This window comes from Eublepharis macularius, chromosome 13 (genome assembly GCF_028583425.1).
Source record: "Eublepharis macularius isolate TG4126 chromosome 13, MPM_Emac_v1.0, whole genome shotgun sequence".
In the NCBI taxonomy this organism is placed as follows: Eukaryota; Metazoa; Chordata; class Lepidosauria; order Squamata; family Eublepharidae; genus Eublepharis; species Eublepharis macularius.
In genome coordinates this window covers 59,127,790-59,256,746 of record NC_072802.1, presented here as the reverse complement: position 1 = coordinate 59,256,746, position 128,957 = coordinate 59,127,790, and the positions used below count along the sequence as shown (strand labels likewise).

Sequence of the window (128,957 nt, the reverse complement as noted above, 5' to 3'; positions counted from 1 at the left end):
AGATGAGGAGAAAATGATTGATAGATGTTGGTAAAGGCCGGAGGCCAGCAGGGATTGAGGGATGGGACAGCTGTTGGTTGGTTTCTTCATATGGATCTTCAGACTGGATCTTCATATGGATCTTCAGACTGGATTTTTAACTATTTGGCCATAAAATTTGATTGCAAAGGCCTAATGCTCCGTGTTCTTGGTCAGTTTGACATTTTTTGGTTGTTGTTCTTTGCTGCTGCTTCCATTTTTTTGGTAAAGTTTCTTGTTTTGAAATCAAATGTTCCTGTTTTAGACTTCAGAGGGGTAACTTTTCATTGACATGAATGCTGAACTTAACCGCATGGGGGTTACTGTTTCCAACTGGTGCAACTTTACATCTCTCACAAGCTCCTGCCCAGAACCAAGTCCAAATTCACTGCCCCTCTGGTTGGCTCTATGACCACCTGTTCCAGTGTGCAATCATAGTCATTCCTGTTGTCTAAGAGTCTCTAGTACAAAAGACATCTGGCACATGTTCTTCGAGTGTCAAGCGACACAATGTTTCCTGGGAAGCGTAGTTTTAAAAGAGTCACTTGGGAGTGGAGAGGAAGGTTGAAAATACAAGCAAAATGAATGTAGTTTATGGGTGCAAGCCTTCAGTCTCCCCCTCCCTGCCACTCTGGGTGGAATCTACCAGGTCTTAAAATAAAAGTTTTCAAAGCCAGAGCGGTGGGAGATTGCTGGGAGACAGGAACTTTGTAATTCCACCCACAGTACAGGGGGGACGGGAGGGAGAGAATTGCAAAGTTCCTCTCTCCCAGCAGTCTCCCACCACTCTGTCTTTAAAAGCTTTTATTTTATTTTATTTTATTTTATTTTATTTTGTTTGAAGTGGTACAGTCTAACCTTCTCCCTCAAGATTCTTCTTCTTCATTTTGCTCCATGTGTAAATCAGCAAATTTGTTTCTCCTTGGAGAAGAAATCTCTGAATTCATCCAGCCATCCGCTGCAGAAGAAGCCATCTTCTTGTTGTAGATGAGGCTCTGAAAAGGAAAGCAAAAAAATTACTTTTGCATTCATAAAAACTTTCTGAATCTGTGACATAATTTTCGTGGGGCGTCCTAGTACAGAGTTGCTATTTGTCAGCATTTTGTATTTGTCCATACATGAGACTGCAGAGGATGTGGGAGTTCAGTATAATTTTTATATCGGTGGTTTTAGTCCTATTAATCATCCTGCTCCACTTTGCCCACAGGTAGTCTTCCATCCAAAGGAGATTTCACCATTAGACATAACTTACAATCAAGTGAAGAGAAACATTCATTTCTAAGACAGCATTTTTAAAAAATGGATGTAATTACATTAAGAGGTATAAAAACTGAGTCTTTCTGTCCGCCTCACATCACAGGGCTAATTATACCTCCATTGTGCCATTCTGAGTCAACATTGTCAGCTATTCTTCGAATTAATCCTCGAACAGAGAGGTTTGATGGGCCAAGTGAGATATTCCCTTCAGCGCCGCTTTGCACCTCGCGTCAGTCATCTTGCCATGAAAAACACACAGGCTACAAAGGCCCTGGCAGCGTTGTGGTATTAGGCATCCGACTAAACGGCTTTTAATGTCGTGTACACCTTAAGAAAACATGGGCTCAGCCTACTGGTGCTTGGTGGGTGTGGATGGGACCCTGCTTGTTGCTAGAACAAAGGAAAGTGAGCTCATCTTTAATGGGTCTGACAAGAAACCCTTAAGACATGTCAGAATGACAGCCGTGTAGTGATCCTTCCAGCATTAGGGAAGAGGCAGCAAAGAACAACAACCAAAAAAAGACAAACTGACAGGAACACGAAGCGTTAGACTCTTGCTATCAAACTTTATGGCCAAATCGTCAACTCCTTGTGTAGCAAGTGGCTGTAAATCCGTCGTGAGTTTCCTTTTTCAAATAATCCACTAGTTTTGCTAGGCCTTCAACCTGAAGCTTGAGGCATGGGTCACCAAGTGAATTCCTTCTCTGTCACGTTTCCGGCTTTAACCTGGAGAGCCAGTTTGGTGTGGAAAGCCAGTTTGGTGTAGTGGTTAAGAGTGCGGGACTCTAATCTGGAGAGCCATGTTTTGATTCCACACTCCTTCACTTCTAGCCAGCTGGGTGACCTTGGGTCAGTCACAGCTTCTAGGAGCTCTCTCAGCCCCACCCACCTCACAGGGTGTTGTTGTTATGGGGATAATAATACTTAGTAAACTGCTCTGAGTGGGTGTTAAGCCGTCCTGAAGGGCGGTATATAAATCGAATGTTATTATTATTGTTATTATAAAGCAGTTTAAGGTAAGTGGCATACTCTGGTGCTGACAAATGAGACCCAATCGTTGCATAGACAATCCCAACCTATCAGGGATCATGTAGGGAGCATAGCGACCCCACAATACTACATAGCCAATCAGATATGGCTATGTGTTGACCTCACTGAGTGAAAACAAAGCTGGCTAAGAGTATGGCAACACTGCCTGTTACTGCGTGGCTCTCACTTTTGAGTGAATGGAAACTTTAATCTCCTTTTGGAGCAACCCCGCAAATTGCCAAAATTGCTAAAAATGTTTATCAAAAGAGACTCCCCACCCCTTTTGGCTCATACACATTCATACTGTGGGAACAGTGGAAGCTTTGAATAGCTTTCTGTAGAATAAAAAGTAATACCTCACTTTGGTATGCTCTGAATCTTTACGGAGCATGCCAAAGCGATTTAAATACCCGAATCCGAAGCAGCTTAGAGATAAACCTTGATACATTCAATTTTGGTAACTGTATGCATATAGGAAAACAGCAGCACTTGTATTTTATTCCTTTCAATCAACATAAATAATTGTATACAGTTTATAAGATCCCATACAGTTCTGTAAACAAACAGCCAGTTCTTACAAACAATCAAGTCGAGGTACATGATCTTCTGAACGGTGTAGATTGATAGATGATACTTTACATTTAAGAATGAAAGCAGTCAAGCAAACCCATGGCAAAACTGAGGAAGCAGGCATCCAAGGCCAGAACCGGAGGATGTGTATGTAACCCTTTTGCCTTTTCAGAATAAGATAGATTAATAGGTCAGAGATCATCTTTGAGGAAGATCATCTTTGAGGAGATACGGATAGTAATCGTGGCTCAGTTAGTTATCGTGACATTCTTGGAACTGCCTTCTCAAGGCTGAGAGTGGACGAAACACATGTAGCTTTTTGTGTGTGTGTAGAAAAACTAGCTGACTGCAACTCTTAATAATCTTCAAACTGCAACAGTTCAGTGTTGCATAAACAGTGATCAGAAAGTGTGTGAAATATTTATAGGTAGAAATTGAACAATCTGGTTCAATGATATAGTGGGCCAATAGGGTATTTCCAAAACTTCCCTAACAGAAGGCCATCACCTTCACCCCCTAGCTCTGTTCACTAGTTACAATGAACGCAAAGAGATGTTGCATCCCTTCACTTCCAGCTCAGAAGAAGTTCCAGTTTCAATTTCCAGTTTCCAATTGAAGGATCACAGGTATTGGGGTTGTAAAAAACCTCTTCTGGTCTCAGTAGACCATATTCCAGCGAATACAGGAAGGATTCGAATCAGTAAACAGGAGCTTCATATGGTTGTTGTGGGTTTTCCGGGCTGTATTGCCGTGGTCTTGGCATTGTAGTTCCTGACGTTTCGCCAGCAGCTGTGGCTGGCATCTTCAGAGGTGTAGCACCAAAAGACAGAGATCTCTCAGTGTCACAGTGTGGAAAAGGTGTTGGCAGGTCATTCTCTGTCTTTTGGTGCTACACCTCTGAAGATGCCAGCCACAGCTGCTGGCGAAACGTCAGGAACTACAATGCCAAGACCACGGCAATACAGCCCGGAAAACCCACAACAACCATCGTTCTCCGGCCGTGAAAGCCTTCGACTATACAGGAGCTTCATATGTTGGCTGAGTGTTGATGAAAACAGAATATTGGATTGGACAGACCTTGATCCGATTCAGCAAAACAATAATATGCTCTCTTATTGAGCCTTCAGTTATCCTAAAGTGTGGTTGCACTAGACAAGCAAAAGTCTGGTTTTGCATAAGCAATCAGATCAGTGACGGTGCCCACTGCAGGCATTGAACCAACAACACCGCACAGCCAGAGCTAAGATTCCCAGTTTTTACTTCCCTCATATGCAAAACATTTTATGAATCAACTTGCGCCGAAATTCCTCACCGAGGTTTCTTCTTTCCTTCCCTCTCTCTCACCCTTCCTTGTCAATCTCGATCTCCACAGTTGCTTTTTGGAAAACGCCATGAAAATCCCGCAGGCGCTGCCCGTTTTGCTTCCGATAGGCAAGATCCAGCACATCCTACCATCTGTTGTACTCAATGTGGAAAATTAACATCATTCCCAAGAGGCTGCTCGGTCCTAAGCAAAAGAGGGCAGGTTTCCAGGATTTGATTGCATCAGTCAGAAAAGTTACAGTATGATGAGAAAAATAGATATCCCCTCGGGGAGGAGCGAAAATGGAGACTGGTCTTGTTCAAACAGGGTGCTCTGCATTGTTAACTAGATAGATACAGGGAGATTGTGCTGCTTGCCAGAACCAGTAACCTGGAAGGGAAAAATCTGTTCCAATCAAAGGGTCTCTCTCTACAGTTCCTTGTAGGTGAGCCTAGGTAACCAAATACACTACAACGCTCACTTTTTGTGATATGTGTTGAACATTCTGTCCACTGACAGCAAAACTCTTCAAAAGCACAACCAAAATTCAGACAAGCAAGATCCAAGGGCAGTATAGGAGTTGTGCTGTTCCTTTCAACATGAAGATCTAAAAGTCCACCTACATGTGCAAATATGGTTATACACTATTCAGTTAACTAAGTAGTAAAAAGTTCCAGGAACATAAGAAGAGCCCTGCCACATCAGTCCAAAAAGCCATCTGGTCTAGAATCCTGTCCACAAAGGCCAACTAGATGCCCCTGAATAATCCACAAGCAAAGCAGAGTGGTAAACTGCAGTACTGCAGCCCAAGCTCTACTCATGAATGATCTCAGGTAGCCGACTCAAGGCTGACTCAGCCTTCCATCCTTCCGAGGTTGGTAAAAAGAGTACCCAGTTTCCTGGGGATAAAGTATAGATGGCTGGGGAAGGCAATGGCAAACCACCCCGTAACAAAAAGTCTGCCAAGAAAACATTGTGATGCAATGTCCCCCCATGGGACAGTAATGACTTGGTGCTTGCACAGGGGGACTACCTTTACCTTAAAGCATGAATGCAATAGCCCTCCATGGCTTCAAGTTCTCCACCTCTCTAGCAGCTGGTAGTCAGAGGAACACTGTCTATGGAGGCTCCATTTAGCTAAGCAAAGCTAGCATAGAAGAATATACTAGAGTACTGCCCACGGTTGGATGCAGAAACTGGTGGGGTAGATGGAATTTCCCCTCCCTTGCAGATTCTTGTGGGTTCTCCTTTTGTACATTATTTTTTTCACATAGTTCTATAGAATTAAAAGTTTTAAGTTGTCAAGGCCATACAATGGGGACTTAAGGGCTAACTAAGAGGAGATGAGAAGCTGGCTAATGTGGGGTTGCCAACCTCCAGGTGGGGACTTAAGATCTCCCAGAATTACAATAGATTTCCGGACTACAGAGATCAGTTCCCCTGGAGAAAATGGCTGCTTTGAAGGGTGGGCTTTATTGGCATTATACTTTATTGAGGTCCCTCCCCAGACCCCACCCCCAAACCTCCAAGAATTTCCTGATCAAGAGTTGGCAACCATAAATGAATCTTTCAAACATTAATTGCATATTGCGACCAACAAATATGGGCAGGGTATGGTTTGAGGGCTTAACTCTTTGCATGATTCACGTTTTCTCAGTCTTGCCCCTCCCCATAGCTGCTATTCACTTCAATAGGGAAAATGTATAGGAAACATAGAAGCAAATCGTACAGTTACTCCAACATACCAGCCAGCAGCTGGAGGGGAGGACTTAGCCCATTTCACAACCCTGATCTAGTGGCCCCTACAACAGCTATTTATAAAAAAAACTGCTGTTCTGGAGGTTCGTTTTAATATCTCCTGTTTTTACTGTTCCATGTGCACAGAATAGTCCACGTGGAGCAGAAAAAACAGGGAAAAAACCCTCCCTCCCCTGCTATTTTGACACAGGGATAATAATAACATAATAATAACATTCAATTTAGATATCGCCCTTCAAGACAACTTAATGCCCACTCAGAGCGATTTACAAAGTATGCCATTATTATCCCCACAATAGAACATCCTGTGAGGTGGGTGGAGCTGAGAGAGCTCCAAAGAGCTGTGACTAGCCCAAGGTCACCCAGCTGGCTTCAAGTGAATGAGTGAGGAATCAAACCTGGCTCTGCAGATTAGAGTGCCGCACTCTTAACCACTACACCAAACTGGCTTTCAGGGAAACAGAGGCATTGGGTTCTCCTCTATTTTGTAACAGCTATTCCCCAAAGCTGCTGTGTAGGTGCAGGGAACTCAAATTGGGTCTTGGAAACTCTTTAAAAGTCTGCACATCCAGATTGCCTCTCAGTGAGAAAGGTGGACTACAAATGATGTAAATAAATAAACTTAGAAATTCACTTCCGAGGCCTCATGCACATTGGCCTTTGAGATCTTTAAGCGAAAAAATTTAAAAGTCTTTGCCAATAGGACAAAGATATCTAAATTCAACCTTGAAACCATTCTTCCTAATGCTGCATTTTAATGTTTTTGTTACCAAAGAAGAAAGGAAATGCACTTTTTCCAACCTCCTACTAAAGCAAGCTGTGTAACCACAGCTGAAAATATCCGGAAACCTAGGCCTTTTCCTTAGAGGAATTTGTAATAATCCTAACGTGCTGTTGGCAGGGGAGACTTCTAAATAATCCGGAAGACATTGCTCTTTAAATACAGCGGTTTGGAAATCTTGCCAGTTTTATTCCTTCTATCACTGTTGAGTTTTCAGGGACCAGATTAATGATTCTAGTAATGCAAGAAGGTGGAATTACTGAGCATATAAGCAGGAAGCAATTTAGAGAGCAAATGATGTTTTGGAATCCTGAAAAATGGCTATTTAGGTAACCAAAGTCCATCTCTCATTTTTACAGCACATAATTCACGCCAGTTTGGGTTTTCCTCCTTGTATTGTACTCATACATTTTTAAATGGGGTGCAGGGAGAATAATGCTGCATGCTTCCAATCTTCCTAGTTCTTATTCATAAGCCTTTTGCAAATCTGCCTACATTAACTGAAAGGATGTGGAAGAGGTATTTGATTTTTAAGCATAAAAAGTCTGCCAAGAAAATGTCGTGATGCGACATCCCCCCGTGGGTCAGTAATGACTCGGTGCTTGCACAGGGGACCATCTTTACCTTTTTTATCCCAAGTAGTGAGAAGTGCAGAACAGCCTTTGCAAGCTCTCTGTCCTTTGAAGGGTAATTCAGTTCCAATATTTTTGGCAGAATTGATTCTCTTAATCAGGCTAAAAGTCAGAATTTTGGATGAGAGGGCTTTAGATGTGTGTGTGTGTGTGTGTGTGTGTGTAAGTGTGTGGGGAGGGGAATCAGGTACAAATATTCTAGTGCGCTTAAATTTCTTTTTTTTTCACTTAGCTATTGCGCAGAATACTTCCTGCATGCTTTTCTTAGCATCTTCATGAATAAAATTCATTCAATACTTTTAAAAATCAACAAAAGCAAAAAAAAAATTATGGAAGAATCCCCAAGGGAGACAGCCCCCCACCGGCAGTGCCCTAAGAATTAGCCGTGCCGTCAATACAAACACAATCCTAGCAAAATGAGAGGTTCTTGTGAAAAGCACAGAAGAGAGCCAGTGGGCCACATGAGAGACAAAGTCTGGATCCAGGAAGAGAGTGTGATCACAGCACTTAATGCTCAGGGTAACCAGAAATGAATAGGGCTGAGGTCACAGCTAGAGATGGGCACGAACTGGGAAAAAACAAACCATGCGGTTTGTGGTTCGTCACATTTCACGAACCGCAAATCACGAACTTTCACAAACCTGCCCTGGTTCACGAACCAGTTCATTTGGTTCATGAAAACATCACATCCAAGTCAGCAAATTGTCACTTCCGGGCCAGCAGAAAGTCACTTCAGGGTCAGCAGAAGGCCACTTCCAGGTCAGCAGAAGGTCTGCAGGAAGTCCATCCCCTGTTGCCTAGGAAATTGATTGATTGGCACCAGCCTGTCTGCAGTGAGGAACCAAAAAATGAACCAAACGAACCAGCCTAAAGTTCGTGGTGGTTTGTCAGAAATGGGCTCTGACAAACTGCTGGTTCGCGAACCACAAACTGGCCTGGTCTGCCATGAACTTTGGTCGTATTTCGGTTCGTGCCCATCTCTAGTCACAGCTTAGGAAGGTGGATAAATACAAGATACAAGACTTTGAAAGTAAGGTAGGACAGAAACATTGACTGGGAAGCCAAAGTGAGGGTTTGAACATCAGGTTAAGGAGACTGGACTATCTAAAGATTCCTGAAAAGTGAGTCAAGCAAATATCCATCTAATCCAGTGTTGGCTACTATGACTGGCAATAGCTCATCGGTGGTTTAGGCAGATGCCGTTCTCATAGATCTAAAATCCTTTTTAATTGGAGATGAACATAGAACCCGAGGCACATAAACATTTTCCCTACTCATCTATGGCCTTCCTGTAGGAAATCAACAGTTAATTAGCAGAGTTTAAGGTAGAGATTGCACATTGGACTTAATGAGAACAGACACACACTCCAGTATAGCTCTGTAAGAATACTTTACTACATAAAGGATAAAAATAGGGTTACATTGGAAGAAAATAAGAAATTGCTAGACTGACTACATCTTGCTAGTAAAAGGTAGTCCTAAGCCTAAGGGCCAAGCTACAAGTGACGAATGCTGTTCAAGTGTCATTCATCACTTGTAGCTTGGCCCTTAGAGCACAAGACTGAGACTAACTGAGACAAAGAACAAACTTCAGTATATAGCTTCACTTAATTGCCCCCCCCCAATAAACAGATTGCCCAATAGAAAGTCCTAATTCTACTTTATTATGCTTAGAGATTCCCCTTTCCATGGCAGCAATAATTACTCGAGGCCTAAGTGGTTGCATGCAAATGAGTTTACTAACTAAGTAACACAAACAGTTTAACTGTTTCATGACTGAGATGAAAACACTTGCTAAAGCCCAACACTTCCCCCCAATTATGCGCTCAAGCAAAACCTACTATAGCTGGTAACATCTATTTTGCAGTATTAATATCATATTTCTAGAACAGTTTCGGGTAGGTAGCCATGTTGGTCTGCAGTAGAACACTAGGATTTGAGTCTAGTGGCACCTTACCAACAACATTTTTCAAGTATCTGAAGAAGAGAGCTTTGACACTCGAAAGCTTACACCCTTGAAAAATCTTGTTGGACTCTAATGTGCCACTGGACTCAGAGCCTGATGTTTCTAGAATATTATGTTAATTCAGTATTTAATCCAAAGAACAAACACCCTTTCAGCATCTAAATCGGTGTAAATCACCATACAGGGCCATTGCAGACATCTTTTAGTAATATGCAGGCCTTTTTTTCAGCAGGAACGCAGGGGAACGGAGTTCCGGAATCTCTTGAAAATGGTCACATGGCTGGTGGCCCCGCCCCCTGATCTCCAGACAGAGGGGAGTTTAGATTGCCCTCCGCGCCGCTGGAGCAGCACAGAGGGCAATCTAAACTCCCCTCTGTCTGGAGATCAGGGGGTGGGGCCACCAGCCATGTGACCATCTTCTCTGAGGGCAACCCACTGAGTTCCACCACCTCTTTTCCCAGAAAAAAAGCCCTGGTAATATGTACAGGAGGGGCCTCGGACAGTGATTCTTGGAATGGGAGACATTTTTTGAGCATGTCCCGATTTTCATCTGGGAACTGTAGGAAGGCATGTAACATCTTCTTAGAAACAGATAGCTGGTTAAAAAAATATTACAGCTATAATTCTATCAAGCATCTAAAGTACTGCATAGGCAAGTAGAATTGACCCAAGACAAAAGCTTTACTTCTGCTTGGCTACAACACAGTTAAAATACAAACATCATGGCATTGATATACTGGCTTGCTCTAAATAGAAAAGAAACACTACTATCTTTTCAGAGCTGTACAGAGCTGAAGTCCTGTTTGGAGGAGGAGGAAGAGTGAAGGACACAAATAATTTGCCTACTTACTTGTTATCACATTTTATTTTCCCTCCAGCTTTGACTAATGATGCGTTTCCTCTAACCTCCCACTTGCTCCATCCATGGCTCACTTGCTCTGTCTCCTTAATGATCTGTCCTGTTCCCATGGCAAGGGTGCAATGTCCCTCATCAAAACACCAAGGCCATGTCATTCCCCCTCATGTCTCTTTTAGATGGTTGCACTTGCTACACTCTTTTCCTAGCCTTGACGGGTACATGCAGTCCATATCTTAACCCCCACTCCTCTACCTCTGAAACCTACAGAATGCCTGGCAAGTTTCTTTCTTTCTTTCTTTCTTTCTTTCTTTCTTTCTTTCTTTCTTTCTTTCTTTCTTTCTTTCTTTCTTTCTTTCTTTCTTTCTTTCTTTCTTTCTTTCTTTCTTTCTTTCTTTCTTTCTTTCAAGGAAACAGCCTCCATTGTGTTGCCAAGTAGGCCCCCTCCCCTGCTTTAAGGCCTGCCATGAACTGTGTTAAAGTTTCCTGCGTTGCTGTTTTGTTGCTACACAAAGATTGCTTTGCACGTGTGTGCTCTGATACACGTGTCAGTTTCCTGCCTGCGTGTCAATTGCCGTACTGCTGCTATGGACTGTGTAGTTTACTGACTCCATGTTTGGATAACTGCACAAAGGACTCTATTTCTGGGCAGTCCTGCCCTGACCTGTATCTGGACTTCCTAGTGTGCGTTTGGACTTTGTTACAAGTGTTCCCCGTGCCTGCATTGCCATCTGCCACGGACCGTGCCTGTTCCCTGCCTTGGACTGTGTTTTAAAGTGTTGTTCCCCCTGCCTCCATGGAAGCCTGCCTCATATGGGCCCAAGCCACTGCTAGCAGCCGGGCGCCTGCCGGGGAAACCTCCAGCGAGCCTGGCTAGGCGCTCCCTGGTCAGTTCCCGCCTGGAGCCTCCCGCGGGTCGGTCCCCGAGCTTGCCCTCGCTACCGGGCAGCCTGCAAACCAGCCCCAGCTATGCCCAGCCGGCATCCATGTTCTCAGGCAGCCAGAAGACCCTGGGAAGAAGACTGCTTTGGGAAGCCATTTCGGCGAAGCGGGCACACCACGTCCGCAGCGAGAGTACCTCGCCCCGCTCTGCATATCTTAGGAGCCGCCCCGGAGAAGGAACTAAGTGCCGACCATCCCAAGCACTTAGAGAATGCATCTCAAAGAAACCTCCGCATTCCAGAAGCTGATGACATCAGGACAAGCCCTGTCCGCTGGAACATCCTTTCAGCCCACTTGGATTTCCCCCTCCCTCTTTTGTCCCCTCTTCCTGAGGTGTCACTTATCACAAATCTGATTACCAAAGTGGCCCATCCAAGCCATTCAGTGACCCATTAGACCCTTTGTTTTAATCTGTGAGAACCACCAAGTACAGCACCAGCACCAGGGTACGTTTTGGGGTATTTAAGCCGGCCTCTCAGACCGCATGGTGCTCGTGCCATTCCCGTCCTGTCCCAGCCAGGCGCGTGCCATCCTATCCAGACCTCCTTGCTGTCCGTCTGTGGCTCCAGTGCTGGCATTGGGCCACCCCCCCCCTCGCTGTTGTGTCTCTGCTTCGCTTCAGGATAAGTGAATATTCCCCCTATCATCGTTGGGAACCAGCTAATGCGAACGTCTCTGTATTTCATACTCTGTATTTCCTAGATCTTGTGTGTTTCTTGTATGCTTGTGCAAGCTCAGGCTTACGCCACATTGTTAGACAATACACGTGTTGAACCTATTTATAGTCTGCCTCTTTTTCACTAGAGTGTCTGGGATCGGGACCTCCGTATACATAGGTTAAGATCCGCGCTAATTTTAAGTTACAGACTGCTAAAGCTAATTTCCCCCTTATAATAAAGAGCAGTTCTGGTAACAATTGCTATACCCTATGTAAATATCTGTAGGTGGGATACAAATGTGGTGCTGCTGGCTGCTGCTCCCATGTGCCCCAACTAAATGGAAAAGTCACCTAGAACTTGGGTAAAGCCCACCCCAAACCAAATATTAAAATCTAAATTCCAGAATCTGAGATCTCAGGATAGCTCCATCTCATCAGATCTCAGAAGTTAAGCAGGGTTGACCTTGGTTAGTAATTGTAAAGACCAGGATTGCAGAGGCAGACAATGGCAAACCACCTCTTTTAGACTCTTGCCATGAAAACCCCACCAGAGGTCACCATTAGTCAACTATGACTTGTAGGCAGGATTTCATTTTCATTCCTTTTCATATATCCATATGCCGCTTCAATACCTGAGCATTTAAGTGAGATTTCCTTCCAAAATCATTTCCGTTTTATTTTGTCTACATTCATGCCTTATCCCACGGCACTGTTGGAGAGCAGCCCTGGAATAATTTCTGTGATTGCTAATTCTATCACATGGCTACTGTATCATTTTTTTTCATAACTAGCAGTGTGTTGGATGAGGTCTGCTTAAAACTAGCCAGGGTGTTTGTTTATCATATTTTTATTCCACTTCTCAACCAAATTCAGCTTCCAAAGTGGCTCACAGAGAAATAAACTTAGGGGAGGGAATTCTTGACTGAGATGGATTCAGACATGAAACAGGAGGACCTGGCTGCTTCCCCCTCCCCCTGATGGCCCGATCTATGTCAGTGAGAGCCAAACTACAAGTGACGTCTTACACAGGTTGGACACTAGTCGGCTTCCCTCAAGTTTTGATGGGAAATGTAGGCGCCCTGGTTTTACAGCTTGGCTCTCCATTACAGCTGCAAGACCAGGATGCCTACATTTCCCATCAAAACTTGAGGGAAGCCGACTAGTGTCCAACCTGTGTAAGACGTCACTTTTAGTTTGGCTCTCAGAAGATGTAAGGGAGCGGTAGTGCTCAGCTAGAGATCGATCCAAACAGGATGGAGGAACAGTTGTTTCTTGCTATCCTTCTGAAGTCTACAGCTAGAATGTCTAGATGTGGATGGTCCAAAGTTTTGAGGGTGAAGTCTAGGGAAACAGTTTTAGAGCCACCTTGGGATGGAGCTGGCTGCCTTAGGAAACTTAACATTTTAAGTTGGAGCTGTCATGTTTGCAAAATTTCCTCCACTAAGCCTATTGCCATAAGAAAATCCATATTGGGCTGTGAACTAAGACGTTAACTTTTTGTTCTTTATACCTGGCCATAACAGTTTCTTAGACCACAGCAGAGACCCCAGAGTTTAGAACGCTACAGATCCATGAGTAGCTGCTACAACTTCAAAGCATTCGCTTACTTTGCTTGCTTGTTTTTTAATCAAATCTGGTAACTCTGAATGGAACTAGAGCAGCTAGCTGTGTCCCAGCCAGAGTAAAAGAAGTCTCGAGCGATTGATTGTTCTTGCATTCCTTGTTACCTTTCTGTGTATGTTTTTAAAATGCTGTCCAAATAATTTCCTCCCAACTACGCTACAGTAATCTGATAGGACATGTTTTATGGCAGAACTGTGTGTCATTCACATGTCAGGAATCAGGATTGGACCTGCTATGAAAGGAATTATTTCAATTACTGGAGGAGTAGGGGTTGATACACTAGATTTTGGGTTCTGATATCCTTGTTAGGATGAAGGGGTGGTGTGTGTGAGTAAGTGAGTGAGAAGGCCTCATCTGCACTATTAATGGCCATTGGTCCAACCCTCTGGGGCTGCTGTTTCCTCCCATTTCTCACATGGATGGCAGTTTGACAAACTGCATCTTCAGGCTGAGAGCCAGAAACCCCTGAGGCAGGTGTGTTATGGCTCAGCATTGAAAAATATTGCCAGGCCTCTGCAAGGAAGGAAGCCAAACATTCTGCCTACACATTGGTACACTAGGAGCTTGGCATCAATGTAGCTAACACCCCAGTAGCTGGCTGTGCTGCTGCATAGCATCTAGCCAGGATCAAAGGTGTGACTTCTTCCTCTGTGGTTGCCAAGAAGTTACATACATCAGGAATAACAATGTGGGAGAAATATTTTCCCTTCACACCTTTCGCTATCCAGCTAGTTCACACGTATTGGCCTGCACATGAATATGCTTTATACAGGGTCAGTTTGTTGACTTATTCAGCACATTGGCAGCACTGCCTGCTATCTGAGAGTCACTCCAGACGTTACTTCCTTCATGAATTCTCCACAAAGCCAACCCAGGCTCGCCCGGACACACAGCAGCTTTGGGAGAATGGCTTGCGTTAAAAAAGGAGAGCCCAAATGGGCTTGGAAAGCAGCCACCGGGGGGGGGGGGGGGGAGAGACGAGCTCCTGTCTTTTTCCCAAGCTTTTCTTCCCCCATGCAAAAAGAGTGAGGGGGGGCAGTTTTCTCATTTTTGCTACCTCACATGCACAAAATAATTCCATGTGGAGCAGAAGAAATGGGAAACTCTCCCTTCCACACACATTCTCTTTGCACCCTGACATCCTTCATCCAGAGAGGCTAGTGGCCAGACATGGGGCTTTCGACATACAAAGAACACGCTCTATCCATAAGCCATGCATCTTTCCAAACACAGTAGAAAAGAGCAAGAGTCCAGTAGCACCTATAAGACTAACAAAATTTGTGGTAGGATATGAGCTTCTGTGAGTCACACAACTCACTTCTTTAGAACACAGAGCTGTGACTCACGAAAGCTCATACCCGACCACAAATGCTGTTAGTCTCAGGTGCTACTGGACTCTTGCTCTTTCCCACTGCTACAGACAGACTAACATGGCTATCCATCTTGATCTCTTTCCAAATACAATTCATCTAGATGAGTGGCTAATTGAATTCAGGGGCCTTTTCAAACCAGTTTATCCACCTGCATAAAATACTGTACAGGCTAAACCTTGAGGAATAGTTCTAGCAACTCACACAGGCAAACTGTTCATAAGGCATCCCCATTAGGCAAAAACAGGGGCAGTGAATTACCAAGTAGAGGGACCAGGATTGCACTTGCTCAGTATAGATAGCTAGAGCATAACCAAGTACTGCTTCCAGCTAGGTTGGAAGAGAGAGGGCATAACCTCTCTCTTCTAACAGCTGCTCTTCCAACCTCTCTCTTCCAACCTTTCACTAGGCGTCTTCCTTAACCCAGCTGCCCTCCTTTGTGCTGTATGCGGCGGTGAAATTATGACAGTTAGGTCTCCGTGGGTTTTGAGATAACCACAGCCAAGCGGTATGTTTCCCATTTAGCAGTTTGGAGGGTGCCCAGATTAATCTTGGGATATAGCTTATCCTGGGCATCAGCCTTACAGATGTGGAAACCACAATCCCACTTATTATGAGTTTAAATGCCAATAAGCTCATAAATAAAAAACAGACTTGTGGGATATTTGCCTCCATAAAAGTCAATAATAGGCCCGACTCAATATGTTTGGTTTGGTGAGACCTACGTAGGTATTTATGCTTCCAATAAAAGAAGTTAAATCCAAATGAAACACACCAAATCAGCTTAAATTATTTGGGCAGGAGGATGATTGTAACCCTGTGAGGCCATTTCAGTCCTTAATGGAATGTTAGCTGGTTTGTGAATAGGGCTTTTTCAAACTTATTTAGTTGCTTTCCGTATCCAAAAAGTTTTAACAATAATGCTGTTGTTGAGGTTGCTGTGTGAGGACTGTGAATGGGTCTATCACTGGAGCCAAGCGTACTATGACAAAGTAATGTCAATGTTCCTTAAGAGCTGTAGATATTTCCTCCATGGAAGCTAGTGCTTTGTTTCAGAAAGATTTCACCTCTGCGCTTGGCTTTATACTTTTTCTTTAAAATTTTATGCTACCATACTCTATTATTTCTCTTTCCCTGAATGTCTCTTTCCCTGGACGTCGATAATAAAGGCCTCAGTCTGCAAGCATCTGACAGACAACGTGGTGATACAGGGAACTCAGCACAGGTTTTTCCCCAGCAGGTTCTGCTGAACCAACCTCATCTCCTTCTATGACCAAGTGACAGACTTATAGGATCACGGGAATGCTGTCAATCAGAGTTTTTTTCTGAGAAAAGAGGTGGTGGAAATCAGTGGGCGCAGAGGGCAATCTAAACTCCCCTCTGTCTGGAGATCAGGGGGCGGGGCCACCAGCCATGTGACCATTTTCAAGAGGTTCCGGAACTCCGTTCCACTGCGTTCCTCCTGAAAAAAAGCCCTGCTGTCAATGTAATTTATCTGGATTTCACTAAAGCTGACGGGAAATCGTGCCAGGAAGATGCCGTCGTTCCAGGAGTTTTGCACGATTTTGCGCGGCCGGTAAGATGTGTAAAAACGGCCATTGTTTCTGCTCAGTGAATGTTCTAGCTGTTGATTTCATTGTATATTCACTTGCACTGTGTAATCCATCTTGGATCTCAGTGAGAAAAGTGGACTATAAATAAATTGGTGGTGGTGGTGGTGGTGGTGGTGAGGAAATAATTTCCAGATAGCTGTTGCAGGATGCTTCAGAGTTTGGAACTGATGACACCAATCCCATTTGAGGGAAAGGGGCAGGTGCGTGTGGGTGTTTGCAAAGAAAGGACAATCTGCTGTGTGAATTTGAAAGAGTCACACCGGGACCCTTTGAGGCTGCAAAGTGAGATATAAATATTTTAATTAAGAAATCTGGGGCAGAGCAAGGCGTGAACTGGCTGAATGTGAAGCAATTTGGAGCGCAGGATCTTCCTCTTACTCTGAGGCTTTGTTGCCCTGTAAGAAAGCGCCTTTGCCTCCACCGATGCTCTCTGTATGTAAACACAGCTAATATTAAAAAGACGTGTCTCCAGTGATCTCTCGTCAAAAACATGGAATATCTCATTGCTCAGAAAAGGGACCACGTGGAATACTTTTCAAAAAAGAAAATTGAGTTAGAGGACATAGATGTGCTCTTTGGACAAATGTATTTATTTCCTAGATTTATACCTGCTTTTCATCCACCATGTCTTCAAATGTGGCATGCATCATTTAAAAATGCAAAAAATTGAGAATTCCTATGTGGGCTTATTGCCCTGACCTGGATAGCCCAGGTGAGCCTGATTTCATCAGATCTCTGAAGTTAAGCAGGGTTGGCCTCGGTTAGAAATTGGATGGGAGACCTCTGACAAAGACCAGGGCTGCAGAGGCAGGCAATGGCAAACCACCTCTGTTAGTCTCTTACCAGGTAAACCCCAACAGGGGTCGCCATAAGTCAGCTATGACTTGAGGGCACTTTCCATACCACGTGGGTTTATTAGGGGTAAATCCTATTGAACATAGTGGGACTTACTTAAGAATAAACAGGCATATGATTGGGCTTCAATGAGGAAGATAGGTCTCTTGCAAAAAATTAGACTGTGAGCTGTTTTGTCCCATCCCCGACAAAGTCCATCAAGTTAGGGAGAGCCGCAGATTTAGAAACACTGACAACATTTCCAGACATAAGTTTTCTGGCATGTATTACAGCCACCATGAGGATCAAACCATTGTGACTCTCTTTGAATTCCACCTCCCTGTGTTAATATTTTAATTCATATAGATTTCTATACCATGCACAATCTATATAGGAACCTGCCTTCTACCAGGTCATACCATTGGTCCATCTAAATGAGTATTGTTTGTTCTGAGCAGTGATGAGGGTTTTCTGGAAAAATTTGAATCAGAACATTTTCTGGAAAAAAATCCAATTTAAATTTAAATAAATAATTTAAATATTTAAATAATAGCAGCAAAATTTTAAATAATGTTAGTAAGAGAAGGGAAATTCATCGTGTACAATCCAGGGGCCTATCCAACATCCATGGCTACAGACTATATTGACTATAGTGACATACGTGGGCAGGAAATTCTTCCACAATAAAATATAACGCCAGAAAATTTTCTGCCCAAAATCACTGGTTCAGAGTGGCTACAGCTCTTCAAGGTCTCAAAGACACAAAGCTGTATCTGTAAGTTTTGAAGCGAGGGTTGAACTTGGGACCTTCTTCATAACAACAAGATTCGATTTATATACCACCCTTCAGGACAACTTAACACCCACTCAGAGCGGTTTCCAAAGTATGTTATTATTATCCCCACAACAATCACCCTGTGAGGTGGGTGGGGCTGAGAGAGCTCCAGAGAGCCGTGACTAGCCCAAGGTCACCCAGCTGGCTATAACTGGAGGAGTGGGGAATCAAACCCGGCTCTCCAGATTAGAATCTTGCTGTACACCAAACAAAGCTACTGTGTACCATGACTCTTCTCTCACATTTATTAATTTTGTACTGGATGCATGTATGGAGAAATCAATAGTATGAGATCAGTTTGGAAGCTAGTAATGTAAGCACTATTATAGATCCAGAGAAAGATTTGCTGGAACATACTGTTCAGATTATAGTAGATAATGTTTAAATTGCGTCTTGGGCAAAAATAGCTGAGGAGACAATCTCTTTTCTTCACAGCCAGAATACAAATGAATAATCTTCCATCACCTTTGATTAAGAAGTTAATGCTGGACTGAAGGAAACACTGTAGAAATTATTCCATTTAAATATCCAGGTTTTGTTTTCAGTTGTTTCTCAGGATTCCTTTTCTCCTCCAGTCAGCTGTTTGAGGGAAGAATTCTGTGTGCATCTCCATGGCCCTGACATTTCATTGTTTGAAAGGCAAGAGGGTCAGTCAAAGTAAACTTTCTTTGCCGCTAGACACTTTTTTCCCATATGGAAATTGTGGCAAACCACAATGGGCAGTAAGGGTGGGGGAGTGTGAAGAGATGCTTTCCTAATCTCCAGGGTAGCTTTATTTTGGTTTTCTAGTGATATATAACACAGAATGTATGGAAAAATAGTAAGTCCAAGCATTCTCTCTTTAATCATACTGAATAATTCCAGCAAGACTCAAGCTGGTTATATTGCCAGAATTAAGAGATTTCAGGACTGAGGAAGACTGTTGAATGAAAACAAGGCAAACTTAATGTTACATATTACTGGGAAAAGAGACTAAAATAAATTGTCAGTATCATAGTGCCTTTAATATAAATCAATGGTAGAGTTACCAACTTTGGCTTGGGAAATTCCTGGAGATTTGCAGGGGGAACCTGGGGAAGGACCTCAGCGGGGTATAATGCCACAGAATCCACCCTCCAAAATAGCCATTTTCTCCAGGTGAACTGATTCCAGCAGTCTGGAGATCAAGAGAAGTCCAAATCCTCTCTGGAGCTTGGCAACCCTAATCAAAGATGTGGCTACAATTGGATTACTGTGTACTGATTTGATTTTAATGTATGTAAAAATAGATATTATATTAGTATTAGTATTGCCATCTTCAGAGACCTGTCTTGCAAAGCATCTTACAACAGTGAAGAGAGAGGCCTCTGCCTTTGAATGTGTGCATCAAAAAGACAAACGGATCAAAAAAAGACGTATGCATCAAAAAGACATACAAAAGGGAAGGCCAGGAGAAAGGGAAACGAGAGCAATCAGTCTGACAATATGAGCATTTATATTTTGTCTGTGAGCATGTATATTCTGTTGGGGGTCAAGCTGAACTTCCCTTGCTGGTGGTTTTTCCAGGAGAGAGTGGTCCATATACTTGTGGCCAGTGGCTGGAGTGCCCTTTCCTTTGATACTGCAGTTCTTGGGCAGTCAAATTTGTCCAGAGTTCTCTCTGGCAGGCTGCATGTGCGACCAGGGATGCTCTTTCTGCCTGTTTCTTCTTTGGCCAAGGGCCAGGCGGGTATTCTATTTATGACACTGTTCTCCTGGATGTAAACTCCCAGAGGCCTTCGGATCACTAGTATGTCCTTCTCCTGTGGACAGTTAATCCCAGGGCTTTTTTGGGGGGGAAGAGGTGGTGCAATTCAGTGGGTTGCCCTTGGAGAAAATGGTCACATGGCTGGTGTCCCCGCCCCCTGATCTCCAGACAAAGAGGAGTTTAGATTGCCCTCCATGCCACTGGGCGGCACGGAGGGCAATCTAATCTCCCCTCTGTCTGGAGATCAGGGGGCAGGGCCACCAGCCATGTGACCATTTTCAAGAGGTTCCGGAATTCCGTCTCACCATGTTCCCACTGAAAAAAAACCCTGGTTGCTTAGGCCCACCGAACAACCCATGGAGCCTCAAAGCTCAAATACCACTTACCTAAGAAAGCAAATACATATTTAGCTTTCAGAAATTTTGATACCCAACTAGTCAGATTTTGTCCTGCTGTAAACCAGTTTGGAATACAGCTGTTAGGTTGTGACACTGCCTGGAACAAAAGAGAAATGTTGATGAATGCCTTATCCGAAAAGTAAACAATTTCATTTTCTTTCCTTGCAAGTCAAAAACCCTCAGGGGGAGGGGGTGCCTGGTTTTGGCAACCTCGTGCTCATTTTGAGGCTCAAAGCATGTTTTTAGTTGTTACATCACAAAACTTGCCAAATGATGAAGAATGTTACTGTATTAAGAAAACAGCCCCAGTTTATAGAACTTCTCAACAACTTAGCTAATACAATAATTGCTGCAACGAGAAATGTGCTGCCTGGTGGCAAACTGAATTTTTTCATAATCACACCATCTGTCATTAAGAGCATTTGTTCTTTCCGCAAGATTGAGGTCGAAAATCAACAATGCAATTTTTTTCTTTTATTACCAGCCATCAACAGCAAGTGAGGTGATCAATTATATCCATAGATAGGTAAATGTAGCAAAGAATTCACTTTTACCCAAGACAAAGATTTGTTTAATTAGGCTTTTAGTCTTGTTTTAATATTTTTAAAACAATAACCAGCAATTATATTTAGTTTGAGGTTTTGTTCAGAGGCACTGCTAACGTTTCACTTAGATTTTGCTGATCTTGGCGGTATTTAATAGCAGTGGATTTTTGGCAAATGGCCAAAGAAGTAATAATGTGATTATATCACATGTTGGCAAGCAATTTTAATAGGCTGCAATTATGAAAGCTTTGTGTGACCTGCATACTTTGGGTTTACCAAAGTAGGGTGAAATCTGGCAATTGGTACCAAATTAGGAACCCTCAGAACATCAGTTTTCTTTTATCACCATTTTCAGAACTAGTTTTCTAATTCTTATAGTATATAGGTATATTGGTGCAACTGCTGAGATCTAGCACACCTTTATGAAAACAGGGCCCCTTTTGCCCCCATTTGCAAAATATTCCACATTTATGTCAATTGATGGGGCAAGCTGAAAGAGACCTCAAACTTGGCAGTCACCATAGCACAACAGGGAAATGGATTGCAGCACTATAGCAGCTGTAGCAGCTGTGTGAAATTCCTAAGCATGCATTATGAGCATACCAATATGGCTTCTCTTTAGGATATAACTGCTGTTATATTTAATTAAATGCAAGACTGTGTTTAAGCTTGTAGTTTGCCTACAGCCCTCCATTATGGCACATGCAAGTCAGAAACTGCTCCCTCCACGGGACTGATTGAAGACCACGGGTGGAGAGATACCACACACACATGTTCAACACTCATAAGATTCTGGGTCTGGTAACTATTTAATGGAGCCTCAGAAGCCAGACTGGAGCAGGCCAGATTTTCACATCTCATCCCATGGGAAGAGCTGTTAAGCCTGATTTGATTGATTTGATTTTTTAGCAGTACACCAATGGCTTGATTGACATTGCTGCTTTTTATTTTGCCGTTCTTTTTATGACTATCATGTTAGGGATTACTGAAGCCTACAGCAAGCAACTCATGAACCTAAGGAATATCAGGCAGAGACTGGACCTGAGAACCCCCACCAAGCTCTAGCTAAAGCAGAGGATTAAAACCAAATTAGTAAAGGAACCTATTGAGCAGCAAGAGGCTGTCAGGAAGGCCCCACAATTCTATCATTTCATAGAATGTGCAAAACAGAAATGTTCAGGAGAGCAGTTTTACAGATGGATTAGAACAATAGGATAACAAAACAGCACAGGGGGTCACTGCTATAAGAGACAGTATTGTAGTCTACTGTAATATTTATTGTATGTATTTACCACCACCTCCTTTTTTTATTATAATATCCTCTACCTCCACAACTCCCTTTCTGTATTGTGGTATGTCATGCAACAGTTTAGTTGCTTTAGTTTTTTGTTCGGGTTGTTTTCCAGTTCTTTATTGGAGGCCCACGTTGTCTGAACAGCTTTCCTATTTTATAATCCACAGCAAGTCTCACTGAGAAAGGTGAGCTATATATGAAGTTGATAATGATAACAACAGCGACAAGCCGTGGCAGATCCAATAAGAGCTTCCAGATTTGGCTTGCTCTGCTCTAAGCAAAGAGCAAAAAAGAATAGAGAGGTTCTGCTGTACCTCTCCCTAAATTTTTATTTACATCTCTCTGCTTTGTGTTTCTAGACTTACCTCTGTGCTGTTGGAGCAGGAGCCCTTTCTTACAGAGTTCTGTTTTTAACTGTTGTTCATTGCTTTTTGTGTTATAGTTTTTAAAAAATGGATATTTATCTCTCTCCCCTGACTACTCTTCTTTAAATTTGTTTCTTTAAATCTAGCTATTTTTAATTCCCATGCTTCTCTTACAAACTCACTAGGTGGCCTTCAGCAAACCCGTCACAGTGTCTTAGCAGCACCCCTCAAGCCCCACCCCATTTCCTTGACTTAACTGGCGTTCTTGTACAATGTGCAGTCTGCAATTTTTTCCATTAGGATTTGTTTCGGCAACAAATAAATAAATAAGCCAGAGGTATATAAGCATTAAAAAATATTCCCAGCGGGTTGTATTGCACAGTTTAATGATGCTTATTCCATTCACATGCACAGATTTTATGAGATCATTAAATGGCATTAAATAAAAAATGAGACCTCGATATAATGACAGCAACAGCCTGCACTCAGGGAAATAAATGTTGTTCGATACAGATCCTACATATCAGAAGGAATCAAGAGCCTGGGAGAGCTTGCTTTTCAGTGCCTTTGGAAAAAACTATCCAGAGGCAAAAATGTAGTGGCAGCCATATTCACCCCCTGAGTATCGGGAGTTGGCAGTAATTTTAGAGCCTGCAGTATTATTGGTCTTTGGACGCAAATCTTGTTCTGCAGACTGACACGGCTACCCAACCTGAAACTACCAAAATATTTTATCCTTGTTTTCTTGTGTTTATTTTTCCTAGTGTATGAAGGGTTTTTTTCCCTCAGTCACCTTTTTTCTGAGGTTCTGGTTTCAATATGGCTCCTTGTATGATTCATTGCCATCTTGTAAAATGGCTTGCTCCCAATGTATCAGAGGTTACCAAATTGTTAACTGTATCCCATAATTATGATCATATTACACCCATGGTTAAAGACCTCCAGTGGCTATCAGATTGTTTCTGGACACCATTTGAAATGCTGGTGTCGTTATCCTCCATTCATTCATTTCATTCTTCCAAAGTAATTGTGTGCCCATATGCGCTGACTGTTCCTGTTTACCAAAAACAGCCCCCATTTCTCAATCCCTGTTGCGCTTGCATAATTATCCATATTTTTAATCCATATATTTGCTTTTTGAATGTTCCTTATTATCAATAGGAATTGCCATTTTGCCAGGGTTCATCAGCACACTTTGGTAATTACATGTCTGAGTTCAGAATACACCTTCCCTCTAGGAAACAAACACTAAAGCATATTTTTAATCTGAAAGCAACTAGAATGGCACAAATTTTTCCTCAAGATACGGATTTACTATGTGATAAAAACATTGTTACCTGCATTTGAAAATAGTCTCCTCTATATCCAAGTGGACATTTTAAAATTGACTTGGAGTCCCATATATACAAAAGAAATGTGTCTATTATACTGCTATTATTCTGGTGAATATTGTCTAGTAAATTAAAACAGATGCTCACTAATGAAGAGATTTTGTAAACATCTTAGGCAGGTAATGTTTCATTGTGACAGGAAATTACATAACGATTTCCTTTTTGGGGTAAGCAACTGACATATATTAAATTCCATATAACAAGAAGAACAGTGTTATTATATAATAATAAATTAGAATTTGTGGTGCATTTAGCACTTTGAGGGGCTCTTTTTTAAACATGTAAAGTCATATTGTTTAATTCAGCAACAGTAGTCTGAATAAACTGTCGCATGGCTATCTTGTACACTTGGCTTCTGCTCAATAAATCTACATTTCCTCAGCTTTTCTATATTTTATTCTTACACTTTCTGCACAAAATATTATTTCTTTTTCCTTGGTTAATCTGTGTTTAGAGGTAAACTCTTCTTTGTTTTTGGGATTTTCCTGTTTTTTTAAAAAGTTCTGCTTACTAGTTATAACAATCCACACTCCCACAGTTATTCAGCTATATAGAAAAAGTAATATAATTGTAGGACAAAACAACTTTCATTTTTAACCTCACCCCTTTCAGAACTGCTTTTACTTTCTGTTCCCACCTTTTTAAAAAAATTGAAAACAACTTCGATTAGAGATTTCTACCACCAATTTTTATGGAATATTTTCAGAATGCTCTCTTCTACTTCCCTTCATTATACTGTATGAATCTAATATACTGTTAGAGGTATTTTTCTTTGTTTGGCAATATACTTCCAAATATCTTTTAAAATCTATATTAGAAAGCTCCATGAGACCCCCCTGCAAATTCAGTTGTTTCCTCACACTTTTAATGTCAGTCTTTATTGTACTTATATTAGTGCCCCCACAGAAACTGAACAAAATGTGTGCATTTTTCTCCCCTCTCAGTGGCTTTACTTTGTATGCTGCTGTCACTTTGGAGGTAGTATGTGACTATTCTTTTTAAAACACCATTTAAATTTTTTCCCTTTTTATGCTCACATTCGTATCCTTCATTTCTCTTCAAATTCTTTCCATTTCTTTTCTACCTCTACGCAACTGTTCCTCATGAAACTTGCACATCTTATGCCAGTGGCTTATTTTCTTCCTTTTCCACTTTCAATGTACATTTTTATTTTGAGTCCCTTTTTACAGTACTGTTCCTTCTCCTATTTTCTTTGACTTAAAATGATTTTTCATACTTCTTTAAGGACTATTTTCTGTTTTATATCACTTTGTGGCTATATTTTCCCCTCAGTCTCTCAGACATTGGCCTTGATTCAGTCTGTATCCCTCATTTTCTGAGGAGTTTGCTGCAGTTTTTCATACTATCATTTCCAACTGTCTCCAACAGACTTCCAACTGTCAGTTTCGCCTCCCTCTTTTCATCATCATCATCATCATCATCATCATCATCATCATCATCATCTTTCTAGCCTGCCTGCCCCTGCCCTGAGAACGGGCTCAGAGCAGTTTATATCCAAATATAAATACAATTAAAATCACAATAAAAACCGTTCAATCATAAAACACAGTGAATTTTTCAGTTCCAAGATGGCGGTCAGCAAACTCTGGGTTTTTAGCTGTTTCTAAATTGCTATTAATAAGGGGAAACTTTGAGGGATTTCTTTGGTCTTCTTTCTCTCTATTAGCAAAGACATTTTTTCCTACATGGAGAATCCCTCAGGCATGGGGAGAAAGCTACTTTGTCTGTGGATGACCTTTGTTTCACTGTCCTACTGACTGACAAAGGGCCACCACATTTGCTATTAGAGGGAACAATCTGAGGTGCTCTACAAGTAATTACATGTGGAAAAAAATAGTATGGAAATCCTCCTACCCCCAAAATCTTTCCCTCCAGAATACTATATCCTCTAAATAGTTTGATCAGGCTACTGAACTCATTTCCTTCTCTGCTTTTTAACCAACTCTCAATATTCTGTGTTCCTTAAGCACACTCAGCCCTCATCAGATCATCAGTGTTGCCCCCCCCACTCTTGCTTTTGATTGAAGTTAATTTTTTGTACACTCAGAGTCCCCTGGGTATATACAAACTCACACCTTGCCTCTGGGTTGCTGCTTGCATGGTTAACGTTACCTAAAGATGTAACATATCTGGAAATTCTGATACCTTGTGGGCGGGATTGTTCAGAAAAAGCAAATTTGTGGAAAAAAGTTGAAATGCAATATTTTCTTTCTTAACAAACCTAAACTTATTTTACTGCTTAATAGCTTCAAATGCACAGCTTCGTGAGCATATGAAGCGGACTTGCCGTTCCCCCTCTACCAGGGGGTGCTTCCTGCTGCTGCTCAGCTGGCCTGTGGGGGGAAATGATGAGAAGCAGGGGGGAAGTGATGTCAGCTCATCGTCAGACACTGGGGGATGTTGGGCAATGTTGGAAAATTTCAGTCAAGGCTCTCCTATGATGGAGGCAGCTGCTTTGAAATGAGTGCTTTTTGTAGGTGTAGACCCCAGGAAATAATTGGTTAAGCACAGTAGAGGCTGAGTTGGTGAATGGAGGCTCTTTGCTGGGCAGCCTTAAAAATTCTAGGCTCTCATTTCCTTTTATAAAGTAATTTAAATTTCCTGCATGTGAAATGTTAATTGGAAAGGAGGGGGTACATTTAATAAAACCTGTACTATTAATGTAATCGCATTGTTATTTCAGGACTAAAATGATTAAGCTAGTTTCAGGTAATAATAACAACAACATTCGATGTATATACCACCCTTCAGGACAACTTAATGCCCACTCAGAGCGGTTTACAAAGTATGCCATTATTATCCCACAACAAAACACCCTGTGAAGTGGGTGGGGCAGAGAGAGCTCCAGAGAACTGTAACTAGCCCAAGGTCACCCAGCTGGCTTCAAGTGACGGAGTGGGGAATCAAACACGGCTCTCCAGATTAGAGTCCTGCACTCTTAACCACTACACCAAACTGGTAGGTAGCCATGTCAGTATGCAGTAGAACAACAGGATTTGAGTCCTGTGGCACCTTAGAGACCAACAAGATTTTCAGGTTATGAACTTTCAAGAATCAAAATTCCCTTTGTCAGATGCAAGGAGGAGCAGACATCCCTGAGCCTTTATATTTCAGTCAGGACTGCAGGCGGGATGGGTGAAGCAAAGAAGGGAATCAGGATGCAAAGGTACAATGCAGCTTTATTAGGGTAGAAATTAGCATCTGTAGTGAGTTCCTATGTCTCTAAAGTGCGCATGGATTAAGCTGAAGATGTAGCCTGGATTCTGTGATGTCCAATTTGCTCCTTGTTTATGCAAGAGGAGTGCATTAGAAGAATCTAGCACTTGGACTAAACTAGAGGAGTTGGACCTGGCTCACCCAAGTTGTTTCAAAGAAACAAAGCCACTCCTATTTCAATTAGGTAGAGGAAAGCTGGTTGGCTCTTTGCTATGGGAAAGGAATGATCTGAAGAAGAAGGAAGTGAGTCCCAGGAAACATGGCAGTGGTGTGCATGAGCACCATGCTGGTGATCATCCAGAAAAATTACAGCCTACATCAAGGTTCTGATGTCGCTGTGTGGATATACTCTGCACTATCTCTTCCACATCAAAGTAAATACATTGCACAAGTGACATAGATTTGCTTTTTTTTGCATAATTGCATACTCTCCAAGACATCACAGACAAAAACAGGGATGCTCTTGTAAACGCTTCTATTCTCATATCATGAATTTCCTCCCAAGGCACCCATTGTGTATTGTTGAAGGCTGTACTGTGTCATCTATGGGTTGCATTCATTTGCATTGCAATGGTTTGCCCTCCACTGATTTTGTTGTTATCACATTCTGGTTTTTTTTCTGTACATGGTTGGAATTGTAGAACAAACCCAGCCCTGCTTATCTGAAACCTCATTCCATGTAGCCTTTTAAACCAATAAAATCTTCTGTGTGAAAATCCTGTGGCTCACGGGATGAATCAAAACTCCTAAAAATCAGAGTTTTCCAATGGGAAGCAATCGATACGCAGATTTCAAAATCCTAATTCCTCTAATCAGGCATGCTGTAAAGCAGGCCATGGGTTCAGTTCCCTGTAGAAATACTTTATAATGTGTTGGTCTTCAATTCATTGAACCCAAGATCTAAATCAACAACTTCTAGCAGACCAACTTCTCCAGCAAATTCGGGTTCAAACTATTTTTATTGTGTTTATCTCTGCTCAACGATGAACTTGCCAGGAGGTTTTGGGCAAGACGTTATGTAAGGATTTCGTTTTTCCTGGCTCAGTACTGAGTGCATAATTTTGCTGACTGTTTGCATGCATGTAGAGTGCATACAAAATGTCCACAGGAACACTGAATAGACTTTAATTACATGTAATAAAAACCAGTGAGTATACCGGGTGTTTCCACAGCTAGCGCATATGATGACAGCCAAGTGTTTCCCTTAAAGCAGTAGGATGCCACATTAGCACTCTAGGCTGGAAGAAGCAGCCGGTAGAATGGCTGTCAGCCATTCTGGGAGCTGCTTCTTCCAGCCTAGAGTGCTAATGTGGCAGCCTGCTGCTGCATGAGAAACTGTATTCCTACAATAATTAACAGGACTTTGTTGTTCCTCCAGTTGAACTCCCTGTAATGGCTCTGACTTCATTTGTGGGTTGGAGTCTTTTTGGAATGGAGATATATTTGGTGATGAATTGCTATTTAAGCTTGTCTAATGCCAGTACATTTTTTTTTCATGAGCAGGACAGTCATGTATGAAAGAAAACTCCCTCTTAACCTCTCCTACTTCTCACATATTTTCATCGTTTTATGATTATGGCCTTGGCTGTGTAGCTGATAGTATTGTCTGTGTTTTTCTTCGCACATTAAGGAGTAGGGAAGTCCTCCTTTTGTATTGGAAGAAATTCAGTTCTGGGGTCAGGTCACCTGCGTCTCCTAGGCGGTAAATCAAGTATTTTCTAGTTACCATGTCTTATGATGTCCTTGCAATTGGCCTCCCTGCCACCTGTTAAGAGTACTCTTTGAAGTGTTTGCTTGGGCAGCACATTTTTGTTTTAAAAAATAGAAGAATATAGTGTCTTTTTAAACCCTATTAATGTGTGCTGAGTGACTCATGGACTTCTAGTGAATTAATTTCGTGATTAGCGATTTATGATGTTGTGGCTTTTTTCCTTTGAATTTTATATGATTGTTTTAACCAATTTTCTTCTGTAACTGACTCACATCACTCCCCCTCCCCCCACAACTCAAAACAGCTTCTCACTAACACCCAGGGCTTTTTTTCTGGGAAAAGAGGTGGTGGATGGAACTCAGTGGGTTGCCCTCAGAGAAAATGGTCACATGGCTGGTGGCCCCGCCTCCTGATCTCCAGACAGAGGGGAGTTTAGATTGCCCTCCGCGCCGCTCAGCAGAAGTCAATCTAAACTCCCCTCTGTCTGGAGATCAGGGGGGCGGGGCCACCAGCCATATGACCATTTTCAAGAGGTGCCGGAACTCCGTTCCACTGCGTTCCAGCTGAAAAAAAGCCCTGCTAACACCATTCAACCAACAAATGGATATGCAAAGCCGCAACAGACCTAGATGCCAGATTTGACCCCATATATACTCAGGCAATACTATTATGGGTCCTAGTTACATCCTCTACACCATCTTGGACTCATCCACTTGCATATAACATATGCCATTCTCAGGAATCCAGAGGAGTTAGCCATGTTAGTCTGTAGCAGCAAAATAGTAGAGAGTCCAGTAGCAGCTTTACAACTTTATTGTAGCATAAGCTTTAGAGAACCACACCTCTCTTCGTCAGATGCATCTGACGAAGAGAGCTGTGGTTCTTGAAAGCTTATGCTACAATAAAGTTGGTTAGTCTTAAAGGTGCTACTGGATTCTCAGGAATATGAACCTTGTGTCTAGTGCCATGGTTCATATTTTTGTGTGTGTATGGAATCCTGGAACCCTCCCTATTGAGCTAACATGCAAGAATTGCCTGAACCCGCTTCAGTAAAAACAAAGCCAGACACCACTGCCAACCTTTCCGGTGTGAGTTAAATGGCAGTGAGTAAATGTTTCTTCTTGTGCCAAACCAGCCAGGTCAACTTGTTCAAGCAGGCAGTTATCCTGAACACAGGAAAAAGGTATGTCCAGCAGAGGCTGGGCCCCGTGGAAAGTTCTGACACTGGCTCCCCGTCTGAGAGAGCAATCCTAAGGTGGTCTATTCAGAAGTGAGTCCTGTGATATCCAATGGGGCTTTCTCCCAGGAAAGAATCCTGAGGACTGAACTGTCAAAGTGCTTTGTAACATCGTAATTGTTGTGTTAATTGTTTAGTTGTGAGAACGACATACCAGATACCTTTATGGTTACAGACAGACAGATTTACAACTGAATATGCAATGAATTGAATGTGGCATGGTATAGCCTGATTTCATCAGATCTCAGAAGCTAAGCAGGGTTGGTAATTGGATGAGAAACTATCAAAGAAGACTCTGCAGAGGAAAACAATGGCAAAACTATTGAGAATTGTATATTAGTTTAGTTCAGCAATGTTTAGCAGAGTTATCCAGTCAGGGTCGTGTGAACCCAGCATCCTGAAATCACTCTTCAGGCAATTTGGTTGTGAAAAAAGAAATTTATTGTAAAAAAAAAGAACTTAAAATTCCCAGCATTTCTTGTAGAAGACAGAAAACTTAATCTAAAGTGTCAAGTTCTTTATCCATTTCTATTGTGCTTTTCACGCAGAGATGCTTCCTTCCCGCCACACTGGGAAGTTTTGAGCGTTCATACATATATGGTAGCAGCTTGTGTTGAAGTAACCTGGCCAGCCAGTCTGCAAATAATTTTACTTATTTACTTTATTATACTGGCCTTGCTCATGGGGAGGGCGGAATAAAAGTCTAAAATAAAATAAATAAATAAAATTACTCATAGCCCACCTTTCTTGCTGAGATTCAAGGGAGATTGCAGAAACCAATAAAATCATATAGGACAAAATATCCAGTGAACAATGGAGAATTAGTGGACAATGTGCACTACAACCACCTAGGCAAGGTATAGTGGAATTATACATGCTGAAGACAATGCAGTAAAAACTAGAAAAAACCTTGAATAATCATTGCAGCAGACTCATCGCAGCAGGCTACGGTCCGGCTCCATCATAACACCACCATCCTGAGCTGTTCCATTCTCCTACAATTGTGAAACCTTTCTAAAAACGCCCTCCTGAATAGTTCTGTTTTGCATTTCTAGACTTCCTCAGGCAGCCAAGGTGGGAGCCTCCACGGAGAATGCATGTGAAAGGGCAGTTGCCCATCTTAGCCTTTTGCAGGGCACCACCTTTAGAAAGCTTTGCTCACGTGAGCAAAGTTGTCATGGCAGAGCACAGCAGCATAGGCAATCCTGCAAGTATGTAAGTGATAACCAGTACCTTGAACTGAACCTGATAACTGATCCATAACCAATGGAGTGACTGCAGTATAGGTGTGCCGTGCCTATCTTTACTCGCATAACATGCATGGTGTTTTAATTTTTTTTATTTTACATCATCTATACCCTGCCTTTCTCCCCAATCGGGACCCAAAGTGGCTTATGTCATTCTCCTCTCCTCCATTTTATCCTCAACAGCTCTGTGAGCTGGGATTTGAACTTGAGTCTCCCAGATCCTAGTCTGATATTCTAACCACTACACAACGCTGTCTCTCCACTGTAATTGCTGTCACATACCAGCATCCCCAGTTCATCTCCCAAAAGGAAAACCCTTTGTTGTCATTTCCCCTTAAATCTTGCAGAATGGCATAGCTATCTGAATAGATTTTTAAAAATAAGTTATGTAACCCACCAGAAATATTCCCTGATGGTGATGTACTTGTAGAATGGCTTACCACCCAGACGTACCATTTTCTTCCAGAAAGATGATAACGGTTTCCATTCCAGATGGGTTGAGAGTTTGCTTGGATGACAACAGTAACCAAGGCTTTAGCCCTGAAAACACCGTATCTTTTGTCACACTTTTCTTAGCAGCTGTGGGAAAGCAGTCAGACAACTCATCTAAATGCATTGCCAGCTCTTCTGATCCCCTTTGGTTATCTTAGGGGAATACTGAGTGTATTCTGGGATAACATCTTGGAATGAATGTATAGTCATGAATACATTTTAATAAGGACCACCCTGATTCCACTTTACACGAAGCAATCAAAGGGGTGACATCCTTCGAGCACCACGAGCTGATATCACTTGGTCATGGGTCACATATGGTGGTTTCTTCAGGCTCCCCTTGATCTTGCGCTCCTCTCCTTTGCCAGCCTTTACTTCTCGTTGCTCCTTTCAGAGGTCCCACCCCTGCCTTTTGGAAACATCTGGCCCAGGGCATGCTATCACTGCGCATTATACTCAATGCAAAGAGTGGGATTCAGATTATAGTCACACAAAGGGGCTTCAATGATATCAGCTGTTTGCCAATGCTAAAATATACATTTGCTGTAAAACAGGCAGCAATTACCCACACGTGATACCCAAATAAAGCCCTTGATCCATTTGTGTCACAGATCTTCAATTTGCTCGCATTCATGCTAGAGGTGCTCATAAAAATGATATCCATGCTTAAAATCACTTAGAAGTGCATTGTGAGGAGGGACCCCACATTTGCAAGTGATACGGCAGTACTTAGCTAATGCTCAGGTTTCTAGGGCTTTTCCTTCATGCTTCTTCCAGTGGTCCCTTTATGCTTTCTGGTATGCTGCCAAACACCTGTGAGTTAAAGTGCAACAAATATTCTTGCTGTTTAATTTAGCTTTGCACAGAAAGGCTGTATTAGTCCTGATGTAGGCCTAATCCTAACCTTCTAAAGAGGTTTAAGGTGCTCTAGTTTCACCTAATCCCGAAACCTAAACCTGAATCTTTGAAAACCTCCATGACACCACAGGAATGGGCAAATAAAAGGCTTCCACTATTAAATTTATTAAAAGGACACAGTGTGTCTTTTGGATTTCAGACCTAAAGCTTTCCCTAAGGAGCTTGCACTAGTCTACAATAAGAATGTTTACTTTGTAGACAATAGGGTGAAGGTCTCGCTGAAGGTTTATTTGGCTGCAAGTCTGAGGGCTAAAAAAACAGAAGAAAGAAACAGAAATAATATCCCCTCTACGGAGGCTAAGCATGTAAGGAAAATGACTAAACAACTAACATGTCTAGACATTGCAAGCTCACTAAAATGAGCTGGTTCTTATTTTACTGACTGTTCAAATCACCCACAGTTAAGCACCTGAGCCTTTAAGCCAAGTGCTAAATTTTGGGGCTACTAAACTCTGTAAGCATATAGGATTCCCGTAAGCTCACAGTAGTATTAGAATCACAATTAGGTTTAGTAATGAGGTATATGTTATATAGTTTTGCAGAACAATGAATTAGAAACTCTGTTGGATGGACAGAAACTACTTTTAAAAAAACATATACTGGGCTGGAGTTTTATTATGAAGGTTGTGTCCACATCTCCGGTAAGTCTCTGAATTAGTGCACGGGTCATCTGTAAAATACATATAAAAAGCCCCATCCCACCTCTCACTTTCGTCTAGTCCATATGGGTTAGGCCTCAGCATAGACAGCGAAGCTGCCATCGCACCACAATTCTAATAATTTCCCCAAAACAGGAAGTACCATTTCAATGTGAACTTCCTGTTTTGCATCCTATCTCGGTGTGACCATATCTGCTAAGAATGTCCTAAGAATCGGATTTAGTCCCTTTTTACTCAGATTCTTTTACTTTGCGTTAACTGGGAATGTATGTAGTAAATTACTTGAGGTAACTCCCTTGCCTTTAAAGCTGCCAGATTCAATATGGGAGGCGACTCCTTTGTCTTAAATGATTGCATAGCATATGGAATTTTAGCGGTTGTATCGTTTCACCCAACTGCAGCAGAGTGATTTTTTAGTTTCCACACAGCTGTCGAGGGAGGGATAAAAGAGGCCTATTCTTAGAAGTAGTTCTATAAAAATTACTTTAAAGGAATGAAATTGTAGCAGAGACTATTCAGATGGTATGAATTTTGCTTGTTTCAGGTTGGTCGCTGTGTTGGTCTACAGCAGAGCAGCAAGATTCAAGTCTGGTACAACCTTAAAGACTAGCAAAATTAACAGAGTATGAGCTTTTGAGACCCCTTTGTCAGATTTTTTGCTATACATATCATCCCTTAAAAAATATAAGTAAGTAAAATTTGAACTTATAAGAATGAAAACTGGTAGAGCAAAATAGGCCAGTTGGGCATAGGTATAGCAATAGTGCACTGCTGTGTCTTTACACTGCTGTGGGATTGGCAAATATTAGTAAAGACTATGGATTAATCATAGCAATAATGGTGAGCTAGCAAGAGGCATAAGATGGATTCTTTGTGTTTTGAAGTGGCTGGTCTCTGTCTTTGGCCACCACCCCCTTCTTCTCCCTAGCTGTACATGGAAAGAAAGAATGTCTATCCTTGAAGATAGATAACTGGACATTCCTGCCAGTATATGAACAGGGCAAAGCTAGAAACAAAGGGAGAATTTTGTGTAGAAAAGTAACCAGTTGTGGAATGAAGGAAGATGCTGCTATGGAGACCAAGAAAGGATGGTACATGATGTTGTCGCGAGACTGAACGGTGGACAATAGTCCAATGTAAAGGTATAAAAGTGATCAGGTGCCTTATTCTGAATGTGACTTTCGTTTCTCCAAAATGATGTCACAAGCCCTTAAAAGAAGCATGTGCTCCTTTGTTCTGTGGTACATTCTAAGCTCATTTTGTAAGCTGGTACCCTATATTTGCAAATATACTCTGTTACAACAGCCCTTGTCTGTCTCATCTCTCTTTTGCTCAGAAGATTGGAAGGGGCAAAGGGAAAGAGCACTTTTTTGTGCAACACTGCCAAATGTACAGCATGCACCGCCAATCATGGCAGTCCCCATCCATCATATGGTGCTACTGGGGGTGTCTATTGTGAGCAAGGCCAACCCAGCCACACTTAGCGGACACTTCAAGCAGACATCAATAGGTTCTAGGTTGTCCTTGATCTCCCAAGAGCCTCCTTTCCCCGTTTTCTCTGTTTCTCCTCCTCCTTTCTGCAATCACAACCCGCCTGCAAGAGACACCCCCGATTTTAATTTCTTGCCCACAGCTTGAGAATTTTGCTTTTATGTCCATGCAGTGAGAAAATCTTTGTGGTCATCAATAAGTATCCTGTAAAGAACTGGGCAACTATACTTTGTCTGAACGTGGTTAAAGGGGAATAGAAGAATCTTAAGCAGGAATGATGTAAATTAATTTTGCAGACAGGTCTAATTTTTCCTTTTGTCTCTATTCTTTCAACAAATGGGTTTACTTAAGGCAGAGCTAGCTGTAATCTCTCAAACTTACATAGTGGAAGGGAGTGTTATTTAGGGCAGTTCCTACAGAGCCATCAGTGTACTAGTTGTGCTGTCCACACAGTGGACACAGGCCAGTAAAAGGGCTTTGGATCAGCCTGTACCTGCTGTTCTGTGCAGGAAACTTAATTCCCAGGCATACAGTCTATATGAGGAGACATCAATATAATATGAACAATGTACTAAGTCTAGGATTACCAAAACCTGAATGAGCAGTGTACTAGTCACCATACAAAGTGTGCCTGTAATGAAGAAAAATGGTATTCCAGCAGTAGAAAATAATAAGATATGTGCAGCAAACTGTACATCCTATAAATGTGTGTGTGGCAACTCCTGGTGGGATTTTCATGGCAAGAGACTATCAGAGGTGGTTTGTCATTGACTGCTTCTGCAATTATAAATAGTGGTGTAATAAACAGTACCTTTCACAGGCATGTGGGGGTCCCATCCGGATTGGATTGTGGCACATGGAGAGAAGCAGTTTCAGCCCCAGCTCCAAAACAGCTGTAGTGTGTTCTTCCCACTAGGACTGCCAGCTTCCCCTGTACACAGGGTCTGGGGATTTCTTTTGTTGCAGAGCAGCTCAGGTAGGGTGGGTATTGTTGCAAAGTTAGCGGTTTGCCAACTTCCAAGTGGGGCCTGCAGAGCTTCAGTTATTCCCTGGGGAGGGAAAGGACCTTGGCATGGCATAATTCCATAGAGCTCACCCCCAAAGTAGCCATTTTCTCCAGGTGAACTGATCTTTTTTGCCTGGAGACCAGTTGTAATTCCAGGGGATCTCCAGCCACTACCTGGAGGCTGGCAACCCTAATGGAAGCCCAGCTAGGAATCTGAGGGTGAGACGGGAGCTTTAGGGGGGGGGGGGGACTCCCTTTCCTGTCGTCTCAAGAAGAGTCGGTCCTGCTAGCACTTCAAAATTCATTTCAAATCACGAAACTCCCAAGTAGGATTGTCAACTCCAGGTGAGAAAATTCCTGGAGATTCTAGGGGTGGTGCCTGGAATGGGCAGGGCTTGGGGAAGAACCTCAGCGGGGAATAATGCCATGAGTCCACCCTCCAAAGCAGCCCTTTTCTCCAGGGGAACTGATGTCTGTGGCCTGGGGATCAGCTGCAATTCTCCAGCTATCACCTGGAGGTTGGCATAGGATGTGGATAAAGGCTGGCCTCTTTGTGCCACCTAGCACCCAACTTTTCCAGACGCTCCCAAACCCGTGCTTGCTAGAATATCTGCCAGCCGTCCCTTCTCTGCTCAAATACATGCTATTCCCTTATAGCAGGACCAACACCCTCTCTCACAATCGGCGCATACGCCACTGCCCAGACGCTCCGTTCCTCGCGCTGTAGAAGTCCCAGGAATTAAAAAGACTCGGGAGCTGTCAATCTCCCTGCCACGTGACAGGCTGCGCTCCCGCCTCCTCTGGAGCGCTCGGCGCTCTTCTCACTTGCCTGAGGATCGCCGGGTGATTGATTCCTGGCCTGTGACTCTAGGGGTGGGAGGCAGAGTTGGCTCCGCCCTTCCTCCTTCAGAGGCATCACCGGTGAGAGAATCTCCTGCTGTCACTCGGGGGAGGCGGGACTGTGGTCGGTCAGCCTTGGGGAAGAGGGGCGGGGCTTTCGCTGGCGGAGGTGAGAAGGGCCTTCTTCGGAGGGTTGCCAACCTCCAGGTGGAGCCTGGAGCTCTCCCTAAATTACAACTGATCTCCAGGCCTCCGCTTTCTTGAAGAAAATGGCTGCTTTGGAGGGTGGACTCTGTGGCATTATACCCCGCTGAGGCCTCTCCCCTCCCCAAGCTCCGCCCTCTCCAGGCTCCACCCTCAAAAATCTCCAGGAATTTCCCAACCTGCAGTTTCTTCCACCTACAGAGGTATTCCCTTAGGTTGCTTGTTGCTTCACTCTTCCACAAAAGAGACAGAGACTCAACAGATGAAGCCTTCACCAGTCTAATGAGGACATATAGGGTTGCCAACTCTGGGTTAGGAAATTCCTGGAGATTTTGGAAGGGAGCCTGGAAAGTATGGTGTGTGTCAGGGGAGAGACCTCAGAGGTGTATAAAGCCATGAAGTCCACCCTCCTAAGCAGCCATTTTCTATAGCCATTTTTTCTGTCATCCAGAGATAGTTATAATTCTGGGAGATCTGCAGTCACTAGTACTATTTAATGATGTGCACACCCTACCCTGTGGGAGCTCCTGCACCTTGAATTGCTAACTCTCAGCCTAACCTGCCTTGCAGGGTTTGTTGTGAAAAAAAGGAGAAGAGAATGATGTGCTTTCGGCCTGCCCCGTTGGGGAGAAAAATGGGGTATAAATGTAAACATTTTAAAAATGTACCACAGAAATAGATCCAACATGCTTTGCTTTTATCATTGGGATGCAGAGATTTGCAGGTAGTTGGAGAGGAGTTGTGGAATCCACTGCCACGGGATGTGGAGGCCACTAGCCCAGCCTTGGCTTGCGCATGCTGAAGGATGAGGTGGTAGAATAGAATGTGCCTCTTTGGACTGTAGATGACGGATGCTAAATTTGATTGCTGCTTTATATTAAGAAAAACATTCATGCAGTTAGAAAACTAGTACTGCAGAGGGGAAGGTATGCTCATCCTCTGTTTACCGGGAGGCTTTAACACAGAGAAACATTCCAGAAGGGGAACTTCTTTGACTCCCCTGCCTGTAGTCTGAAATGGTGTAGTCCAGTTCTGCTGCCTCCACATTCTACCACTTTTTCCCCACCTTATTCTGCTCCCTGTAAATCACATGCTTTAAGGCAGGGATCACCCTGACCTGGATAGCCCAGGTGAGCCTGATCTCATCAGATCTCAGAAGCTAAGCAGGGTCAGCCCTGGTTAGTAATTGGATGGGAGACCTCCAACAAAGACCAGGGTTGCAGAGGCAGGCAATGGCAAACCACCTCTGAATGTCTCTTGCTATGAAAACCCCATTAGGGGTTGCCATAAGTCAACTCTGACTTGAGGGCACCACACACGGCAGGGATCAGATCAGTTCATGCTGGAAAAGAAGGAGCATTTTGCTGACTGTTGACCGTGATGGTTAAATGAAGTCTCCATGCTTGGACATGGTGTGCCTCTAAGTGCCAGTTTCTGGAAGGGCAGCAGAGAGAAAAAAGGCAGGTCCTTCAAGCCTTGCTAGGAGAGTCCCAGGGCCCTCCGGTTGACCACCGTGGGCAAGAAGGTGCTGGACTAAATGTACCTCTGGTCTGAGTAAAGTATTTCCTGTTGATTTTTTTGTTTATTGTTGGGTAAAGCTCATGAGCACTGCCATAAAAGAGAAATCCTTTCAGGAGTGGAAATGAGAGTCAGTGACCTTTTAAGTGATAGAGGGGAAGGGGCAAATGATAGGTCCTTGAACTTCTCCTGGCTTTGTCTTTGTAGTAATTCTGCTATTGGAGATGTGAGTTTTGCATTTGTACTTCTGAAGAACTCTGTGGGGTTTGTGGGGTAAACTCAAGTAAGGAACCATATACGTTAATATTATTGTTGTTACTGATAGGAAGGAACCATATAGACAGTTGGGAAATTTTACTGGTGGATCCCATGGCACTTCTGTAAGGCAGCAAATACATATAACCATCTCCATTGTAAAAATAGGAAAGCAAAGGCATGCAAAGGCATATACTGTTAAAGTGTTGACCGGTTCCAGAATAACGTTGTGCCTTGGTGTAACATTTAGAGCTCAGATCTATGCAGGTATAAGATCTGGGCTCAAGGGGGTTACTCCCAAGTAAGTGTGCATAGGATTGTAGTCGTCATATATACACACAAACTTCTATCCTGCTTTTGTGGCACATAGTTCAAAATAGCCAATGACAGAAGACCATTGCAATAGCATTTAAAATTAAAATCTTTCTACAAACCTAAAAAAGGACAAACGTAATGAACGGGGCAGTAACAAAATTATAAAAAAGATATTTTCAGTAATCAAACAGTTCAATATTGCAAGGTTGGGCTTTGGGAAAGTTCAATGTTTCTGGTGCAAACTAGCAGTCGCAACAGAGTGGTACAACAGAAATCAGAAATAACTATCATTAGCAGAACCCTTTTGGAACAGACCAAGTGTGTCTAGTCCTGCCCCCTTCCCACTGTCACCAACCAGATGCTCTGAGAAGAACGTTTCTGAAATGTTTCTGAAACAGGTTGCCTTCTTGGAACTCTATTAAATGATTTATATGTTACTATATGTGGCATTTTATTATATGTGGCATTTTTATATATTATATGTGGCATTTTTGTACATATGTTATTATATGTAGCATTTTTGTATATATTTTTATGAGGCACTGTCACTTTAAATGAACAGGCATTGGTCACTTCATCTGCTTTTGGGTGTGTTATATAATGCGAAAATGACATTTTTGTCTGATATGCACATAGCACTTCATTGTATTTGTATAACTATTTCAGGGGATGATATACAGTTTGTGACTTTGAGTTGCCGTTTTTTGTTGATTTATTGTTTCTGTCTGCCTATAGAAAAACGCTGTTATTGGCATACCTAGCATCTTTAAGATTCATGGTTATATACCAAGTGTTTTGAAATTAATACTAAATAAGACATTTTTCAGTACACTTTATTGTGGATCCATTTTTTCTTAGTTAGTTGGTCACGGTACCTGTTGCTCTTTGCTTGTTTTCTTGGGGAAGGGTGTAAAGTATTAAAAAAAAACAAAGGAAATCTGGCCCAGCTAATCAGACTAGTGCTTCTAAAGCTAATGAAATCTGCTCATTATAATACTTCAGTTCATTTCTGTTGTCGTATTCTTCTTATGTCAGATGATCACCACTTATCTACTATTGTTCTGGGGTCAGTAGGCCAAGTATGAGAACTGCACTACGCATGAGTTTTTACTCATATTTATATTTGAATAAATCCTGCCTTTTAATGGATTCCATTGTGTTTGCCTCTAGGGCAATTTAGTAATTTATCTGAACAAATTGCATTTGTAAAATGAAAATCCATACACTATTTGAAGAATTAAAACAGCCAGTTGCAATTAGACAAGATAAAGAGTCCATTTGGTAGAACAGGGCTAAACAGTTTTGTCTCAATGTATTGTCGAAGGCTTTCACGGCCAGAGAACGATGGTTGTTGGGGGTTTTCCGGGCTGTATTGCCGTGGTCTTGGCATTGTAGTTCCTGTAGTTCAGGAACTACCTGTAGTTCCTGTAGTTCAGGAACTACAATGCCAAGACCACGGCAATACAGCCCGGAAAACCCCCAACAACCATAGTTTTGTCTCAGTTAACAGCAGGCAAAAAATATGTATGATAAAAAATGTTTTTTAGCTGATGGCCAAAGGCTCAGATGGAAGGAGCTAGTGGAGTCACCCGGGATGGAGGTGTAATGGGTTTCATACAAATTTGCATACAACTGGTAACTTATTTTGACTGCTGTGTTTGTGATTTTTTTAAAATTTGGATTGCGGGGGGGGCAAATAAAGGCAGGGCTTTTTTTCAGGGGGAAAGCGGGGGAACGGAGTTCCGGAACCTCTTGAAAATGGTCACATGGCTGGTGGCCCCGCCCCCTGATCTCCAGACAGAGATCTCCCCTCTGTCTGGAGGTCAGGGGGCGGGGCCACCAGCCATGTGACCATTTTCTCCAAGGGCAACCCACTGAGTTCCATCACCTTTTTTCCCAGAAAAAAAGCCCTGAATAAAGGTATGGTGAATTGGAGGAGTGGGCAGAGTGAGATTTGTAAAAGCAAATTATTATGCTATAGAGATATGATGGGAAATTCAAATTCTTTCCTGGCAGTATCACAGTTTTCAGGAGCCAGAGTTTTTCCTAGAGGCTGAGCATATTCCACAGACCTCAACCATGGACTGCTGAGAGGGAAACTACACGAGACGCCTGATGAGTTCTTCACGTGTCATTTTCCCACAAGTTTCCAGGGGAAGTGAAGTGTGAAAGGTCACTCGATGCAATTCTCCACCAGGGAGAAGAGGCAGAGAATACTTCCCACCACTCAAGGACCATACTGAGGAGGGCAACTGGTGGCTGGAGCTGCTGCAAGTGCTCCTGGCTGGGGTGGGAGGAGGAGGGAGCGGTGGGCATGGTGAGGCAGGCACACAGAGTGGGGCTGGGGCTGGGGCTGGAGCTACTGGCTTCCTGAGCTGCCCTCCTCAATATGGCTGCCTGTCTTGTGTTGTTTCCCTCTTGAGTTTTCAGCAGTTGCTTTCTCTCTCTTTTGAGGCTATGTAAACAAGCCACATGGCTTATTTCCGCTATTAAACATGAGCCTTGTTCAGATGATATATTGATAGTGAATTAATGAGGGTAGGGAGGACTTATTCTTGCCCCCATGGAACAATTGAGAAGCAGCCTCCCTGATTGTTGGGAGAACGCCTTATGTGCACATACGCAGTTTTATACACCATTTAGGTGTTCATACTTTTCACCCTACCGCTTCCCTAGGCTCACGTTGTCATTGATTCTGTAAAGTTTCCTGCAGGAGGATTGTTTTTAGTATGCAACAAGTTATACAGACAGCATTTAAGGTTATTTGTCTGACCTCATCTATATGTGGTGCTATTCATTTGCTGTTATATTTTTCATTTTCTTTTCCCTCTTGAATCATTGCCCCTTACAAGTGATTAAGATTCCTTGCCATCCGCTTTTTCATTTTTTTTCTGAGTAAACCAGGAATTACAAATGATGTTGGAGTGCATATTCTCATGCTTTTTCTATATTACCCTCCCTTGGGGTCCAGATTTTCCATAAGCCCATCCATAAAAACACATGGATGTGTTCCCTTGGCAGCATGAAAATCGTGAACCAGTCAGCTGTAACGAGTTGGCTTTTGTGCAGTCGAAAGAAACCAAGTCTCCGGATCCCCTTTACTGAGATGTATTTGTTTTGTCCACATTACAGAAAACTTTAGTGCTGAAACAGTGAACATTTGAACTTTTCCCCTTTACTACTTCTTGAATTATTACTCCATCAAGTGGAAATTTGCATATGCTTAGACTCTAACTCAAATTTAATATATCGGGGAGGGGTCTGAAAGGGGAGGAAAACTTACTTTGATCCAACAAACCCAGATGGATGGATTTACAGCTTCTTTAATATTAAATTTTGATGTACAGAAACGCACTTGGCAATGCAAACGAAGGGCTTCATATTAATTCAGGCACAAAACCCGTTGTAACCTGTGAGCTATGTCAAAATTACGAGCCTCTGTGGAGCAGTTAAAGTGATCTCCAAAAAAGAGTAAAACGTATCTTTCAAAAAGCTGTTCCATTGTTTCTGTAGTCGAGACTTGAGGGCAAACTTTGTGTGAGGGTCAGAAGAATAAAAATCTGACCAAAAATGGGCTCTCAGAAGGCTTTCAGTGTACATTGTGAAGCCCTCAGCAGCTGCTATGGTTTTTTCCAGGGCTTTTTTTCTGGGAAAAGAGGTGGTGGAACTCAGTGGGTTGCCCTCGGAGAAAATCATCACATGGCTGGTGGCCCCGCCCCCGATCGCCAGACAGAGGGGGGTTTAGATTGCCCTCTGTCTGGAGATCAGGGGGCGGGGCCACCAGCCATGTGACCATTTTCAAGAGGTTCCAGAACTCCGTTCCACTGCGTTCCTGCTGAAAAAAAGCCCTGGTTAGAAGTAAAATGGCAAAGGTGGTTTGGGAACCCTCTAGGGTTGCCAGTTCTGTGTCGGGAAATTCCTGGAGATTTGGGCAGTGGAGACTGGGGAAGGCGGAGTTTAGGGAGGTGAGGGGCCTCCATGGGGGGCAATGCCATAGAGTCCAGCTTCCAAAACAGCCATTCTCCTCAGGGGAACTGATCTCTGATCACCTGGAGGTTGGCATTCCTTAAACCCTCAGAGAGACTGGTAGGTTGAAGTCACCAGCAACCACAAGTTGCACAAGTCCTGGATCTTTTTGCACCCCAATGTAGAGCCAGTGTGATGTAGTGTTTAGAGCATCGGATTAGGATCTGGGAGACCCATGTTCGAATCCCTGCTGTGCTATGGAAGCTTGCTGGGTGACCTTGGGTCAATCACTCTCTCTCAGCCTAACCTACCTCATCGGGTTGTTGTGAGAATAAAAATGGAGGAGAAGAGAATGATGTAAGCCATTTTGGGTTCTCGTTGGGGAGAAAAGGTGAAGTATAAAGTAAATACATAAGTAAATCACAGTGTTTAATGATGTCCTTGGCTCAGAACAACATACATGGTTCTTTCTTCCTCCACTTTATCCTCAAAACGGACCTGTGAGATAAGTCAGATTGAGAGAAAGGTCACCTGGTAGAATTCAAAGGGATTTGAACCTAGAACACCCTCTAACCACTACACCAGGTCTACTCTCTGATTCCCTGTTGTCCCAAGTTGGTCAACCCTATTTCTGTCTGCCTGCCCTTCCTCCTAACAGCCCAGCCGGGACATCATATGTGGTTTTGCTATCCCACTTTAATCTCTGGTTGAACGGTCAGTTCCCAGCCATGGTTCTAGTGCTTTTCCAGCCATGGATACCCCATCCACTCGGCTGTTCAGGGCTAGCTGATAAAACAAATTCCTCCCATATGAGCCTGGCTATTTGCTGAAATCACCACCCTAAAGCCAAGAGTGCCTGACTTTTAAGTACTGCAGGGGGTTACAAGGGACAGGGCCCACTTGGTAGCAGGGCCTCAGCAGTGGAATTATCCATTCAGAGAAATTATCTTGGCTCATTCTCTTGATTTAGGCACCAAGTTAAAACTATTTTGTTTAAAAGAACATTTAATGACAAGCATCTTGAAGATCTGCGGCTGCTGTTTTTTTGGATCTGGCTATTTTAAGGCTCTCCCACCTGGTTTTTTTAACTAGATAGTATTTCATTTATTTACGTGGACAATGATGATGTGAAAGCCTGGCAAAATATTGGGGAAAACTTTTTCCCCCAAGGACTTTCCCCAGTTTTTTTCCCACAATGAATAAATTGTGAAATTTGGGGGCGGATGGGGGGGGGGAGAAATCTCCCTTGAAATATTGTCACTTTTAGGTGTAAAGTGCTTTTTAAGTCAAAGTTCTTAAAATGTATAATCCAATATACAGCATTAATTCCTAAGTATACTATGGACATATACAACATGATGTTTATTGTTTAAATATCAACAATTTTGGCAACAGTTAACAACAACAACAACAACAACGTGTTGATAAAGTATTAAAAAGAACAGTGTTTTTAATACCTGAAGGTGTCATTTGATATCCAAATATGCTGGTAGTTCTACCAGTTGTGACTATATGAGATTGTTCTGTCCACTTACTTTTGTTTTCTACAGAATTTGTTGTCTAATTCCTAATTTTATTTTTTCTGACCTCAGTTCATGGCACATTATAAGAAAATATGCTAAAGTAGCTTAGGGTGCAGCAGTTTGCAGCTTTCTCACACATAATGGGTACATTTGCACTTCTACTTGTAGAAAGCCAAGACATTTATATTTTTAAATTCCATAAGTATGGTTAAAAATGCAAGTTTATATTGTAATTAAGTTATAAATAATGCATTTTAAGTTGTTAAAGCAATAAAATAAGTTTAGGTTTGTTAGAAAAGTAAGTATGACATATGTTTCAGTTTTTTCCCCCAAATTTATATTCTTTCCTGGAAAAACCTATTTTTTTCCATGGCTTTGAAATTTCTGGGAATTTTACATTTCCTGTTGGCTGCATTTTAGAGTGTACTTTGGAAGGGGGAGATATAGGTATTTTAAAGAACAGAATTCAATATTGCATGGAAGTATATAGGAATGTGCTCGTTTTATGGGTTGGTCTCCACCTCTATGATGGTGCATTTTTTCCAGTTTATGTAGCCCCCAATCACTTTCCTTCTCAAGAAATACTGAGTCAGTTGCTTAATTTGAACTAGGATTTTTGGTGAAAAGCCCCAGTACTTGCTTTATATGCCATTACTGTGCAGTAGGATTGCTTGTAGTTTATAAATATTTTAATTTGTATTTATTACAGTTTTATCTTTCTCCAAGGATTTTATTCTCACAACAGCCCTGTGAAGTAGGTTTAACAAGATGTAGTGATTTGCTGAAGATAAATCTGTGAGCTTCACACCAAAGTAGGGATTTGAACTAGGGTTGCCAGGTCCAGGTTGGGAAATTCCTGGAAATTTTGGGGGTGGAGCATGAAGAGAGTGGGATTTGTGGAGGGGAGGAGCCTCAGAATGATATACTGTCATAGAGTCCACCCTTCAAAGGAGCTGTTTTCTCCAGGGGAACTGGTCTCTGTCACCTGGAGATCAGTTGTAATTCCGGGAGGTCTCCATCCACCACCTGGAGGCTGGCAACCCTTATTTGACCTCATGGCCGTTTCCACGCATCTTCTCCCCCTCCCGAAAAATAGCGCAAAACTTACGGAACGACGCGCCTTCATGGTGCGATTTCCCGACATGACTTTGGTTCGTGGTGCAATGACGTCAGAAATCGCGGCACGAAGCAAAGTCATGATGGAAAATCGCGCCGTGAAGGCGTGTCATTTTGTAAGTTTTTTGCTATTTTTCAGAAGGGGGAGACGTGTGGAAACGGCCCCTGTCTCCCTAATCTTAACCCCACACTCAACCGCTAAGAGCATCATTGGAGTTTGATCGTCTTTGGTTAGCTGCAGAAAAGGTTGTACTTCAGCCTCTCTTTAATACTGCGCCACCAAACAGAATTGCGTGTGTTTGGGTTTAAGGGACAGACTTTGCAGAAAAAACTGATGCCCCCTGCCCCTGTATATCTTCTTACATTAAAATATTAAGAGAAATGTGTTGCCTCAGAAATGAGGGGAGGTTTTCCAGGCCTCCTTGGACAGCTGCAAGGTTGTTCATTCCCTAGTATAATAGTCTGTTTGATGAGACTGAAGCTAGAAAGAGTGACCACAGTATAAAGTGGAAGGCTGAGCTTGAGCTATGTATTCATTCGAAAGAAAATCCCGGCTGTAAAAATAAAAGCGCTTGGTCCACTATTTTCCTTATTCTTTCTCCCTCCTGCCCCCCCAACAGAAAACATAACTTGAGTAATAAATCTGTTTTATGGTTCACATGAGAAAGGGTGGAGAAAATCCTTTATTTAATCTTCCCAGAAATTGAAATACACATGAGCTAACGTGGATGATACTGAGATACTCATCCAAAGGGCTAGATTAGGCTTTCATTAGTTTCCTTAGCCCAACAATATTTCATTTTGCTTAGCCGCCAAGTTTTAGCTTGCTCTGTGTCCTTTTTATACATAGAAGATGAAAAGGAGGAGGGGACTGTGGTGTGTTCTGGTATGTATGACATATATACATTAGCATATGGCTGTTTCCACATGCTGTTAAAGCAACGGGCCACTTACTGAATGCTGGCGTTTTTTTTCACAGATTCCAGACGCCTCCGATTTCAAAGCGGAAGCAGGCAGTTTGGCTTTCGTTTGTTCAGCGTTCTTTATCCGACACAGGAAAAAGTGGGAAATCCCGTTCTCACAAAAGATGCTGAACAAACGAAAGTGAAACTGCCTGCTTCCACTTTGAAGTCAGAGGCATCTGGAATCTGTGGAAAAAAACCGCCAGCATTCAGTAAGTAGCCCGTCGCTTTAACAACAGCCTATATTGTATGATTTAGAGGCACATGTGTCAAAAATTTGGGGTTGGATGCAGCTGTTTCATGTAACCTCAGCTTAATTCCCCTCATCCAGACCCCCATCCCACATTTCTTTTGTTCATGCAGATCCTGTGATCCTTTTTGATGGTCAAAGGGGACCTTCTCCTTCCTTTTTCACCAGCCAAAACACCAGTCCATGGTACAGTAGGAAGTAGGCCATGGAATGGCTTAGAGTAGAATAGTTTTCAACACTGGGAAGAGACTGGAAGTATGAAAAACATTGGTCTACAGGTGGTCATAATCATAACTTGTAATAAGGTTATACGCTAATTGAAGATGGGTCCCACCAAGTGACACTTCAGTCACTTAAAGCAAGATGGACATGCACGGTACAAAATTAGAAGAGGATCCAGAGTGGCTAAGACAGTTGAATCCAACTGATCTTGACTGCTGGTTCTTAAAAATATGAGACTATTACTAGGAGAAGCATGACTTGTTTCCTCATCTCTTTGAATGCCTTGGTAGAGATATCAGTTGTTCCAGTTTACAGTAATGAATTATCCTGGGGCAATTGCTTTGTTTTCATTGTTGTGGTTTTGCGGCTTCATTTTGAATCCATCTCACCATATCCACTCTCACATATGGCCAACTGAAGGACTCATCCTTGTTTTGTTGTTGGTTACCTGTGAGGAGGCTCAACACAGGGTTCATAATCTGGAAATTTGGGGAGGCTTAACTTGGTCCAAAATTTGGGAACGGGGGGAGAGATAAATGGAACTATTTTCTGGTTTTGTAAGATAACTCGATTTGTCCAATTCCAAATTGGGCTGCTATTTCTTAATGTCCCCCATACATCTGGTTGCGGGGCTGGAAATAAGCCTGGCTTGGACTGTGATTATTTTCAGGGGAGAAACAATAGTCGGACATTACATGCTGATCATTTCTGCTCTACAAATGTCCACCCCCTCCCCCATGTTTGCTTGCATATCTTAAAGTACGTCTTTAACAAAAGGGGACTGAGGCATTTTATAAAAATATACACTGCATATAAAGACATGCAAAACCAATACAATATTAACAGCCATAGAAACAATGGAACAATCCACAAATCCTTGACTAACAACCCCAATAAGCCAGAAATATTAAACCTCTCATCACCAATTCAATGTAAATTTATCAGAAATTCACACTGTTCGGCAGAAGATCCTCTGAAACAGAAGATTTTTGGAGATTCAACTGACAGCCAATAATGTAGATGCTCTCCTCACCTCCTCTGATAAATCCAGGGCTTTTTTTCAGCCGGAACGCGGTGGAACGGAATTCCGGCACCTCTTCAAAATGGTCCACATGGTTACAAAATGGTCACATGGCCGCATGGCGCGGAGGGCAATCTAAACTCCCCTCTGTCTGGAGATCAGGGGGCGGGGCCACTGGCCATGTGACCATTTTCGCAGAGGGCAATTTAAACTTTAAAAAACTACCCCTTTGTTCCAGCTGACTCAAAGTGACATCATTGTGTGGTCCTGAGTTCTACCACTGAGTTCCACCACCTCTTTTCCCAGAAAAAAAGCCCTGGATAAACTAATCCAGGGTATGGATGCCATGACTGAAAAGGACCAAAGTCAGATAACTGATAGCACAATGAGATGGCACAACAGGTTAAGAGCTGATGAAAGGAACACAGCAGTCATACGAGTTCATAGCTCAGCAAATGGAGGTTGTGGAAACATTTGCTGGAACAAAGCAAATTTCCACCCTAAGAGCTTGACCAAAGACGTATGTGGCTATTTCTCATATTTTTGGCCTTAAAACTCTTAAAGAAACTTTTGAGTTAAAATGTAATGAACCCTGATCTGGTCTCCACTTGTGTAGGTCTGTTTGTAAAATGGAGCCTGTGTACAACAAACATTCAGCATTGAATGTGACCATGGCTTTTTTCTGGGAAAAGAGGTGGTGGAACTCAGTGGGTTGCCCTCAGAGAAAATGGTCACGTGGCTGGTGGCCCCGCCCCCTGATCTCCAGACAGAGGGGAGTTGAGATTGCCCTCCGCGCCGCTTGGCGGTGTGGAGGGCAATCTCAACTCACCTCTGTCTGGAGATTGGGGCGGGGCCACCAGCCACGTGACCATTTTCAAGAGGTTCCGGAACTCTGTTCCCCCGCATTCCCTTAGAAAAAAAGCCCTGAATGTGACACCAGCAAACCTTGGATACATTTTCTGGGTAATTCAGCTGTTTCTTGAATTATGTTTTCCTGCCCTGGGAACAGTATAACGCTATGAAAACCAAAGACCCATGATCGAAATGTAGCAGAATGCACGCATTGGTGCTTTAGACTTTTGAAATTTTAACCCCCAGAAGGTATCAATCAGTTTTTGATGTTCTTTCATAGTGGGTGGAGGAAGAATTAGTTGTTCTTTAATTGCGGTGGTGGGATAGGCTTGGCTGTTCATGCACACATCTTGCGGCTAAGCTCCTAAACAGTAGATAAATTGCAGAGTGTGTTCCTAATGAAAAGTGACTACATCATACCTATAAAAACTGCACCACAAACCAGTGAAGTTGATGTATATGGATGTTATCTTGGAGCGTTTACATTCGTCCATCTAATTATCTCTTTCTCTCTTTCCTCTTTCTTTCTGACACCTCTCAGATTCGAGCATGATGATTCATACATTTGAACTCTAAAACTAAATGTCGTGGGAGCCATTGTGAAACAGTGGAAATCTGAGGACGAGTCATGTTTTTCTTTTGTGTTTGTGTTTTTTTTAGCTGGAATTGGAGAAGCCCCTACTTTTCATTGTAACAATTAGAGGAGTTGGTGTTTCCTTTTCCATTTAGGTAAGGATGGCTTTTTAATAGCACGTTTTTCCATTGGTGAGTGTATTTCCTTGGGAGCACTCTCTCACCAAAACAAAGCTATCGGAAACTTTGCTCACATTGGTAATACTTGGTTTATTCATACAGATGACTATATTTCTAGCTGAGAAACATACCCTCTGGTGTTAAGCTTGCTATTGTGCACTTCCGAGTAACTGATTTTAAAAAATTTGTAGACGCTTAATGAGGTGATGGGAAAGAACGGCTAGACTTGTACAAACCAATGCTTGTTTGCTTGAATCGCCATAAAAGTCAGAAGTTTTATTAGAGGGGTGGAAATGGGTGAAAATAGATTTTTTTTGCATCACGTTACATCACCTCTTTAAATCCACTGTAATTAGCAATTATTAAAATTAGTTGATAAGTTAATTAGGATTCTCCCTGTAGGGGTGAACAGCTAGGCACAGAGACTTGGCACCCATGAATGGGTTCAGCTAAACGGCAGCATTGGAACCATCGTGAGTGCAAACTCTTCTCCCATCTTTAAGCCCAAGAAATGCGAAATGCTGCGGAAGCAGAACATTTACAAGCATGTCTCGAGGACTGTCTGTACATATGGTTGCTGTTCCTGCTGCTTAGTCTTCCGTTATCACCAATAGTATGCTGAGTTTCTCGACAAAAAGTTTGTGATCACGGTGGGGCTCAAGGGTACACCGCGCAATACAAGTCGCTGGCTACATTCAGACACTGCATCAAAACAGTAATAGCATCCAAACTACGGTTGCCAGGTCCAGGTTCGGAAATTCCTGGAGATTTTGGGGGTGGAGCCTGGAGAGGGTGGGGTGTAGGGAGGGGAGGGGGGGGTCTCAGAATAGTATAATGCCATAGCGTCCACCCTCCAAAGCAGCCATTTTCTCCAGGGGTGCTGCTGATCTCTGTTGTCTGGAGTTCCAGTTGTAATTCCGGGAGATCTCCAGCCACCACCTAGAGGCTGGCAACCCTAATCCAAACTATAATTTGAGTTTCCAGGTATACAAAGGGCAAATCATGGTTCGGAATGGCATGCCTGTTTTTGTTCTATGTTCACTCCTGTCCTGATGGTGCAAGTTAGCAGTGGCTGTAAATGTGGTCTGTCAGATCTAGGGAAGCCGTCATTGCAGTTCGGCTTTCTCTCCAAACCATGATGATCCATTCTTAGCTGTGATTTAGCATTATGTCTGAATTGAGCCAGATGAAAACAGCCTAAAATACGCCTTTTAATAACTCTGAAGTTATTTATTAAACAATTGAAATAAATGAGAGAAGGTTTTGTTTTTTTTTTACTTTGCCAAGTTCCAAGTAACTGTTAAGTCATTCCAGTGTCTCTACTATTATTAGAGCATTGGAAACCCACAGCAGGCAGAGATCCATGGAGCCATTGATACACTATTCTTTCTTTCTTTCTTTCTTTCTTTCTTTCTTTCTTTCTTTCTTTCTTTCTTTCTTTCTTTCTTTCTTTCTTTCTTTCTTTCTTTCTTTCTTTCTTTCTTTCTTTCTTTCTTTCTTTCTTTCTTTCTTTCTTTCAAGCATGAGATTCAGGGAAGGGGTCTCGAGGCCTATGGGTAGATGAGACAAGTGACTTTCCTAGAATTTTCGCAGCCAGGGTTGCCAGCTCCAAGTTGGGAAATTCCTGGAGATCTGGGGGCTGAAACCTTGAGAAACCTGGAGAAAGTGGGTTTTGGGGAGGGAAAGGACCCTGGCATGGCATAATTCCATAGAGTCCACCCCCCAAAGTAGCCATTTTCTCCAGGTGAACTGATCTGTGTGGCCTGGAGACCAATTGTAATTCCAGGAGATCTCCAGACACTACCTGGAGGCTGACAACCCTATTCGCAGCCTAATGCCCAACATCCAGGTGCTTGCGTGAGCAAGTTAAGCCAGCATCACCAGAACCATGCCAAGGAAAATAGAAGAGAGCCACCAAAATGTTTAAAATCTGTGCAGAAGATGCACACATTCTTGATTCTGATAGCAGGCTGTGCATTACATGGCCCTTAGTATTTATGCATCTGCATTTACATGCAGGTACACCTGGGACAAGATACATTTGCTTCCCACTTCAGAGTCCAGGCAGAAAGAACTGAAATCTAAGTAAGTCCAACTCTACTGCGCATGTGTGCGCACTAGCAATTTTTAAAAAATGCATCACCAGCTCACAAAATAGGAGCAGCATGGTGCCTTAGACAGATACTAGATGACAGAGTTGTCCCTGCTAAGTGGGGATCACTGGAAAGGAGTTTTTTCTAGGGCACTACGGAACCATAATTATTTAGCTGCAGTAATGCTGGGAAGATTATTTTGGTTAAGTCTTGAGTTGCAGATGGAAAAAGCAGTAGGGAAGCTTGCCCAGTTGCCCAATCATGCTTCCTGTTGTCCCAGCTTCCAGTTGCAGGTATCAGATGTTTACATCTGAAGACTGGTGAGTTATTGCACCATATTATTTAAAGGTAAATTTCTCTTCCATTTCTCTAAGTGCAGGCATCCTTCTTTTCTACAAGTGCAGATGTCCTTTTCTTTTTCAGCTGTGACACTGCTATGTGGAGGTAATGTCTAGATAACTTTTCTGGCTCCTGATTGGAGGGTGTTAGGGTTATGTGGCCAGGTCAGTTTCTCCCTTTTGACAGAAAAAGAATTGTTCTGCTAATTTTGTGTCCATTAAGGAAGCTGTCCTGTGAGAAAAAACACCTTTGTAAGGGATAGAGAGGGGCCTCCTTATGGGACCAAGGCTGGAGAATTCCCTCTTTAGGAAGTTCCTCTCTGCTCCATTCTTGTCCACTGATGGATGCTCGGGAAAGGCCTTTGGAGGCATGTAGCATATCATTGCAGAGTTTCTTCAATCTTAAGTCTATTAATTTCAATGGATTTAGACTGGCATAGCTGTACGTGAGATTGCGCTGTGCCCAGGGGTCATTTTGTAGAAAAAGAGCTGGAGGAACTCATTAGCATAATTCATGAGCATAACTCGTTAGCATATGCCACACCCCTTGCCATCACTGGAAGTGGTTCATTAGCGTAACTGATTTGCATATGCCACACCCCCTGACATCACCTATCCTGGCTGTTTTGGACCCAATCCTGGCCATTCAGGGCCAAAATTGGGCCCAAAATGGCAAAAAGGAGCTGAAAATGACCGAAAAGGGGCCAAAATGGTCATGACCAGGCCGCTGCTGAGTGGGAGAGTGATCCACCACCCGTCAGAGGCCCGATCCGGGCTGTTTCGGCTCCAATCCCGGCTGAAACGAGCCCAAAATGGCCGAGAGTCAGGTGGGCAAGGCCACTTGACATGTGACCTCTTTGGGGAACTGCTGGAACTGCGTTCCTGTGCGTTCCCCCTCGAAATGAGCCCTGGCTGTGAGAGAAGGTATCCGCTGGTGACTGTCTAGTCTGCTGCTTGCTCTATTTTATGCTTTCTGGGTTTTTGTGTTTGATTTATATAATGTGTGTGTTTTAGGTGCTGTGATTTCTGTTTAAGTTCCATTAACAACAACAACATTTGATTTATATACTGTCCTTGAGGATAACATTTCACCAGCTGCTTTGCAGAGATCTACATGATTCCTTTAGCGTTCATGCACACACATTTAGGTGTGCGTGCACTCAAGGCAAAATGTACTCCTCTCTCTCATCACCATCTCACCTTCATTTTAATTGCTTGAGATTGGGCAGAGGGGGGCTGAACCCTGCAGCAAGTCAGCTCTTGCAACCAGCGCAACTGGCACTAATCGTGTTTTTATAGGACATCCCCCAGAAAACAAAAAAGAGGGACTAGGATGTACTAGGGTCACGGTCCAAAAAATGGGATTTCTTGCAGATAAGCACAATGGGAACGTATCTCTTGGAAGAAGACAGTGATAAGGCCTGCTTGAACATACATGAAGCTGCCTTACACTGATTCAGACTATCGGTCCATCGCTGTCAGCAATGTCTACTCAAACTGGCAGCAACTCTCCAGGGTCTCAGGCAAAGAGATTCACATCACCTACTACCCAATGCATTTTAAAGTGAAGATGCCGGGAATTGAACCTGGAACCTTTTGCATGCAAAGCAACCTCTTCCATTGAGCCACAGCCACAGCCACAGCTCCCGGGCAACCAAAGCAGAGCATTTCTATGCAGTTGTTTGCCATGTTCCCCCCCCCTCCCCATTAATGATCTACGCCTAGAGGCTTGATCTGGGCTTCCAATAAATATTTTAGAGTCTGGTTTGCTGATAATTATCATTTTGATGTGCCATCTGTCTAATCTTGTCGCTGATTTTTATGCTTTGTACTTTCCACCCTTCCGCCCATCCCATTCCCTGCCACTTGTAGCAATTTTCCCAACCACCCTTCCTTCATTTGAGGAAGGTGATTGTTCCTGACTGTGTTATGGAGCCTTGAGTGGTTTTGCAAATAATAAGCTTGACGTTGTGCTGAAACGTCCAAGGTACCGTGTCTTACTAAATTATAGGGCATGTTTCATTTTTGTGCCAAAAGCCATAACAAATTCAAAACCCCTGAATGCGCAGAGGACGAATAGCTAAGGCCCGAGTTCAAGTAGGTCCTCAACACTACTTAGGAGAGATTTGTAATAAGATCATACAGACACATTCCATCCCAAGGGCCTCCAGGGTTTTACAAATGTAGCAGAACCAACAAATACCTACAAGTTCAGCCCGTGAAAACCAGCCAAGTCTTCATAAATATTTTACAACGGTGGCTTCGATAAAGGCAATTAACTATAAACTATGCACTTAATGTTTGAAATCTCCAATTTACGCAGAGACCTTCTCTGCCAAATCATAAACACGTACCAATAAGCAAAATGAGAATAGTTTCCCTATACTCTGGGATTCCATATTTGTGTATAATTTTGGTCATGTTAAAACAAATATTATTTGCCTTGATAGTTTCAGGTGGTTGTCTTCTTTATAAAAATTAGTCTCTTTAGCTTATTATATTTTTTGTCTGCTGTTTTTCTATAATGTAGTTATCTCGCTTGTCATTTTTACATACCTCATGGACAGGATTATGCCTAAAATCAATTAATATGAATGTATGAGCCACATAATCCAGAAAAAAAAGTTTAAAACATTTTACAAAACAAATTTATGTGAGGTGAAAAAACTTTGCTAACCTCACCTATGAAGAATGTATCAGCAAATCTAATTTACTTGGCATAAAATACTGTCATAAAAACTCTGCATGAAGAATGTGCATGTTCAAAAGCTCTTGCAAGAGTGTTCCATTTATTTGGTAAATAAAAACACAAATATCCAAATTTTAATGACTGAGAACACTGAAAAACAAACAGTATTTTAATTCATAAAGACCATTCCTACCAAATGTGTACAATTTTATCTCGTCTGGTTCCATTTTTGCATGAGTATAGATCCTTTCATGTTGTGCCATGCTTCAAATATAATGCTAAACCGTGACGGGGGTTACATAAACAATCCTGGGACGAGTGAAATCCTAAAGACAAAACCTCTAACAAGTATGGGCTACAAAGCCTTTTTTAAAAACAAAGCACAGGGGGTGGAAATCAGCCCCTCCAATATTCTCTGCATGTAAGGGGGCGGAACAGGACTTTGGTCATGTAAACATGGCATGACGAGCTAAAACCCGCCAACTTTCATTCGTTTTCCGCCATGGTTTCCCATCCTGATGTCTTTTCCAAAGCAAGACTTAAAACCCATAAAAAGTTCTGCTACACAAAACAAAGATGTGTGTTTTCTAGCACAGAGAACAATGCAAAGGTCAATTGTCTTGCTTTTTCCCTCCTGTCATACGATGGAGCGGGGGGGGGGGGGGTGTTCATGAATGCATCCCTGGAATTCCACTGTGGGATCTGCATCTTTTGAAGCTGATGCTAAAATTACTGCTTAGGCTCTTCCAAAGGCGGATACTGATAGAAGATTCAATGAAATCGAAGGTTGCCGGTCTGGTAGGCGTTGAAAGATAGCTGGCTATGATACTATTTCTGATTTAATAATGCGAACGAGAGGCTAGCCCTTTGTAATAATTAGGACTAATTACTGAAGAGGTGTTGACAGATGGGCTAAGAGGAAACAAACTGCCTTTATCCAGTGGCTTAGAGTCAGATTACCAGACCTGTGTTATCTGTTTCTCAGAAAGTAGAAGCTTCAATCATTCACTGAGTCTTCAAAGGCAAAAGGGATCCTAACAATATACAGGATTTGGGATGAAGCTATGAAATAAGTCTTTGATTCAGAAATGGCTAAATTAATCCCCTTTCTGTAAATTGTCATAGGTTTTAAAGTTTGAGTTACAGATGGAGAATCTGATTGGACTACTTGGAACAAAGTCAACAAGGTATCACTGACTTGGTGGCACTTATGGTGGTTTGTGAATTAATCAGTGGCTGGCTCCTTTCTGTCACTGTGACAGTAGTCATTCTTTCCACCTTCTAGCCATGCCTGCTGTCCTCTTGGAAACTGAAGATGATTTAGAACTTTGGCTCTTCCTTAGAGATTCAACAAGTACAATATGGGTGCTGACAACAAGCAAAGGCAATCAGTTGTATACAACTAGAGGAAAAAAACCCAGCAAGATCCAAGCATCATTTTTTTAACCCAGTATACACTTACAATATGAGATTTCCCTCTCTGATCCTGTCCCATAATACAATCTCATGGCATGAGTCATTTATTTTTATTTATATTTCAATTTATATACCGCCCATCCTCAGGGGCTCTGGGTGGTGAACAAGTTAAAATCAATAAAAACAAGAAAACAACAATACTAAAATAAACATACAAAACAATAATGAAATAAATTAACCAAGTGCAATGGTGGGGAGAACCCCCCCCCCCACCCCAAAGGTGGGAGGCCGACACGGCACCGCCCCCTTCAACCACCGAACGCCTGGCGGAACAGCTCTGTCTTACAGGCCCGGCGGAACGATAATATGTCCCGCTGGGCCCGGGTCTCCATTGACAGAGCGTTCCACCAGGCTGGGGCCAGGACTGAAAAGGCCCTGGCCCTGGTTGAAGCGAGGCAGGTTTCCTTAGGGCTGGGGACCACCCATGAAAGAGAATATTCTGTATTGATTCTGAAACTGTGTCCGAAGTCTTCCAACCCATTTGCAGTCCAGAGACTCACAACCTATTTTCTTTTGCTTCTTTTACCTGCAAACAAGTAACCACAAAAGCGCCTATCCCAGTGAACTAATGAGAGGAATAAAAGTATGATCAAAATAAAGAGAGAGAAAAGAAATTGACCAACCTGGGCAACAGAGTTTTCAATTTTAAAATTGATTGTTTTACAGAAAACATTTTCTTACACAAAACCTGAGATCCTGGAAACGGATTGGAAGTAGATTCAGGACAAACAAAAGAAAGTACTTCATACAACATATAATTCAGTTTTGGAGTTTGCTGGTGCATGCTTAGGTGATAGCCACAAGCATAAATGGCTATAAAGAGGGTGTCAGGTCTTGCCAGGTATTTTCCCCAAGCACTTCACTGCATCACTCAGGTATATGAGTTAAAGTTACTTTATTAAAGAAGAATACCAGTATCAAGATGGTTAGACAGGATTATTGGCTAAAGTGACTCAAGGTAGCAAAGCAAGGTTAATTATAGGACAAAGTCCATGCCTCCAGTGGGAAAGAAAGTCTGTTAGGATTTTGGCGCGCTGAGCCAGGGAGCTAGGGAAGAGGGAAGGAGGGAAAGGATGAGCTCTGCTCAGTCTCTTAGGAGGTTGGTGCTGTCTCTACTGGAACTTCAAGGCCATGTTCTCAGGCCGGCCAGGAAATGGTAACCAAAACACCTGCAAGATAAGCAGCTAGCAACCAGTCAGCAAAACAGGTTTCCTCTGCATGTTCTCAGAGGTCCACTACACACTGCAGCAAGAAATCCATGACCCATGGCAGATATGCTGGAGGTGTATCTGAATGAGGGTTAGACAAATTTATGGAGGCATCTATCAGTAGTTATTAGCCGCAATGGCTAAATGGAATCAATGTTTTCAAATACAGTATGCCACTGAATATAATTTGTTGGGAGATGACAAAGTGTGTGAGAGAGATTACCTTGATGTCCTATTTGTGGCATCTGATTGGGGAAACAGGATGCTGAACTAGACAGGCCCTGGATTTGATGGAGCTATTCTTCTTATGTAACAGTCCAATAACTTCTTTTACTCACCATCTCAGCACCTGCCTATATAATTAGAATTATCTGATCATGTAGGAAAAGTCTTAATAAGACACCCTCAGGTTACCAAATCACAACACATCTCTTGCAACTGGAGAAGCTCTGTGTTTTCTTTTGACTTTTTAAAATACATGCTACTTCCCCCCCCACCCCCTTTAGCCAGTTTTGGCCCTGTTTACCCCCCCCACACACACACACACACACAAGATATACAATGGCAGGAGATAATGAAGAAGCCCATTTGAATTATTAATTTGTTGTTAATAATGTGGGTAACTAGCATTTAAAGATTTATAAGCAGCTTCATTGTACAGTAAACTTGGCCGTACTTTTGGTCTAGATTTTCTGGTTTGAGCTAATAGAGCTAGTAAAAATCCTTAGTAAATTTGGTCGGAACCTGACGTGTTCTGATTATCTGATGAAAGATTGACACTTTAGTTCCTGCCGGCTCAGCCGTATGGCACAATGAGAGACTATTCAGAGCGCATTCAAAGGCTGGAAGTTCAAGTTCATATACTGGGGATGGTTTGAAATTCAATCAATGAAACTTCATTTAGTTTTGTTGCAAGTTTTTGTGCGTGTGTGTGTTGGCCTGGGTGTATGCCTTGGATCTTCGTCCATTTGTAGTATTTGCATTTGTGCTGGTTTTAAAGCAGGGTTTGAAGGTGGTTGCAAACCATGTATTATCTCTGATGCAATGGTAGTACATATATAATGAAAAAGGAGGAAGGAATGAAGGTATAACAGGCTAAGGGAGGGTTAAACATTCTCTCTGAGATAACTTTTTGTTGGTAAGATGAATGAAGCTTGCATTAGCACAGTCCCAAGACATGGATAACCAAGTAGAAAAGAGATGAAGAGGAGATGGTGATAAACTTTAGGATAATTCACACCAAACCTTGCAATCATCCCCACTCCGCCGTGCAGCTCACTGGGTAACTTTGGGTCGCATTTTAATTTTGCATGCTGGTTGTCAGTACCATCATTGAGGCCGGCTTCTTTCATGTTCTATATTTTGCAAGGTGGAGTTATTAAAGCTCTTTTTTTGCTTGGGGGAGCTCCTGAAAAAGGAAACTTCGCAGGACAAATTGGGACACAATAACGAGTGGCACGGCATTTCCAGGTTGGAGTGATGTAACTCATTCTACAGAGGACTACGCTTATAGAATGCTGAAAAGCTTCCCTTGATCCCTAACACAACTGCAAAGGGTCCACCTGTAGCCTGCCATGGAAACCACATTTCTTCTGTTTTGTTTCAGCTGCATTTGCTCTACCGGTCTGTTTCCAGGCCCGAATCACAGGAACTGCCTTTTATATGTGTGATGCTGCCATTACTTTAAGATCAGTCACTGGTCCATGCAGTTCTGTATGCCTGCATGGGTGGGTGGGTGGGTGTTGTTGTTGTTGCTGACTTGATGCGTGCAATGTTGATTTTACAACTGAGTTTGTTTATTGACTGCTGGTTTTATGCTTTTTCACTGCTATTACATTGCTACTGGATTGTAGTATGAGGTGCATTACTGATATATTAAATCTTTCTTTCACTTAACACTGTGAGCTTCAATGCCACTTTATGGCAGGAAGGCGGGATACAAATCTTCTAATAGATAAATTCTTGATCTTATCCATTTTTCTTGTACACTTCCAGGATAGGTTTTGAACAAAACGGCTACCATTATATTCTGCAGCGAAGAGTTTTTATGGTTGAATCTCAAGTAACTTGAGTTCTGAAATAGGGGGGCGGGGGGACATTGGTAGGCATTGGGAAGTTTATATAAAGTTAAATCTCTAACAATAGAACGTTAATTGTTAATACCTTGAATTAATGAGCCCCCTTTGACACTTTGCTTTGAAAAACGTGGCCCAGATCTGCTCAAGTCAGTATTACTCCAATGATAATAATTTAAATCAGAAAGAATTCTGACTCCTCGAGCTGAGAAATGACATTATTTGCTAATTTTGTCATTCTTTCCTGAAGTGTTAAAATTTTTGTTACAAAACACATCATTCTTCTTGAAGTCAAATGTTTAAAAAAGCTAAAACAATGTACATTACCTTTAGAAGGAGAGAATGATACCAGATGTCTATCATGTATCATGTTCTTATGCCCTGCGGGTGGGAAAGAAAAGTAATAGAACAGACGAATAAATAAACGGGGCGTTGAAAGTGGCATTTGTGAGTTAGGCTGTTGCACAACCAAATTGCATTCGGCTTACCGTCTCCACTGGTTGGGTGCCAAAAAAATTCTCTTAACGTTATACTAAGGCTAGATTAATTAAAGAGTAATTAGAAGTGAATAAACCCAGTAATCATAAAAAAAAAGTTTGTCATGGGAAAAATATTTGTCTAGAATTAATTAGTTTTCAAATGAAGAGCAGCTTTAAATTGCTGGAAATTATGGAGTGCTTAATTGCAGTTTGGGCCCTGATTAATTTCAGATATTGTAACAACTTGATATGCTTCTTCTCTGTCATCTTTCTTTTTCTTTTCTTTAAAAAATGCACTTGCTCTAATATGAGATTATTTCAGGAAACGTCTGCTAAAATGTCTGGAAGGTGTTTAATTAACCTGTGTTGTCTGAGGACATGCTTAGCTCCATCTTGCTGTTGGATACAAGAGGTTTGTGCCTGATGTTGCTGCACCCCTAATTAAGGAGGCTTGGCTGGCTGATCTCTGGCTGACAGACGGCTTGGCATGGCTGAACTGGGAGGCCTCTCGAAATAACCTTTCAGTGGTCCTCGGATTATCAATTTTCTGCCAGATTGCCCTGATTTATCAAGTGTAGAGGCCTGAATTTGCTCCTAAGCTTGAACGTCCAGAGAAGGATCCACACGCAGCCCCTTTCCACTTAACATTGTACGTTTTTGCATTCTTTAATTTTCCAAGGAGCTTTGGCATTCTTCTGTGAACTTCTGTTACTGTACAGCCACACGGTTCTCATTTAAGCACATCTGATCCCTGCTGAACACACTTTGGGCTGCTTTGGCCCAGGCTGGTTCCCCACCTGCTCTGAATGTGGGGGTGCTCAGAGGGGGGCACCTGTACCCTTAGCCATAAATTGCTGCGGAATGCGCACTTGCAACCTCAGTGCTCAGGGTGAACTTTTTTTCATTCATTTTTTTTTTACCTTGCTTTTCTCATGGAGGCTTTGAGGGTGGTTGCCTGGGCTCAGTGGGGAGTGGGGTTGCCAGGTTCCTATATCTTCCCTGTGGAAAGGAGGGCCCTTTACTTATACGATGACATCACTTCCGGAAGCTCTGTGGGAGTGTGGCCGGTGCAATGATGTCACTTCTGCTGGAAGCCCGTGTGCTGGGCATGTTCCTGGGGTGCCTGCTCATGGCAAGGGGTTGACGGGCAGCCTGAAATGTCCTGCCAATCACCAGCAACCAGTAGGCAAGCAGACAAACCACCGGGAGATTGCCCACCACTTGGGATCCCTATAGGGTTGCCAGGTCCCTCTGTCCTCCTGGAGGGAGGGGTTGGGGCCCGGTGCTTACCTTCTGCCGGCTCTCAATCTGGAGCTGGCATGATGACGTCACTCACAGAAGGGCACGTGGTGATGTCACTTCCATGAGTGACATCATCGCTGGAGGCAAGAGCGCACCCGCACTTTGCACAGGGACAATCCAGCCCATTTGGGGCCCAAATTGGGTCCAAACAAAGCGCAGGAACGCTCCTGCAGCCGGCGTGATGACATCACGGGTGTGATGTCGCTGCACCAGGTGGGAGCGCGCACACACACTGCATGCTCCTGAGGTGCCTGCCAGTGGTGGGCAAGCTCTGGGAGCTTGCTCCCTCCTGCTGATCGCCCAGCGATTGGCAGGCAAGGGGTCAAATCCCTAGGAGTTTGCCCACCACTGGCAGGCAGCTGGGAAATCTAGATCCCTAGAGGATGTGATGCTATAGTCCATCCTCTGAAACGGTCATTTCCTCCAGGAGAACTGACCTCCGGAGATCAATTGTAACTCCAGGAGAACTCCAGGCCCCACCCCTTGAAAATAGGTACCCTAGCTCACCATAGTGGTTTGTGATTAATAAACCAAAGGAAAAAACTCATTTCGGAACTCTACATACTCTCCATGTATTACCTGTAATAGTTTTCCTGCCCTCTTTATTTACTTTAGCTTGAATATCTCCAGAGTTTCAGAAACCAGTCGAATGTGGCTCTCAGACTATGAGGCCGGCCCTTAAGACAAGGCATGGCGGGAAAGGTATATCCTTTCAATGCAGGCTAACATCCGCAGAATAGTTATTTCTTCCTCCTCCAGCAGCCAAAGCCTTGGTACAATGAGTGCTTTCTACAGCAAATCCACATTGGATTTGTGGAGCTATACCCTTACTTCCCCATTTCCCCAGTGTGTTTTGAGATGAGAGTGTAGAAAGAGACACTACATTTTTCTTTCTGTTTCCCTGAAAGTTGGTTTAGGAGGAGGTCAATATTCTTTCCTATATCTCTTCCTATGGAGTTGTTGGATTAGTACCCTAACCTCCAGATCCTTGTATCCTTGTACAACGATCTCTGTGCACTCATCTAGGTAACAGATTACTGGGGCTGGGGCTTCCCTCTAAAGTATAGGAAATTCAGAAGGGTGGTACCCAACTTCTAGAACTTTGATAAATCATTGATTTCTTGGGAATCACAAAATCCATGAGAAATTCCACCACTGCAGAGAATGTACATGTACGGACAGCTGTTCCAGCGGTGTTTACCCATCAGACGTAGCTTACTGGTACATAGTTGAGCTTCTTTTGGAGCAGCAAGTCAGTTTGGGTAGGAGAAGAAAAAGCAGATATGGGTCATCAGTAGTCAAAGGGCACAGAGGCTGGGCCAACCCCCCCAAAAAACAGGGACGCTTAGCATGGAGGTAAGGGAACTAAATGCCACAGAGCTGACAGTGTGGTAGAAAACAATAACTGTCTTGAGAAGCAAAGACTCAAGAATGGAGGGAGGAAATTGATGGAGGAAGATGTATGGATGGGGGGAGGCAGATGGAAGGTGACGGATCGAGGGGGAGGGAGAGAGGAAGGATGGAAAGGTAGAAAGGATGCATAGAAGAGAAGGTAGAGACTTGAGAGAAAGCAGCCAAGGAGTGGGCTGGCAAAACGATCTCAAGCAAAGTTTGGAGAGATATATGAATGTGGTCAGGAAAATCAAAAAGAGTCCAGTAGCACCTTTAAGACTAACCAATTTTATTGTAGTGGTCAGGAAGGCACAGGCAGGCAGTGGAGAGGAGACGTTGAAGGATTACAAATCAAGAAGTCGAGGGAGCTGCAGGCCCAAGAGGCACGGCATTTGAGTGTGTGGTGTGCTGGATTTCATAAGTTGATCTGATCTAGTTCAGTTCAGTTTATTACACTTATATACTGCCCTCCCCGCAAGCAGGCTCAGGGCGGTTCACAACAGAAATTAAATGCAAGTACAATTAATACACATAAAACCAATCACTAGATAAGGTGTCGAATTCAGATAAAAAGGCTGTGCAAGACAATACAAAAAAATGCAACAATCATCCTCAGGACAGGACGGCGGAACTCAGGCAGTTGAGGGGGGTGGGGGACAGATGTCGAGTCTCAACCATAGGCCCAGTGGAACATCTCCATTTTACAGGTCCTGTGGAACTGTAACAAATCTCGCAAGGCCCGGGTCTCCTGTGGGAGGGAGTTCCACCAGGCAGGTGCCAGGGCCGAAAAAGCTCTGGCCCTAGTCATGGATAGATGAATGTCCCTCAGGTCAGGAACCACCAGTAGTTAGCTGTTTAACTGCTGAGCACAAGGCCCTCTGGGGGCATACTGGGAGAGGCGGCAGGGCTTTTTTCAGTGGGAACGCGGTGGAACGGAGTTCCGGCACCTCTTGAAAATGGACACATGGCTGGTGGCCCTGCCCCCTGATCTCCAGACAGAGGGGAGTTTAGATTGCCCTCAGTGCCACTCGGTGGCATGGAGTGCAATCTAAACTTCCCTCTGTCTGGAGATCAGGGGGCGGGAACACCGGCCATGTGACCATTTTCGCCTAGGGTGATTTAAACTTTTAAAAACTCCCCCCTTGTTCCAGCTAACCCAAAGTGACGTTATTCTGCGGTCCTCCTGAGTTCCACCACCTCTTTTCCCAGGAAAAAAGCCCTGAGAGGCAGTATGTTGGTCCCAGTCCATTAAGGGCTTTAAATGTCTGATGCAGAACCTCGAACCAGATCTGGAATTCAACCGGGATTTTAACCAAATTGTCATCTGCAAAAGTAGTGATAGTAATGCTGCCCAGAAACAGTGAGCAAGACGGTTTAGAAAGGAAATAGAAGACAGGGAAGTCATGTACTTATTACTTGGGGAGTTGGATATTGTGGGGGGAAATGGAAGAGAGGCTACACACTCAACTGCAATGACAGTGTCCAAGTGGCTAGCAAATGTGGCATTTCTGTCTCCACATACTTGACCTCTTGGCTGAAGTACTTCCCAGCTGTGACTTATAGAGGTCTGGTGAGTTAGATGTGCATTATGTTTGCATCAAACTGAGATTAGTTTGAGGCAAGAAAGTAGTGCAAACAAGCCCTGGGTCTTGGAATTAAATTATTGTAGGGTTTGTTTTGGCTTTCTTAAATTTCATCATTGCATTTTATCTGGGAATTTATGGCTTCATAAAACAGAACAGCTGCATTTTCTTTTCTCTCCCTAATCTACGAAGTTAAACCTGTGTATGAAAAAATAAAACAAAATCTGTTCAGCTTCAGCTGTTTTCATGCTGCATTTTAATGCTACGTGTTTCAAAGTGCATGCAATGCGCCATGCCAAATGTAGGGCTTTTCTGTGTTTCGAAACTCCCATTGGTTTGGGGAGAAAGGGATACAGACATTTCCATTTTGCCAGGCTATTTGGCGGTAAGACTTTGGGAGATTTTCAGTGTTTCAAATGTTGAGAAAGGTCAACCAGCTGATAGCTGAAGGCAAATGTGTCAAAATGAAAGACAGGCAAAACATTATCAGTGTGACTCTCTTGGAGTATTAGAATGATTAATGTTTATGTTAATATATGGGGTGTACATATTGATTAATAGCTTTTTGGGGTTTCTGTGACTAAAATGTATAAGTGGCAATGAGATCCATATGCTAAGTTGGTGTCCTAAAAATAATTACCATCGCTCTTTGTCTTGTTCCCATGCCGAATATATGTTTTCATATGGAAAATAGTTATAGTGAAATTTCATAATGCACAGATGGAAGCACTTGGAAGTGATCCTCAAGGCACCGTCTCAGGTTCCAAACGTTCTGAAAATCTCTCGTTGATACAGGATTTGCTGTTTTTTGTTTTTCTTTACTTTCTGGATTTTTTTTTTTACTCCAAGAAAAATAGCATTTCTTTTTGACTGTTTGTGTTAGTGAGAGAGAGGAAGTTGCTTAAAATACCTGCTGAAATCTCATTCTCAACTGTCTTGCTGTTAAATGAACAATTAATCAACTTCCATCAGGTTTCTTCAGCTCAATTCTGGCAATTTTCCAATGGTTCAGGTGACGGTTTAGAGGAACGGAAGTGTGGTATGAGCTAGGAAGTGGGCAGTGCCTCTCTCCTGTTGTGCATATATTTCTTCTTCAAACTATAGTTTTCTGTGGTTAGTGCTGAACATGGTTGCTTCCAAACCATGGTTTACCAACCTGCTGCAAACCATGGTTTGAAGGTCAGTGCTAATTATCATTTGCCCAGTTCAGATGCCACTGCCTACTATGGTTAGAGAGAGAGTCAGAAAATATTGTAGAAGGGAATCCGTGCATGTGTGTTGGTGGGGGCAGGAATCTGGGGCAGGATCTGTATCTTCTGCGCCATGGTTTGGAGGATAGGAACGTAACATCTAAATTAGATCTTTCTTTTAAAAAGAAATTCAGTAGTAGCTGTTTTTATTATATGATCACCCAGAGCCTCTCCAATCTCTCAACCTGGCTGCTTCTCTCCCACCAGCAAATAAATTACTGTAGTTGCCAAGGTATTCCTCTTCCAAAACTGCTTGTTTGTTTATTATTTTCATTTCTCATTGGGACCAAAGGCAGATTACGTATGATAAAAACTTTTCAGTCAGTCATTAAGCAGATGACAAGATATGATAAGATTTGCATCTAACAGGGAAGACCAAAAATGCAATAAGACTGGGTTTGTAGAAAGGGGAAAGAAACAGAATAATGCATGCAAACGTATTTGTTTAAGGCAACAAGACAGTGTAAGATATTATCCCTAATAAAAACCTCCTGAGCTGAAACATTGCATTACAACTCTACTCCCTATACAACAATACCTTCCTGTTTTGAACATTTTGCAAAATGATACAAGCGTGGGGGGCTTCCTAATAGCCTCATTCCCCCATGTGGGATCCGCCACAGAGAATGCATGTGAATGGGCAGGTGCTGATTTTACCTGTTTTCAGGGTGGTGCCTTTAGAAGGCTTTGCTGAGATGAACATAGCTGTCTCAGAGCCAAGCTACAAGTGACGCCTGATACAGGTTGAACACTTGTCAGCGTCCCTCAAGTTTTGATGGGAAATGTAGGCATCCTGGTCTTGCAGCTGCAATGGAAAGCCAAGCTGTAAAACTAGGACTCTGAGAGCTTGGCTCTCAGAGGACCATCGCTGGAAAGGAAATTGGGAAATTACTAGAGATTTGGGAAGTGAAGCTTGGAGAGGGCAGGGTGTGGGGAGGGGCTTCAGTGAGGTATAGTGCCATAGATTCCACCCTCCAAAGCCACCATTTTCTCCAGGGGAACTGATCTCTGTCGCCTGGAGATCAGTTGTAATTCCAGATCTCTAGCCACCACCTAGAGACTGGCAATCCTAGGTGGAGTAGATGTCTAGATGGATAGAAGAACTGTTCATTAATGTCTGTTTTAGTCAATCAAGAAAGACTAAGTGACAAAAATACACAGATGATGAATAATGCTTCCTTTATTAAGTAGGTGAATGGTAAAGCTTGGCAACTTCTTTATAATGTTCTTTTTAATGTCTTGACATTAATTACAAGCAATAATAATATGTCCTTTTGAACCCCAGCATGAAATATTTGAACTAAAAATCCTTAAGACAGAAGATTGTGGTCTCTTGCTTACAAAGTTTTTTGTCACAATAAACATGTTAATCTTTAAGGAGCCACCAGATAATCTTGCTGTTTTGGCCGCAGCAGACTAACATAGCTGCCCCTCCGGAATTCATTCCCTTGTAATTTTAATTGTAAGTGTGCCAAAGTACAATAGTAAGCTTAATTAGTTCCTGGCCCAATGCTTAACGATTGCATTTAATGATGTCGATCTTTTTGTAATTTGCAAGTGTATCTTATTCAGACCTTTCTGTCTTATTAATCCATCAAAATTCAATGCAATACACAGCAACTCTCAATGAAGCTGCAGTCTGTCCCTCTTTTAGTCAGATGCAATTCAATAGCAGTTCTAGTGTGGCTCCTAGCAATTCAGGGAAGTGAACAGAAACTGGATTAGAAGAAGAAATTGCTACTACGTATTTCAGTCAATAATGAGCCCCCTGGCGCAGAGTGGTAAGCTGTACTACTGCAGCCCAAGTTCCGCTCATGACCTGAGTTCGATCCTGGCAGAAGCCAGGTTCAGATAGCCGGCTCAGGGTTGACTCAGCCTTCCATCCTTACGAGGTCGGTAAAATGAGTACCCGGTTTCCTGGGGGTAAAGCATAGAGGACTGGGGAAGGCAATGGCAAACCACCCCATAACAAAAAGTCTGCCAAGAAAACATCGTGATGCGATGTTCCCCCATGGGTCAGTAATGACTCGATGCTTGCCTTTACCTTACCTACTTCAGTAAATTAAGAATGTCTGCAGATAGCATCTACAATTAGGTACTTCATACTTGGAGCAAAGCACACAGGGCCCTTGTCCAATGGATCACAGGCCAAAAGACACCGGAGTGGATTAGCCATTATTGATGGACCACTGCCCTGAAGAGCCACTAGTAGCTATGAGCAGGCTGAGCCATGTGTCCTTGTAGTCTTGGTAGCTCTGCAAGGGTGGCTTGGCTTGAACCTGGGCCATGGTGACAATAATACAATGGGTATAGGGCAGGCCATGTATTGTCATTGTCAATATGACCCAGGTCTGTACAAAGTAGCCCATTTCATGCCACCAGGGAGTATGGGGGCTGGCTCTTGGCTCCAGGGTTGCTGTAAAATCCCTACCTTGAAAGGCACAAGCCATGCCTTGCCCTGAAAGGCATAGGCCATGTAGGGAAAAGGAAGGGATGGGGGAAAGGAAAAGCTCGGCAAAAAAATGCCATCAACAGAAAGAAAAATTAGTCTGGGAAAGCCTGAGAAAGAGAAGCCTTTAAAAGTTATTCCAATAAATGCAAAGCAGCGACAGATCTGTAGGAAAAGAATTCGTGAGATAAGGACTGATAACAGAGAAAGAGCAAGAGAGAGCAGACTTGAGGTGTGGTTGAAATGAAGAGAGGTGAGAAAAGTGGCAGGTGAAGACTTGCTCTTTTCTCCCTTTCTTAGGTGAATCGAGACCGAAAGCGTATGCAAAATTAAGGAGAAGGAAGTGGTGGAAGGAACAGCAGTGGCACCATCATCTTCTCTGGAGCAGTGAATGTGGGGAGGGAAGGAGCCCTAGAGGTCTTGGTAACTCAGGTAATAGCAGCTCAGTACCTTAACTGTACAGCTGCTAGGCTGTGGAAATATGGATACTGTAGTGGTGTATTTATTCATCACTTTTGTAATCAATGGTGAAAGTCAGCTTCTGCACTCCTCTCCCCAAGTATTAAAGTTTGTTTTAATCCTTAACTGTGGTTCACTTGGCTGCTAGGATACATATACAGATTTTCCTACCACCACTATATTTATTACACAAGAGGCTTTGCATAAAACTATACTTTTACACATGTAAACTGAAGTGAAGGTCATTCCAACTCTCATGTGAATGCTGCTATTTCAGGTCGTGGCTGTAATCTCCCTGTCGGTGGAGTCTCGGAATGGATCAGTCAATTGGTTGAGGATCCAAGGAGCATATTGGTAATCTTCAGAGTATTGCGGGATTAAGAGAGGGATTAAGACAGGCCTTGACAAATTTTTGTCTGCTTTATGAACCACCCCCAAAATTTAGGAGCCAGACTAATTTTTCAGCCTTCAGGGTTTTATATTTTAATGACCGTACTTCCTATTTATTGCTACCTCAAAACCTAATCCTAAACTATTCACAGTTTGTCATTTTTAAAGCTATAACAAAAGTGTCGTAGTGTATAAATAAATATGGGATAACACTGGTTATCATCACAACACAGAGGGCTGTATTGTAGGGAGAAGGTCTCAGATGCTTAATGAATCGGGGACAATTTACTTTACCACCATGTTGCCTAAAGTATGTGCTCCTATATGCTACCTATGTTTCAAGTATGATCCTACTGGGTAGTAATATGTTGTCTAATGTCAGTCCTAGAATTGCGTATACTGTTTCAGTATTTCTTCAACTCTGTATTGGATTCTTGCTAATGCTATGTCTTCGTAAACTTGTATTTATTTACCCTATGGCATTGTTTATGGAAATGTCCTTGATATTAACTGTACTAATCTCGCACTGTGTAATCCGCCTTGAATCTCAATGAGAAAGGTGGACTATAAATTATATAAATAAAATAAATAGCTCTGGTGAGCCTGATCTTGTCAGATCTCAGAAGCTAAGCAGGGTTGGCCTTGGTTAGTACTTGGATGAGAGACCTCTAGCGAAGACCAAGGTTGCAGAGGCAGACAATGGCAAACCACCTCTGATAGTCTCTTGCCACCTCTGATAGTCTCTTGCCATATGTCAGCTATGATTTGAGGGCACTCTCCACAACACAAAATAAATAAATATCCTCTAGCCCTCATTTAAATAAGCTTTGCACTTCTACTGAGAATCACCAAAAGGAACTTACAACAAACTCTATTGAAAATACCAGGTGCCACAATGAAATTTCTAGTTGTGGTAGCTCCTGGACTTCGTTGAGCCCTGGATTTATTGTTCCTGTCCAGAAAATCAGACCACTTTCTGTTGTGGTTACGAAGACTTCACATGCTAATTTTTTTCTCTGAAAGTGGAGGCTGATTCACAATCTCATAGAAAGTGTCTTGGGATACTATCCTATTGAGCAGATGCGATTTAGTACACTCGAACTACGTACTCGTGTAATTCGTCTCGTGTAGCTTTGCTCTGAGTTAAAGCAATCCTACCTCCAAGGCTTACTGTGGAATCCTAAGCAGAGTTACTCCAGTCTAAGCCAATGGGCTTAGACTGGAGAAACTTTGTTTAGGATTTCACTGTTTATGTAGCTTGGTGGCTTAGCTGGAGGCATTCTTCATCTTAGTCATGGGATGTAGGGTCAAAGCCATGGCGAGGTCCACGTAGTCATCTGGGTGGGGAAGTTCATCTCCAGTTAAAGGATGTTGGGTGTAGCCGCTGTTGTACAAGGCTATTGCTGAATAAATGAACGTAACTTTCAGACAGATAGTGAAGATCCTTCAATTATTGGGGGGGGGAGCGCTTAGTATGAGGATAGAACATTAAACACTCCAATCTTCATTGGTGAAACAATGAAGATATGCCTCAGGGCTGTGGCTCAGTAGCAGAACAGAAACTTGGCAACTAGGAGATTCAAGCCTGAACATTCAAGTTAAAGGAGACTGTTTTCTTCATGAGACCATGGAAAGTCACTGCTTGTAAGAGCAAACAAGGCTGAGATAGATAAATCAGTAAGGCAGCTCCATGTGTCAACTGAATGAAGTAGGTCACTAGCTACGCGGCATGTGCCATGTCCTGCTAAAGACTGTCTCCTCTGGAGTTTGAAACCTTACATATTGCTATAACAAGACCCAAGGTGTTCCAGAAAAACAAATTTGTTTTACACGTTTTGTGTGTCTCAGTGTCTCAGATCAACCCTGCAAGTATCCCTTATTATTGTACCCGTGGAATTCCAAAGTTGTAATTTCAGCACATCATCAGAGAAAGTTTAGTTTCCAGTTCATTATACTCCTTTGAAATAGGCAAATGTCAAAAAATACCCTTTTAAAAAAACCCACACCGAGAATTAAAAACATCAACTGATTCCCACAGGAAAAATTCCGACAGAATTCAGCAATCCTCATGTTCCCACTCCTGTCGCTTGCATTTCCATCACACATTGAAACAAAAACAAAATTGCTGGTAGAATATCATGCAATCCCCTCCTCCCAGCCCGCTCGCCAGCAGTCTAATAATCCTGACATCTTGAGCGAAGACCAAAAAATACGATTTTGTGTTTACTTCCAGAATAGTCAAGAAGACCAGGACCCAAGGAAAAAAACAATGTCAGGTACACCAGAAATAAATCTCTCTAAGTACATCTGGCAAACCAATTGGGGGCTTAAACCAACAGGTGTGCAACCATAATTATTACTGCAAAGTCTTTGACACATCCAGGTGTGCTACTGATCATATATATGAAATCCCTGTTATTCTTTGGAAATTCCTTGCCCACCAGGTGCCCTCCATGCAATAGAAAGTAAGATTAAAGAATTAGATGCTGATCTTCAAAGGGCTGATGCAAACCAAATCTTCATTCTAATTCTTTGGATTCTTTACTTCTGAAATCACTTTTAAAAAATAGATAACTAACTGTAACTTGTAAAGCATTCACAAATCTACAATTTCAAAGAATCCTCCTCCAAAGACACTGCATATTATTCAGAGCGGGATATAATTTTAATAAATAAAGATTGGATCCCTTAAATTAATTGTTTGGGATGGCGAGAGATTCCTGTTAGTTTATTTTCATTTTGTTTTACCCTTCCTTCAAGGAGTCTCTTCCCTTTTCCGTTTTTATCCCCTCCAGTTTGGTGTTCATTTTTTTTAAAAAAAATTATTCCAACAATAACAATACAACAATACAAAAGCTAGTTACAAAACAGAGATTACAAATTACAGTAAGGTCTATAGAATTTGTCTAAATATCTACAACATTATAGGGTGTGCATTGAACAATCGCTTAACAAGATTTACAAAAAAGCTAGATAAACAGAAGAAATTATGTTATTATGATATCTGCTAAATTAAAGTAAGGAATTGCAAATGTTTAGGAGGGTGTAGTTCAGTTAAATATTCAAAAAACGGAAAGTTTGGTGTTCATTTTGATTAGGTCAAGAGGGTGGTCAGCAGGGCTCATTTCGAGGGGGAACGCGCCGAAACGCAGTTCCCCAAAGAGGTCACATGTCAGGTGGCCCCACCCACCTGACTCTCAGCCTTTTTGGGCCCGTTTCGGCCTGGATTGGGGCCAAAATGGCCCAGATTGGGACTCTTGACGGGTGGTGGATCACTCTCCCGCTCAGCAGTGGCCTGATCCTGATTATTTTGGGCCCCTTTTCAGCCACTTTTAGCCCCTTTTTGCCATTTTGGGCCCAATTTCAGCCCTGAATGGCCAGGATTGGGTCCAAAACATCCAGGATAGGTGATATCAGTGTGTGTGGCATATGCAAATAAGTTATGCTAATGACACACTTCCGGTGATGGCAAGAGGTGTGGCATATGCTAATGAGTTATGCTAATATGTTCCTCCAGCTCTTTTTCTACGAATTGACCCCTGGTGGTCAGCAAACCCTTTTGTGATTGATTCACTAATTTGTCTAATTCACAGCACAGAGGACCCAAAGATCGCCTGAACGTGCTGTTTTAGGACAAGCATGAATATCTGTGAACAAATGAAGATGCGTTATACTGACTCAGACGATTAGTCCATGTAGCTCAGTCTTTGTCTCTGGCAGCAGCTTTCCAGGGACGTGGGCAAAGGAAGATCTTTCTCCCTCTGAGGCGGAGGACATCTTGGGTTGTTTCCTTTTGCCCAATCAGGGAGGCAGGAAGTCAAAAAAATAGCTCTTCCTCTTCCTCTTGGAGCCTAGGAACGCCCCCTTGTTCCAGTTCTTTCCTGCCTCCAGGGAGAGCAGTTGTGGCTACAGTTTTCTCTGTCAGCCCACAGTCCTGTCTTTTTTGTCTTCTTTGTTCTAGCTCTAGTTTTTTCCTTCCCTCTTCCTCTCTTATTCTTCTCTACTCTACCTTTCTTATCTCTACTCCTCCCCCCCCCTCCTCAACTCTTTTTTTCTCTGGGCCCAAGTCTATCAAGACGATGGAGTCCAGGGACTCCGAAGATAGCTTTATGGAGGGTGAGGAGGGAAGCTCACCAACGGCCGCATCGGCGGCAGAATCGGCTGCTGTACCCGGTACCGTCTTGCCGCCCAGGCTTGAACGGCATCCCGGCACCTTTCCGGCTGCAAAGCCGCGTACTTCTTCAAAAAAATCGCGACGCAAGCAGAAGGACTCCCAGGCATCAGGGCCAGTCGAGCAGGCCACCAGCAGCCCGTTAGATGCAGCCGCGGTTTTGGCGGGAAACCAAGATGGCGCCCGCGCCGATTCCCGCGCGGCTCCCAGTGCCGCGGTCGCCAACCTCCAGCCGGGAGAGTGCCCTGCAGGCCCTTCTACAGTGACGTGGCCTCTGCAGTCGATCGGCACCGGAGCCCATGGGACGGGTAATGTACAGGGCGACCTCGGTTCCCTCCTGAGAGGCGAGTTCATGTCCTTTCTACAGACCATGCGGGAAGAGATTTTTCATTGGTGCCAATCCCCTCCCGAGGCAACAAGCCAGTCTTCCTCCCTGCCTCCTTCCCCCCCCAGTAAAGTGCGGCGTACATCCTGCCAGTGGCCTACCAAGGCAGCCCAAAAAGCACACCCAATCCCGGCCAGAGATGGGGATATTGTTGTAGGGGGGGGGGCCTACTCTGATAGCGAGGAGGGTGAAGAAAGGGAGTTCCTTTCAGAAGAAGAGGAGGAGGAAGAAGTCATTATGCCTGACCAGTCAAACAGGCTGTTTAAATCAGAGGACTATCCATACCTTCTGAGTAAGGCTCTGGCTGCCCTAGAGCTTCAGGAGAAACGAGGAGGGGAAGAGGCATCTAGTGGTACCAGTAGGGATTCTTCAAGACCCAGAGGGTGTAAAGAATTTTTCCCAAGGGGTGACACCCAGGAGAAGGTCTTCCCTTTTCCGGAATATTTTGAAAGACAATTAAAAGCAGAATGGGTCTCCCCTGCCTCTAGCAAACAATGCTCAAGCGCCCTTAAAAAACTGTATGCATTACCTTCTTATGCATCTGAGCTTTTACAGGTTCCTCGAATTGATGCCCCGGTGGCGGCGCTTCAGTCACCTGGGCTGTTGTCGGAAGATGGCCAAGGCTCAGTCAGAGACAATCTGGATAGGAAGGCGGAAGCGGCACTCAAGAGAGCGCATGAAGCAGCAGCCATGGCGATTAGAGCATCTTCCACCGCGTCCATCGTGTCCCGGGCGGCAGTAGTCTGGCTGCGCAAGTTAATCCAGCTGCTACCTGAAAATCAAAAGCGTCTGTTAGAAGGGGCTAGTAGAGTCTTAAAAGCAACCACCTTCACGGCAGATGCTACTCTGGATGCTCTCACCTTCTCGTCCAGAGCCATTGCCTCTGCGGCAGTGGCTAGAAGGCTTCTCTGGTTGCGCGCATGGCCAGCTGACATCAGATCCAAATTTATCCTGATGGCGTACCCCTTCCAGGGGGATAAACTGTTTGGAGATGCCCTGGAAAAGGTTCTCATCGAGACCAAAGACAAGAAAAAAGCCTTACCCAAGTCGGTGAGACGGTATGACAAACGACCCTTCAATAACCAGTCCTTTCGTACACACCATTCCTTGGCGAGACCACGTCCAGATTCCAAACGATCCTCCTGGAGTGCCAACAAACAATCGTTCAAGAGAGCTAACTTCGGTTTCAGGTCTAACAGACAACACCAACAACGAGGGGAAAGGCAGGACTTCGACTCCAAAACTCAGAAGTCCTGACTCACGGCCGCTTCCGGTGGGGGGAAGACTACAGTTCTTTCTCCAATCCTGGGTGGACTCCAAGGCGGATGCCTGGACACTGGAAGTAATCTCAAAGGGTTACTCCATAGAGTTCAAGTCGCACCCACCGGATCGCTTTCTGTCATCCCCCCTACGCCGAAACCCTCAAAGGAGATCCATCACCTTAAACGCGGTACAACATCTCCTGAACATCCAAGCAGTCGAACCTGTACCTCGTCAAGAGCAAGGCTCCGGTGTTTACTCCCTATTCTTCACCGTGCCAAAAAGAAACGGAGACTGGAGGGCCATTTTGGACTTAAAGTTCGTAAACCGTTTCATAAAGCTGAGGCACTTTCGCATGGAGACTCTAAGATCTATCGCGGAGTCACTACGACCCAAAGAATTCCTCACCTCCATAGACCTCACAGAGGCATACTTACACATTCCGGTTCATCAGGCCCATCGCAGATTCCTGAGGTTTCATGTGAATGGTCTCCACCTTCAGTTCAAAGCCCTCCCATTCGGACTTGCCACAGCTCCCAGGTTGTTCTCCAAGATCCTGATCAACCCCATCGTTCGACTGCGGGAGAGGGGGATTCATATACATCCCTACTTAGACGACCTGCTACTCAGAGCAAGCTCCAGGGAAAAGGTGGCGGCCGACACACAGACCACGGTTCTCTACCTGCAAGCGCACGGTTTCTTGATCAACTTATCAAAATGTTCTCTTCAGCCTTCTCAAAGACTGCTTCATCTAGGAATGTTGGTCGACACCAGGAAGGGTCGTTTTTACCTACCACCGGAGAAGATCCAGAGAACCAAGGAGATGACCGCTCTGGTGCTGAGCCGCAGCTCCGTTTCTCTGATGTCGCTCTCCAAGTTGATGGGAACCCTCGTAGCGAACTGCGAGGCCCTGGACTGGGGCCGTCTGCACACACGGGAACTCGTGTCCTTCCTCAGACCGTTCCAATCTCTTATTGCACTAAGATGCGATCGACAACTCACAGTGCCCTTGAAGGTCAAGTCCAGCCTCAGATGGTGGACCTCAGCACCCAACCTGCGGCGGGGGAAGTCGTTCCTCAATCCTCCCAGGCTGCAACTATTCACCGATGCCAGTCTCACCGGCTGGGGGGCAGTTCTGAAAAACCGACCTGCTCAGGGTACGTGGTCTCCGGAAGAGACTGTCCTGCCAATCAATCTCCTGGAAGTCAGAGCCATTCGCCTTGCTCTCGCTTTCTTCAGCCAAGACCTCGTCGGCAAGGATGTTCTGGTACGAACCGACAACGTCTCAGCCAAGGCATATATCAACCATCAGGGGGGCACTCGGTCCCCCAAGCTGCACAGAGAGGCCATGAAGATCTTACACTGGGCGGAAGCCAATCTCCTCTCTCTGCAAGCCGAACACATCAGGGGCGTGACCAACATTCAAGCGGACTGGCTCAGCAGGCAGTCCATCCACCCAGGGGAGTGGACACTCAAGAAGGAGGTTTTCCATATGATTGCGGAACGTTTCGGGACACCGATCATGGACCTGTTTGCCACTCCTGCGAACTGTCAAGTTCCGAGATTTCTCTCCAGGTTCCTGTACCCCCAGGCAGAAGGGATAGACGCTCTCTCTACTCGGTGGCCCAAGGGGCTACTGTACGCCTTTCCACCGATCCCGGTTCTTCCCAAACTTCTACGGCGGATAGCGGAACGTCAAGCGGAGGTAATCCTAGTGGCTCCATGGTGGCCTCGGAGACCCTGGTTCTCCACGATACAGGCACTGACGATTTCCCCTCCGATGCAGCTACCAACGGTACCAGATCTTCTGCATCAGGGCCCGGTGTGGCATCCCCATCCAGAATGGATGTGTCTGACCGCGTGGAGATTGAGAGGCAGTACCTTACCAGATTGAGGTACCCTCCGCAGGTGATCCTTACCCTCCTGGCGTCTAGGAAGATATCAACTATTAGGCTATATAACACCACCTGGAAGGCCTTCGCTCGCTGGGCTAGGAGGAAGAAGGTTAATCCTCTGCGCCCATCCATCGTTATGATCCTGGACTTTCTCCAGCAGGGCCTGGAAGCTGGACTCAAGCCGGCCACTCTCCGCAAGCAGGTAGCGGCTCTGTCTTCGGTCTTTCCTGTCCTGGAAGGTTGTCGACTCTCCCGGCATCCTCACATCCAACGCTTCCTCAGGGGTGCGACCTTGCTAAGCCCCCCAGTTGTTCATCGTTTCCCTACTTGGAGGCTTCACGTTGTCTTATCGGCCTTAACCAGGCCCCCGTTTGAACCTCTCCATTCAATTTCCTTGAGATGGCTAACCATCAAGACTATTTTCCTGGTAGCTGTCACGTCAGCGAGGCGGATCTCGGAACTGGGGGCTCTGTCAATCAAGCCCAACCTGTGCATTTTTCACCGGGATAAAGTGGTTCTCAGGACTGACCCCACCTTTGTTCCCAAATCCTGTTCCAGATTCCATAGGGCTCAGGAGATCAATCTGCCATCTTTCTGCCCTAACCCTTCTCATCCTAAGGAAAGGGACTGGCATACCCTCGACGTTCGTAGAGTCCTCAAGTCGTACCTATCTAGGACTGAATCTATCAGGTGTTCCGACTCGCTCTTCATCAATATTTCTCCTCCCAACCAAGGGAAAAAGATGTCCTCGGCAGCCATTGGGAGGAACATTCGGTCCTGCATCACGGAAGCGTACAAGGCGTGCAACAGAGAAGTGCCTCAGGGAATTACTGCTCATTCGGCAAGAAGCGCGGCAACTAACGCAGCATTCCTCAAGGACGCCTCCGTGGAAGAGGTTTGCAAGGCAGCCACCTGGTCATCAATTTCCACATTTGTCAGACACTACAAAATGAACATTTTCAATTCAGCGGACGCTGCCTTCGGAAGGAGAGTTCTCCAGCACGTGATGTTCGACGGGGAGCCTCTCCCACCCGGAGAAGACTAACTGCTTTGGGAGTACCCAAGATGTCCTCCGCCTCAGAGGGAGAACGGACCTTTGGACACTTACCGTGAAGGGTCCTTCTCCTCTGAGTGCAGGAGGACATCTTGCCCCTCCCAGGCTCCCCCGTCTCCTGTTACTCCTCTCTGATACTTCCTTATAAACGACACCTTTCCGGCTGGAATTTTCTGTCTCTCCTTCCACTCTCAACATGCCGCAGTCGTTTTTTCTCACTGTTTTTTACTTAACATAGTTCTGCACACCGACTAAGTTTTTTCCTTTTTCGGGTCGGGTGCAAGTTTTTTCTTCTTGAAAGTTCTAGTATTTGATAGTTTTTTCTTCTACTGCTTTGTGGAGTCACCAGAACTGGAACAAGGGGGCGTTCCTAGGCTCCAAGAGGAAGAGGAAGAGCTATTTTTTTGACTTCCTGCCTCCCTGATTGGGCAAAAGGAAACAACCCAAGATGTCCTCCTGCACTCAGAGGAGAAGGACCCTTCACGGTAAGTGTCCAAAGGTCCGTTCCCAAGACTTGCTACCTGAAACATTTTAACTGTCTGGGATTGAATCGGGGACCTTCCATATGCCAAGCCCTGCCACTGATCCACAGCTCAGAAGCCTGCCCATTAATTGGTGAAAGTAAGAGGGTGCTTGTAATGTCCCATAGATATCCTTGACTGCTTTTTATCACCTGACTAAATACTATATTTGTTTATTTGGCAACAGCCTGCGTTCCGCTGACTAAAACGCTGAGTGAGTGATGGTTCATTGGGTTAGTGAAATAGCAGAAAAAGGAAATTGTTTTGCAATGTGTTATCAACAGTTCAAATATATCCCTGCACAGCTGCAGTGTGTGGAATGGCTGGCTGTGCAGTGCATGATGTCTTAGTGTTTGTGCATGTGCAGTTAAGCATATTGGCATTGGAGCCCTGCATCTGCTCACTCCAAGACTAACAAGGCACTGTTATGTAGAGTTACTCCAATCGAAGTCAGTTGACTTAAGTTGGTTGGGCTTTGACTGGAGAAACTCATCATACAGGATAGCACTGGATGTGACAATTCTATATTCACATCCCAAAAGATGACGTGAATATAGAATAACTACCCTATGGTGGGCTTTTGGATAGCTTTGCACGGCAGCTGGTTCTTTTGGTTGTAAGTACAGGTGAGCTAGAAGTGACAATAGACCTTCAGCATCAGGACAGAAGTGGCCCAACTCCTTGCAAACCTTTTTAAAGTGTATAGTGGGAGTTGCTGAGTTGGAACAGCTGGGTGTTGTCCTGGAGAAGGCATTGTGCCGCTGCCCTGCCAAGCCAAGGGCAGCATACTATTGGCCCCCATAGCTGGACAATTGTCAGAGAGGTTTGCAGATAAGGACTTTTCTGCCTGTCTAGTTGTTCTGATGGCAGACATTGCAGCTGCCCATTTTGAGGAGCCAAAGGAGGAATCTATCTAACTAGCCCCTCTCTGCTTGAAGTCTTTCCTCATTCTTGACTCAGCCAGTGTTGAGGTGAGTCCCTTTCTTAATTCTAACCTCATTACGGAGAATTCCAAGTGAAGAGGGTGCATGAATTCAGCCAACCCTTGATTTATCATAATTTACAATACTAACAACTGAGACTAACAGAATATTAACAAAACATGTCCTTGCCCCAAATAGAGAGACAGTATGAATAGTGATTTTCCAGGAACTATCGGGCCGTTATTTTTAAAAGTTTTAGATTATTTTTTATTCTGCCTGATGGAAAGGCTCAACAAAAATGGGTAATCACTTATACTGTGGGAAGTTTCCCCAATACACTTACCTGTTTTTGGTAAGATTTTAAGAGGCGTAAATAAAATGCTTTGGCTGGCACTTCTTTAAACGAACAGAAGGATTCTTGGAGCAGAAGGATTCTTGTGTTTTGTGGAAATGTTTTATGTGATTTATTTGTTATTAATAGTCTGCCTTTCTCACTGAGACTCAAGGCAGATTACGCAACGTAATGCAATATGATCAACAACTAGGACATTCGATAAGCAATATAAGAGGGTATGCATTGCAGAAATTTGAAAAAGAAGCAAAATTCAAATACGGAGATCAAATGTTGCTGAAACAAAACATCAGTTTATAATATGAGAGGGCACAAGGTTTTGTGGACCAGTCCAGGGCCCATGTTCTGTGATTCATGAAGTGTTGTTTCTGTTTGGCAGAGATACGGAGATGGTTATGAAGGAAAATATTATAAACAGTGGGGCTAAAAGGCCATCGGGAGATACAGTCTGTTACCTTTTCTTGTGAGGCCTTTTTTGTTTCTGTTGATAACATCAGTTGGGATTTAAGTTATTCAATATGGTGGATCTTGGTAACACCAAGCTCTACCGTACTTTTTCCAGAAATCTATGTGAGCCAACTCCTTCCATTTAGGGGTAGAAATTTGGCCTCTCAACAAAAATTAGATGATTATAGATTCAGAAGATTACAGGTTCAGAACTACAAAGAAAGATTTACTTTGATCAACCCAGATTAGTTTATTGCATTAGTTAAGGGCTATGTGGCAACAAAAGATACATTCAACTTTATTTACAAATGGATTTAGCTTATAGTCGCAACCATTTTTCCCTGTGTTGAATTTTTAAGAGTTTTCTGTAATAGTGTCCTTGTAAAGACATGCATTTTGAAGCATCGTTTTCATGCCAGCTAAAACCCTCCCCATATTCACACACAGACTTAACTGTCAGCAAAACTTTCTATGTTGATAATTAGGGAAAAAATATCTCTTAAATCCTACCTTGTAATTCCAGATAGCCTCTGGGGTGATTCTGCTCCCTCCCCTATCCTGGAATATTGCTTCAGAATTGTTCCTGTCCTTAAAGGACAACACCCTGTGGCATGTTTTTGTTATAGTCTTCTTTGAGTCGTGGCAAATACTTACAGGGCTGCGAACGTTACCGTCATTCTGAAGGTGTTTGCTAGGATTTTTAAAATTTAAAATTTAATTTAATTTTTTAAAAAATATAAAATAAGCCCCCATACACAATAGAAATAAAACGTAACAATAGTGAGAAATCTATAAACATCCATAAAAGGTTTCCAAATATTGAAAAAAAGGCCATCTGCAATTGTCATCTCCACAGGTTTGAGTATAGATAAAGTTGTAAGATCCTCCATCCGTTGAATTATGACAGATGAGCATTTGCCTCTCTAGTGTTCTAATGTAAGTCTTTTAGCTATAGTAAGGGCATGGAGATACAGAGATACAGATGGTCATTTTCATTGACCATCGGTTAGGTTCCAGGTTCCAGGCCAGAAGTTTAAAATTAAACAAACATTCTCAAAAATCAATGAGTACTCTAATACAAAATTAACATGAGAAATAACTTCCTCCCCAAAAGATTTAATAACTGGACGTGCCCAAAGCAAATGATTAGGAGATGCTACCTGTAAGGTATAGCTCCAGCAATTAGACACTGTTCTTAGTCCTTCGCTAAATAGGCTCTGTGGGTTATTGATGTAGTGGTAGAGATGGAAAGACCCTCAGTCACAGCGTAGCCTTCTGTAATGGTATTCTAATAAATATGATGCATACAGGAACTATTGAATCTTGCCTTTAAGTCTTGAACCCATTGAATCTTACTGAGGGAATCTTGCCATACACAGGGATGTAATCCATATGACGTTGACAGACGCTGACAAGCAAGTGAATTTAATCACATTGGATTGTCACCTTCACTTACTGTATAAGGACAATAGGATGGCTATTAAAACTCATTTTATAATGTACCCAATTGCATGTGGGATTTGTAAATTCTTTCTGTTTTAGTTAAAAACAAATGTTTTATACTTCTTTATTGGGATTAATCAAAATAAGATAGAATGGTGTGCAAGCTTTTGAGTTGTCCAAGGCGCTTCATTTGGGTGGAGGTTTGAGAAAAGGGGTGGGAGAAGAAGACATTCCATGCCTTGATCCTAAGGCCTTGGCTACATCCTGTGTAAAATGCGGGTTTGGTTTGAATGGATAAAGTGGTGCTGGATGAAGGTGGGACTAGATTGCACTTCTTGACTTTTAGGGAAGAATTGAAAATATCGGCCCCCGGTTGTAAATATAAAAATCAGTAGTTGATCAATGCCTCTCTCATTCCAACCAAAAACACACAAGTTGCTGTAAAAGGCTAAGAGCAGAGGGAAAATGTGATAGTAATTATATTAAAAACACTGGAGATTAATTTTAGATACTGCAGTAGGTAAGGAATAAATGGAAGCCAAGTTGGGATAATATTTCCTAACGGTTGCGGAACCTAAGCATGATCTCGTCTCAGATTCTTTTCCTCCAGCGGAAGAATCCCTCTCTTTATTAGCTAGATGCCAAAACAGAGAGAGATTGCAGGCAGCAACATTACATCAAAGCAAAACCCAAAAACAAAATCTGTGTAACTGATAAACATTAAAATTTCTTTCTTCAAATGAAGTCAGTGGAAGCCAAATCCTAAATCTAAACACAGATGCGGGATGAAAATCGCCTTAATTTCCAGTTTACACCTAAGTTGTAATTCTAAAGCAGATTCATTCAAAACGTTTTATTTGTTTTACTTGTTTACAAATGTACCTCCCATTCAAAGCAGCATATTCTGAGCAACAGACAAAACACACTGACATGTAACCCAGTAAAAGCAGAGCTCCCCTCTGATTTATTTTCTTCTGCAGGTGCTGTTCTATATTTTTGCTGTTATGGCTCTTCCCCCTCCGGATCCACAATATGTTCTTCGAGGAGCTACTGATGCAGTTAATACTCTCTGCTTTCATTGCGCAGACCCGGAACCAGAACTTCCTATTCTTTTCTCTGGGTGAGTGTGGGAAGGACAGTATGGCACAGTTCAGACATGATGTCAAGCCATGCTTTGTTTTTTCATGAACAAATCCAGAGAAACCTCTGTCTCCTTCCTCCCCCTTTCTCTTCCCCTCCTTCGCAGCTTGGTAGTTGAGCCAGTGCGGTGTAGTGAATCAGACTAAGATCTGGAGAACAGAGGTTCAAATTCCTACTCTTCCATGGAAGCTTGCTAGGTCACACACTGTCAGGCTAACCTACCTCACAGGGTTGTTGTGAGGGTAAAATAGAGGAAAGGAAAATGATATAAGCTGACTTGGGTACCTATTGGGAAGAAAGGCAGGGTATAAATGAAGCAAATAAATAAATAGATTACGCTTCTGCATTTGTCACAAACCATTTGTAGTTTACCTCCCAAACTATAAACCGTGGTTTCTTCTCTGCCTGCCAAACCAGGATTAAGGTATGTGTTCTCTTACCAAATTAATGTGTTCTGTTACAGAATTCAATTTCTGTTCCATTATTGACTGATGTAAAAGGAAGGAGGATTTTCCATTTCACTTAAAATGTGCCTGTGCATTGAATATCTATACAGGTTCCTGTTGGGATGTGTGAGGCCTGTGGGATGGGGAGGGGATTTGACAGACGCCAGAGGTGAGAAGATAAAGTGAGGCAAGGCCTAAGTTTCCAGGAAGTCAGTAGGCAGGGCAAGGTGAGAGAAAATGACAGCCCAATCTTAGTTTGGGGCCAGCTCAGTCAGGGTGACCAATTGTCCATTCTGAAGAGAAAGTGAAAGCCAAGGCTTGACAGGTTTTGCAATGTTATGGTCAGTCCCTTCTCTCATATGATGAAGGCCAGTCAGATGGTGCCTTAAAGTTAAATAAAAATTACACTCTGGGGGTGCTGTTGGGCTACTCTGGTACCTTTGAGCAAGGTTCGAATCCACTTGTACGTTAAAGACCAGCAAGATTTTCAGGGTATAAGCTTTCGAGAGTCTGGCTCGCTTCATCAGATACTTATCTCTGTTGTGTTATTGGTATTGGGTAGTTATCAATATTAGGCCTAAGCAACAAATGTGTAACATTAAGACAGTCAGACTGCTAAACTGGCTCATTTGGATCTGAAATTTTGCAGTGGCTTTTGAACTAAAATTGGTGCTAGATTTTTGACATGAAAACTGCTTTACCATCAAGAAACAAGCCAGGTTCCACAGCCTGTTTGGAACTAGGTTTCTTGCATCATTGATGTCTGACGAAGGGAACTTAACTCTCAAAAGCTTATACCTGGAACTCCTGTTGGTCTTTAAGGTGCTATTGGACTCAAACCTTGCTCTTCTGCTGCAGACCAACATGGCTGCCCACTTGAAATTTGTACCTTTATGTAGCAACTGGCTCAGTGGTGCCAACTGGGGCTGGTTAAAAGACTAGTTCGAATCCCACTCTGATGCCTTACCCTGATGCGAAATGTAGCAGACTTAGAACCTTCTCTTTTTTCTGGAAGGGAAAGTGATTCAATAACAATCAGCCCAGTACTGATTAGTAATCCACTTGCACATTAGATGATGTATATGGATGATCTCAGGGTCTGATATTCTCACAGTGCCATCCTAAGGTGAGTTATACCCTTCTAAGTGCGTTGAAGTCAATGGGCTTAGAACAGTTAACTTTGTTTAGGATTGCACTGTTAGAAAGTCAACAAAATGCATTCCTGAAGAAATGAACTTTTATTCCTTGCTATGTTTTGTTTTAGGTCTTCAGATGGACTGATCCATGTCTGGAATATAAAGACACACAGGGTGGATAGAACACTGAATGGTCATGGTGGAAAATCAGTGTTCTGTGTGAAAACTTTATGTGACCGAAATACACTTCTTAGGTTTGTAAATTAAATGCCTGTAAAATTCTTGCTATAGAGGTTCTGGAAAATTCATGTAGATCTAGCATGCAAATTTGAAATGAGTCAGGCATTGGCACAAACAGAAATACAACTTGTTTAAAAACCCCTCAGGATAATAGTAGTCACCCATTTGTATAGGTCTCTGCTCCAACAACACCTTTCTGAATGTGGGAGCAGCATGCTATATGTAGATCTGCTATAGTAAAGGCACAACCAGGGCTTTTTTCCAGCGGGAACGCAGTGGAATGGAGTTCCGGCACCTCTTAAAAATGGTCATATGGCCGGTGGCCCCGCCCCCCGATCTCCAGACAGAGGGGAGTTTAGATTGCCGTCTGCGCCAAGCAGCAATTTAAATTTTAAAAAACCTCCCCCTTGCTCCAGCTGACCCAAAGTGATGTCATTGTGCGGTCTTGAGTTCCACCACAGAGTTCCACCACCTCTTTTCCCAGAAAAAAAGCCCTGGGCACAACAGACCACTGAATAGGAAAACAGCCTGCATAGGAAAACATGGGTAAAATGTGGAACTGCCTGCCTGACCCCTTCAAATCCCATCATAGATCCAGAGGAGTTAGCCGTGTTAGTCTGCAGTAGCAAAATAGAAGAGTCCAGTAGCACCTTTAAGACTAACCAACTTTACTGTAACATAAGCTTTCGAGATGCATGCATCTGACGAAGAGAACTGTGGTTCTCAAAAGCTTATGCTACAGTAAAGTTGGTTAGTCTTAAAGGTGCTACTGGACTCTTTTCTAAATCCCACGATTCATGACTGTATACTGTGTGCCTTCTGGTGGCATTCTGGTTTCTGCTGAGCTCACATATCTCTGGCTTGTGTTATTAGTATTAGGTCGTTATCAATATTAGGGCTAAGTGGGGTTTGAACCAAAAGTGGTAGTTGATTCTTTAATTATTTATTTTTGAAGTTTTTAACAATACAGTAATATATAATCAGAACAGTGCAGATAGGATAATTTTCGCTAACGATTATACAGCGAAGAAGGAAAAACAAGTTATACAACGATGTTAAAGACTTAATATATCGCAATAACTTTATCAGGAACCAAGTTTAGCAATCTATCTTGATATTCCATAAATTCCAGAAACAGTGACCATTTCCCAAAAAGGTCCGAGTGGAAGTTCTGATTTTCAGCAAATGAGATGCAATCGGTGATTTTGTCCATAGTGGGCTATTCCCACAATTTGTTAATCCAAGGTTGAATTAGTAACAAAGCTTTTGACTTACAAAATTTTGATATGGTAGTTTTAGCTGCATTTAGCATAAGTGAGATTAGATCTCTGTGTATTGCTGGAATCTCTGAGTCCACCCAAAAATTAAGAAAAACAATTTCAGGTCAGGGAGGGACAGTGTATCCTGTGATCTTAGCAATTATGTTAAAGATCATTGACCAATAATGAGAAATCGGGACAGTCCCACCAACAATGTAGAAAGGAGCCTATTTGCAAGCAACCACGCTAGCAATGTGGGTCATCATAAGAAGGGTTAAGTGGTGGTTGATTTTTGACATGAAAACTGCTCCAACATCAAGAGACAAACCAGGATCCACACTTTCTCTGGAACAAGGTTTCTTGAGTCATTGACTATCATTTGATTGAAAAGTGGGGAATGAATCGTTAAAACAGTCTGTCATTTGAGGATAATACTTTGTGCACCTGACACAGTGGACTCCAGTCCCTGAAAGCTTCTACAGCAATCAGTCTGTGATTGTCTTTAAGATGCCACAAAATGTTATTACTGTGATTGACTTAATGTTCCGCCTTCCGTTGCAGCAGATTGCCAAAGCGTCGGTCTGATTTGGAGATGTTTTGACATGTTTATCAAGAAAAGACATCTTCTGCAAGCAGACCGTATTAGCATTTATATTTGTTGTCGTCTGCATAACCACAATTAGCACCCCAGAAGACTAGTATTAAATTTGGATTGTCAACATAATTACATGGTTTTCATCTCACGTATACTATCCCCTTTCCTGTCTGCCTGGAAATACCAGTAATCTTCCAGGGCTCTTTGTGCAGTGCCCCTTAACTTTCCGTTTCTCAAGCCATTTCAGAATATTTTTTGCCATCTTTCCTTTGGGGAAATGCAAAATATAACAGAGAGAAGGCGTGAAACAAGAAGCTTTCCTGGATCATTTGATGGAACAAACACATACTTAACCAGGGCCGATTCCAGACGGCCCTCCCCATCCCGAAACGTCGCGCGTTGTCGCGCGGAAAACGCAAAATAACGCGTTTTCCGCACGACGACGCGCGACGTTTCGGGATGGGGAGGGCCGTCTGGAATCAGCCCAGGAGTGTAGATCTGTCATTCTAGCTAATGGTCAACATCACTACCTAGTACCTAGTGCCTGTAAGCTGCATAAATATACTTGTTGACTGTATCTTCTTGAATCAGAGGTCAAATAAACTCTGCTGCATTTTGAATTCATCACCGTAGCCTACACATCTTTATGTGCATGGCTCGTTGTTGCTTCATATTTCTCTGGGAGGCTTCCCTACTTTAGGAGGGCAAAATAAAAAGCAACTGGGTATCTCTGCTCAATCCTTTTTTCCAAAAAACACATTGGTTGAGAGACATAGGACTTCTGCTGATCCCTCTTGCCAATTTTACCTTCTGTGCTGTTCTTGCATTAAAAAAAAATAAATGGCCGTAAAAACAGCAGTGGGTTTCAAGTGCTTTCCAAAGCACTGGGTCACAGGAGGTTTGTGGAAGTGATTTCCAGGCATCTGACAATGTGGGAACTGCAGTCTATGGAGTGGATTAGTCAATACAATCTGTCCCTGTAGCTGTGGTGTTAGAATGTTGTTCGGCAGAGCTGGTGGGCCTGGGTCCTAGTTCTTCACAGAAGATATTTCATTAATCTTTGCAACACCTTTATGAATCTGCTTTAACCAAATGAGGAATTTTCTTTTAAGTAATGTCAGGATTCATTTTTTTTTTTAGTTAGGCAAATAAGAAAATGTCATCAGTTTCTTATGGAAGGAAGCTGGATAAACAGATGACTGGATAAACTGGAAGTATTGTCTAGGAGGGAACTGTGGCTCAGTGATTGAGCATCTGGCTTTCCATGCAGAAAGTCTTAGATTCAGCCTCTGATATCTCTGGTAAAAGGATCTTGGGTGGCAGAAGTTAGGGAAAGATCTTCCTGAGACCCTGGGGATCTGCTACCAATCAGAGTGGACAATAATGATCTATAGTGGACCAGTGGGTCTTTCTTAGTGTGAAGGCAGTTAGACAGGGCTTTTTATCAGCAGGAACGTGGTGGAACGGAGTTCTGGCTCCTCTTGAAAATGGTCACATGGCCGGTGGCCCTGCCCCCTGATCTCCAGACAGGGGGAGTTTAGATTGCCCTCCGCGCCATGCGGTGCGGAGGGCAATCTAAACTCCCCTCTGTCTGGAGATCAGGGGGCGGGGCCACCGGCCATGTGACCATTTTCACCAAGGGCGATTTAAACTTTAAACCGCTCCCCCTGGTTCCAGCTGACCCAAAGTGACATCATTGTGCGGTCCTGAGTTCCATCACTGAGTTCCACCACCTCTTTTCCCAGAAAAAAAGCCCTGCAGTTAGATATGTTTGTATGGTGATGGGGAGGGATCTGTTATAAAATAGGAGATACAGAAGTTAACGTATGGGGGTTCAGTTATCTGATGCTTAATGTTGTTAATTCTCAAAGCCAGGGTCGTGATCAAAATGTCTGCTTGTGGGACTTGGCAGAAGGAAGGAAAGATGTCACAGACTCTGTTTTCACAGAGAGCACTGGGTTCTGCAAATGCTCTCTCTTGAAGGTGGCAGAGAGGCGTTGGTTAATGGCTACACCAGGCAAAGACCTGGAAGAGGTAGGTAATCTCTTTTGTTCCTTTCTCTCTGGAACAAGAATAATGTTTGGCAGGCTCTCATTTCTTACATTAGGTGGTCCAAATTGTGGAAATATCATCATCTACGTAAAATATCTTCTCAGGAAGAGACACAAGGAATTCTTTGTGTCTGCTAATTAGGTCTGCCAAGAATATGATGAAGCTTATATGCTGCTAATGGAATTTTCCTAATGGAGCTCTAGTTGACATTTGAATATTTGCGGCTGATAACCCCGTTGCATATCCTGCTGCCGGAATCTAAAGAGATGAAGATGAGAAGTCTTTAGGGCTTTTCAGTTTAGAAAAAGACAACTGGGAGGGTAGGGGCATAATAAGGTTTTATAAAATTATGTGTGAGATGAAGAAAGTGGACAGAGAAAACCTCTTCTTGCCACTTGTGTAGTTCCTGGGGCATCCAAAAAACCTAGAGATCCCTTTCCACCATTCTCTCTCTCCCCACTGGCTGGCGGGGGAGGAAGGCACAAGGGGCCTCCCAGGCATGCTCCTGCACTTCGCCGCAGGCCAATTTGGGCCCCAAACAGGCCAAATTAGGCCCGTTTGAGATCCAAATCAGCCCACTATGAAGTGCGCACACACTCCTGCGCCTACACAGTGCTGTCACCGGAAGTGACGTCATTGCACTGCTACGTGATTAGAGCATGAAGAAAGGAAGAGGGAGGTAAGAGCCAGGTCTCCCCCTCTCCCGCCTGGAAGGTAAGGGGGCCTGGCAACCCTAGACAAAGTTGATAGGCAGTAGGTTCAAACCACAGCAATTAACCTGCAGAACTCAGTGCCACAGGATGTGGTAATGGCCACAGTTATTAGACATGATGAGTAAATGGAACTTCCATGTTCAGAGGAAGGATATCTCTGAATACCTGTGGCTTGGAGGCAATAACAGTGTGTGGAGTAGTGTCTTGCTGGCTCCTTATAGGCCTTCCAGAGACATTTGGATGGTTACCATAGGAAACAAGATTCTGGTCTAGATGGAGCATCATTTTGATCCAGCAGGGCTCTCATGGTGTGAATGTGTCATGATTTCTGGAGGGGCTTGGATGTTTCCTGGCAGGGACTATGCAGCTCTGAAAGCCAAGCTACAAGTGTCACCTTATATGGGTTGGACACTTGTCAGCTTCCCTCAAGTTTTGATGGGAATTGTAGGCATCCTGGTTTTACAGCTTGGCTGTCCATTACAGCTGCAAGACCAGGATACCTACATTTCCCATCAAAACTTGAGGGAAGCTGACAAGTGTCCAACCTGTGTCAGGCATCACTTGTAGCTTGGCTCTGAGTCTGTGCACCATCACCAATATAGACTCTCCGGCTCATTTGCATTGCGTACATGAAGTACTAGTCAAATTCTCTCATCTAAAGAGGAGGAAAGGTTTTTTTTAAAATCCAGATTTTATATTGTATGCCTTACTTTGAGGTCCTTGACTTGCGGTCTCACCAGACACAAACGTTCATGTCCCCATGTACAAACCTTCAGATTAGCAGGGTGTCAGAAATTCCATTAAAATCCTTGTCAGCTCCTTAAAAGAAGAAAAAGCTGCGTCCTCAGACTGGTAACATGGTGGGACAAAGCACGTTTGAGGCATATGATTAACATGAAGATTTAATATGTGTTTATGCTTGGCTGGTGTCCAAAGAGAGGAATTCTGCCTTGAAAGCAAGTTCAGTCTATGAATAATAAGATCTGAACAGGAATTTATTTGTTCTTGATTGCATTTGAATCACCAATTATGAATTACAGTCGCTTCTCCTGCCAATTTGCCAGAAACATGTTGAGCATTATAAATGTGCAAAAGGAGAAGGGTGTGTTTTTCCTTGTGGCCACCTTTAGCCACCCGGGAACACTCTTAACCTCAGGCAAAGACAAATGCTTTCTCCTATTCAGCAAAACATATATATAAGCACAGATTAAGTTACGGCTGTCAAAATATATGAAGTGGGATTTATATTTGAGGCTGACACGGGTTCCTTTCCTGAGACTGTCAGTTCACCCCAAATGGACTTTGCCCTGTTGCTTGCTGTAGTGAATGACAGTATCCACTTTGCTGTCTTTTGCCTGTTTTACTTTTGCATTTTAAGGATATTTTAATAATAATAATAATAACATTTGATTTATATACCGCCCTTCAGGACAACTTAACGCCCACTCAGAGCGGTTTACAAAGTGTGTTATTATTATCCTCATGACAATCACCCTGTGAGGTGGGTGGGGCTGAGAGAGCTCCAAGAGAGTGGTGACTGACTCAAGATCACCCAGCTAGCTTCAAGTGGAGGAGTGGGGAATCAAACCTGGCTCTCCAGATTAGAGTCCTGCCTCTCTTAACCAGTATATCAAACTGGATCCATTTTTCTGCTTTAAGAGCACCCAAACTAGTGAGCGATCCAAATCATTAAAATTTAGCCATCGGATATAAAATGGAAGTGACAATAGCATCCTTTACATTACTGGCTTAGCTCTGGTAGAATAGAATAGAAATTAAGATGCAGAAATGCCGTGGCCGTCTGGACTGATTCACTTAATTGTTACCTTATTTGTTTTAAAGGTTTAGGCTTCTGCTTTTTTGCCAAGTGATATCTAGGATGCTTTAAAACAAATTAAAACAATGCAAAAAAAAACCCTCCAGCCCCACCCCCTCACCCTTTGTCACAGAGCAAAGAGTCCTTCCATTGGCTTCTTCCAATACATCTAGCAGTTGAAGCAGAATTTGTCCTGGTAGGGAGAAAGGAATCAAGTTTCCTGTGGCTGTGGGTTCTCTGGCAAGGCTGGTCTCTCCCTTGGAGCAGTGGTCTTCCTGGCAGAGAGGGGGTGCACCCTTCAGTCATCTCTTGGCTGCTGACAAAGACCAAATTGATGCTTTATGGCTGCAGTCCCAGGGCAACTGTTACTCTTCCGCTGTATTTGTATGAAGAGAAGCAAGATCTCTCTATATATGCAAAGCGCTCCCATTGAATGTAGCTCTGTGCCTTATTTTAATGGGATTTGAGGGTTTTAAAGGGGGTTTTTTAATGCCAAGGATCTCTGGATAAGAGAATGTCTAATAAAAGAGAATTCCATTATGTAGGATATTTTGATGAGAAAACTGTACTGCTTAATTGATTTATGTGCTCCCTAATTTATTTCCTAGGATGGGTTTTCTAAGCCCCCCTCCTCAACAGCCTTGAATAACTCTGCTTAAAAGAATACACTGTTCACATAACATAACACTAGTATGGCTCCTTTCTCATACCCTGTTCATGGCCTGCCCTGAACTCTGGAGTCTCCTAGACAAAAGTGGAAAAACTGGTCTTGTAAGGTCTATTTTTTTAAAAAATAATTAAAACTTCCAAAGCAAGAGCACATATCGAGGTCCTCCAAGCATTTAAAGCAAGGGTCTCCAACCTTTTAAAATCTGCAGGCACATTTGGAATTCTGACAGTGTGATGGATGCAGCTACAAAATGGCTGCCACAGCAAGGCTGCTGTAGGAGGCTGAGCCAGCCACAAAATGGCTGCCACTGCTTACCTTCAGTCACACAGAGAAGATCCTTGTATTGTAGCAGCTTCTGCCCAAACAATGTTTTTTAGAAATCTGCTCAGCCAATCAAATCTCCAGTGGCCAATCAGAAGGCATGCTTGGCAAAAGCCCCACCTGGCCTCACCTTAGGGTTGCCAGCCTCCATGTAGTGGCTGGAGATCTCCCGGAATTGCAACTGGTCTCCAGGCCACAGAGATCAGTTCACCAGGAGAAAATGGCTACTTTGGGGGGTGGACTGTATGGAATTATGCCATGTCAAGGTCCTTTCCCTCCCCAAACCCCATTTCCTCCAGGTTTCTCCAGGTTTCAGCCCCCAGATCTCCAGGAATTTCCCAACCTGGAGCTGGCAACCCTATCTTACCCAGTTTCTAAAAACACTTGGCAGGCACCAGCAGTAGGGTTGCCAGCTCCAGGTTGGGAAATTCCTGGAGATTTTGGGAGTGGAGCCTGGAGAGGGTAAGGTTTGGGGAGGCAAGGGACATCAGCAGGGTATAATGTCATACCGTCTATATTCCAAAGTAGCCATTTTCTCCAGGGGAACTGATCTGTATGACCTGGAGATCAGTTATAATTCCAGCTCTCCAACCACCACCTGGAGACACAACTCTAGTCAGTGGCCACAATGGTGCCCACAGGCACCATGTTAGAGGCCCCTGGCTTCAAGGATAATTAATCTATGCTTACTGATGGTGAGTTGGCATCTTGCTTAAGGACAGAAGTGTAGTAACGACATGAGACAGGATCTGGATGCAAAGTCTGCCCCTCCAAAGATGGAGGCGAGAGTTTTATTAACTTGTATTCAGGAAGTCCCGGATTTCCAAATATGGTTATAGCAACAGTTACAAGTTACACATTCCATTCTCAGCCAACTAAGCAAATTATGCTGTGTTCAGACTTTTGTCTTATCTAGGAAGCATAACAGAATGAAAGGTACATCATGAGCTTCTGAGCATAGAAGAATGTTACTTAGAGTGTATGGGAATGTTGTGCTCTGTGAATGGTGAGAGACTTATTGTTACACATTTAAACTACTCCCTGAGTCTTCCCGTGTGGCATGCCAACTGACCAGGAGATCAGGAATGTAGAAATGTAAAGAGCAATTAATGGAGGCTGTGTGGCATGCCTACTCCGGCCTACACAGAAGTGCTTTATTGGATCAGGACAATACTACCATCACCCCAGAATTGGCATCCCTAGTTAAGTTTCAAGTATGTCTGATAGGACTGGAGTCCCAATATATTTAATGGAGTTTACTGTCAAGTATATAGGCATAGGATTGCAGCTTAACTGGTGCCAAGGGAAAATACTAAGGTTCTTATTGCTCCTTATTCCTCTGTCTGCTTCTGAAGCTGTGTGTTAGAAAGCCTTCATGTTTATTGGGGGAAAACACAAGAACTTTGTATCACATGGGCAATAGGAGTTTTGTGACTCCCAGCCCACCCACCCCCCAGCGCTTTTCTGTTTGTGCCAACAGCATGTAGGAAGAAGCAGCTTTAGCTTGCCCCCTCCCCCCCCCCACTGTTTTTGCATTCTCAGACCACTTCATGAAACCACTGTTGGCTCTGTTGTGAAACTTATATGTAGCAGTGTAAGTAATTTGTATTGTTTATTGAATGTCTCAGCTGATGATCATACTGAATTATACTGTGTAATCTGCCTTGAGTCTCAGTGAGAAAGGCGAACTATAAATAACATCAATAAAATGAATACATAACACGAATTTTACAGCAGAGCCAATAGGGGCTTCATGGGGTGGTTTGGATGGTGGGGGGGGTCTGAAGCTGCTTATCCGTGCATGCTTTGGTCACAAGCAGAAAAGAGCCAGTGTGTGTTGGAGAAGCACAAAAACTCCCATCATACATATGATACAAGGCCCCAACAAACACAAGTATATTGTAATGTGTAGATGGAGCCTGATAAAAGTCCAGTTATTTGAAAGCACAAGGTAGCAGGAAGGTCTGCTGTGCATATGAATGGGAGCTGTGCAAGATCACTGCTAGGCGAAGCTCTTGGGCAGGTTCTGTTCATTGTAATGGCGCTTGTACCGCAAAGTTTCCTGCTGAATTGCCCCTTTGGTGTTTAAAAATGCCTCCCTGCCCACTCCCCAGTCTTGCATCAGCAGTAAATGATAGATGTGGGTGTCTCTTCCCACCTCGGGTGCTTGTAATACAAATCCACAAACTGCTCAGACGAGACTCTGGGCACTTAAACCAGCTTACTCTCGCGGATTTCCCTGGGGTGAAGCCGGTTTCAGTGTGAAAGCGCTGGGTTTTAAATGGCTTAGTGAATGGAAGCGCTGCAATTGTGAGGTTCCCCTCCAGCCATTTTTGTGTCTGTAGCTTTAACAAACCGGATGACCTAATGCAAAAAAAAAAAATGACCTAGAAATGCTCAGCACAAGAAACAGGTATTAGATTGAGGGCTGGAAATGAGAAGAAAGAGTAAGAGGGAAGTTGGCTCTGCAGGGTCCTGTGTGTATGCTCATGCAGTTCAAACAGAGCTGTATGAATGAATGGGGCATGCAAGAACGTCTGAAAATCACTTCTGGATCGGACCATTTAATCTTACATCCTGTTTCCTGATGCTTCAAGAAGCCCCAGCAGCAAAGCGCCAAAGGCAACAGCCCTTCCCTTCTATTGCCACCCAGCAGATGGTACCTCTGCTTCTCAACCTGGAGGTTCCATTGAGCCCTCAAGGCTAAAGGGCCACTGATTGACCTAAAACGGTGTTGGTGTCCACAGGTCAGATCCATGGGTCAGACCCAGGCTGTGTCCTGAGCCAGAAGCCATCGCCGTTGCTCGTGACAGCAAATGGCAGAGGTGACTAGGGGTGTGCAAGGAAAATTTTTTCGGCATTCTTGTTTCGGCTTTAGCCGAAACAAGAATCTCTTTCGGCTAAAGCCGAAAGCCGAAACAGCTAGCCCTTTCGGCTTTCGGCTTTCAGCTTTGTTTTGGCTTTGTTTCGGCTTTCTTTCGGCTTTTTTCAATGGGAAAATGCCTCCGTCTTCCCGGACGCCTGGGGTGGCATTTTCCCACCGAATCAGCCCAAAATTGGTGGGGACCTTCCTCTAACCCCTCTCCCCTTCCTCTAACCCCAACACAAAATAAAGTTTTTTAAAAATTATTTTCTCCCTTTCAAAGTACAAGTAGCAAAGCATTATGACACATTACACCAGCAGTCCCCCACACAGAAAAATAACACAACTCACTTAACATCAGAGAATCACAAAAGCACAATTCCTGTCAAAAACACTTTATTTCTTGAACAGCTTTAGGTTACACAGCAGGGGGGCACACCAAAGGGCATTCCAGCATTCCAAAAATAACACAACTCACTTAACATCAGAGAATCACAAAAACACAATTCCTGTCAAAAACACTTTATTTCTTGAACAGCTTTAGGTTACACAGCAGGGGGGCACACCAAAGGGCATTGCAGCAGTATCTTACAAAAAAAATAACACAACTCACTTCACATTAAAGAATCACCCCAAAAAATTGCTGTCAAAAGCACTTTATTTCTTTAACTGCTTTAGGTTACACAGTAGGAAGGCACAACAGGGCATGAAAGCAGTGTACTACACAAAAATAACACAACTCACTTCACATCAGAGAATCACCCAAACACAATTGCTGTCAAAAACGGTGAAGTGGGTTGTATTATTTTGTGTAGTACACTGCTATCATGCCCTGTTGTGCCCTCCTACTGTGTAACCTAAAGCTGTTCAAGAAATAAAGATACTGCTGCCATGCCCTTTGGTGTGCCCCCCTGCTGTGTAACCTAAAGCTGGTTGTTGTGGGTTTTCCGGGCTGTATTGCCGTGGTCTTGGCATTGTAGTTCCTGACGTTTTGCCAGCAGCTGTGGCTGGCATCTTCAGAGGTGTAGCACCAAAAGACAGAGATCTCTCAGTGTCACAGTGTGGACACTGTCCAGACACAGTCCACACTGTGACACTGAGAGATCTCTGTCTTTTTGTGCTACACCTCTGAAGATGCCAGCCACAGCTGCTGGCGAAACGTCAGGAACTACAATGCCAAGACCACGGCAATACAGCCCGGAAAACCCACAACAACCATCGTTCTCCGGCCGTGAAAGCCTTCGACAATACATAACCTAAAGCTGTTCAAGAAATAAAGCGTTTTTGTCAGGAATTGTGCTTTTGTGATTCTCTGATGTTAAGTGAGTTGTGTTATTTTTCTGTGTGGGGGATTGCTGGTGTAATGTGTCATAATGCTTTGCTACTTGTACTTTGAAAGGGAGAAAATAATTTTTTAAAAACTTTATTTTGTGTTGTTCGTGTTTTATTCTTTGTTGTGCAGTTGGTTCCCATCATAGGGAACAATGGGGCTGGCTGGCCAACCATCTCTGTAGGTGGTGGGGGAACTTGAGGAAGGGTGTCTGTGGTTCAGGTGCTCTTTCACAGGGACCAGCTGGCACTCAGAAGTGTGCCCACCATTGTGGCACCCCTGGGCTGTGCAGATTTGGCCAGGGAAAGAGAATTTAGAAGTTCCCAGCATAGGGAACAAAGGGAGAGGGCTGGCCTTTGCCAGCCTGTTCCTGGGGTTATGGGTGTGGGGCTGCTGGGGGTGGATTTGGGTCTGTGAGGGGCTAATGTGGGGATTTGGGTCTGTGTGTGGCAGCTGGGGGGGAATTGGGTTTGTGTGGGGCTGTAGGGGGTGGACTTTGGGGACTGAGAGCACCTACTTGGGGAGGCCATGAAATACCCCCCAAGTGGGAGCAGGCTGAGCCTTGGTGGGGGGTGGGAGTAGAGGTGGGAGAAGGGCCCCTGAGGGTTGGGGGGCATTTTGCATGCAAAATGCCACTCCTGGCAAGACAAGCCTCACCCAGCTGTCAGTGGTAGAGAACAGAGCACCTACTTGGGGAGGCCATGAAATGGCCCCCCCAAGTGGGAGCAGGCTGAGCCTTGGTGGGGGGTGGGAGGAAGGGTGGGAGAAGGGCCCCAGAGGGTTGTGGGGCATTTTGCATGCAAAATGCCACCCCTGGCAAAGGAAGCCTGCCTCTTCATTTTTTCCCCAAAGTCCAATCGGTCTGAAAATTGGGGGGTTGTTAGAGAGGGGTTAGAGGAAGGTCCCCACCAATTCTGGCTTGATTCGGTGGGAAAATGCTTCCCCCAGGCGTCCGGGAAGACGGAGGCATTTTCCCATTGAAAAAGCCGAAAGAAAGCCTAAAGAAGCCGAAACGTTTCGGCTTTTTTTCTTTCGGATAAGCCGAAACGTTTCGGCTTTCTCTGAAACGTTTCGGCTAACCCGAAAGAAGCCGAAACACTTTTGTTTCGGCTTTCTTTCGGCATTCAGAAAGCCGAAACGCACATCCCTAGAGGTGACTTGGCTATTGTCATTCAAGGCTGAATTGCAACTAAGGCTGCAATCCTGTGTCCACATGCTTGGAGTAAGACCAACTGAACTCAATAGGATGTGGTGGTGGAGAGTGCCCTCAAGTCATAGCTGACTTATGGCGACCCCCCCCCCTAGGATGGACATTTGAGTAAACGTATAGAACTGGACTATCTGACTCTTTGACGAACGTGTAGGTATAAATTCATGTGGAAGTAAAACAGAAATGAGGCTCAGGCCCTTGAACTGCGACTGAAGTCTGTTTATTACTGACAAACCAAGAAGGTGTAACACCTTAAAGACAAACAGATCCATTATTATAGGGCCTGGCGACATCCAATATCCCGTTAGGGGTTCATTCACCTTCTCATCTTCCAGCTTGAGAATCTGCCAACAATACCTTCCTGCTGCCTACATAATAACAACAGCATTCGATTTCTATACTGCCCTTCAGGACAACTTAATGCCCACTCAGAACGGTTTACAAAGTATGTTGTTATTATCCCCACAACCAGGGCTTTTTTTCAGCTGGAACGCAGTGGAATGGAGTTCCGGAACCTCTTTGAAGATGGTCACATGGCTGGTGGCCCCGCCCCCTGCTCTCCAGACAGAGGGGACTTGAGATTGCCCTCCGGAGGGCAATCTCAACTCCCTTCTGTCTGGAGATCAGGGGGCGGGGCCACCAGCCATGTGACCATTTTCTCCGAGGGCTACCCACGAGTTCCACCACCTCTTTTCCCAGAAAAAAAACCCTGCCCACAGCAATCATCCAGAAATCAATAGGAAAGTGAGAGGACCTATCATTCAGTCAAAAGCCCCTCAAAGAGTAAAATTCTGGAGAAGTCTCTGGAGTGAAGCTGCTGAGCTAGACCACAGCAAAGAAGATGATTGTGTTATTATTGTCGGTTACTACAGTTGTGACTGGTCACTTTGGCCAGTTTCTCAACTAAGGTTGGCCCAGTTTCTCCTGCTGGAAGTCCTTTCCTTTCAAGAGGTACATCAGATCTATAACCTTCTGCCTGGAAGCACCCTTCGGAAGGGCTTGCCAGAGAAGGTGTGTGGTCCGCCCTCTCGGAGAGGCATGCGAGGCCATCTTATTCCAGAGGCTAGCCTTTTCAATGACTGAGCTCTGCAGCCACTAAAATGCCCCTTTGGGAGGAGTATTTAAATCGTTCGGAGCAAATGCTTTTATTGGTATTGGGCTTGAAATGTATTTCTTGGGGGATGTTCCCTGGTGCTATCAGGTCTGATTATTTTCTTGTTGATTCTGTTACAGTTGGGAGGGCGAGCCAGTTCCAGTGCAGGAAGAGCGTGATAATTTTTTTTAAAAAAGTATAAATGTGTCCATTGAGCTTTGTGCAGCACTATCACAGATGATATCCTTGGAATTTCGTGATATTTTGGGTCTCAGTGGTTACAGTGTCTCTCTCTGTATAATGTACACACACACACACATACACACACGCAATTAGACATGAACAAATGAAATCTGTCAGTTGGGGGGGCGGGTCTGCTTCATGCATCCAGTGGGGTGGGTTCTTGTCTATGCAACTTAATGTAAATCTGATAACCTCTAAGGCGCCGCAGGACTCCTTTACTTAGCACTTCCGCTTCTTGAGATCGTCTGTGTTGATCTCTCTCCTCCCCACCCCATCCCCTTCTGAACAACAGTGAAAGAGCTTCTACCAGCCCTTGCAGATAACTTTAGAAGACTCACGTGTGTATCTGGCACCTGGTCAACCAAGCTTGTTTTCTTAATGTCAGGTTCGGATTTTGGAGCTGCCATCCAAGACATCAGTCTGTACCTTGAAGCCAGAGGCAGATGCCAAACTGGGCATGCCCCTCTGTCTGAAGCTGTGGCAGGTAAGCCAACAGGAGCTGGCTAATTGCGAAATGCTTCCCCTCTGATTCATTTTTATACGGAGCACATGAATCATTCTTCACTCCAAGTTTTGTTGATTGATTGTCAAAAGCAATCAAGTAATTATCTTATTACGAGTGGGAGGGAAACAGGGAGCATCCTTTGCTTGAATGTCGAGCCTTTCCCTATAGTACGGAAAATGTTCCCTGCACGTGTAGCATGGCTGTGTTTATGTGCGCCTTCATCTGCTGAGAAGAAAGTGATTTGAAGGCACTGAAGATTAATGTTGGATCATCTTTGCGCACCATCCAGCTGATGACAATCTGATTTATTTACCATTTCAAGGACTAGGCATTCATCTTGATGTTGCTGAAGTCAATTGAATTGCAGGTCCATCTATCTAGCTAAGAGCCAACACGTGTCATGTTCCTGCAAGTTTACCTGGGAAGTGTAGTCATGCCCCGTCCCCAAGCTCCTGGAGGAAAACCCTAGTGCAGCTGATTTTTGCAAGGTTTTCCTCCGGGAGCTTGGGGGTGGGGCACAACTGCACTTTCCAGAGCCGTTTTCACACAGCTCCCCGCTGCTCGTAACAACCTGGAAGATCGTGCAAAAAACGCGGAAGATCGCGTTTTCTCACACGAGATTTGCGCGATGTCACGTGACGTCGCACAAATCTCGCGTGAGAAAACACGATCTTCCGCAGTTTTTGCGCAATCTTCCGGGTTGTTACGAGCAGCGGGGAGCTGTGTGGAAACGGCCCAGGTAAACTTGCAGGAACCCAACGCATGTTGGGCATCTCGTGTAGTTTATCTCTGAGTATTATGTACTCTGATTGGCAGTAGTTTTCTAAGAAGCAGAGAAGAGTCTACTGTTTCTACTCTCTGAGATTCTTTAATTGGGAGATGCCAGCGATTAAACCATCTTCATGTAGTGATTGTATACATCTGCCAAAGAGAGTGACAGGCTGGAGCTATGAGAAACAAAACATACAGTCAACTAAATACTCTTTTCGCAGGCTAAGACCTTGTAAGAACTTAACAGACAAATGTCAAAATACTCTTTGAGCTCAAAAATCATATAATCCATAGTATCACAGAGTGATATTTGTTCCTTATATTCTTACATGGTTTTAGCCTGAGGTGGAATGATTTTGATGCTTATATATTTTATCTATCATTTTTTTGCCCTGTTCGGCCCCTTCCAGAAACGATTGCATGGAATGTAAGTCTTTCCTCTTCTAGTCCTTGGGAGCAGAAGTCTATAAAAATCCCCAGCAGAGCAGAGAAAGGAAGTACCCTGCCCCAGCTATTTCAAATCAGATTTCCCGGTCTGTTGTTTTCGCCGCTCGCTCTTGGTATTGGGGCATGTTTTGAAGGCTCACGTGGTGCAGTCGCCAGGGTGCCTGAGAGAGGATATGGAGACCCAGGTTCAAATTCAGATTTGGCCATGAACTTCACTGGGTGAGCATGGGGCCTCTTGCTCTCTCTTAGCTTTACTTGTTTCATACAAGTGTTGTGAGGATACATGGAGAAACTATGGAGGTGGGCCTTGTTTGGAGACATCTGTGGATCTCGGCCTTCATCATATCCTGGATAGATGGATTGGCTGAGGCTCCTGAAAGGCAGAACTTGAAACTGTCCATCACAGTAATGACTTCCAACTACCCTTCCATTGGTTGTGTTAATGTATGTTCAGGTCCTGAGAAAGAGACAAGGAGATTAAACAAATCCACGGAGAACAGATCCATCAACGGCTTTAGCCATGGTTACTAAATGGAACCTCCATGTTCACCAGCAATGACACTTTAAATAACAGTGCTAGTTGTAGCAACAAGGGAAGGCCGAGGCGGCTTCCATGTCTCGCTTGTAGGCCTTCTAGCCTATCTGGTTTACCACCTTGCAAAATGCTGGACATAGACAGACCATTGATGTGATTCAGCGCAACTGTTCCTCTGTTCTCATGCGATGATGCAGTTGCGTGGAAGCTGTTGCCTGACGATATAGCCCTGCACCACTTCACTAATGTCTAAGGGAGGATCTCCAGGGTTTTGGTGAATGAGGGGGCTGGCATAAAAAGAACCACCCCATACTCCCTGTTTTTTGTTTCTCTGTCAGAAGCACAATGGGGCTGCCCCAGAAGTGGTCAGTTCCCATGCTTTCAGGCTCGACTCTCTCTCCTTGGTTCCCTGCTTCCACTTTCACCCTCTGCCTCTTCTTGGTCTCGGCGCTTCAGCCTTTCACCCCCACCCTTGGAGCAGCCCTGCCTGTGAACCAATAGCTGCTTCTCAGATACTCAGTGACTGGCACAGTCTTAATCATATCTTTGTTTCATGAAAAATGCTCTCTTAATTAACACTTTCTCCAGTATACAGAGCCATTTGGAAAACTGTCAGAAAAGGAGGAGAGTCACTGTCAACCTGGCAGGAATCGTGTCTTATTGCAATTTATATAAAGTGCATTTCCAGTTTCTACATGAATCCCTGTTAAATGTTTTTTTCCCTCCACCATTGCACAACACGGCTCCTTGCCTGGTGAGAAAATGAAGGAAGGATTTTTATGTAAATTTGGCCCCTCCCACTTAGCTATAACAGGGGAGTATGTAACATATAGAAGACAGTCTGTGTACATCCTATCTGACCAAACTTTGAAGAAATATTCCTTAAATATCTAGCAAGGACAGCAACTTAGATCTTAAGTTCCTTTAGACTGAGGTAACTTCCATTCGTGTAAGTTTCTTTCCACAAACTGAAGCTTTTCTCTCACAGAATGTAGTGTAAAATATAACTAGAATACATAGCAATCATTACATGAACAGTCGTCTAAAGTTTAACACCCGCCAGGTCCAATGAAAGAGAAAATAAAAAGCATCCGCTTGGCAGATTTAAATAAAATGAGGAAACTCAGTGGGCCTTTCCAAGCAAACACTTTCATTGAGCCATTTAATGCAGAGACTCCACTAGAGACCTTGTAGAGCTGCTGCCAATCAGAGCAGACAATACTAGACCAGTGAACGTATTTATGCTGAGTCGGACCATTGGTCCATCTCACTCAATGTTGTCTGCTTAGACTGGCAGCTGCCTTCCGCAATCTCAAGCAAAGGATTTCCTAGTCTTCGATCTGAACCTGGGGGGTATTCTGTTCTCGAAGTATATCTATCCCTGTCAGGCAAACTACTTCTGATCCAGTTCCATGGTATCCACAGCCTGTCATTCATCTGTTGACTAGTTCCAACAGTGGGCATTTTCCCAAGGCTAGCTATACCTCGGGGCCAATAGAGGAGGAGCTGCCGAGCCGAAAAACAAGTGCTGAAGCAACGCTGTTTTCTTTCCCAAAGGAAGTTCTCACCAGCAGAACCACACATTTTTTTTTGTTCGTGTAAAACTACTGCTAAAATGTATAATTTGGCAATGTGAACGTGAGATGTCTCTGAAATAGTTACAGAGGAAAATTAGGTGTGTGGTTGTGCAGAGCGACGTCATAGTGCTTGAAAAGCTTTCTATTTCTTTTTTTAAATCTTGTTTTAAAATCTCCACAAGATTAATAAGAAATGCATTTGGAAAAAAGGAAAATTATGACTGAACTCTACTGTTGAAGCACAGTATGGAGTGTAGAAAAAGGAGTTTGGGGCCATCTTGGCTGCCTTTTCTCCTTTTAAAGCTAGTGCCAGTGTTAACAGGCACGTGTTTTTTAATTTTCTTTTATTAGGACTTGGAGTCTTCATTCGATCACCAGCCTTTCGATTTACAGGGTCATTATTCTTTTGCCGAGTGCAAAGATGAATATTTTCCTTAAGTGTGACATGTAATCCAGTAACGTTCCTTTCTTTGAGTTATTTCAGAGGCTTAAATAAATTAGGTGACTGCCCAGGGTGTCATGCCCTTTGGCCTGTGACATCATTAATCAAAATATCTCTCAATTGGTTACAGTCAAACTTGGACCTGTTAACTCTTTGGGAGCTAGCTCAAAAGCTTTTTCTTTGTTTTTTTTATAGAAGGGGGAGAGAGTCTTAAACGGTATTTGGAAAAATTATCCACGCCCAATGCGTTATCTTGAGCATTGAGTATGTTATGAATGGGAGAGGCTAATGAGTTGAGGGCCAAGCATGGTATGTAGGGTTGCCAGCCTCCAGGTAGTAGCTGGAGATCTTCTGGAATTACAACTGAGCCGTTTCCACACTACTCACCTTCATCCGAAACGGGGCGCAATGTCGCAAAAAAAACATGGCAAAACTCGCGCGAGAAGACGCTATCTTCTGCATCTTTTTCACGACGTTGCACCCCATTCCGGATGAAGGTGAGTAGTGTGGAAACAGCCCTGGTCTCCAGGCCACAGGGATCAGTTCACCTTGAGAAAATGGCTACTTTTGGGAGTGGACTTTATAGAATTATGCCATGCCAAAGTCCTTTCCCTCCCCAAACCCCACTTTCTCCAGGTTTCACCCCCCAGATCTCCAGGAATTTCCCAACTTGGAGCTGGCAACCCTAATAGTATGAGGTGACGGGAGGTGACAGTTGGAAAATTTCCTCCTCATCCAAATATTCCCCTACAGGATATTATAAGCTCTTAGAAGCTTGAGCAGGCCCATTTCCTTGTCCCTCGGCTTGCCTTTTCATTCCTCCTTTAGCTGATACTTAACTACTCTCAATATTTTCTGCCTCTAAAGCATGCTTTGTCCCTCGTCTGACTGTTGTGAGAGGCAGTCTTCCTTTTTTGATTTACAAAGTAATATATTTCAGCATACCTGGAGATTCCACTGAGCGTGCAAAAGCTTCTACCTTATCTGTGATTTGGCCACAATCCTCAGTATTAGTGTGAACAAGTTGGGGGGAATTACAAAGAACCAGGGCTTTTTTCTGGGAAAAGAGGTGGTAGAACTCAGTGGGTTGCCCTCAGAGAAAATGGTCACATGGCCGGTGGCCCCACCCCCTGATCTCCAGACAGAGGGGAGTTTAGATTGTCCTCTGCACTGCTGGAGCAATCTAAACTCCCCTCTGTCTGGAGATCATGGGGCGGGGCCACCAGCCATATGACCATTTTCAAGAGGTTCTGGAACTCCGTTCCACTGCATTCCAGCTGAAAAAAAGCCCTGCAAAGAACCAAGGTGGGGGGGATTTCCCCATTCAGGTCTCCCCATTCAGAATTCTGTTAGGAAGCTGAAGTTGGTTCCCACTCTCTTTATTTCTCTCTTTATTATTACAGCACTTAGCCAGTACGTTAACCATAAAATTTAAGTGCACATTTTACAACCATTTGAAACATGAAGCATATAAGTATATACAATTTAAAAACATAATTTCCTAATATCTATCAAAATTTGTAAAAACCAGGAAGTCAGCATAGTTCTAAGCAAGCAACCGAAATGGAGGCCTACACTCTAATGGGCTCCCAGTTACCAGTTCCTTATTTGCAGTTCTTAGTTCCTTATTCGCAGAGCAAAACACAAATATTGGGGGAAATTGAAAAGCTCTGTACCCCAAAATAAGACAGTCTAATGAGTGCAGGGCTGTGTTATCTGAGGTCATCCAAAGATTGTTTGGGGATACAGAAGGCTTGTATCTCTTTCAGTTCCTTATTCACAGCTGTTCCCAACACCAGTTTCTGGGAGGCAGCCCAAACAGGAGATCCTGGCTCCAGACCAGAGTTTGGATTGGCACCAGCACCTCTTGTTGTTGGGGACAGTCTAGTGAGTGCAGGGCTGTGTGATCTGGGGTCATCCAAAGATGGCTTGTATCTCTTACCCTACTTTGAAGCTGTTAACTCAAGAACTGAGTTTTGTAAGGAGGACCCAGTATACATCCTCTTAAAGGGCAGAGTCCACTGAATATGGAGGTGTATGATATGTGCTCCTACAGTCTTTATTTTGGGTTACAGAGCTTTTCAACCCCCCCCCCAATATTTGTGTTTTGCTCTGCAAATAAGGAACTGGGAACCAACTTTGTAGGTCTCCCCCCTCCCGCTTTCAAATTCTCGACTCTAAACATTCCAAGCCTCCTGGAGCATGCCGGTCTTCTTAGGCTATTTTGGGTTTTTCCCACAACTTCCTTTGGGTTAATTTATTAAGTTACATCTTCCTGCACATGCAAGTCCCCTTGTTTTGCTCTTTGAGACTGTCTAGAGCCACCTACTTTACTGTTACTTATAATGGATAACCCAAACTCAGATTGTGAAGAAACATATTGAGGTTTTGAAAAGAGACAGCATTAGAAGGTTTTAATTGTGCCGTAGAAAAGAGCAAGAGTCCAGTAGCACCTATAAGACTGACAAAATTTATGGCAGGGTATGAGCTTTCGTGAGTCATAGCTCTGGAGAAGTGAGTGAGCTGTGGCTCACGGAAGCTCATCCCCTACCACAAATGTTGTTAGTCGTATAGGTGCTACTGGACTCTTTGCTCTTCTCTGCCACTACAAACAGACTAATACAGCGTCCCGTCTTAATTGTGCAGGAATAGGTCTTCTCCTTCCCTAAAAATCAGCCTGTTTATCAAAGGTAGACTCTTAAGTATGGTAGTCCTTTTGAATATTCACAAAAGTGGGGTGGGGTTGGGAGAACGGGATACTTATTTACACAGATACCTTTTAGAGTTCGGTACAAGGCATGCATTGGCTAAATGTATTTGTACCTACTTGGTAGGTGTCGCACAATATGTTCTGATCATCTGTGTTGTATTTTTCCATCAGCCCAGCATTGGTTCACGCCCTTCGCTTCTGGCTGGCTATGAGGATGGGTCAGTGGTTCTGTGGAATTTGTCAGCAGGGAAAACCCTGAGTCGACTGGCATGTCATCAGGAGCCCGTCATGGCCCTTGACTTTGACTCGGAGAAGGCCAAGGGGGTGTCCGGCTCGTCTGAGAAGATGCTGTGTGTCTGGAAACAGAATGAGCAGCAGAACCTAGAGGTCAGCACGATCGCCCTCTCTGTGCCGTCCGTTCTGTTTTGCACTAACCATTTGATAGACTAAAAAAAATACTTAGGCATGACGAGGGGATGTTGCGGATCCCTTGCTGATTAATCACAGACCGGCTGTGATCCAGGATAGGCTGGTAGGAGGTGAAAATACTTTTGGCCTTTTTTTCATTACGCGCAGACTCTACCTCAGTTTTATGGTACTCAGACCCTAATTTATATTTCTAAATATTGTGACTTTATTGTCTGATTCATTATTATACACCCTGATCACAACCCCTGCCGGCCCTTGTTTCTGCCATGGGGAATGAGATTTTCTCAGCTGGTCTAGGTTTCAAGCTGCTAAACCACAACGAGTTCACCTCCCCAACTTTACCCCAATCACTCTCTTTTGAACCTCATGTATCTTTTGTTTCTCTCTGCAGACTCCATTTAGGTCTTATGGTGCCCAAACCCTAGTTTTTATATTTCTAAATATGTTGACTTTGTTGTCCGATACGTTACGATAATTTATGTGCTGATTGGTAAGCTGCAGTACTGCAGCCCAAGCTCTGCTCCTGACCTGAGTTCAATCCTGGCGGAAGCCGGGTTCAGGTACCGGCTCAAGGTTGACTCAGCCTTCCATCCTTCTGAGCTCAAGGTTGACTCAGCCTTCCATCCTTCCGAGGTCGGTAAAATGAGTACCCAGTTTCCTGGGGGTAAAGTGTAGATGACTGGGGAAGGCAATGGCAAACCACCCATAACGAAAGCCTGCCAAGAAAACGTTGTGATGCGATGTCCCTCATGGGTCAGTAATGACTCAGTGCTTGCACAGGGGACTACCTTTACCTTTACCTTACATATGATATTAAAGCTTTTTTCTCTCCCTGGGTATGTACATTAGCCTTCAGGATCTTACCCTAGAAAAATGGGACTCATAGCTTTGAACAATATAATGTATATGCTGCTATTGTTCTTTATTTACAGATCTGAATTGTGGATTTTAAAAATCAGTTCTGAATTTGAGCAAAGGGGAGGATTTTTAAATACATATTCTGACATTGTTTGAAGGGAAAAATTTGCTCTCCTTTTTTCTGTGCCCCTTGATTTGTGTGGTAATCATTCAAATGAATGTGTTTTGTTATTGTTATTTGCTTATACACACACACATATTTTATACATATAGCTGGGGAGTGCCACAGAAATCAAGGGGCATAGAAAAAAGGAGAGCAAATATTTCAGTTCAAACAATGTCAGATAATTAAAGATGCTACAATAAACATTTCTTTACTAGAGCAAGTCCATACTTGTTGATAAATGAAGCTATAGGCTTCCATTATTTAGCAATCTTCAGTCAGGCTGCTATTAGAAATGTAACTGCCTTGTGGCTCACGAGGACTCGCAGGAACACACACTTTAGAAATCCCACCTTTCATGCCGCCAAATCTTCCTTTCCAGAGTTTTCTAAACTCTCAGGGGCTTGAGCAGGCTGGCTTTTCTCTTCCTTCCATTTATTTAGCTGATACTTGGCTGTTCTCAACATTCTATATTTGCTGGGCATATTTAGTCCTTATCAGTCTAGTTTTTAAGGATATTTTTTCTTTTGATGAATTTACAAAGTAATGTTTTTTCTAAATATCCGGGAATCCCCTAAATATGTAGAAACCTCTGCCTTGTTTGGGAGTGGCATGGTTTTGCATCTTTCATCATCTGTACAGGACTCGGAGCCAGCTAGCTGACTATTACTGGGTATTTGTTTATCAACCTGTCAGCTCAAGCAGAGTTACACCTGTCTAAGACCATTGACTTCAGTGAATTTCGGTGTAACTCTGTTTAGGATTGCACTGTGCGTAACTCAGCTGGAAATTAATTCTGCAAAGCAAGTTTGGATCTGGATTTTATTGCTAATTTTGAGATTTTACCAACATCTGAGGATATCACTGTCCCCAAAACTGTAAATTAAGCTTTGGACCCACTGTGTTTGTAAGATGTGCCTTATCCGATCCACAATCATTCCAAGCATTATGAGGAAAATTAGTATTTGCATATCATCAGTTTTGTAAACCTCAAAGAAAACAGCAAACAGCAGTTAATGGACTAACTGCATTGTTCAGCATTTCATTCTTCCACTGAAATTGCTGCTTTCAGGTTCTGAAAATTTGACAGGTCTTGATATATGAACAAACATCCTGAGAATTCAAAGCTTTTCTTTTTTTTCTGCGTACTTGCCTCCTGTCTTCAATTTCAAGGAATTTTTTCACATCTTGATTTTTGTACATTTTTAAATAAACATTCTACCTTTAACCTTTTCCCCATTTTTAATAATAATAATAATAATAATAATAATAATAATAATAATAATAATAATAATAATAATATAACATTCAATGTATATACTGCCCTTCAGGGCAATTTAATGCCCACTCAGAGCAGTTTACAAAATGTGTTGTTCTAACCCTCATGACAATCCCCCTGGTGAGGTGTGTGGAACTGAGAGAGCTCTGAGAGAGCTGTGACTAGCCCAAGGTCACCCAGCTGGCTTCAAGTGGAGGAGTGGGGAATCAAACCCAGCTCTCCAGATTAGAATCCCACGCTCTTAACCACTACACGAAACTGGTTTTTAACCACTACAACAAACTAGTTACATTTATATAACATAGTAGGGAATTCCTTAATATATTTATGACTCATTCTTCTCCTTAAACAGTTTTTGTCATCAGCTGAAGATTACCTATTTTCAGATATTGACTGAGCTGGACATTGTTTTTAGTGCTGATATTTATAGCATTCTGGTATTTAAAGGGTAGCTTTCGTTGCGATTTTAAAGTGTTTTATTACCATCAGGTTCTTTAATTTGTCCATTTCCTTAAGCGCCTCTGGTGGGAATGGCAACTAAAAATGTGGTAAATAAATATGGAATCTATGTACTATCGTTTTATACCATTTATATCAAAAATAACAGTTTTGTTTTTAAGGCAGGCTTTTCTTCCGAAACTTGTATCGTGGACTACATACTACTTAAGAAGGAGGGATTAATGTCACCTTGTTCACCTGCAGTGGCTCCTCTATAAGCATAGTTGGGAAGCAGGAACATTTACCAGCTAACGAAAAAACGTAACTAGAGCCTGCTGAATCAGAGCAGTTGTCCGCCTAGTCCAGCATCCTGTTTCACACAGTGGCCAACCAGTTGCCCCGGAGGCCCAAATGAACACGACATGGAGGCTGAGGTCCTCCACTGCTTCTGCCTCCAGGCACTGCTGTTCACAGGTTTGCTGCCTCTGTAGATGGAAGCTTCTTTCAGACACCATGGCTAGCAACCATGGCTAGCAGCCACCATGGCTAGCAGCCATCTCTATGAATCCTTTTAACCGGGGCTTTTTATCATGGGAAAAGAGGTGATAGAACTCAGTGGTGGAACTCAGGACCGCACAATGACATCACTTTGGGTCAGCTGGAACAAGGAGGGAGTTTTTTAAAGTTTAAATCGCCCTCGGCAAAAATGGTCACATGGCCGGTGGCCCCGCCCCCTGATCTACAGACAGAAGGGAGTTTAGATTGCCCTCCACACTGCTGGAGTGGCGCGGAGGGCAATCTAAACTCCCCTCTGTCTGGAGATCAGGGGGCGGGGCCACCGGCCATGTGACCATTTTCAAGAGGTGCTGGAACTCCGTTCTACTGCATTCCCGCTGAAAAAAAGCCGTGCTTTTAGCCCCATTTTACCCCTCTTTTAAGCCTATCTATGGTCATCCCTACCTCCACCAGCTGTGAATCCCACAGCTTAATTACTTGTTACATAAAGAAGTATTTCCTTTTTTCTGTCCTGAGCCCGTTTCTCAACAATTTTGTTGGGTGCCTTTGAGTCCTAGTATTAAGGGAGTAATAGAAAAAGGTCCCTCTGTCCACTTTCTGCAGTCCATGCATAATTTTATAAACTTCTATCATATCTCCCTTTAGCTGTCTTATTTTCTATTTATTTATTTATGTCATTTATAGTCCATCTTTCTCACTGAGACTCAAGGCGGATTACACAGTGGCTGTTTTCACACGTCTTACTGGCCACGGAAAATTGTGCAAAACTCCCGGAACGATGGCGTCTTCCTGGCACCATCTCCTGTCATGACTGGTTCATAGCGCGATGATGTCAGAAATGATGGGAAACCGCGCCAGGAAGGAGTCATCCTTTTGGGAATTTTGCACGATTTTCTGCAGCCGGTAAGACGTGTGAAAATGGCCAGTGTGAGATTAGTACAATCAATATCAAGGACATTTCCATAAACAATGCCGTAGGGTAAATAAACGCAAGTTTACAAAGACATAGCATTAGCAAGAATCCAGTACAGTTAAAGGAATGCTGAAACAGGGCTGACATTAGACAACATGAAGCACAGGTATCTCATAGGAGCACATCTTTAAAACAACAGATAGTATGTAAGGCAACATAATGGTGAAGTCTATAGTCTCTGACGTTCCAGCATCTCACATCAGGACTGCAATAAGAAATGCCTAACAGTTTCGTTTTCCTCCTTCACGGAGTCATAGGTCAGTTTCGCCAGTGTTGAGGTAGTCCAATTTGCAATGTGGGTAAATTAACGTAATTAACATTTTTATCAAGACTCCAGTCCTGTGCATACTTCTTAAAAATAACTTCCAATGAAGTCAAATGCTCAGTAGCACTAAATCAAATGTTCCAGAAAAACACATTCTTATAGAGGGTTGCCTTTTAAAATATTCCCTGTGGGTGGAAAGCTAGCCTGCCAGGAATTATAGTTATAGCCAAGCCTTCTCCATTATTAACGCTTTGCATGTCCCAAGAGTTTTTGAAGCTCATTTATGTGACCCCCCCACCTCTCCCTTAGTTCATATACACATTCTGAGATAGTACAGGCTTAGCCTGACCTGGGTAGGCCAGGTGAGCCTGATCTCATCAGATCTTAGAAGCTAAGTAGGTTCACCCTTGGTTAGTAACTGGATGGGAGACCTCCAGCAATGACCGGGGTTGCAGAGGCAGGCAATGGCAAACCATCTCTGTTCATCTCTTGCCATGAAAAACCCACCAGGGGACGCCATAAGTCAGGTATGACTTGAGAGCAGGATTTCACTTCAGGAGAACAGACCACATGTTTATTTTTTGAATTGGCTGAATTGAAGGGAGACACCTGGCCACTTCCAGTTTGGTGTAGTGGTTAAGAGCGCGGGACTCTAATCTGGAGAGCCAGGTTTGATTCCCCACTCCTCCACCTGAAGCCGGCTGGGTGACCTGGGGTCAGACACTTAAGAGTGGCAGGACTCTAATCTGGAGAGCCAGGTTTGATTCCCCACTCCTCCACTTGAAGCCAGCTGGGTGACCTTGGGCTAGTCACAGATCTCTGGAGCTCTCTCAGCCCCACCCACCTCACAGGGTGATTATTGTTGTGGGGATAATAATGACATACTTTGTAAACCACTCTGAGTGGGCATTAAGTTGTCCTGAAGGGCGGTATATAAATCAAATGTTGTTGTTGTTGTTGTTATTCCCAAACCCTCTGTGATGGTCTTGTGGGTAGCAAATAGGAACATGTTACACTTCTGTCTCAGTTTTGATTATAAACCACATTAAAATCTCAGGGCAAAGGAATTTGACTCCCTACACAGTTGCATATTGTGAGCTAGGGGAATTCTCATTTTGAGCCCTTTCTAACTTGGGTGACTTTGCTCATCGTACTGGAGGGTGGATGGTATCTTGGGTAATAATGGCTTTAGATATCTTAGCTCTGAGTGATCCCTATACTTTTTTGGTACAATGTTGGTTCAGGACCACTTCCATTACGCCGCCTCTCCCTGATCTGTTGTCTTCCCGACGAAAGCACTAAAAACCACTCAGAGATGCACACAAAGTTCTTCTCCACTCTCTCCCCTACTGGATTAATAATACAAACCAGATGGGGCTTTCCCTTGACATTCCACGTTCCTGAGGTAATGATGGTGTTTGAAAAACCACTCAGTGGCACGTTATTTTTACTCTAAAGAGTTTCAGCAGCTCCGGCTGAGCAACCGGCTCTTCGAAGACGTGACGCAACAGCGGTGCAGCGGCTCTGTTTGGGGTGGCAGCGTTCCAGTGTGCCAGTGAAGAGCTGGTGAAGCTAGCCCCTCTTATCCCCACGAGGTTCACCGGAGCCTTTATCGGTCACTTCCAAGACTGATGGAGAGGCTGCCTGTATCATGGAATGAAAGGACTGGTTAGGCTGAGATGATGCAATTAAGGGGTAATGGTGTAGGGGGAGGAGGCATGCGGGAGGCCTCCTCGGGTGGCTGAACGGTCACGGATTTGCCCTGTTGTTAAATGACTGCAAATGCATTTTGCTGCACAGAAAGTCGCCACAGGCAAACACCGGCTTTCTGGTGCGTGATGAGTAAAAGGACGAGTCAGCAGCCTACAGGTTAAGTAAGCATCAGACATGAACACTCATGAAGCTAGCTGCCTTGTGCTGAACCAGAGGCTAGGTCTGTCAAAGTCAGTATTGTCTACTCAGACCGGCAGCAACTCTCCAGGGCCTGTGGCAGAGGTCTTTCACATCACCTTCAACCTGTTCCTTAGTGGAGATTCTGGACTTTGAACCTGGGACCTTCTGTGTGCCGAGCGGAGGCTCTACCACTGAGCCACAGCGCCAACCTTACACATAGTAATCCTTTGCCTCACACATTTTATGAGCAGCATTGCATCTTAAAAGGGCCATCTATCCTCACGTGAACCTGTGTGACCGCTCTATTCTTCCCAAGAGTTCTGGCTGCTCTGCCCAGTAGGGATGTGAAATCTGTTTCGGCCCGTTCCCTGGCCATCATGGTTGCAGCCCCTCTTTATTTAGAATGGCCCTCCTTGTTGCCCATCAAGAAGGTCTGAGAGGCAGTGCTCTTTAGAAAGGCTTTTGATGGAGTCCTGTATTCAGTGTGGGTGCTTGGACATCTGGCATGTGTGATATACTCAGTATATTTTGTTTTTAACTGTTTTAAGTGCTTTTATGAATTCCGTGTGATGGTATGACTACTATTCATATACTGGTTTGGAATATCCCATCCTCTTCCTAATAGTGGGAAAGGTGACTTTGATTATTTCATTTATTTGTAGCTGACCTTTGAGACTCAGGGTGGGTTGCAGAATAAAAAATAATGCCATCGTAGAGCACAAGACATCTAGTGAACAATAGCTGCAGGTGGGTAGCCGTGTTGGTCTGCAGTAGAACAGCGAGATCCAAGTCAGGTAGCACCACTGTCAACAAGATTTTCAGGGTATAAGGTTTCAAGAGTCAAAGGTCCCTTCTTCTTCAGGTATCTGAAGAAGAGCGCCTCAACTTGAAGATTTATATTCTGTCTTCTATATAAATTTGAATAATATTTTTAAAAGGTCTTTTGGATGGCCCCATTTTCTGTTAGCATAGTACTCCCATCTTGCAGTTTTAAAACTATCTTATCCCACAGCATATATTTCATTCTCTGTCTTCTTGGTATATTAATCAGTGCTTCTGGGTATTATTCTTGATTTTATTTTTGGTCGTGGGCTTCACGTTTTTACTAGTTTTTATATCTACTCCTGTTTAAGTGCTGCTTTTAGCTGTGGCAGACTGCTGGTGTTTTGACATTTTTGATTGTCGTTATATTTGACTTCTTATGTATAAATTTTAATTTTTGTAAGCTGCCTCAGGGGAACTTTGCTGATAGAAAGATAAGATATACATTTCCAGAGCAAGTAAAATAAAAATGGTTTTAGAACACTTAAAAGAAAGGGAGTCCCATAGAATTCCTGCATTACCTCAAGACAGCAAAAGGATCTTTGCTGATTCTGAATATTTATGAATCTTCTTTAAAAAAAATTTTTTTTGAGTTTTTTCAACAGTTAACAAACATAACAAATATAACACAACGACTATAACAATTGCCGGAAGTTTACGTGGAAACCTGGAGTTTGAGACATTTACTGTGTGAATTGTACAAAAGCTAAAACAATTTCTACAACAATTGTACTGTAATAAATGGTTACTAATAAATTGCTATGACTTTAAGGTTATCACGTAGTGACTGTAGTATTTTATCATTTTGTTGCATAAATTCTAAGAAAGGTTGCCATTTTTGAAAAAAATCTGAACTGAAATCGGGATTTTCTATCAGAGAAATGTATTCTGTTATCTTATCCATAGTTAGATAGTCCCATAGTTTATTAAACCAGGGCCAATTCCAGACAGCCCTCCGCATCGCGAAACGTCGCGCGTCGTCACGCAGAAAACACGAAATATCGCGTTTTCTCGCGCGAGTTTTGCGCGACGTCGCGCAAAACTCGCACGAGAAAACGCGATATTTCGCGTTTTCTGCGCGACGACACGCAACGTTTCGCGATGCGGAGGGCCGTCTGGAATCGGCCCAGGATTGGATACATGGTAAGGTTTTTGACTTCCAGGATTTTGTAAGGATTGCTTTAGCTGCGACAAGCATGATTGCGATGAGTTCTTTACGAATCTTTGGGATTTATTTATGAATCTTTATTTTAACGTACTCTGAGTTTTGGAGAAGCAAAACATTGGTTGAAATTAGACATTTTATTTTTATTCCTTTTTTTAAAAAAGTCTGCTTCTCCCCCCTGAAGGCTCAAGTTGGGTAGGGACCAGAAACAAAACATTTAAATGCATATTTAAAACAACAACAACTGGTCATCACACATGTTAGGACTTGTAGTTCACCCCCTCAAAGGCCAATCGCAAGTTTCCTTTGGTAACGCTTTGGCCTGTCAGGCTGGACGTGACTCTTGTCGTCTACGGATCAGAATGATTTTTCCATCTGTGCGCAAAAAGGTGAAACCGGTCACATGCTCTTTCCCTGTAGAGTTGGTCCAACTGAGAGATCTCCATGTCAGCTCTGCATCCATTTACCTTCATATCGGCATCCACGGTCAACCCAGTAGTGAGACAAAGTAAGAGTCAGACTAAATGAGACAGAGATCATGGATTTTTTGGCTTCTTTTCAATATAAAGGTCAGGCACATACAGCCTTGCTTTCGATCACAGCCACACAGGGGAGAAAAGGGGCAATATAACTCTTCCTGTATTGTAATTCTGTTGTCCTCGAAAGTATAGGCGCTCACATTCAGTATTTTATCGCTTTTTCTTCTCAGATTCAACAGACGTACCAGCTCACCAATCCTGGGATAGCTGATGTGACCCTCCGGCCCGATAAGAAGATTTTGGCCACTGCTGGCTGGGATTACCGCATCCGTATCTTTGGCTGGAAGAAGCTAAAGCCGTTAGCTGTACTGGACTACCATACGGCAACGGTCCATTGCGTAGCCTTCTCGGACCACAGTCAACCCTGCCAAAGACTGATGGCAGCAGCCTCCAAAGATTGCCGCATCAGCATCTGGGCAATATATAATCAGCCATGAGAGATGCTTGGAAAATTGGACACGAGGATGGCTCGAGTTCACAACACGGAGTTGAAACACAACAGGACTCAGCAGCTGTTTCCCAAGTGCCTACAGTGGCAGCACGCTTTAGAAAATGTTGGATTTTTAAAAAATTTACTAATGATAACACTTTCTTGTAGTCCTTTGCTTACGGCATCTTGTTTTACTCCTTACTGTATCCCTGTGAAGTAGACCAGCATTGTTATTTCTGTATTGCCAGTGAGTAGGGGGTGGGCAGGCTGAGACTAGGAGAGATGCTCCAGGCCACGTAGTGAGTTCATTTCAGAGGTTAGATTTGACCTGGTGATCTTCTGCATCACAGCTTGGCTGTCCCAAACCATGCAGGCATCTTTTTAGGGGGAAAGTACACAAGACGCCAGATACTCTGTCTCTCTTGGAAAAACCCACCCTGGATTTTCTGTTACGTCCCTACCTCCGAGCTCCTAGAGGAGAACCCGAGCCAAGTGGCTTTCTGCAAGAGAGGGAGACAGAGAGAATCCTTCGCATTGCTCTTCTTCCCGGTGCAGGAGGGCAGTATCAGAATCATTCCTCTTGCGGGCAGCCGTTCTTTGTAATACTACACTTCCCAGGTAAATTTGCGGTACCCAGCTCTTAAAGAACACGCGCCCAGGCGTCTCATGTGCTTTCCCTCTGAGACTTGGTGGTATTTTTCCTGACTTGAGGTATGTATTTTACCTGGGCCTCAGTGTAGTTTTAAATAGCTTCCCAGCATCCTGGAGGGATTTGACTCTCTTAATTCTGCCTTTTAACTTTTTCCTGACTTATTTTTGCAAAACTCCCCCTTTTGAAATCTAAAGCGGTAATTTTGGACTTTGGGGGCAACTTTCCATTGACATGAACGCTAAACTTAATAGCATTGTGGTCACTGTTTCCAATCATAGTTAAAGCAAGCTACAGAGCGGAAGGAGGGGTTTACCATTAGGTAAATTGAGAGAAAACAGTTGATCCAGGGCTGCCCAATGAGCTATGAACAGACAACGTTGATATATTGGTTTAGGAACTAGGGGTGAAGGGGAGTTTTCTAACCCCCTCAACAGGAGATCAGCAGAGGAGCTGGTCCTGAATTCGAGGCTGAGTGAGATGTTGAATCTAAATCTCCCTGTTCTAAATGCAACCATCTTTCCGCCCCACTGCATGAACCCGAGGGGAAGTGTTAGTTGCAAGAGATGTAGAGGAACTTAATGAGTCAATCAGGTAGTGGCCGTCATACGGATTTTGCTACAGACCTGCTTCTGTAAGCAGGTTTCCCATTCTAATAAGGCACTGCAGATAAATGTCTGGGCTCTGTGTGTGTGTGTGTGTGTGTGTGCGTGCGTGTGTGTGTGTGTGTGCGTGTGCGCCCGCTTGGCTGAGTCAATGAGATTGATGAGGATACACACGCAGGCAAAGCCCTCTTGATTCAAGCTTTGCAGCCTTAGACTGCATTCAGGTGTCCCCTCCCCCATGCATGGGGCTTTCTCTTTTATCCCTCCCTGCTCATTCCTGGTAGGGCCACCTTTAATTTGTTCACACTCTTGTCCGTTTTCAACTTAAATCAGCAGCCAAGAATGTGGCAAGGGATAGCCTCTGGCCTGTGCAAATTTCATTGTCTTTTGTCACCCCGAGCTTTGCAATCCATCAAGAGAAAGGGAGGGAGGAGAGGAAGAGAAACTTTTTTCTCTGCTGTAGTCACTGTTTGTAAAGCTGCTGGTGGGCTGTTTCGGAGCCACTGTTAAATCCTTCCTCCCCGCGGCCCCCACCGTCTAGCACAAAAGTTTAACTCGGCAATCCAATCAATGCTATTTTCCCCTTGGAGAGATCAGAGTGTGTTTTCACGGTGGAGAATCAAGCTGGTTGGGCACTTCATTCTCATGTGGATGCCGTCCATAATGAAAGCAAGCTTTTGAAGATGGGAACAGGGCACTGGTTTTGTGCACCAGGATCCACAACCCAGGCCTCCCCCACCCCACCTTCCCTGGCACAGAGCCGAGGGCCTCATCTGCTGGTCCAACTCTATGATTCTATGATTCATTCATTTATTGACCTAATGAGTTTACACTGTTCCAATACCTGCATCCAAAGTGTCTTACCAAGTACCGGTAGGAAAAAATTAAAAGAATATAGTTGTAAATAGGGGGGGGGGGGGTCCTACGGTGTGCCCAAGCTGCTCTTCTGCCTCTTTGTGGCACTGCAAGAGGATCAGGGGAAGGGAACTGCGCTGACAGGTCTCGCTGCTCAGATGATGCAGTGGAGGTCCCAGGCTTCAGTAAAGACGACGGGCATTTTTCATTTTCTTGTATTTATCGTCTGCCTTTCTTTATGCCAATAAAGGTTGCTGTGTGTGTGTGTCTGCCTTTCAGCCAATGTTGGGTTCCAAATGTAGCTTCCAACAATTGAAATTCAACAGAAAGATGCAGCATCTTGGGGCTACGTCGGTGTTTTGGTGGAAGTCTCTTCTGGCGCTTGCTGATGACAGAAACGTAGTCCAGGTTCTAAGACTTCCTTCAAGAGGAGGGGGTCAGAAGGGGCTGAAGATGGGCTCTGGGGCTGGCTGTAGGTGCCAGCTTATACAGTTGCCAGCTTATATAGGCAGCCCTTCTGTTGATCAGCCCTCTTCGAGAAGTAGCTGCTTGGTAACTTTAGCAACATATGTCAGTAGTCAACCAGGGCAGATTTAAACTTCTCTCCTAGGCCCACAGTTCTCCAATCTGGGTCTAGCAAATTTTTATCCTGCCCTTCCTCCAAGCATCTCAAGGTTGCTTCCATAGTTCTCCCTTCCTCCATGTTATTCTTACAACAACCCTGCAAGGCAAGTTAGAGAGAGAGAGAGAGAGTCCTGGGGGATTTGAACGCTATAATCAGGAGTCATTTCATAGAAAAAGAGCTGGAGGAACTCATTAGCGTAACTCATTAGCATATGCCATACCCCTTGACATCAGAAATGTGTCATTAGCATAACTGATTTGCATATGCCACACCCCCTGACATCACCTATCCTGGCTGCTTTGGACCCAATCTTGGCCATTCAGGACCGAAAGTAGGCCCAAGATGGCAAAAAGGGGCTGAAAATGGCCGAAAAGGGGCCCAAAATGGTCAGGATTGGGCCGCTGCTGAACAGGAGAGTGATCCACCACCTGTCAGAGGTCCGATCCAGGCTGTTTCAGCCCCAATCCAGGATGGAATGGGTCCAAAATGGCCAAGAGTCAGGTGGGTAGGGCCACCTGACATGGAACCTCTTTGGGGAACTGCTGGAACTACGTTCCTGCACGTTCCCTCTCGAAGTGAGCCCTGGCTATAATGGATACACCACACTGGCTGCCTTCAGGAACTCCAGCTGTTCCACATCCTCCCACAACCAATGGGAGGTGACAGAATGAAGTGCCCAAAGTGTCTGTGGCTCTGATCGCCTAAGAGCAACAACTTGTCCTCTACTAATTCAGAAATCAAGAGTGTGTGTTGTTATTTGAGTTAGTCTAGGAAAATGTAAGCACCCTAATGTGCATTATCATTAGTGCAAAATACAGCTCAACAGGTTGCCGTCTCCACACATTGGTCGTGGACTGACCTGCAGTGGGTCACGCCACAAGTCTGCATTTTTTTAAAGAAAAAAGCAGACAATTCCAGAAGAAAGGGGGAGTTGTTCCAACAAAATAAATTGATGCCAGTTCTATTCTAGTTTGCTGGCCATGGATCTTCCTCTGGAATTGTAGTTTGGTATAGATCGGGGTCCCCAGTTTTTTTTTACCCTCCAGACACCTTTGGAATTCCAACACAGGGTGGTGGCAGCAACCACTAAATGGTGGAGGTGACACCGACCACAAAACATCAAGGAATGGGGCCATGCATAACTCTAATAGTAATTTGTAAACATTTCCAGCAGAAGCTATAACAGGATATGTTTTAAATTGAACATATTGTGCATACACACACTTTACCTTCAGGCACGCAATGAAGATCCTTGTGTTGTGGCAGCCGCTGCCAAAGCAACGTTTTTTAAAAAATCTGCACATTCAAGCAGCTCTCCAGTTGTCAATCAGAAGCCACGTTGGGCAAAAAACCCATCTGGCCCCACCCACTTTCTAAAAACACTTGGTGGACATGAGAAAAAGTGTCAGCGGGCATCATGGTGCCCATGGGCACCACGTTGGGGATCCCTGGTGTAGATGCTACTACTTCTTTGCCAGACACCCCAGACTACAATTCATATGGTTCCCTGGGGAGAAAGTAGTTACTGCTAAAGCAGCCTTCTGCAGCGCTTGTATCCTCAGAATACAAAGGAGAGGGAACAGAGAAGCAGGGCTTTTTTTCAGGGGGGACGCGGGGGAACAGAGTTCCAGAACCTCTTGAAAATGGTCACATGGCTGGTGGCCCCACCCCCTGATCTCCAAACAGAGGGCAATCTAAACTCCCCTCTGTCTGGAGATCAGGGGGCGGGGCCACCAGCCATGTGACCATTTTCTCTGAGGGCAACCCACTGAGTTCCACCACCTCTTTTCCCAGAAAAAAAGCCCTGCAGAGAAGCATATACTTTTTTTTAAAAAAAATGAAGCGGCTTCTTGTGTTGCAGGTGGGGGTGGGGGTCAAAGATGTGTTTCATGTATTCCAAGACTACTTTAAAACTGAACGTGGACAGACTTTCTGAGAGCAAATACTGTGCTAAAAACAGACTTGAAAGGCTTTATAAAGTAGCCCTGACCCTCGCCTGGCAGAATTAAAGGAGCAAGTCACTTGTACCTGAAGCAGGCAAAGGTGATGACAGTTAAATTAAGGCACCAAACCTCCCTCCCAACAAGCATATGGCTGTGATCCTACGATTAGGGAAGGGGTGAAAGCCCCTAACATTCCTAAATTAATTTAAATAAATCTTGAACACCAGCATTTGTCCACCAATTACATGGGATATTCATCACAGCCGAAAGGGACGCTGATCTCTGACCCCTAGACGTTTCCTGAAAATGAATCAATTAGTTCCAACGTTCTTCCTCCTCTTGGCTGGTGGGAAGTTCCTATTCTCTGCCCCACTGAGCAAACTGGAGGTCTGTGAACTTGTGTACAGAGCTAGGAGCCACAAAAGGAAAGCAACTGTCTGAGACCGTCCCTGTGGAGGAGCAGCTCCCATGCTCTCCTACTTCCCCATGCTTTGAAATTAAATCATTTTAGGCAAGGCCCTGGAAGCTATAAATGACAATTCTACTGAACTTTTATAAGGATTTAGGCATCTCAAAGTGATGAAAATCAAAAAGAGTCCAGTAGCACCTTTAAGACTAACCAATTTTATTGTAGCATAAGCTTTCGAGAATCAAGTTCTCTTGATTCTTGATTGATTGAGAACTTGATTCTCGAAAGCTTATGCTACAATAAAATTGGTTAGTCTTAAAGGTGCTACTGGACTCTTTTTGATTTTGCTACTACAGACTAACACGGCTAACTCCTCTGGATCAAAGTTATGAACCACTGGAAAATTGGCTTTATCAATTGCATTTTTATTCCGCCAATTTGGGGTAGTGGTTAAGAGCGGCAGGACTCTAATCTGGAGAATGGAGTTTGATTCCCCACTCCACCGCTCGAAGCCAGCTGGGTGACCTGGGGCCAGTCACAGCTTCTAGGAGCTCTCTCAGCCCCACCCACCTCACAGGGTGGTTGTTGTTGTGGGGATAATGATGACATATTTTGTGAACCGCTCTGAGTGGGCATTAAGTTGTCCTGAAGGGCAGTATATAAATTGAATGTTGTTGTTGTTCCAAGGAGTTCAGGATGACGCCCACTTTCATCCTCACAACTGCCCTGTAAGGTAGGCCTAGTGAATCTGACCAGCCCAAGGTGGAAATTTGCCTATGAATTGGACCCTGGCTCTCTCCAATGCTAGCTCAACACTCTTAATGCTACCCATGCTGGCTCTTATGCACAGCCCTTTCTCACAAAGAAATATTTCTACATATTGGGTTTAGGGAGAGAAAAAACCTGGTCTCTCTGTGTTTCGATGCTGTGCGTGCAATGCATGCAAGTGGTAAAGGGCTTGCAACCCCCTGGGCACATCTCTGCCTGCCCAGACAAATGCAGATGTGACCAAAACTCTAAGCAATGTGGGGGAGGGGGGAGAAGGGGGCCAGGATGCATTTACAGGGATTCCCAGTTCTAGCTGTGGAGCTTAACAGACAGGGCAACTGCTCAGATGGGGTAGGGGGGCAGCTTTGATTCCTACTCACTGTGTGGCCTTGTGTAAGACGAAATAAAGATTGGTGGAGGGGGATCTAATGTTGCTTTTCATAAACTCTGCATTTTAGTAAACTCCTGGACATTGGCCACTGTCTTAACATCAGGTTATAGTGTGAAGATGCAGGAGGAGAAGGGGAGGACTGAATGATAACACAGGGCTGGTAACGTTTGCAATATTATGGAGTTCGGTTGGTGATCTTTAGGCCATCTACTCCCGCAATTTGGTACATTATGTGGACCAAATTCTTTGGTTTTAGCTGTCAAGGAACTGAGAGTTGAAACTTTAAATACAATAACTGAGCTTTTAAAATAGTAAAGAGTCCAGTAGCATCTGTAAGACTAACCAACTTTATTGTAGCATAAGCTTTCGAGAACTACAGCTCTCTTCGTCAGCTGCATCTGATGAAGAGAGCTGTGGCTCTTGAAAGCTTATGCTACAATAACGTTGGTTAGTCTTACAGGTGCGACTGGACTTTTTACTATTTTGTGACTACAGACTAATACGGCTAACTCCTCTGGATCTATAAGCTTTTAAAGGTAGGTAACTTGAGTTAGGTTTGCTCCCATGTTGTGCTTTTTTCCTTAATTTACTTTTTTAAAGTAAAAACTTCACACTTCGCTTAATTTTTTTAAAAATCCAAACCCACAGCCGTTCCCTGCAGTTAGCCCAAACACTTCCAGTGATTTAAATGCATACACAGGTGGCAGGGGGGTGGCTGGGCAGGGACTTGTTTGGGCGCTTCTAAACTTGTCTACGTTTTGAGATGTGACGGAAACACAGGAATTATGAAGCTGTTTTCTTTACCTTTTTTTTTTAAAGTAATATACTTTTATACTTGCAAACCAATTAAAGATTTCCTGCATTTGAACTTGCCCTTGGCAGATGTCTAATTAAAACCAATTGCAGAAACTATGCTGTGCTTTAGCTCTTAACAACTGCAAGATTATTGACATATTTCAGGCAGGACGTGGTTTGCTAAATTTCTGCGTATTCTCTGTGCCTTCTATTTGCCTGTTCCTCTGAAATGTACACACAACTGTTTATCACCATGCCTTAAAAAAACCTCTTTCAGCCACTACCTCCAAAGCCCTGCTATGAGCCACCTCTAAGGCCTAATTGATCGCCAAAGTAGTCAATCCATGTCTGCACTATTCTTGCATCATATAAATGAATGTGCCTTTTTTACCAGAAGAAATAAATGCATCGCTATTTATAGAAAGTGAGCATGTCAGGGGCAAGGATAGGTGACAACCCCTCACTCATCTTGGATGATTAGTTTTTCTAGTTATTACAGGCTAATATATATTTTTCATTTATTTTCTGCCTTTCTCTGCAAATGAGTTGCGCCGTTCTCTCCCATTTTATCCTCACAACAACCCTGTAAGGTAAATTAGGCTGAGAGTATGTGACTGGCCCAAGGAAACCCAGCAAGCTTCCACAGCATAGTGGAAATTCAGACCTGGTTCTCCCAGATCCTAATGTGACACTCTAACCACTATTCCTTGCTTTCTATCCTCTGTGAATTTGACTCATCCCTTATTAAACCTTCTAACCATCACTACATTGTGCAGCAATGAGTTCCACATGTTAATTATGCATTTTTTATATGTATTATGAGAGCCAGTGTAGCATAATGGCTAGAGTGAAGTACTGGAATCTGGATGACCCAGGTTCGAATCCCCACTCTGCCATGGAAGCTGAATGGGTGACCTTGGGCTAGTTACACAATCTCAATCTAACCTACCTGACAGAGGTTTTTTTGTGAGGAAAAAATGAAGGAGGGGAAAATTATGTAAGCTGCTTTGAATCCCCATTGAAGAGAAAGGTGGGGTATAAATGAAGAACTTTTTTTAAAAAAATTGTGAAACCATACATCTTTTTTAAAAAAAATTTAAAGGAAAAATTTGAAAGGAAAAAACAATAAACAGTAAACAATACAGTTAATGCATAAAATAACATAAGCAAAATATATAGCAGTACCTAAAGACAACAGAAACAGAATATATAATAGCATATTATACTACAAAATATTTCTCCTCTCCATCCCCTTACTTACATACGCTCAACATTTTATATTCAAGATTTTAAAACGTTAACTTTACAGTTGGTCTACTTTAGTTTTTCTTAATTTTCAACTACATAGTCAAAAATGTCTTTCCATTTTTCCTGAAATTCTAAGATTGGCCCATTATGTACATAAGAAGTTAATTTGGCCATAGATGCCTATTCATACAATTTGTTCATCCACTCAGCCACATCTGGACAAGATTCTTTCATTTTGCTGCATAGACTACTCTCACTGCCGTCACCATAAATTTAAAAAGTTTGCTGTAAGACATACATCCTTTCGTCTGTCCTGCACCCTCAAGTTAATTGGAAGACCCCCAAATTCTATTATGAGAGAAGGTGGGAAAATTCTTTCTAACCACATCTCTGCCTCCTGCATCATTTTACAACTTTATTCACAGCGTTCCTTTAGCTGCTTTTTTGAGGGGGAGTAGACTGAGAGCCAAAACACACGAGAAGAAATACCTAGGTTCAGCACGTGTTCTCTTACCTCAAGGTTTGCCGGGATCTGTAGGCGTCCTGGAAGCTTAAAGTTTAGCATTTACAGAGCAGCAGGAAGGGGAAGGAAAATACAGGCGCCTGTATTTCCCTTCCTGCTGCTCTGTAAATGCTAAACTTTAAGCTTCCAGGACGCCTACAGATCCCAGCAAACCTTGAGGTAAGGGCCAAGCTACACATGACGAATGACACTTGAACGGCAAGTGGATTGAGTGGAGGGCAAGTGAACAGGGAGAAATACACTTGCTGTTCAAGTGTCATTCGTCATGTGTAGCTTGGCCCTAAGAGAACACGTGCTGAACCTGGGTATTTCTTCTCGTGTGTTTTGGCTCTGAAAAGCCCCCCAAACCTCTTCTCATATCAAAGTTGTTCCAGCTTCATTATCATTTTTTCCAGTTCAGGAGGCAGCCAGAATCATTCACAGTATTTTGGAAGTGACTGCCCCATAGATTCAAGGCATCGTGAGGGAGCCAATTATATTTTTTTTAAATAAAGAAAATTTTTTCATAGGGAGCGTAGGGCCAGGTTTGGGGTGGGATGAGATTTCTAGGTAGGAGATGCAAAGAAGACAGCTGTGGAGGTAAAATAGTAAAGGGTCCAGTAGCACCTTTAAGACTAACCAACTTTATTGTAGCATAAGCTTTCGAGAACCACAGCTCTCTTCGTCAGATGCATCGATGCGTCTGACGAAGAGAGCTGTGGTTCTGGAAAGCTTATGCTACAATAAAGTTGGTTAGTCTTAAAAGTGCGACTGGACTCTTTACTATTTTGTGACTACAGACTAACACAGCTAACTCCTCTGGATCTATAATCAGTGGAGGTATGGTGCAATTTCTGTAAAGACTGAGAAACAGTGCACTAAGAAAAGTTTTGTTAGAGTCTTTTGATATCTAATAGATGTGTTCTTTTCCCACAGAGTTGAGGTCTACAGCACAGCTGGAATAAAGCACCACGCAGTCATGCCAGTAAGAACATGGCCAGATATATTTCACGCCATTAATCACATGGGTAAAACCCTTCACCATGCAGGCATTAGGTTGCTACAATCCCAACTGTGGGCTTTTTATACATTAAAGTGCCAAAGAATTCTTGATGAATAGCATCGGGAGGGAATAAACTCCCAAACAGCTCAGAGCGAGATGGAAGCCCCACGCAGAAGTGTATATTTTCAATGTACAGAGATCATGGTTCAGGCTTTGTCTGCAAAATACAATACGGAGCAGAAAATATCAGGAGAGGTAACCAATTTCCTCTATTTCACACTTTATATGGCAGGCACATCAATGCTTCTCTGTTTCACGTGTCTTCTCTTAAACTCAATCATTCCAGAGCTAAACTGGAGTGTGTGTCTGTTAATTCTAATGCGCAATTTCTGCTAAACTCTGCTAATTTAAGGTTTAAGAATTTATCTCCCTACAATATTTTGTAGTGAGGGGGAGGCTGTGCAATGGGGGGCGAGTACTTGCATAGTTGGGCACACAAGATTTAATAAGGAGCCCGGTTGTTTCTCAACAATAGATGAGATGGGGAAGAAAGATTTGAAAGAAATGGAAAACTAATATAAATACTGTCTACTTTTCTGGCATTTCCCCCTTCCTGCCTCCTCCTTTCTTTCCTTGCCATTTTGCCTTCCTTTCAGTTAGAAAAAGTTTTGCAGATTATGGAGGGAGAAATGCAGCTCTTGATGCTTGTACATAGTCAGAAAAAAAATCAAAATAAACTTTGGGCCAAGCTACAAGTGATGAATGACACAGGTTGGACACTTGTCAGCTTCCCTAAAGTTTTAATGGGAAATGTAGGTGTCCTGGTCTTGCAGTTTGGCTCTCCGATTGCTGTCCAATGGACTTTTCAACTGTCACTTGTCCAGCATTCCACCAGGCTGCCTACATTTCCCATCAAAACTTGAGGGAAGCTGACAAGTATCCAACCTGTGTCATTCGTCACTTGTAGTTTGTCCCTTTTTGCTGGGGCAGAGCAACAGAATTCTGTTTCCCACAGCATCTGTCCAGATTATCTGAGAAATTCACTTGCAAGATGAGAAAGTAACGGCATTGGGCACCCTCTGTTCGTTCTTTGTCCCCATCCTCTGGTTATATTCATAAGTACACTGCTCTTGAATATGAAGGCTCCACTTTTAGTTCTTGTGGCTAATATCTATTGCTTGGTCTCTGTAACTTTGTCTCGCCCTTCTAAAAAGACATCTAATCTAGTGATTATTGGCACATCTTTTAGGAATGGAATTCCATCGGTCAGAGGTCTTTAACTTTTCCAGATTCAGGCCTTGCTAAGCTGAAAAATGCGTATCAGAGTCACATAACAGGAAGAGAAGCGTCTGAAGTTAAGAGGTAACCAGTGTCAAGTCCAAGACTATGGGCAGCAGACCAAGATTGCTGGGGAAAGGAAATACAGCTGAGCACCAGGCAGTATACCATAGATTTCTAAAAGTTAAGGAGGACTCCTTTTCACTGCTGCAAGACCTTATATCTCATGATGCTGCTGAGAAGTGGGGGAGCGGAGGAAGAGGAGCCTTGTTGGGAAACGCTGGAGACTGGGTTGGCTGAATAACTTCCCCATTCCCATGGTACAGAAGTGAGTTTTTGTGAGGCTCGTCGCGCCCCATATGCTTACTCCATCTCTGCAAAACAAAACGAATGTTTTTGGCAGCTGAATGGTTGGCGTTCATATCTAAATGTATGCATATTTAATCATCTCATTAATCAAGGAAAATACATGCGATTAATCGACTGCGCTTTTTTTTTTGCAGAAACCCAGAGTCAATTTTCCCATCATGTCCTAAAAATGCTTTTGCAGAGCGCAACACCTCTGCCGGTGGGCTACATTGTGATAGCAATCAAAAGAAACAAATTAGGCTTTGTCGTTATGGTGCAGAGTGACCAGCAACAATGTCAGGCCTTAACGTTTCTTGAGATTATTTCCACTGGGAACACAAGTAGGCCCCGGAGGATTTAGGTCCACGGCCAGGTGAGGAAATGTCTTTGCGAGTAGGTATGTTCCCAGACACACAACTGCAACCAGGATTAAGTGAATAGCCAGAATTAGGAGCTACCATCTTGCCAACAAGAGATAGGAAGCAACGAACGGCTCCCTTCTTGGGTCATTTCTTCTCAACGACAAGGATGGACAAGCAGACAGAGTGCTAGACTTTGAAAGATTCTGAGGTTTTAGTCCCTGCTGCTTGGTGAAGCCAGTTTGGTGGTGTAGTGTAGTGGTTAAGGTAGGACTCTAATCTGGAGAACCAAGTTTGATTCCCCACTCCTCCGCTTGAAGCCAACTGGGTGACTTTGGGTCAGTCACAGCTCCTTCAGAGTTCTCTCAGCCCCACCCTCCTCACAAGGTGATTGTTGTGAGGATAATAATAACACACTTTGTAAACCACTCTGAGTGGGCTTCAAATTGTCCTGAAGGGTGGTGTATAAATCAAATGTTGTTGTTGTTACACCAAATCACTTTAAGCTTCTCTCAGCCTAACCTACCTCACAGGATTGTTGTAAGAGTAAAAGGGCCCATGCATATGACCTCAACTGTTTGGAGGAAGTGTACAGTTAAAACTTAATAACCATAAATACCCTTCTCTCATCATCCCCTTACTGCTAGTTTGAGGGCTAGGGGAGGGAGGGAAGATGACAGGCACAAAAGAAGGGCCGTTTCCACATGACTTACCGGCCAACGAAACGTTCCACAAAACACCCAGAAGATAGCATCTTCTCGCGCGAAATTGCGCCAGGAAGACGCTTTCATCCGGGAGTTTTATGCGAAGTAGCATCTTCCTGGTGCAATTTCGCATGAGAAGACGCTATCTTCCAGGTGTTTTGCAGAACGTTTCGTCGGCCGGTAAGTCATGTGGAAATGGCCACGGTGGAAGGGAGGGAAGATGACCCATTCTGCTGTGGCCTCGTCAGGGCCGGCGCGCCCATTGAGGCCAGGTAGGTGGTGGCCTCAGGGGGTGCCGGAGGGAGCGCAGGAGGAGGCACGGGGGGCGGGAGCGCGCTCTGCAGAGCTGCAGCCTCCTATCCCTCCCGCCCTGCGCTGCCGCCAGCACATGCCCCTGGCCGGGTGCAGCTGCTGTGGGCAGGCATCTGCGGCGGCGCAGGCAACCAAGCGGGAGAGCTCGGAGGCCACCCACGCACCGTCAGAGCTGCCCGCCGCAGTGATTGGGCCGGCGGCGGCGCGCGCATTCCCGTGATGACATCAAGTGTGACGTCATCATGCAGGCTAGTGTGCATGCGCTTCCGCGCGCGGATAGCCCCCCGGCCAGCTGGCCGTGAGTGCCGAAAACCCTTGCGCCGCCCCTGGGCCTCGTGCCCGCCTTCCTTCCAGAGTTGCTGCTGGTGGGCCCGCCTCCCGCTCCAGCTGCAGAAAGGTGTGGAGGCAGACTGGATGATGTGTGATGTCACGCAATGTCGTTTCTACCCTGGTCCCCTGGCCACACCCCTTAAAGCTCCCCTGGGCCTGGCATCCCTAATTCTTTCTGATAACTCCACTTCTGTATGTGTTGCTTTCTGAAAGTGGAGAGCGAGAAGAGCACAAGCGGAGGCAGCAGGGAGACAAAGCGCCACTTTATAAAGCTCCTCCTGGGCCTGCCGAGCTCTGCCTCCCCTCCCCATACAAATAAAAACACCCTACTGGCAATCTAACCCTAATCACTACATCTTTCCCTCCCTCCCAATCTGTCACTACTTTCCTTGCCAAATACATATCTCAAGTTGTTTGAAAACCTGGCTTTTGGAAGCTGAGTCAATTAGGCAGACTAACTGGTTCTAGGCAAATCTCGGAGACAGGGCGTCAGTCTGAATTGGATCCTGGGGTGTTATTACTGGAAGTCAAAAAAGAGACAATTTTACCTGAAAACAACAAGATGCTTGCAGCCAATTTTTGGGTGCCTGAATTACAATGTTCAGATTTTCTTCCCAATAGACAGTTGCTACTACCCACCCACGCCCCCTTTTTTTGCCAACCTGCACAACTTGGCACCTAACAAAATAGAGACATTGAAATAGTTCAGGTTTATCTCATCAGCTCATCTGGTTCGAAGTAGCTCCCAACACACAG

At 43.6% G+C, this 128,957-nt stretch overlaps 1 protein-coding gene across 1 annotated transcript; it reads left to right on the top strand.

Moving 5' to 3' along the window:
- The first annotated feature begins 49,355 nt into the window (after positions 1-49,355).
- On the top strand, positions 49,356-115,574 carry GNB1L (G protein subunit beta 1 like). The gene is made up of 7 exons (XM_054996888.1): positions 49,356-49,535; positions 82,174-82,313; positions 84,044-84,169; positions 87,881-88,043; positions 98,706-98,804; positions 105,479-105,694; positions 114,818-115,574. The coding sequence occupies exons 2-7, from the start codon at positions 82,198-82,200 to the stop codon at positions 115,082-115,084; spliced, it is 987 nt and encodes a 328-aa protein (XP_054852863.1). The 5' UTR covers positions 49,356-49,535; positions 82,174-82,197; the 3' UTR covers positions 115,085-115,574.
- The last annotated feature ends 13,383 nt before the right edge of the window (positions 115,575-128,957 follow it).

Coding starts and splice junctions, on each gene's coding strand:
- GNB1L (XM_054996888.1), top strand. CDS start 82,198: ATGGCTCTTCCCCCTCCGGATCCACAATATGTTCTTCGAGGAGCTACT. Junction 82,314..84,043: donor CTTCCTATTCTTTTCTCTGG/GTGAGTGTGGGA, acceptor GTTTTGTTTTAG/GTCTTCAGATGGACTGATCC. Junction 105,695..114,817: donor ATGAGCAGCAGAACCTAGAG/GTCAGCACGATC, acceptor TTTTCTTCTCAG/ATTCAACAGACGTACCAGCT.